We start from the raw sequence: 126,429 nt of genomic DNA, 5'->3' as shown, positions 1-126,429 counted from the left end.
GGTTAAAGGCACGTATTTACATGGAATAGCTTGTAATCAAGTTTTAGGTGTCTTTGTTCTCACATTTTTGATCCTGTGACATATTTCTCGTTAAGCTCCCGGAAGAAGGAAAGATATATCTTTCTTTTGCTTCTTTGTTTCCTTCCACAGAATACAGCAGAAGAGCAGAGACAGATAGGAAGAGTAGGGCATCAGGACACATAAGGTCATGCTGTAAGTGAGGTAAAATGAGTGATCGCCCCGCCCTCCAGCTAACTGTGGGCAGAAAATGAAACAATGAGCTGAGAGAGCTCATGTTTCTGCCACTGAAATAGACGCTGGTTGCTGTGGATTTGACCCCACACTTTCCAAATGTGTTGTCGGTGTGGGAAAAAGGATGGGTGTGTGTTTCTGTACTCAGCAGTCTAGCTGAGGGATAACATGTTAAAGATTTGGGGTGTTAATCCTGTAATTCCCCTCGCCTCTCTCTGCTGTGCAATGTTGGAAAACAAACAAAAGATACTTGCCAGCAAAACTGCCTCATTCATTATTAATGTTGGGTAAAATAATAAAATAATACATGGATGATGGATGATTTAACTTTACCATCCAGGAAGTCTTTACAGTGATATTCCCAGTATCCCAAAACTGGGATTTGTCAGCGAGCAAGAGCGTATTGATTGAGCAACACTGCTTATTGATTGAAAAATATGGCCCGGGTCTTAAGCAACATCTCAGTGATTCCCGCAGGTTGTACTGCTGCTGGACTATTTTGAGTGATGAGGATAATGTGCTCCCGCTGGGATCGCAGGAGCATTAAATCGGCAGACACTCTGCTGGCTAAGTAAGCTGTCTGTGTCTGCAGGCATCGAAAGGGGAGAAAGACGATGCGGCAGGAGACACAACATGATTTTTAGACTTGGAGGACTGCTATGGTAAATAAACAGAGCATGTCCATCTCTGCCGACTTGTTCTATTTCTAGAGGCCGCGTCCAGTGGGAACTCTGGCCTGACCCCTGAACACAAAGACACTTCCTGTCTGATCTGTAAAGAGAAAGGCTGCATGTCCCTGGAGGAGTGAGTGCAAAAACATGCACTATTGACTATATAAGGAGCTTATTATGGACAGATCAGCCGCTCTGCTTAGCATATAAACAAATATCAGATTCACAATGATGGAGGGAAGAGAATAAAAGGAACAAGCAAACGAGGAAAGGCAAAGTTATCACACTTGTGAGCCTTCATTATGAATGAGTGGGAACCTCCAGTAACTCATCCGCCATTCACATGCTGCTGCAGCCTTTTAAATAGATTAGTGGGGGCTTTGTCTCGCCCTGCTCCTTCTCGCCGTCTCTTTTCTCTCCTCTAACACGGTGCTCTTTAGGCAGAGTATCAAGTCTGAGAGAGAGAGGCGGCGAGGAAGAGGAAGGGGTTGCCATGACGATGGCAACCTTAACGAACTGTGTCTCTCTTCGTGATTGTGGGTTTAATTGGATATCACTGAGGAAGCACATTAAAAAAAAAAAAAACGCAGTTGAATGGAGTGACATGAATGCAATGGAGCTCCCGTTGGTAGTTGTCTGCCCGTCTTAACGTCATACTCTCTCTCTCTTTGTGTAGTAATGAATGATTAATGGTGATTATATAAGAGCTGTAGTACATGAAGGGCATGGTGAGTGTTACAGAAAGCATAGTGATGTAGAGGAAGAGAGGAGGCCATAAATCAATAACCTACAATAATAAAAGCGTTTGTCCCCCAGTCTCACATGCTCAAATGTTTGAACTATTTATTGATAATTCACTACTTTCAAGAGATAATTTGTCTTTATACCAGCTGCACTTTTGTTCTCTGCTCCAGAAATGCATCTTATGTAAGTTACTTTGGCCATCAGTGTTGTTTTGCCGCTGCAGCATTTCTTTAACATTTGATGGAATCCTTTTGCAGTCAATATGATGTGCAGCCTCAAAAAACCCTGAGATACACCAGCGATTGTTAAATAATTTAATATGCCCATCCCTCGCAGGCAAACACACACACACACACACACACACACACACACACACACACACACACACAATACTCGCTGAGTCATTCTTCAAAATGCAGTCAAAGTGACTGGGAGTCAAAATCAGATGCACCAAAATGCTCGGCTTCACAGCAAAACGCACAAACTCCCTTCAAAACAAAGGCAAACAAAAGAGTGTAGAAATGAAGTGTAAGAAACAGAGAAAGCGTACTAACGCTGCAGAAGTGAGGACTGTTAATGAGAAAAAACATAAGCCGAATTAACAAGCACATTCTCAAGAGACGCACAAACTTAACAGGAATGGAAAAATATGAATTATCACACAAATGCAGGTGAGTTTCCTCTACAGTCTTGTGTTGCTTGTTTGGAGTATTAGGGCACGTTCTCTATCTGTGTTTCCAGCATTTGTATTACACGTGTGCTGGATGTAAATTGGTTTTTAACACAGCTTTGGCTCACAATTAATAACAAGAGGTTAACAAGTAGAAAACATACCACGAACACAAAACAGGGCCATGGTAGTTCTACTAAAGATGGTCTTGCCTTCATCGAATCTCTTCAGCGAAGACCTCTTATAGAATGTGATGAAAAAAACAACAAAACAACCCAGCAGTACAATGTTTACTTCATGTTTACTTCATGATATATAATAAGACTTTGCCCCATCATCTTTTACTGTCACATTCTGCAACTGAGGCCTCACTGATATCAAAATAGATCATGCATCTTCGCATCTCATGCAAATGAGAAAATGTTGATGCTGCAGTGGTGAATATCTTATCAGGCAATTATCACATTGTTCATACCTGCCTATTTTTACCTATATGCCCAATTAGCTCTAATTTTATTTGGACTAAAGTCGTGTAATATAGTGTAATTCAGTGGCACATACGTACATTATCCACTTGTCATCACTTTCCACCAGCTTGACCTGGTTTACATCCTGCCCTGCTGCAGCTCATCTGATGATCCACATAGTTACATTCAATGAGTTGTGGAGCTCCACTTTCTCCTTTTTTCTCCTCTTCCTCCTACTGCTCAAATGTAAAAGGATTTCTGACATAATAACTGGAACCTGTTTGTCACGGTACCCCAATATGTCTCCTCTCTGCTCCCTATCTTTCAGGTTTGTGTACAGCTCATTTATTCTATGAAAACATGATCATACAGATCATAGATTTACTGTATATGTACACAATGGGCCGCAGATGAAGCTGAAATGAGTTTTTCTCTGCATCTTGCTTTCTATCCAACTTAGTTTAACTTTCCCTGTAGTTTATTTGATCAATATTATGCTTGATATCTTTTTTTTTCTCTGTGCATCCTCATCCCTGGGCTGATGCTCTACATCATAATCAATAGGAAGGAGTACAGAAGTCACAGTCACAGAGCCGTGATAATGTTCCTGTGAAAGAAGTTTTAGAGATAAATGTCAAGGCTACAGTGGAGCCTTAGTCTAAACAAGTAAATCTTATCTATACAGCCTAGTATCACAAATCACAAATTTGCCTAATGGGGCTTTACAATCTGTACAACGTACACACACTCTCTCCTTAGACTCTCCATTTAAGTAACAAAAAATACTCCCACAAAAAAAACCTTTAACAGGGAAGAAAGGGGACGAAACTTCAGGAAGAGCAACAGGGGAGCGATTCATCTCCCAGGAAGGACCAAGATTCAATAGATCTTGTATATAGAATAGTCAAGCATGGTAAAACTACAGAATGGACACTTAGGATGACAAAAAATAAGAATAGATTGTAACAAACATCACAAATAGTTTAAGGAAGACTTTAAGCAACTTCTGGTGTTGCCAAACACAAGCATTTAACAACGGTATTGACAGCACAGCACATGGCGTAAATCTGTCTGTCTTGATTCATAAACTTCATATTATCTTTCCACTCTGGCATTATACAGACCTCTGAAAAAAATCTAATGTTGCAGGAACTCCTGCATGATTTCACAAAAGTGGAAGGTTGCAAAGTCAGATCAGTTGAGATTGGTTTGTCGGTGCTGCCCTCTACTGGCTACTGTGCTACATTGCAAACTTGCTTCAGAGAAAACACAACTTGATTATTTCAGTGAACAAAATCTGTAATTACATGGTATGATCACAATTCCGGAAGGAAAACGTAGAATTCAGATTTTTTTTAATTTGACCTCATAGTAAAAGTTTAAGCTACTGAATTAACAGTGTGGTGAATGATAAATATTATTATTATTTTTAATTCTGTGTGTTCCCTTGATTTTGAATCTTTTATTACAGAAACCTTTTCTTCGCAGGTTTTATTTTGAAAACAAACAACATTACTTACTTTTACTTTCTACATTGTATTTTTAACAAGGTTTTTTCACTTAATCACTGTTAACCACTAGGTGGTGCTGATAGGCAGCGAAGACAAAAGGGCTGCTGCATGTCAAACTTCCAAGAGGTTATTGCGTAACAGTTCAGGCGACCAGCAGCTACAGTAGTTTAATGTTTTACGCACGCCATTCATTCTCACCTTTTCACCTTTGAATGCATCCAGATTAATTCAATGCCACCGTGCAGCACATTCAATGTTACGCACGTGAATGCGTTGTGTGCAGCCAGGATATGGATCATGGATCCGTTTCATTCATGCACCAAAACCGGACCAGTGCAGAGAGTTGGACGGAGGGTTGCAGCTGCAGGCCCTCTTTGAACAACCATCACCAGCCTCATTGCGCCCCTTACGTCACACACCTCCTCCTTCCTGTGGCACGCCACAAATGCAGCAGGGGTGGAGACCACTGTTTAAATGAACACTGTAAATCAAGACCCCCACCCCCCGCTCCATGTGCAAAGTGGGATTGGCTGCCGGAGTTCCCTTTTTCACCACACGATAGGTCAAAATAGATGGTTATTACGGAGGGCTGGACCGTCATCTCCCCACCCACAGTATCACCATCTTTATGGTCGATCAAAGACACTCTGCCGTCAAGATAGTTCACTTCGGTTGGCAACCGACGTCTCCTTCCTGGGCAGAGTGCGATTGTTGAAAAACAGGAAGGGCGCAATCTCCCTCTGGTCGAGCGGCGACATCTCGTCCTGGCTGTGCACTCTTTGTTGGATGTGTGCCGTGGATGACAAGCGTCCAGCCCGTCGCAACAACAGCAGCAGCAGCAGCAACAGCGGCAGTGTATTTATCATCGCAGCAGCCGAGGGGAGCGAAGCGAACCGGAGGAAGGAGAGAGAGAGAGAGAGAGTGAGAGAGAAAGGATTTACGGACAGCGACCGAGCATGGCTACCCAAACGACAGCATCATGCACTGGATCCACTCTGTTGCAGCCAATCAGCGAAATTATCAATCTCCCCCTTGACCAGGTAGGTTTTAGGATGGAGAAAACACCGATACATGACCATCCGGGCTGGGGATGTGTTTTACACAGCATGTAGTCGGCTCGCGTGTGTGCATTTAAGGTTAGCAGAGGCTGGCGATGCGCAGCGCTAGCATAGCTGTTATTCTTTGCGGGCTCATTGAAAACGAGCGCACGCCAAAAAAAAAAAAAAAAAATCACCGTATCACCACCACTATCACCAGCTAGTCCCCTGTCAGGCTACAGCTAATGTCTTTTGTCTCTTCCTTCGATGCCCAGGGAGCCTAAGCCAGTGGTTCCCAAACAGGGGGTCCGAGGACCGAGATCCTCTGGTCTGCTCTCCATCGGATCACCGCTGTAATCTGGATTAACTAGTCAAATTTCACCTAACATTCACTTGAAGTTAGCCTAGTAAATCCTAGGCCGCAAGTGCCATAACATTTTCCCCAATGCAAAGAAACAACAACAACAACAAAAATGTAGTTTTATGTAGGAAGAGCTGCAAAATGGGTACAGTGCTAAAGGTTGGGAGCCTATTTTGGATTAAATCAGATTTCGGATTTGTGAATTCTGAGATTGTGATTCAGTGGTGCTTGATTTCCCAGCCACATGAAGCACTGTCTACTCTGGAAACAAGCCATGCAATTCCTGTTATTAGCAGGCAAAGCCCATATTTATATATAAAACGGTATGCCTAGGAATAGGGATCACAGCTCATGGAGTTTTACATTTGAAAGTTGGGCTTTGTGGTGTCACAGATGACTTTTCTCGCCAACACTGCACATCTGTGAATAAGAGAGGGCACCACACCTTCCCTATCAGCCCTTAAACGAGATCTGAAATGGGTTGGGTAACTGCTGTAGCTGTGGTTAGTCTGGATTCGTGGGATTATATTAGCAAGTGATAGTTTTCTTTTGCAATGTGCGTGCGCATGTTTGCATTAGAAACACTCTCACATTCGCCGGCACCACACCTACACCATCGCACATGGGGAGTATGCAAAGTACATTTTCATAGCAGTGATTTGGACGCTCACCAGACACAGCCTATGGTGGTTTGTGGAAGCGTCCAGTCATGTCAGCGCAGATCAGTAGTTGCCCGGGGATTTGTTAGACAGGCTTTTGTGGACAAACAGCAATTTCTTCTCTTTTCTGCCATCGTGTCAGCTGTTGATCTTACTATGATTTGACCTCTGTGTGTTTGCACTCTTGACACCTACCACAGAGTAACAAATATTGATTTTGTTGTAAAATCTTGGATTGAAAGTTAAGTGTGAACACTGTCATGCCCCTTATTTCCCCCCATCGGTAAGAGTAACCCTTTCTCATATAGAGCAACAATCTATTTTTAGCCTTTCTCCCCTTGTTACGTTCACATAGTTTTGCGGTACATTTTTGCCCGATGCCATCAGCAGCAGAATCCCTTGTTCTTATCTTCGTTACGCTTTCCCTGTCAGCATAGGAGGAGGATGAGCCTATTTCTTCCTCCTGCCAAGCACTTTAACATGCAGTCCTCAAGCTCATGACTCACTCACCTTTTTCCCATTTGACCTGAGCAAAGCCTTGCTGCATGCACCTAAGATCACCAGGGTGGGCCTTGCCAGATGTTTGCATTCTCAGCTGTGACCGGGCAAAAGTTTGCACGTTTGAAAAGCAGTCCCAGGTTTGCAAATCTCACTCTGTTCATGAGATTATTTTCAATTTATGGTTCAAGATAATTCACTTCATAATTTGCCAATGAATTGTGTGTGATTATTGTAGTTAAAACAACAAACCTATCGGGCCACGCTAAAACAGCTCCAGCCTCTGTCAGGAATGCTGCAGGGTGGGAACTCACATTAATGGATCTGTTCCACATGATAAACACATTCTCTGAACTTGGAAAGGAGATCACTGTGCCTCAAATATGTGGAACAATGAGTACACATCACTGGAGCCCTCAAGTGCCCTCTACTTTGTGTCTGTAGTTTGTTACTACAGTGAATATTTAGAATAAATTGCAATTTGTAACCAGTTGGAAGAAAATGTTCTTTAAAAGAACAGACAGCTGATGGTTATGTGAGATCAAACTTGCATCTATAGAGCATATCACTTTATAACCATAACGTGATGGCTAAATAACCAGGTTATGTCAATAACGTCCGTGTATTGGGTTGCAGGGATATCTACTGAAGTTAGCATGCTAATCAGCTAGCCCATCCTGTCCCGTAAAACCACTTCAAGAGACGACAGTCTGATAGTGTAGCCCTCCATAGTTTCAGCTGGGAGATGTATGTCGAGTGCTAGTTTGCTACTTTTTGGAGGCTTTTCTTACTTTTTTTCATTCTAATAAATGAACAAAATTAGCTCTCAGAATGTCAAGAAAGGAAATAACCTTGCAGCTATTTTCCTTGTTAAACTGTATCACGGTTAATAGCCTTGGTAGCTCATCGTAAAACTCACTTCATTCAAAGTTGACAGAAACCAAATAAAACTCACCGAAAGCTGCATTGGTTTGTCTATCCGCGGTTCCAACAAACACCAGCTCCGGTCTTGTTGAAATTAATCCTTAATCCACCACTCTAGACCCATTGCTGCGAGCTCCTGGTCTGCGGAGAGTCAAGTCAGCTCAGGGCCACTAGCTGCAAGGCTAACTGAGCTAACATCTAGCTAGCTAACCATAGCTAGTAGCTACGGCAAAGAGTATATAGAGGAAGTGGCGAAGTCCCTCTGGTGGACTGCCATGGGACCTTACTTCAGAAAAAATATGTATGGTAGATGCTTTCTTGACCTGACATCATACTTGTAATTCATGGCACAATTCAAGGGATCAAAATATGTATTTATCTTTTTTTTCTGACATAAGGTCCCATTGGGCACACCAGAAGGGGTAAAACTGCACCTTTATTTAGTGAGCAGCAGTTAGGGGTTATTCTGGCGATATGCTGCCCCCTATTTGTTTGGAGTGACCTTTGACGGATTGTTACATCTTAAAAGTTGCACCTTTTAATGTCTTTACCTCAGTGCCATAGCTCTGAAGTCAGAGGAAGTCCAGCAATTGCAATGCAGGAAATGAGAAGTCATTCACTGTCCCGTATTTGTTTCGTGAAATATTTGTATTGACTCCTGGAGTTGTGTGCCTCTGGCTATTCTCAGTCTCCTCGCTCTATTTGAATGAATACTGGCTGAGTGAGAGTGAATGGCATTTTACAAATGGGACATATAATCACGGGGCTATCAGGGCCCGCACTACTTTGTTGGACAGGTGTCACCCTCGGGACAATGTGGTTTGTTAGCTTCCTGCCAACTGGGTGCCCTACTGTGCCAGGGCCGCTGTCGACACCACAGAAATCAATACAGCCGCTCAGATAGAGTATGATCCGTGTGGCACACAGACACTGACACTCATTTTATGAAGCTGCCACAGTGAGGCACCTCACTATATGTTGTTAGGACTGTATGTATCCCATGGGAGACAGCCTTCTGCACTGGCCTGTGTCACAGCTATAATGGGAGCTGTGAAATCTGAACTGACACTCTGCCTTCCTCTTCTTCTTACCCTTTTTCTTTCTCTCTCTATTGCACACAGCCTGTCCCCTCTCAGTAACACACTGTTACTACTTTGACTAATTCCTCCTACTGCATTTTTTGTGCACCCACACAAACACTATATTCACCCACTCTGGTTCAGGGGTTCTGCTATGAAAAATGTGATTCCATTTTTTTCTTCAGCTCAAATTACACATCCTAACCCAAGCTGGGTCTGCCCCGGATTTGGTTGTATTTAGCTGTTTTGTATCCGCTTGCCATAAGCCTTAAGTGGAGTGGAGGCAATATCCAGTATGAAGTGCTGCTCTCCGTCTTGGAGATATTGACCTGACAGTGTTCATCAAGAAGGCCCTTGACATTTTACTGCATCTCACCTCAAGCTTAAGCATCAATCTTCTGTCCACTGGACCTGCAACCAATTTGTTTGGCACAGAGGAGAACCTTTACGTTTAGTCCTCTCTCAGATCACACAGAATCTCACTGATGTTATTGATCTGCTGATGCTGTGTACTAGTGGTGTGTGATCTGACACTTTTTGATGATAATTGATCTTTTACATTTTACATTTTGCAATTTACATTCCACTTTTTTAGGCAAATAATAGAGATCACGGTATTTAATGTTCTCTTACTTCTGTTTTCAAACTGCACTAGGACTGCAACTACCGGTTATTTCCAATATCGATTAATCTGCTGATTTTTTTTTAACGATTATTGGACTAATGCTCATCACATTTTCCCTAAACTTCACCTGACCTCATTGTCGAGCAGATCCACGCTACTTCAACAAACCAATAGCGTGACGTAGCCAACTAAGATGGCTATGCTGATTGGAGTAGTAAGTTAACGTTGCTCTTCCTTGGGAGACATATTGTAACCGATGAAGCATGAGCTGTAGCTAGCAACATGCAGATAAGGCGCTTGTATGTAGGACTGAACCTCGTGGAAATCAACAAGGAAAAATGCAAATTGTTAATTATACAGAAATAAATAAATTAATTAGTGCCTACATTTATTTTCAGTTTTATTTTTGGTGCATTTAATCGCATATTCATTTATTTATTGACCCATTTATATATGTATTTATGCATTTCTCATTTTTGCAGGTTCAGTCCTCCATAAGTCTCTGCCAAACAGAACAATCTTTAATGCAATATACAAGATTGCAGTTTATATCATGCATCAAGACTGCAATTAAATAGATTGTAATATTATATTTTCGTCAGTTTACCCACACCTACTGGACACTGATCTATCTGAATGCCTTTTGAACTTATAGCATAGCGTCTGATTCTCACATTCACACGATGAATCAGAGCTGCCTTGCAGATTAGCTTGCATCTTCAGGGGCATCTTGTGACTGAATCTGGCCCAATCTCTTGGGTGGAACGTTTGCTGTCAAAGTCGATGATGCACGGCAACATCACACCAGTGTGGTTTTCATGCTGATGGTGTCATTCCAGGTCCAGTTTTGTTTTTTTCCCCCTCAAAAATGCATCCAACAGGCTGTGATGGCATCATAAAGCACAATATCCAGTTTCAGTCTTGGAAAACAGTTGACTCATACAGCCTTGCAGTCATCAAGTGTTGGATGGCTCCAAACATTGTGTAGCAAACAGAAATAGCCCCATTAAGTGATTCAAGCAGTCCCTGAAATCTGACTCCATGCCAGCTGAAACATGGATGATTATTTATTTGTTTATCATTGATCCTGAAAGGTTTATTTGCTCTGTGAGGGGACTTTTGTAGCTCTGTCCGTCGTCGCATCAGCTGGGAAGTCCTTCCACAGCTGCATGTGGTTCAATATGCAGCAGCTGGGCCCCTGATGAATCCCTCCATTGGCTTTTTTTCACACATATACAATGAACCTTCACAACGCGCTGTTTGTTTGCGAAGCTCTGCACTGTCCTGCATCCTGATATATTTATTATTTTGTGCCTTTATTGTACAAACAGGTCCTGCTGTGTTTGCTTTGTACAGACGAGATCTAAAGTGTAATGATGTTTGGAGTGACTCATACACGCCTGTCTATATTGTGTCTGTTGTTTGTTGTATCAGATGCTCTCTGTAAAGGTTTTTTTGACGTGGTGGAGTTCACTGAGGCTTGCATCCAGCAGGCTGACAGCACCACTGTTTACGGGATGTCTCTAAGGATTGTGGCAGTGTGGAAATTTCCACCTGCGCCGTGTTGTGTGTGTGTAACGATGGATTTAACCTTAAATTTTAAAGTTTCTTTTGTCGCCAGGATTATTTCTTTTGACACAGTGATGAATGGTAAATATTTAGCATTCAGATCAGTAGAGGTTTTGGATGAGGTAATGTTTCTAGTGTCAACAGTGGCATTAAAAACAGGACAGCAAGGGCATGCATGCAGACATAGCTTGTCAGCTGATCATTGTTGACATGAGCGTGTAGATGCTATATTAGACTTTCTGCCTCTTTATACTGAGAAATGGTGTCCGGCGGCTGCTCTCCCTTGTAATAACATGACAAATAAAAGAAAATATCAGGTCCATTTCACTGTTTTTATCTCAGAATAGCAGAATTTGCAGTCAACACGCTGTTTTTTTTTTCTCCAGCTCATCAATCATTTCAATGTCATGTCTGACATACAGATGCAGTCTTACAGCGTACAGGCAGTGTTGTCGTGCGTCCTCGGGGTCTCAAAAGGCTCGCTGCCCAGCTGTACAATCAGTCTTCTGTTTATGTGACATATTGGATTGCAGTTTGTCACAGTCAACGGCCACATCTTTTATCACAATAACAAGCCTTCTTTTGTTGTTGCTGGTGCATTTTCCGTCAGGCCATTGTACTGTAGGCCTCTGAGCCCACACAGTGACGAGGGTTTGACTCTTGGCTTTCCCTTTATCCGCTGATAATTCCCTGCTATCAGTGAAACAAGTCCAACACTGCAACACAGCAAATGGTTCCGTTAAAAGGATTTAGCAGGAGTTTGACAAAAAGCAGTGAAAAGTAGTTGCGTGTGATGGCGACACGCCATTGTGGCCTAATATCTCTGGATCTTCGTAAAACAATCAGAAAGTTTATGGCATTAGCACTAATGTTAAAATTTTCCTTAAATGAGGGGATTTTTGAAGTGGCGGTAAGGCCTGAAGAATCTCAACTTGGCTTACCCTTTGGTCCCCTGCGGCTGACTGAGTCCCAAAAGCCTTTCGGCTCGGTACCGTTGGTCTGACTCTGAGGCTCTTGGGTCTCGTCAGAGTTTCCCTACCTCCCCTTTGTCTTTAATTGGCTGCCCTCTGGGGAGTCTTATCCCTCCAATTGATTTCTTTCCCCTCGGCTCTCACTAATGGAGTGCTGCTGGCTGCTGCCGCTATTATGGTGCACAACCAACACAAGCATGTGTGATTCCTCGTGGGGAATATGGAACGACTTGGCCATGTTGTTAACATAGCTGGTTGGTTGTCATCGTGCACAAAGCGGGCAGGTCTTCACAAAGGTAGCTCAGACTTTATGATCATGTGCGTTAATGAGGCGTGGCTATTGCAAGTGTGGCATTTAATCCAGAGAAACAGAAGAACTGTCAATGGAAGAAGAGATGGTAATACAGTCAGATACTTCTGAAAAGGCACCTCGGTCTCTGCTTTCTCTTGGGCTCTCTGTATTTACCCTGTCCTTGTCCTGTATTGTATCAAGCATGATGAAGACTGCCATGGCTGTGCGTTCGTTTCCTACTAGCAACAAAGGCAATCATGGTATTGCAAAACCATAGTATCAAAAGCATCAATAAATTGTCAGACAAGTCCTGTGTTGTATTATAAGTATTATAGATAAGGTAGCGGTTTCTGTATCTTCTACAGGGCTTTTCCCTGTGTAATTGAACCAAACACATAGGCTTACTGTAGCTATAGATGGGAAATCTGTGCATCTGTCATTCCCCTTCACTCTGAAGTACTTAGCGCTGCCTCAAAAGTGGACGTCCACATGACTCAGCTTACTAACTCATTAGTTCCGTTGGTAATGGTGTGGTGTTATGAGGGTGGATCGGGTTTCTGTGCTAAAAAAGCCTGAACTCTCAGCTCAGAGCACCAGTTAAAGGCCATATACTTTCAAGGAATCATTTTAACAGCTTCAAATTACAGGCCGAGCAACTAGACTTATCAGATGTTGTAGATTATAGTTGAATGCAAACAAGCAAGCCCAGCTTTGAAGATTTGCCTCTGGTTATGATTGGGCCCTAACACAGTTAATATGCATGTATTTTTTTGCTTTGATCGTTGTTCATCCATCTCCAGTATTTTACATACTGAGGTCTATAATTCTCTACAAAACTCTTGTGTGCAACAGCTGCTCTCTGGTCCGTTCACCACGCTTTGCCAGGAGTCCGACTGGATGAAGAAAATGCATCCACTATAAATGAGAATACATGAATATTTATAAGTGTGACTTTGCACTGTCACTTGTAATTCCATTGAAGTAAGCCAGTAAGGCCATTCAGCTGATTCACCTTCACAGGAACAGATAGACTCTGACACATTCACCAAGCCTCTGTCACCTTATTTTTAAGTGGCTCTGTGCTCCAATAAACAGTCAATTTCAGTATTGATCATCCGTAACTACAAGTTGCGCTGTCATCTGAAAAGTTCGGCCCCCTAAATGCAGAATTGATTCATGATGTTAACTCCCCGGCACCTTCTGCCATCGATTCCCTTGAACCTGATCACCTGTGCTACAATTGGCTATATATTTATATCCCGTGCTTAAAGGGGTATATCGTGCAGTTGAATATGGTGCATGTGTTTTCTATTGTGTGTCAAAATATCACCAACATTTAGATCATCAGAAACGTAAGAAGAGGCTCATCATAATTTCCCAGAGCCCGAAGAGATGTCTTCAAATGACTTCCTTTGTCGTACTAACATTTCAGAAACCAAAGACTCCTCATTTACGGTCATAAATGACAAAGAAAAGTGGCAAATGTTTGACATTTTTGCTCGGAAATTGACTGAAACAATCGATTATGAAAATAGTTTGCGATTAATTTTCATTCAGATGACTAATTGTTGCAGCTCTGGTTTTAGATAAAACAAAGAGATCCAATAGAAAAAACATCTAAAAGCACAGTGAAAGAGAAAATCAAAGCTATAAGTGATGCAACTGATACTTGTTAGTTGCCAGCCATACTGATTGTGCTCCTCCACAGTCAGTAAGTTCCAGCAGTTACCTGTGTTTGCACATCTGCTACTTCAATGCTTCTGAATGTGGCTGCACTGAAACAACAACCAAATGCAGGTGTTTCACTTTCAGGGTCGCGCTCGTTCTCTCTGGCGAGGTGTGAAAAATGTGAGAGAAATCATAACCTATTATACAATGCACATGATTTGCAACAAGCGTGCGTACCCACAAACAGACTGCATGTTGTAATGTGCTGCCCCGTGTGGTTAACCCCTCTGTAAAATGACATTTTATTAAATGGAACATTGGTGTCAGACGAAACATCTTCCAGTGGCCGCCAATGTTAATGTCAGTAGTGACATATCTGAGCAGAACCGTAGTAGAAAACAGAACATTCATCCAACCAGCAAATGTCAGTTACCTAACATGCTTATGTAACATTAGCCTAGCATTTGCAGCCTTTATAACATTACAGAAAAACCTGCCTTTTGTGCTGTGTCGAGTCCTCATACATGAGCGTTGTTTGTTTTGTGTACCAGACTTTGAGGGGATTCTTGTTGCAAATGCTCAGTCTATAAAGCCTGCATGCTGCTGTAGATGTAAACACTTATAATTGGAGCTCTGAGCACTTGACTGCAGACTCTTGCCAGAGTGCGTTCAGTCATTTGTGAAGATCTGTTGTTTAAAGGTTGTCTCCTCACTCTTAGCACACCATTGAGGACTTTTGCATATACGGTGCTGTATCATAGCAACTGACTGCTTTCTTTTCTCATCTAGGTAGTGGCTGCCAACACTAGGAATATTGTGTTTCTTGTGTGGAATCAAATCCTTTTCCCACACTACACACGCAACTATTGTTTCAAAGTCAAAAGTCAAATTTGTGTGTTAGTCTTTACAAGCTCATGGCTTTTAAGTTCATTTGGCTCAGTGTCTTGTGCTTCACAGTGAGCAGATAAAATGCCTTTTGTAAGACTCTGGTAAAGCCGACCTTTAGGTGGGGCAGAATTAGAGCTTTCAGTGGGACGTTTGTTTTGTCGAGCACTGGGGCTTCTGAAACACAAAAGCTTGATTTGCGGTATGGCACTCAATGCAAAGTTTTCAAATTATGCCTCCAGCTGCTAAAGTGACTACCCAGTCACATATATAATCCCTCCAGAACATATCAAAACTCTCCAGGTGAGCAGAACAAAAGGAAAGTGTTGACTGACCCTTTTTTCTGTTGAAATGATCTGTAATGGCTGCAATCTAATCCTTTGGGGCAGCTGTGACTGTCAATGTTACGTCCTGCAAAAGTGCTTATTGGGGCTGAGGTTGTTATTCTAAGTTTCTGACTAAGACTTATCCTGGAACAAGACTCGTGTTTCTGGTTACAAAAAGGATCTTCGACTTTAAGGTCACTTCTAGGGGATGTAACTTCAATTTCCGTATGGTCGGATGACGTTGCAGCCAATGCAGCTGAGGCGCCCAGGTTTGACAATACCAGAATTCCCCTTTAATATCAGGCTAAGTATCTTCTTCAGTCTCATGACTTGCAAGCCTCATGTATTCTGTAAAAATGACATACAGGCAGTTGTTTAAGAGCTACTAATGTGCTGCTTTGCTGGGTCATTTTCCCAAATCTGTCAAGCTCTTGTGGATGTGAGTGAATGTAGTGTAATCGTTCCCAAGGGGGCTCAGTATTCATTAAGGATGGCTTATATTTTTGTTGGGAGTTTTGACCACAGAACGGCAGGAACGAAGCCCACTGGAGAGGGAACAAAGTGGCCTATGATGATTGATTTCAAGTTTAATGTAAGAAGTTGGAGGGCATGCTCTTCACCCTACCATTTCTCACCAGTCCCTTATGTATATATCAAGCAGTTTTACAGTGTTCCTCACCGTTTTAGCTAGGGTAGTCTTCACAACATCTTAACTGCTCCATTCACGAACTGTAAATGAGTATCGGCTACAGAACAAAATGTGCAGACTATCAGCTACAAGTATAAATGAAAGAAAAGAGCATCGCCTTTGCTGTCAGGTAATGATGTATTTGAGATTACAGCACACTTCACTACTTCAAAGCCGGTCTATTATATGTTCCACGTTAAGGAACCACAACTGCGGCTCCGTGTTCAAACAACACGAGGGTGGTCATTAAGGTTTGGTTTGAGGCTGTCTTCAGTCCTGCTTGCTTTTCATGAGTAACAGGATTTTTTCCTTCAGCATCTCTGTGTGAATAAAATTGGCTGAGATGACGCCAGACAGTAGCCCAGTGATGTTGCTCTTGGTCAAGAATTCGAGACACCACTCTGACTCACTGCCTTTCAGCTGCCTTGGCCTCTCACACTACATCAGCTACCTATCAACAGAAGTCCACCACATAACTCTTATTTTAAAAGTGACCACTGCATTTCTAAGTAAGTTATTTTTGATTCATCAGTGTGGTTTGTGGGACAAATGCAGATGGGATGTCACTATAAATTGATACCTATAACCGCCTCAGTAGACCACAATTCAATGCCCAAGAGAAATTGCACTTCTTAATATAATTCTCCTGCTACATTAACAGTCTTTTTTGTGAGAAATGCAACAGAAAAATCTTGGTTTTGTTGGATTTGTTAAATAAGAATGACACAGGCAGTTGGTGATATCTTTGACCTGCTTTGGCCCCAACTTCATTTTTGCATATTTCTTACATGGCTGACTCGCATGCAGACTGCCAGGATGCAGAGTCTGGAGGCAGCTTGGCACAATCCTGGATACATGAGACCTGGATGAGTGGATACGTTCTGCTTTGCTTACTGTAGCTATCCAGTGTCCCTCCGTCTGAGTATGTCGTCATTCATTTTCACTGATACTATGCGCTAGAAAGTCAGGGTTGGCATATAAAACAAAACTGTCTCCATTTCCAGTCGAGGATACTGTAAAAAGTCCCTCACTGTGTAAATCACTGCACGGCTGGAAGTTGTTTGCAAAGAGTAATGTGCATATCGAAAGAGGCTGTGAAGCAATGCTCCCCGCTTGTATCTTTATGCATCCACATTAGTCAGCACTGTCGAAGAGACATGCATCTGCAGGCAGCAGGAATACCTAATAGATGACATAATCAGTGAGCAGTAATTTCATCAGTTTATTAGTTTAGCTGCTGCAAAACACTTTGTGGAACATACTGCATCTTTCATTTGGGCTCGCCGCAGGTTATTTCTCCAAAACATTTCCCCCTCTCACCGTTCGCCTGTCTTGGCTTCTCCGTAATGATGCCAGTAAATCTCTTGTATAAATTATATGGCTGGTAAGTGTTTGATAGGAGCTGCACGTATCAAACGGGGTAAGTGGCTTCAAAGCTCTTTGCGTATGTGGACAGTAGAGGATAAGAGAAAGAAACCTAGAGAGGGAGAGAGAGACATGTCTGCAGTGAAGTGTGCACAGACAGTGGTTAGCATGTCTGGTCTGCAATGCCCACACAGGACTCTTCCTATAGTGTTGGCTAATTACACGGTTTTGTCTTTCCTTCCTTCTTTGCTTTCTGTTAGCTCTGTTTGTTTTTGCATTGACATGGCAACATACAGTATGTGCGCACGAGTGCATCAAGCAAAAGGTCACCTATCACAGTGTAAATGTATCCCGCGGTGTTAACATTTTTCATCATTGCACTTCCCATCGGGCCCCACGGCGGCTGCTCACAGCACGGATGACGTCTCCGACCAAAAGCAGCCCTGTAATCTTTGCATGGGTCGGGTACGTGTGGCTCAAGAAAGGAACTACACACACACACACACGTATATTGTGTGCGAGGTTCTGGCCCAGTGCTGCTGGCTGCCTTGTGAGGAATGGTTGATTGTTTGGCTATTAATAGCCTGCCTGACCGTAAGAGCCTGACAGGGATCTGTGGACCAGCTCAGAGGGGAGAGCGGCACACTGCAGGCTTTAACACTCTGCGTGCATCAATGCAAGCTTCCTTTGTGCGGCTCCCACCTGTGTGGCATTCATTATCGTCGTAAATTTCTTAAACATGGGCTTATATTCGAAGCCTTTGTCCCACTCTCTTCGTGAAGCACTTCTTCCTTTTTCAAACAGGCTTGTGGCTAAAATGTCCAAGTTTTGTCCTCTTTCTTTGATTTTTTTTTTTTTGTGTGCGTGTTTGTGAGTGGGCAGAAGGGGGCACAGCCACTGGCATGATACAAGTCAAAGCTTTGTTGTGTTGCAGCTAGGAACAAGAATGCTGTTGTTCCCATACTGTCAGCATGATCTAGCTTCACAGAGCGCACACACACATACACACGCAAGTCGGCTTGTCTCTGGGAGCCATGACCAATTGTGCATTGCACATTTATTCGTCCAGGGCTAAAGTAGTCATGACATTGCCCGTGTCTCTTCTTGGCTCCATGCGTGCGTTTGTTTGCGAGTGTGCGTTTGCATGTGGAAGAACCCTGGCAGACAGTCCACTGCCCTCATTTCTCTTCAGCCAGGAATGGGGTTGGATGCCAGTTGGTCTTCCTCACTACATTCACCCATCCACGTTATTGGTTAGATAAATGTATGGCGTCATAAACGCTGCAAGTAAATAATGTGTCCTTGCATGGTATTTTGCACTTTCCCCACAATTTGCAGCCAATTTCTAACTCTCCCTCTCCGACTCTGCTCCATCCAGCTCCTTTGTCACATTTGCTAACACTCTTATCATCAGCTGTTTTTAATCCTCTGTGGGAATTAGACATCAATGCTCTCCCCAGCAGCCACCAAACACGAAAACTGCTGACAACGGGATGTTTCTGCGTGTCCTATAGTGCTCCTTAAGCAGGATCAGGACAGTATAGTATGTCATATATGCTCCCCCAGCCACTTTATGAGTAGAATACAGACTGTGACGTGCGTTGAGTTTATCTTCAAGGCTCTGAGTCCCTCCCTCTTCTCTGGCAGCAGCAGCGCAGTGAATCTGCATGAGTCATTGTGGACTACAGCTGATGGAAATGAAATGAGACTGTGCAGAACAGGACCGTAGCGTCACATAGGCTGTACAGGGGAAGGGGGGAGGGTGAGGTTTTGGGTGGGTAGTGACTTAATGACATGGAGAAAAAAAAAGGGTTTTATGCTAATGACTGTCTAAATTTATCCCCCACTTTGTGTAGACACACACAAGCAGATGCAGGCACACATGCAAAGACAGGAACCTACCAGTTGCTGTGAGTGAGGCGCGGATAGGAAGGCATACACTGCTATTTCCAAAAAGGAACTATTTTAGTCTCTGCGTGCTAAAGAGGGAGCAAGCACAGGGAGGGGAGAGAGGAGTACTATTTATGAAAAACGATATTACCCCAGTTGTGTGTGTGTGTGTGTGTGTGTGTGTGTGTGATACTACTCTGGTTCACTGAAGAAGTGAAAGTCATTACCCAAGCAAAGAGCTCTCCCTTGGGAAAGGTGTCCTGCACCTACAGAGAGCAGGTCAGACTCAACCAGCCAGTTTTTATTGAGATGTTTATCTCTCTCACTGCCCCATGGGAACCTAACGCACTGCGTTTTCTCCAGACAATAAAGGTTAGACGGTGTCAGTATACAGTTTGGTCAGATTTCCTGTTTTTCCATATTAAAGTTGTTCAATTTTTTTTAATTCTGTTGGATTAGCTATTTTATTTCTTTACAGCACTCTCATAGAAATACTTTTTGTGAGGTTCGTTAATTTTTAGTAACACAAGCAGTCAGTCGTGCCACCCTTCTCCTGACTGATCTACTATCCTGACCATCTACGGCCACTGAATTCAGAAGAAGGCTTCTTTTTTCCCCCACTGCAGTAGCCTGACAACATTTTGTGCAGCCATTCATGACTGTTTAATGCTAATTTGCAAATGCTGGCACGCTAACACTCAAAACTAGCATTGCACAAACATATACTATACACGGCATGTTAGCATCGTCATTATGAGCTCGTCATGCTGACGTTAGCATTAAGCCCGAAGCACAGCTGTGCCTACGTTGGGCCTCACGGCGCTGCTAGCATGGCTGTAGATTCTTGTTCTTTTTTTATAGAAAGGGAAAGAGGAAAATCAATGCCCAGAGGATGAATGACTCGCCATCCATCTGTTCCCCCCCCCCCCGCGCCACTCCTTCCTTTCTCCACAACCCTGCCGCCTGACTGCAGCTCCTATCTAGCGTGACATGTCCAGCTTATAAGTTAGATTTAAACACTATCAGGGACAGAGGGAGGAGAGACGTTATATGTACAGTGCTCTTTTAAACCTTGTCGCACAGTCACGATCATGGCGCTTCTTCTGGTGCTATTTCAGGACAAACGGAGGCCGAGGAAAACTATGAGGGAAGACAGAAAGTGAGTGAAAAACAGGCAAAGTGGTGCAAGAACGACATGAACATGAGCAGTGCGTTAGCCCCGAGGGTCTTTATGTTACCCTCCCTCACACGTACGCAGACACAGGGACACGCACACTGTATTTCACTCAACAATGAGCTTCAGGAAACTGGCTTATCTCTGTCTTCCACTGCAACCACAATGACTTCCCCTCCTCCCCTTTAGCTTCTCTCCCTCTGCCAGTCCGTGTGACAGTCTATAACGTAGCTTCTTAAAGCTGAGCTGAGCCCCATGCCACAGCTGCCAGGAGGAAGTGCCTGATAGCTCATTGCTCTTAAGCGCTAATTGCTCACTGGCGCCTGCCACCCATCTAAACATCTGCATGTTGTCTCGCTTCCCTCTCTGTCTCCCCCATCCCTGCACACTTTAATGAGAAACGATTGATCTGCCAGGATACTTTTGTCTGGTATTGAGAGAAAGTGAGAGGTGTTCTAGGGTGTGTTCTCACCAAGCCAGTTTATTTGAACTTTGAGCTTTTGGAGCCAATATTGTCTCAGTGATGTTTGTTTGCATAGGTGACAAGGAAGGAAATGCATGAAGAATGGTCTCTGTCACCTGCCAAACAGATTTCAAGTGTAAGTGACAGATTACCAAAATCTCCACTGTCCAAATTTTGTTTGAACAAGTTCATTCAGTGTTTTTGGTCCACCCGACCATTCCTCAATTGAGTCCTTTGTCCATGAACATATCTCAGTGGGTTTAAATCAGGGGGTTTATCTAAAAACAGTGGCATTTTGTTTTGCCGTGGCCTCTTTTGAATCTCTTACAAACTGTTCTGCGACACAGATATTCTGCCTTACATTCTGAGACAATAAGAGTACTGTACCCCAGGGTAGAGTTGACTTCAGAGTGAATCAATAATGGAAGAGAGGATCCATGTATTATGAATGGAGAAACAACCTCCCTGGCACAGGCACTTGTCGATTGCAAAATGTTTATTCAGTAAACCACTATCTCAATGCTGGCGACATGCTGAGGGGAAACACATTTAGCCTTATCTATTAACAAATCCTTTGAAAATCAAGAGTGGTATTGCCTCGTTACACTTTCAGATCTGGCTGTTATCATCACGCTGCGCATTATCAAACATTCACGTGTTATCGTAACTTTGCTGTAATATACAGCGTGCACCCAAGAGGCAACAGCGGTAGCTGCATATCCCACAATTCTTTGCATCTATGTGGAACGCACCTTTCATGTGGGACCAGAATCACAGCCAGGATGCTACAGTGTCAGTTCAGTGTGAAATCACATCTGTGAGTGAAATCTAGCAAGTCAACGAGCATGTGGACTCATTATATAACTGCTGCTCAGGTGAAAAAACAGTTGTTTACTTTGACAGCTGACTTCTCAACTGCTGGCATTCGTTTCCGATGTCAGTGTACTTTCTCACAGCATTTTATAGATCGAGTTGTGAATTTGGCTCCATTCAAAATCGGATGTTAATGATTAATCTATTAATTGGTGTTGTATTAAAATGTATTACCGGTAATCGTTTTTAAAGTAATTTGTCTTTTAAAAATAAAAAAAAAGACGTTTGATACAAACTCATATTATTGCATTTTAGCCATTTAGTAGCATCAGTGTAGGCCATTTGTCATTATTTTGTGTTATTAAGTTTATCAATCAAGAAACTTGGTGTTCACTTTTTTTCTATTCTTTTAACTCCTAATGAAGCCTGGTCTGATTTCGCATCAAACAAAGATGATGCCAGTCGTTAAAGCAGTTTTTTTAATGGAAACAAAAACAACCAACACATTTCATACGTTATTAATGATTAACCGATAACCAGTTGTTAAGGCATCCGACTATTGTTTAAAGAAGTTGTTGAAAATTTGCTTCCTTAATTCAAAAATACTGATGATGTGCTACTTCTCCCTTCTAAGTCCCTTATCCTCATTCCTCTTCAGGGAGCAAGTGTGTGTGTGCGCACGAGTGACTTTATATGTTTGTGTATGCTGGACACACGCTGCTTTTTGAAATTACACTTCCACAAATGTTTTGTGGACCATGAAACTTCAACAGACTTTCCATCGGCGTGCAGATGAGTAGATAATGACGGAATTTTAATTTCTGGATGAACTAAGTCTTTTAACATATGTGGATTATAATTAAAATGGCACATAATATACTTGTACTGTAGCTATTACGTATGTACACAAGCTTTTGTCCTCACATGCATCACAGGATCATATGTTTTAAGTGATCTGGAACAAGATAAGACTATCAAGTAGTGTCGTTAACGACATTTCCCACTTCATTAATTATCTGAGCTTTCTGTGTGTCAGTGCCTCAGCAAGTGCAGTTCCAGGGCACCCGAGGTCTCTGATAAACCCGGCAGTAATCAACAGGTCCAATTACAAGTCTGCACAAGTAGACAACAGTGGGCCTTTTCACAGTCGGCCAGAGCAATTTTCACGCATCTCATCACCACCAAAGATTGCTCTTTGAAAAGCAGGCTTAGCTAATCTTGTCAACAAACAAAGAAGGGCTTCTTGAATATTGAGAGGTTGATTTCTGGAAGGTGGCATTATAAAGTAACGCTGAATGTTCCACATGTCATTTGTCAGAGGTCATCTTTTCCCCGTATATCTTCTTTTGCGTTGATCAAAATCGTGACTTCAGTGCCTCGCCCTCAAACATTCCCCCAAATTATATTGTTGTGTGGAATTGGGCCGTATAAAAGTGAGCGCTCAAGCTGTGCACTGGAGGGCTGCGCTACAGGTTTTCCATGAAGCCACCTGCTGTTCTCACGCAGCTCCAAGTTCCAAGTAATCAGTCATGCTTCATAATCAAAATGTTACTACTGTCACAATTCAACTACTGCAGTCATACTCTTAATATTACATGAAAAGCTCGGGAGCGGATAATTCACAGTTGATAAATTGCTCAGTCAGAGCTTTTTGCCTCACAGTCAGCTTCCAAGTGAACTGTGAACAATACAGTTCCTCTGTCACGCCCTTCCAGTCTCCCACATGAAATTCCTGTCTTACAAAGCAATGTGTTCATATCCAGGGAGGGGCTGATTACACACTCTTGCTCTCAGGCTAGTGCAAAGACAGAAGTTCAAGTTCAACTACAAGTGATTTGTAAGGAAACAGTCACTTGAACAGTAGTTATAATAACCGAAGATATATGTCTCCATGTCTGATTCTTTCAACGACAGATGTTTGTCTCTGGTTTGTTGACGTCTGTTTTTGCCTCCCCGGTCGCATTGATAAATCAGTGACTATAAGTAAGTGTGCGATGTTTGCAAATGAGCCAGTCATTCATAGAGCAGGCGCACAGGGCTGACAAGTCGACCAACTAGCAGTGTCCTCTCCTCTAAAGGAGCAGCTTGAAGTAATCAAAGCGTGAAATGACATCCAAAGCTGTGGATTGGGTAAATACCGCTTGCATGAGATGGGGTAGCCAGCAGAGGTCTATTTGATGTGAGTCGCTGTCATTACCAGGGCATCGTATTTTATTTTTAGCACTTGAGATTTAAGTGAAGAGAGGGTCATTTTTGCAGTTAAAACCTGGGTCTAATTTAGCCTGATCTGTTGCACTAGAGAGAAAGTGAATCAGCACAACACTCACATTTTTCACATGAGAAGCAAATCAATATAGACTAAAACAAGGCCCACTTCCTGTATTATTCATGGTTGAATGATTGAAATAGCTGCCAGTCTGAATAAACACCAACATTAACTGGCACATAGGTGGGGTGGGTTGTTTGCTTTTGATTCATAGAGGCCTGATAGACGGCTGGTCGTTTGCTTTTAGGCACCATAAAAAAACGATTACATGACGCAGCTCGGTTTACTTTTTAACTATTGTCAGTTTGCTTCAGTGTGTAGCTCAGTCAGTACCATCAGGACCTGCTCACAGGCTGTTCTTTTAGGCTCTCCGGCTGGATTATTTGTTAATTACCCTCATCCTAGTCCCAATTGGGTTCCTCCATTGAACAATACCAGACCAGACAAATGAGGACAGCTCCTGTGCTTTGTGTGTGTGTGTGTGTTTATGCGTTCATGGTAAAACCAAAACCATCATTTTTGCTGCTAAGCGCCATCGGATATGATACACTCAGGCTAATGCGGCAGATGATTTGGCGCTACATCGTGCAGACTAAAGGACCTACTTAAGGCTATATCCGCCCGTCTCGCTCCCTCCCTCCCTCGCTCTTATTAATCATGCAGGATGCATAGATAATGGATGGCACTCGTGGTGTCTCTAGCCTTTCACTGCTTGCTGGCCAGACGGATCTGTTAACATGACCTATATACATGGACGGGCCATTGTGCCTTCAGACATGCATCAGTGATCATGGCATCAAACAAACATGAACGGTTCTTAGCGGATACATCTTAATTTCACTTCTTGCACTATTCAGTGTAATGCGAGCATTGCATTTTCTGATTTTGTCCCAAATCGGCTTTTAAGTAAGACGTGCACGGCCGCCGAGCACTGGCGACCACAAATGTGAGGCGACGTCATTGCACAGGAATAGCAGCTCTTCTGACATTGGCCTTGTGTGTTATTAGCAGTTGTAAACGGGGATTGATGGCAGAGAAAGCCGACTTGGAGAGGAAATGGAGAAATAAATCTGAGGGCTTTTAGTCTGTGCTCATGTCCATGTGTGAGTGAAAAAGTGTGTAGTTCGATGTTGAGAGTGATGAATAGCTCAGCCGTCCGGGACAGCGGGATAGCAAGACACATCAAACACCATCCCTGAGTCACCGCTGACATATGCAGACATGTACACAAACACAACACTGTGCGTTACCTTCGCTAATGATGTCGGTGATGGGAAATTCAACGAGACTATCTCCAGAGAAGGAGGTCGCGGTCATGAAAATAATCAAATTTACAGGATAACTGCATCCAGTCAGATCAATAGGGTGTCATATGTTATATATGCCCCCCCCCCCCTTTTTTTTCTCTATCTCTCGCCATGTGGTTCAGGATGAGTAGAGGTAAAGTGCTGGCAATCAAACAGAGAGGTCTCCATTGTGCTCCCCTGGATGGATCCAGTCAATCTCTCTATTGTCTGGAGTAAAGCCTCTTTGCTGTGCCATTTGGAGACATTAGGAGATGAAATAAGGTCTCAAACACCCACTTTAACCGAGCTTTGCCGTGACCTGTCAGACAGAATGTATTTATATATAACACAATAACACATGCATTATTAGAAATGGTTGATATCTGTTGTTTTATTGTTTACTGGGAGAGCTAATGCTTTAGTGCTTCGGGGATTAAACCTATGTGGTGGCACGGTTTAGCCCATTTCCTGTTAAACCTTTGCGTTTGAGTGAAAACCATAAAACGTATGTAGGTGCAGCTGTGTTGGTGCAATACAACTGAATTTCTGTCGTTTCACTTTCACTATTTATCAGTTGGGCCACAGACTAAAGAAATTGACAGCTTGAGCGCACCCGAAACTAACAGTTAGCTAGTCTTAGATGTTGCTGTTGACTCTAGCAAAGCATAAGTACCATTTGGTTTAACTATATATCTTTAAATGTTACAGTTGTGGCTGAAAATGACAACAAAAATAACCAAGTTTGCAGAATTTGCATATCTCTGCAATGCAAATCTACTGTTGTCTACCTGGAAGTGGCGCGATGTTACTGTGACTCAGTCAACAGAGGTCAACTGACTCCAAAGGCCCAGCTCCAGCTGTCAGTCCTCATGAATTCATCCTGATCTCTGACATGAATGTTGTGTGTCCCTTTTGTGCAGGTAAACTTTGTGGCATGTCAGCTGTTCGCCCTGCTGATGGCTGTGTGGTTTCGGATCTACCTCCACCCCAGTAAGACCAGCCCTTTCATCAGACATGTGGTGGCCACTCTGCTGGGCTTCTACTTGGCTCTCTTCTGCTTTGGCTGGTGAGTCACTGCTCTGTTTATCCCGCAGCTCTTTTCTTGTCATCACTGTCATTTTATACTCTGCTCCTTCCTTCCTTCCTTCCTTCCCTCCTCAGCATTTCTGCCTACAATATTATGTTGGCGAGATCCTTTTCCTGCAAACTGTGTCCATGTCCCAATTTCATGCTTTTTGTAAATACATTACTATATGCTGCTGGATTGTTTGTTAATCTCATGGTTACGGTGTTGGTATATGAAATATTATGTAGTGTTATGTAATTAAAGGAAATGCTAGATAATTAAGTGTCCACTTCTGCTTCAGTTAGTGATTTCCTACATTTCCCAGAATGCCTCTCCATAAACCCCAGAGAATGTCCCTGAGTGTGTTAGCTCTAGCGGAAATGATTAGTCTGTTAATCTGAAAGTTAATCAAAAACTTATACGACAATTAATTAATCTTTTAAATCATTTGTCAAGCAACAATGGCAAAAATTTGGCTGGTTCCGCCAGGAGTTTTGAAATGTTCGTTGGATAAAGCAAATCATGTGCAGCTGTCACAGCATTTTTTTTCTATACATAAAAAAGTTTATTCATAACTCAGAAAATGAACTAAATGAAGTGACTGGATAGTAAATGAAACGTCAGCCATATTTGCTCTCAGTGTGGTCTTCTAGAATGAGCTAATGTTGTGGGAACCCCAGCCTCGATGTTTTGCTGGCTTGCTGGCATTAGCAACGTGCTAACATGCTTGATCTGTGAGCTCAGCTTCAAAAGTGGAAGGACCAGTGAGAGCTGGTGTTGTTTGGATTTTCGCAAAACAGTACATTATGTGATAATTAAATGTCACCTTAGCAGAACATTGACATTAGTCAAATGAAAAATGAATCGGAGTGCATTCATAATGTCACATTTAAACTTAAATTATACCATTCATACGTGGATCAATAAACCCTGGGATTGAAAGAGAATAATAAAAAAAAATTATGAGCTAACATTCTGGCTAATTGTGTCATTTTAATGTGATTTTAATTAAATGCTCAGTAGATTGTGTATAAAATTTCAGTGTTAATTATTTAATAACCTGTTGTCACTCACACAGTCTCACTGATATTCATATTCATCTACATTCGGTTGGTTGTCTGTGAGAATAAAATAAGCACAGCACTGAACGACAGGAAGGGATGATGGGTATTTACTAGAGCTCACATGTTGTAAGTACGGCAACAACTATTGTTTTTATTTATCGATGATTTTAAAAAATAAATTGGCAGATTAATCGATGAATTGTTTGGCCTATAAAATGTCGAATATAGTGAAGCAGACTGCAACATCTTAAAATGTCTTGTTTTTTGCAATTTTTCCGTGAAAATGACTGAGACAATATTTAAGTTTCATTCATCAGTTGCCAGTCATTTCTGTGATCAGCTAATCGTTTCAGCTCGAGTATAGAGGAAGAGTTTTCCAAGAAGGATCACAGTGAAATCAGCGACAGTATCTCAGTGCAGATTAGTTGTTGTTCCATCAGTGATAGTTGTTCTGAGTAATCGGATTGATATGTGAAGAGCCTTTCTTTCATCGTCTTACTTTGAACAGTCAGCCCATTGAGTTTGCTGTTTCTCATTGGTTCCTTTTGTTCTCCTGTTATCATCCCACACCCTTTTCCTTGTTTGCTACTTGTCAGCCATCCTCCTCCTCCTCCTCTCCTCTCACTCCTGCCATCCCCCCATTGCTGCCCTTTCCCTCCTCATTCTCCCTCGCCCTGTCCTCATTCTCTTCATCCTCGCCAAAGCAAATGGGTCGATCGGGTAGTAACTGATATCCAATTAGAAAGCTATTGCCTTGTAATAGACAACCCACTGTACCTCTGGCAGAGTGCCTCTCAAAGTGCAGCTGTGTGTGTGCGCTTGTGTTTGTGTGTGTGTTGGAGAGCAAACCTGGGAAACACTAGCCTGACATCAGGCTAGTTGGAAAATGCCAACCAGGTGAAATGTTACCTGGTCATCAGGTTATAGGTGACAGGGTTTTATTTGATCGCCGTGGAGATAGACGGTCCGTGTACATGAGCTGCGGTCGGATCGGATCATTTGTTGTGGCTCGGAGAGGTCGTGTAGTGTAACTCATTCGCGAATCAGATGTCATAACAGTGCCATAGAAAAGTGACTTGTGTTGTTCAGTTAAAGCCAGGGCTGATATTTGTTATAGATAAGGCAGATCTTTTACAGTTTGAAATAAATTTACATGAGTACATCTGCATTTAACATGAGAAAGAGGTATAAAGGAAAGGTAAAAGATCTATAGAATAGCGTTTGAGGTGTTTCCACCCGACTGATCTCTGCAATCATAACATGTTTGCAGATTGCCACCACATCCTCACTTTACAACAGAGATAAGTGTGTAAAAAAAATAAATAAGGAAGTGAAAGGTAAAACTAGCCCAAAGGCACAAGTAAAATGCCTGTACTTGTCACTGAAATGTGACTTGGTGCTGGTTCACTGGGCAACAAAACAAGTACTTAAAAAAAATTGTATACATTTCTGTACGAAAATGAAAAATTTTTTTTACTATTCATTGAGGTGATGGATCATCTTGACCATGACAGCCTCTTTGTCCAAATGGGCCAAACAATCAGAAAATGAAGTTTATGTCTGTGCAAGCTTGCCAAAGATTAATAGAGCACAATCCCCTTTTAAATATCTATAAACAGATACATTTTACAAAGCTAGTATATAGCATTCATTGTTCTTGGCTCAAGTATTTTATGTTGTACACTAAATAAGGGAATAAAAGTGTTCTAATCACTTTAAACTTCTAGATTTCATAAAGCCATACTGTGCAATAATGTGGATCATGCAGTATGGTCATGATGTAATTAGTGTTTCAAAAAAGACAGGTGTAGTTATTTGCTAAACTTCTCAAGGTCACTTAGACGGAACTTGAATTGTTTACAGGATCTCAATCAACTTTTGCCAGTGCAGCTTGCTTGCATGCATCTGTGCACTCGCTTGCATTCGTGTCATTCACCCTGTTATTCGCACGCACACACACAAATGCACACACACAGAGTTCGGTCTTAGAGGGCACCTGCCTGCAGCCCTAGAGGATCTGCCTCACAGATGCTGCAGAGTGTTGGTTTATTTTGGGATGTCTTCCCCTCTCTGTCAGCAAGACACGAGCTTGTTTCTAAATGTCACAGGAGAAAACAATTTCGGATCGTTGAACATTTGAAGGAACGTAGCAGGATTTTACAGATCTTTTTATGGCTGCGCGATACGGTAAAAACAAGCACAATGGGATTATTTTGACAAACATTGCAATTGCGATTTGAATTAAGATTGTTGAAAATTAACATTTTAACATCGCAATTTTCATTTTTACTTAAAAAACTAAAACAAACCCTAACCCTTTATCTTTATCATCTCCCTTCTTCGGATATTTCTGCGTTCCTTACCCTTTTATTTGCCCCGCAGTTCATTTGATTCACCCAGCTTTTGCCCCCTTGCTCCCCGCCAACCCCTGATGCCCTTGCCCTCTTTTGTTGACTCACTCCTAACACATTGTGGCATCTCTCCTCTCCTGGAGGGCTTGACGTCGGTAGCATCACACACTGTGCCCTTCAAAGACCCATCTGGTAGCTGCTGCTGTCGTGAACTGTGTGTTATGTGTGTGTGTGTGTGTGTGTGTCTGTGTGTGTTTGTCTGTGTGTCACGGGAAGGAAGAAAGGTGGATTTAAGTCAGACTTTAAATTTAAAGATTTTTTGCAGCTGGAAAGGCATGTGAATCAGTTAAGATTATAGTGTGATGGTGAGTGTGACTAGCTTGCCCTGTGACTGAGATGACACATTATGGTTACAAAGGTCTGGCTTCGCGTGGCTGACAGTATGACAGCGGTTTCATAATGCTGTTATTTCCTCTTCCTAATGACTGTACGGGATGACAAAGCAGCAGGATGTGGATCGTAATATCAAGAGCAAACAGAGTCTAATGTGGTCTGATATGAGGAAGATGTTTGTGTCCGCAGAAAAAAAGCGTTTTCCTGTGAATTAGGGGTGGGTTCTGACAGTTTCAGATCATGATTATCTGGAAGGCGTCCACAATCTACTTTCCAGGCAGATCATAGAGATTGCAGTGGTTAATGGCCTCTTACTTCTGTTTCTAAGCGTCACATGAGCTCACTGACTAGCAAATCCGTGCTACATGAAAAGAACAATAGAGTAATGTAGCCTAGATGGCTGTGCTGATTAGAGAAATTACTTTGGGAAATACTGATTGACATTTTTCGCCGTTGTCTGACATAAAAAGGCCAAACAACTAATCGATTAATCGAGAAAATAATGTACAGATTAATGGACATACGTATCATCAGTAGTTAGGGGTGGAACGAATGGATCGCTTGAAAAAGCTGTTGAGCTGGCTGACCTACAGTCCTATATTGGTTTGCTAATATATTTTGAATTGCCTAAGCTTGTCACCATGGCTAAAGGCATTTATTTATTATTATTGGGATTTTATAATGAATATCAATCATGTTGGACAGGATACTTGTGCCGTGAAATTTTGGTATCATCTCATGCTTAAAAATCATCATTACTTGCAGCCTGGAGCTTGGAGTTATAGCTAGCAGCATGGCAGATAAGGAGCTTGTGCCACAAAGAAAGAACAGTCTGTAATGCAATATTGTGTTTTAACAGGCCTATTGCATTTTTAGGTTATTTCAAGTCTGGCTACAGTGATGAAAATAAAACTCGCTATTACGATTGTGGATTGTGATTACGATTAAACAGATTTTCATATCATTTTATGGCCAGATCGCCCACCCCTGCTCTACACGGGATACAGAGAAACCATGCCAAGAACATGTTGAATATGAAATCAATAGTGCCGCATCATTCATGGCGTCTGTCTCTCCACAGGTACTCCCTCCATTTCCTGGTGCAGAGCGGTCTTTCCTACAGCGTGATGATCTTTGCCGGCCTGGAGCACATGCACAAGTAAGTGCGAGTGGAGCTCAAATTAAAGTGCCCAAAATGATCCGGTTTCCATCGAAATTGTCATCTGACCTCATGGTTCCTGGAAGTGTCAGAAACCCACAAAAAAAATAAATAAAATTCCAGTCATTTGTCTCATGAATAAAGCTGAAAGAGCAAGAGGAAGTGTGACAATAACATTTGTTGAGCCCAAATCTTGTCAGAAATGACAGATCAGATGTTAGTTCATGTAAATGCTTCATATCAGTCAACTACGGAGCAAACTCTATTTGTGTCTTCATTAATTTGCCTGTTTTTGAGGCCTAAGTCTGGTCACGATGACGATGATGATTCTGCCCCCGGGCTTCCATCTGTGACCATGGCTCATCAACACACACACACACACACACACACTCATATACACACACACATTGTCTTTGCTGTTATTTTTTTTTACCAGAATTCAAGGTTATGAGTGCAGGTGTAAACAGTAGATGTTTCCCCTGGGGAGAGCTTTAAATAGATGCTAACAAAACATTAATCACAATGGTGACTGCCCCTCAGAAAGAAAGGATTCAAAACCCAATGACGGTGACCTGGAACACAGGAAGTGTTTATCCACACAATATGGCACCGAGCAATGTTTTACATCAAAAGTAATAATGCATTATACCCAGAAGATTAACCCTCCGCTAACAGCATTAGTGTGCATTTAGCCTGGTGCTCCGTGCCCCGTGTAAGAGGGTAGATAAGCAGCATCCGCTCCCTGAATCAACCAACACGCCTCCGTCCCATTCAGAGATAAAGTTCACCTCCCGTAGACCAAGGTGCAGCTCGGGGGCAGAGGGGAGGAGCAGCACAGAGGCAGGGCGCGCTGACATGCCCGTGTTTGCAGAGGGCGTCGAGGGCGTTGAACCCGCCGCCTCAGGTTTTTGCATAACAAATGATGCTTCACCGCAGCAACAGATTGAGATTTAACTAGGTGCGCTGTGCATTTGGTGACTGAGTGTACAAACTCCTCCCTGATCTTTTAACCTGTGTGCCCTATGAGCTACATTTGAGTTAAAGGTAGTCGAGCCTCTCAGACATGTCAAGACAATGCATGCAAGTACATTCATGTGTACGGTTATGTGACTAATGTTGTTGGTATTGTTTTTTTTTTATGTTAACTTAAATTATTCACCCACTTTAAAACCACCTTTGTGGGAATAATGCATGTCCTTTTTCTTTTTTTCTCCTAGAGCTTAATCTCTCATCTCCAGCCATCAATCAGCCATCCCTCTCATTAGTTTTATTAAGTATAACATAACACTGTGTAACCCTTGCTAGTGATAATACTGCTGAGAGGAGATCAAATGAGTCAGTATAATGCCAAATGTATACACTTTTATATACACTATAACAGCTTCTGTTATGGGACTTGCTTGCTGAACACTATTGTACTTGGACAAACTTTGGGAACACACCACTCCCAAGACCAGTCCACTGTGGCAGGACTTGTGTTCTCCATTTGTTGTTCTGCCACTCAGCTGCCCGGCCCTCGGAGGGGAGAAGTGTACAGCCGGTGCAGTGTGACAGCTTTATGGAGTTGCTAAAATCTCTTTCTCTGGACTGTGGGAGTGGCTGCGAGGGTAAGCCCTGGCTTAATGTGGCTCTAGACTGCCTACTTTGTTCAGTGGCGAGGTGTCATATTACATACTATTCGCTCTCGTGCAGCCTTGGATTGTCACTCCCGCCCAGCCCGCTCTGTCTGACAGTTCACCTGTTGGACGTGGTGAGCAGACAGGGAACGTTCTAGACGTTTACAGACTTGCCTCAAGCGTGAGCTCAGCACTGCCTGCTGGTTGGCGGCAAGGAGAGACGGGGGAACTGTGATATTGCATTCGACAGTTGTCAGTGCGTCATGCCTCCGTGCTGCTCCTCCCCTCTGCCCCCGAGCTCCACCTTCATCCAGTGGAGGTAAACTTTATCTCTGAATGGGACGGAGGCGCGTTGGTTGGCTCGGGGAGCAGATGCTGCTTATCTACCCTCGTGCATGAGGCACGGAGCACCAGGCTAAATGCACACTAATGCTGTTTGCGGAGGGTTAATCTTCTGGGTATAATGCAATATTACTTTTGATGTAAAACATTGCCCGGTGCCATATTGTGTGGATAAACACGTCCTGTGTTCCAGGTCACCGTCACTGGGCAAATCCTGACCGTTCTGAATCTGGAACCACTAATATTTGTTGTTGTTTTGGCTTGAAAAAGCGACTAAAATGATTAATTAATTATCAAAAAAGAAATAGCTTTCTATAGCAAATTTATATTTAAAGCAAAGGGCTGCACAATGAGGTAAAAAAATTACAATAATCACTTGAAAAAGACTATATTTGCATAAAGTTTCAGGCATTAACCTTGTCTTATTCCTTCAATCGTCTGAGTTATCACGATTTCTTCCGGTTCTTCTTTAGCACCAGCATCAATTAAAGAGGACACGCGCATTACTGTCACAGCCTTCTCCATTGGTTACACCGAATCTAACGATTACACAGTTCCCCGTCTCTCCTCGCTGCCAACCAGCAGGCAGTGCTGCGCTCCTGCTTGAGGCGAGTCTGTAAAAGTCTGGAACATTCCCTGTCTGCTCTCCACGTCCAACAGGTGAACTGTCAGACAGAGCGGGCTGGCCTGTCAACTCGCACTCTCAAAAAATCACAAAAGGCAAAAATGATCGTCCCCACTTGCATTTGCAATATTACATTGTAATATTTTTCCCATCATTGTGCAGCCCTACTTTAAATAAAGCAACCCCCATGCCACATTTTGGGGATTTTGTTTTTTAATTCTCTGAAGAGAAGATGTAAATTTAGAGAAATCGCAAGAAATAACAGAAATTAGGGGAAAGTCTGAAGAACAAACGGTTCTGTGTCCCAGAAATCACTTTCTTTTTCATTCCTGTCCTGTTTATCATCTCACGACGCTTCAGATGTATCTTGTGACCGCTGGGTGGGCTCCGACTCACAGTTTGGGAGCCATACTCCTGCAGTGTCTACATATGCCTGTTTGTTACCTGAAGCAGCACGGGCCAACTGACAGAGAAGGCTCATGCTGACAGTTGAGATTTTTCCGTCTTGCTGTTTGCCCGGTATCTGAGCAACACTCCCTACCTAGACTTGTAAGAGCACTAAAGCAGAGTAGCAGAGCAGTTGCACTGAACTTCATCTCTCTAGGATGGTTTACCTGCGCCTGAAACCACTCAATAGACATCTCGAGCTCCAGTTACAGCCAACTTATCCTCAGGAAGGCCTGAGTCTGATGCAATCGAGAAATTGTATCCTATCTGTAACATTTGCATTAAATTTAATTGGAATTTGTATTAGCTTTGGTGCTAAAGCTGTGAACGGTGATAAGTGTGCAAATTTTGCTGCCTCACAGGTCCATGCTGAACAGATGGAAATTTCCTCTGGATCTGTGTAAGCATGAAGTGTGCCTCTAGGCATTTACTATGTGTACACAACCTTCGAGAAAGGTCTTGGACATTTATTTATAGCCTGTTTTTGGTTTTCAAGGCTCCACCTACAGTCTGCATCCATACCTGCGGCTCCTGTGCGGCTCCTTGTCTCCGCGTTGACCCGTCTGCCGCTGTCCCGCAGTGGGAGGCCAGCCCTACTTTAGTCTCAGGCTCCAATCTAAGATGCCTCGAGTGGAAACGAAACACACCCCCCTCTGAGCTGTGAATTACACAAACACAAATCAGATGAGGATGAAGACAGGATCCCCTGGTGGGCCTGCTGCAAATATACTAGCTGCTGCAGCACATATAGCTCATACGCTCACTGATAACTGCAGCTGTGCGCTGCCTGTAGAGAAAGCTGATCGCGGTGAAATAGGGCTGATCGTGGTGAAATAGGGCTGTTCCTGAGGACTGACAATGTTTGTAGAGTCGACAGAAAAACTTTAAGCTTTCCTGCATTGCTAGTCTATTTAATATCATGTGGTCTGGTCTTAAGAACATTTCGTCTTTGTGCTAAGGCTAGTGAATTATCTGCAAGAGGTATCATTTCTGTGGCTTTTAATACAAATGCATTTTATTTTAAGAAAGACAGAAAGACAGAGTAAAGTAAAACACTATTGTAAGCAGGTGTGTCATGATTTTGCTTCAGGTCTTTCTTTCTACAGTGTAAACCTTTGAACAGGAAAAAGAACGTAATATATTTGCTTGTAATTTTGACTTGACTGGTTTTTAGTGTATTGCAAAGAATAGTAACTAAAATAGTAGACTTTTGTGAATACCCTCTTGGTTGTCCAGAGTTGATGGACTTTCACCCACAAGTAGCGTTGAGTGCTTGGACCCTCGTATTCCTACTTTTGTTTGTCATTTATGTCCCATTCTGAACCAAATTAACATAGGTTGAACTTTGATTGAACTTTGAAACAGTGGCTTGTTTTCGCACTCTTTCTAGGATCTGATGCCAGTTTTGCTAACCAGGTTAAAACCACTGTAAAGCAGTCAAAGCTGGGTCTTAGGCTCCCTTTTGAGATGGTTGATACTGTGGGGAAACTGATAAAATGGGCTTTTGGCTTTGATTCCCACTGAGGTCACCAAGGCTAAAACCATGTTGCTGTAAAGCCTGGTTCAGACCAGTCATGCGTTGAGGCACGGAGTTGTACGGCGGTGTGGGAGGACACAAGCGGGAGAGAATAACTGTTCGGCCTTTGAACTCCGCCTGGATAGCACCCAGTTTCCAGTTTCCGGCTCCCGGCTTGGGACCTTGGGCTTTCTCCATCCGCAACAAGTTTGCAGAGTGTTTCTCTTCCCTGCTACTTCACTCTCCTGGGAGCAGATCTTGTTTGAGGCACCAAGCAACATAACAGACACTCGGTTGGGCGGACCTCTACATTTTTGTAAATGTGTCTTTTTTGGCCTTTATGAAACAATCCATTTCTCCCCCGACTCCCTGAATGTTTCATGTTGACCAGCACTTATAAGAAAACATGAAAAACGTCCATTATTAACTATTATTATGGTGTGTGATTGGCCATGGCAGCGTGATGTCGGGTGGCGTTTCTCCAAAAGTTGATTCTGTTTCAGCTTTCCTCGATGTCAAATAAAAGGCAAAGTGCCCAAAAATAATCTCTAAACAAAAGAAGAAGGCTTTATATAACCCAGCTAAAAGTAAATTACTCGCCACGAAACACACTTTCGCTTATACTTTAACTAGTATTAGCGAATGAATCCATGCTGCACATGTAGATGAGGTCTGGGAATATGGAGGCCTTTGTAAAGAGCCGTGCAGTCTCCCAAGGCTCTGAAAAATATTGTGGGCCAAGAAGTGTGGGCCGGATACAAACACAGAGCGCTCAGAGCACATGACAGGATTGTATTATTATTATCTCCCCTGCCTTCTCTGAGGGTTTGTGATTATTAGGAGTGCGTAATATGTGTCCGAGTTTTTAGAGGCTGAGAAAGATCTTATAAGGCCTGAGAATATTTTATATTGCGGCAGCGGGTAATTTTTATTTGTGTTATAAATGCTTGACTGTAGCGATCAGATGAGGTCTTGGCTGCGTCTTGGACTGCAGATACAGTACGCTCTCAGAATCAAGAGGTCCCGTTGTGTCTTCTCGGCAGCGCGGCCTCGCTCTGGCTGGTGTGCTGCTCTCCCTCTCCGAGCACAGTCCTCTTATTGTTGGCGGCAGAGGAATGCTAGCTTGCTAGCTTTGACATGGGCTGACTCTGCTGCAACAGCTTTTTTTGCACAACAGGCGTCGGTGCTGCTCTGTGTTCGGTCTCCTGTTGAAAGGTTTTGTTGTCCTCCGTCTTCGACCGCTGACGGTGACACATTATTGGAGCCTCCTCTGCCCTTTTGTCCAATCTTCGACCCCCCCTCTCCTCTCCACTGCGCTGCCCTGTTTCCGAGGCCACTGTCTTTTGTACTGTACTAGAAGAAAGTCCTTGTTCTGCTGCAGATATGAGAGGAAAAGAAATGGACTTTATTTTCTCCCCTCAGGACTCTGTGCCCCAAAGGGCATTAGGTTGCCCTGTCCTGAAAGCTCTATATCACTGTGTAGATGAAATGATAGAGATTAGAACATGCACGACAAGATTTCGTTGTTGTTTTTGGCTTTTGAGCACAACATTTCTGTATTTTTGCATCATGCAATAATTAATTCCTCTCATTTCTCATTTTCTCCTCCTTCCTCTGCACAGGTACTGCTTCATCGTGACGCTCAGCTATCTGATCTTGTGTCAGATCACACGGGTCTACGTGTTTGACTATGGCATGTACTCTGCAGATTTCACAGGGTAAGCTACGCTAAAGCCACAGAGCTCTTCATAATCTTTCTCAATTAAAAACTGAAGACCTCCACTGGCCTTAGCCTTGCATGCTAAATGGAGCACAAATGTTGCTAAAAAGAGAGTCAGGGGAACACTGGATATGACTCAACCGGTCCGAGCTAAACAGAAGCAAGAGCTTGTCACGCTGCCGTGTCGGCAGGAGGACGACGACAGGGACTGTAGTTGGTTCCCACTCCTCCAGACTGTCTGACAATTCAGGCAGACAGCCTGCTCTCCCAGCAGGGTGGGGGTGGCTCGTTGCTAAGCAGCCTAATGCAAACCCATACTGCTTCTGGGAGGCCAGAGATTTTACAGTTTGAACTACCTCGTCTCTTGTCCTTCTTGAAAGCATCCCATTTTCTATACATCAGCCTGAGCCTTACCGCTAAATACTCTTTGTTCGGGAACAGATAGTCCTCGCTTCTCAGTACTTTGAATATGTTTATTAAAAGATCAGAACATCTCTGGCCTGTTGCTCATTTTTAACTCCGTAGCTTAACTTGATGCTGCCCACCAGCAATTTTCATGTATGAAATTAGTCTGGACCTTGTGCTCGCTGATGCAGACATCGACACAGAGGTTGTATACATGTAAAAGAGCACAGGCTAAAGCACATGAGAGCAAACATTGCACTGCAGAGGAAGAGGGCTGTTTGGGCCTGGAGAACAGAGAAGCAGAAAAGAAAGAATAACTACAGGAAGTTCAAAAAAGGTCTGCAATTAGCCGAGAGGAAATTCCCATTGTGGAAGTATTACTGCAGCTGATACTGCTGCTATTATGAATGGTTGGATTGGCATCGAAGGCCGTTGGTTACCCATGTAAAATGAAACAATATGGGTGAGAAGTTTAACATGATAACTCCTTCTCAGCTCAGAAAATGTCACCTTGTCAAACAAAACGGTGTGTTTTGATCTCACATTATTAACTTTTCCGTTCTTTCTCTCTCCTATTTCTTGTTCGGTGCTCTCTATCAGGCCCATGATGGTGATAACACAGAAGATTACCAGCTTGGCGTTTGAAATACACGACGGTAAGAAGAGCATCAAAGTGGCACTAAAAACAAAATGAGGCAAAAGTGGCAGATGTGACAGAAGTGAAAATGGTTCAGTTCTCTTTGGAGTTCAAAAACACATCACATGGCCATGTTTCCGAGCCAGTAGTCAGTTCTTACAATGGACTAGTGAACCAGAAAGAGAGCATAAACACAGTTATGTAATGGAGCAATGACCACGTATGCACTTCCCCCCCTCCCCTTTTTAATGGCTGACTTTAAACACAGGCTGAATACTGTTAAAGGATGATGCAAATGCTTTACCCATTTTTTTTTAGCAAAACAAATGTACAGTTTGTGTAGTTAGCCGGCCTGGAGTCAGAGTTTCCTCCTCCAACCGAAACACCACACTTGCTAAAAAGAGCAATAAAAAAAGATGGAGGTGCGACACTGAGGTTAAAATAAACAGCGTGTGATCAAGTGTCAGAGATTGAGAGTCACTCGCAGCTTTTTAGTTCCCACTTGGAGTCCCCTCAGGATACTTTAGACTGATCACAGTCAGCAGTCGAAATAAAAGTTTTGTCTATTTGCATACAGTATGTGCGTGTGTGTGCAGTGTAGTTTTAAATTCTGTTTATGTCGCTGATTCTCCTCGCAACTGTGAGTCTAATGAGAAACTAAGACTGTAATCCCCATCCAAAGAAGTCACACCCTGATACCTGCCAGCTGTTTATGCTCACACACGCTGCACAGTACTTCGCCATACTTTTATACAGTAAAAATACTTATTCCGGCACTTAGGAACACAGAGTTATTAAAGGCTGCTGCACAGCTCGCTCATTTAATGGGATCAGAGGTTTAATTGTGGCCAGAGGAGCAGCGGAATTTAACTAAATACAGCCGTGCACGATGAGCCGTACGCTCAACCTTACATGTACCCTATGATGATAAAGCCGGCCATGAGTGTTCAGTCTAATGAGTTGCAAAGCCGCAGGTCTTCACAAACAAAGAGCAGACTGAAAACAAATACACTCAGAGATTTAGCCCAAAGAATAGAGCAGACCTTTACTAACCTTCTCAGTAACCGCTATCAAGATGCCTGGCCAAGGTGGAACAACCCGTGTCTGATGATCAGTTCTTCTAGGTATGTTTTCCAGGTGCATAAATTAAATGTTTGTTGTACTTCTTTGTGTCTGTCTCTAGGTTTGACCAAGCGAGATGCACAGCTGACCCCCACTCAGAAATACCTAGCTATCAGGTATGTGACTCAGGTATGTTTTTACTGCTTCAGATGGTTGGGCTCATTGAATCAAAGCTGAACTGAAAGTAAAAGTTGACATGAACTCAGTCTGAAAGAGGTCCTGCCCTTGATTTTAATAAAGGCCTCGGTGCCATCTGCATAGGAAGTCACTCTCAGGCTCTCCCCCGTGTTGTCAAGCAGACGTTAGGCACTCTGTATCCAGGAAACCACACTTTGAATACACTCATGTGACCTGTATTGTAAGAATGCCCTACCCTCTGCCTGTCCCTGACGGTTACTGTACGGTAGTGCAGCTGAGGTGCAGAAATAATGTAAAGAGCGAGATCTGAGTGGAGGGATGCTGCTGTAAGCTAACAGGGAGTTCAAACGGGACGACAGAGCTGATACAGAGCTACGAGACACCTGCATCTCAACATGTTTTTTGCAAATATTGAATATAAGCAAGGGTTCCCACAGGACCTCCTTCTTTTGTTGCGATGTAGAAGATGTGTCCTGTGGAATCGGGGGATTAGATTGCTACCTCAACCGGCAGATTAGATTCATAGAGGTAGGGTGAGAGACCACAAAATCTCCCGTCAAAACACTCAGACCCTCCCCTCTTCTCTTGGACAGTACAGTAGAAAAGACTGTATTGGTTTGTCAGTGGACAGGTAGAATTCCCTACTGTATTTTAAGGGTGACGCACTACTGAACTATATGAAAACATTTACTAATATTCTAATCCTTTCCCACTAATACATCTTCTTGTGTCTCTTCTCCGTGGCCCTGAAGGCGGATGCCTAGTTTGCTGGAGTACCTGAGCTACAACTGTAACTTCATGGGCATCCTGGCGGGCCCCACCTGCTCTTACAACGACTACAAGGCCTTCATCGAGGGCACGGGCTACCAGCCACGCCACCAGGAGAACGCTAACGGCAAGGAGAACGGGAAGTACAAGCAGAGCGAACCCTCGCCCAAGGTACAACACTATTTACTACCTGAATAGACATTCTTCTTTATTCTCAAAGCCTCAAAGAGAGCACTTGATTAAAAGGTTATGGTATTTTTAAACCATGCAATTCTCTTGTAAATATTAGCAGAGCTGTTTTAAGAGGGTGCATGGTAATTATAATTAATTTGGTTCCCTTGAGAGAGACCGAAACTGAAACATTGTTGAGAGTTCAATGATGCACATGTCTAAACCTCAAGGTTATTTGTGTTTTCTTACCGCGTTGTGCATTAATAATTAAATTACACTCAAAGATTTGAGTGTGGTTGTCTCAGAAGAGAACGGAACAGAGGTTGCTAAATATAAAACATGAGAGAATGCTCAAGGACTTGAGTTAACCTCGAGTCAACTCAGCAGAGCTTTTGAACTACACGTATCGCGGCTCCTCGTGTGGTTACTGTTGTTTTATGAATAATAGTCTGGTATTAATGGGTTGCTTCTTCTTATCCCACTCTCCTCTCTTCACCCAGAATGACGTCATCTCCAAGTTGTGCACATGTGCCGTCTCGCTGGCCATCTATCTGTCGCTGTGCAAGCTGCTCCCGGTGGAGCACGCCATCGATGATGACTTTGTCAACTCCACACCCTTCCATCTTCAGGTCATCTACCTTTACTTGGCCATGCTGGCTCTGAGGCCAAAGTACTACTTTGTCTGGACACTTGGTGAGTTAGTGATCAGTGTAATTTCACCTTCACACATAGCTCTGTCTGTCTTCTTCTGTCAACAATGACCTACGGCTGAACACCCATTCTCTTGGAGAGTCCAAAAGCTTGAGTCTCATTGGGGAGTGAGTGAATTTGAAGCTGGACTCATTTGAGTGGTATGAGCTCACTGAGCTGTTCTGCGTTCAGAGATTCTGGTTATTTTTATAGCAGTCTGTATAGTATGTTGAGATGCAGTCTGAAAAAACTCTTACTTAATAGCGTTTCTTGGCGTAACAGTGCCATCCAGTGGTGAATTGAAAACTGCAGCTCTTTATTCTCATCAATGACAAATACATGTGATGCTGCATCTCCATCTGTTCCTGTCACTGCTTTATGGGCTAATGTATTCTAAGGATGCAGAGCTTGTCATCCTTCATTGTTGCTGTTCAAATACTCAAACGTGTGTACCTTTCTCTTGCAGCTGATGCTATCAACAACGCTGCCGGATTTGGCTTCAATGGATACAAAAAAGATGGCTCCCCACGGTGGGACCTGATATCAAATCTCAGAATTTTGGATATTGAGGTTAGCCTCTTTTTTGTGAAACCTATTTAATCCAGATAAAAGCACTTTTCAACTTAAGCCTAAATGTATTTTGTTCTGGGTCCAATTTCAGTTTGCTACCAGCTTCAAGAGTTTCCTAGACAACTGGAATATCCAGACAGCTCTTTGGCTCAAAAGGTAAAAACATTCAGGTTGTAAAGCTGTACTTTGCTTAGTTTGTGCTGGAGCAAGCCCTGGCTGTAGAGGGCTGCTGAAATATTCGCATAAATGTTCGATGCATTTCTCAAGTCTAGCTTTTTATTGTAATGGTTGGTTCGATTGCAAAAATACCACATAGAGCCTGTTTTACCTGGTATTAACATGCGCCTCGTGATCCGATCACAAGTGGACAGCTCGAAGTCTGTCAGTTGACACCTTGTATTAGAATGCGGTTTGACTTGTGTCTCCAGTGGCCACTTGTGGTCGGATCTCACTTCCCTGTTCTATACGCAACTAAACTCGTACATCTTTGACACAAATGGATACAAAAGAAAGATCTGGACGTTTAAAATTTGCAGAATTTAGAGGAAGGCCCAAATAAATAAGAATTTGTCATAGACGGCATTTCATAAAGTTTAGAAAGTTCATGTTAACAACTGACAGTTTACTGTATTTTGCGATTTTTTTCAGGGACTCTCCGGATGTTGCTGTTACTGGCACACTAATGCAATAAGTTACAACAGACATTGTGCTCACAAGCATCTGGCGCTAACCATGGCGGGTTAAGAGAGCCCACACATGTAATTTGCATTAGAGGGAACCACATGTAAATCAGACGGCGCATATTTTTTCCTGTAGGCAGTCCTTCAGTGTAGCCCAGGACACCCTAACAACCGCCACATCCTGCATGGATGACGTCCTACAAAAGATATTTGATCAAATGCTTCACAGACAGCCTTGACGAGCGGGATGATCGATCAGTGCATCTTGGTGATCGTGTGCACTTGTATTTAGAGTTATGAACTTGTGCTGGGATCACCTAAAACACATTTTAATGCTAGGTATAAATGGGCTCATAATAATTTTTGCAATTTCTTCATCAGAGATGCACACAAATCACGTTATTCTGTTTTAATAAGATAAACAAACATTCTCTTATATTCAGTCCTGAATGTGATAAGTCTGGAATAAAATCCTTCATTTGTTTCTGACTGTGCCGTGTCGTTCTTCTCCACAGGGTGTGTTACGAGCGCTGTGCCATCAACCCCACTGCTGCCACCTTCCTGCTGTCGGCCATGTGGCACGGGGTGTACCCCGGCTACTACCTGACCTTCCTCACTGGCATCGCCATGACCATGGCTGCACGGGCAGTAAGTGCACACACAGTTTTCTGTCTGTACAGCAGCTTTTGTTGGAGCTTTCCTATTCAGATCGAGTCAAATAGATAAAAATCACAATTCTAGAGTGGCAAATTATTCTCTTGCAGCCTAGGAAACATAACACAGAGTCAATCCAGTGGACTTGACGTAAATTTTGGCAGAAAATTAGATTTATTTGTTTTTCATCATCCTGCAAGAGTCTTAGAGCTCTTTAGATTTACCACTGCTACTTAGCAGACCCACAAACACACAACCAAATCCCTTCACGGAGAGTGAGGGGATAATGATAAAGTAGTATACCACTTATAGCTCATGTTTCAGTGTGAGGCCATTACCACTAATCTCTGCTAAACCAGACCTCTTCACTCTAGACTTAGGAAGGCGAGAGACAAGAGGATGTTTATGTGGAGACAGTGGAGTGATGGCACAGGCAGAAACTCGCACTGTAATTCCGGATAATCTACTGGGAACGCCTGCACAGTAAATTTGTTGTGCAGGTGAGTTCCTCCGGGGACTTTGTTCTTCTTTATCTGAGGGAGGGCAAGGAGGCCGCTGACCCAGTTACACCATAAAACTACTGGCCACTGCCACACGGACATGTTCAGAGATAGATGTCTCCGAAGAGTTATGAGATGGAAAAAGACTGTGAGAGGGAGAGGGGAAAAATAGAGAAGGATGAGCAGAGGAAGGCAGTTAAGCCTGCTGCCATGAAATATTTCTGGAACTAGGTCAATTTTTTCAATTCAAGTCGGGTTTACTGTACGGTAGAATGAGTGGAGGGCCAATTAAAGTTTTCAGATTCATTCACTTGAATTTTTTTTTCTTCTCTCCCAGGTAAGACACAACATCAGACCGTACTTCCTGGTCTCCGACTCGTACAAGAACGTCTATGATGTCGTCACGTGGGCATCGACTCAGATCGCCATTAGCTACACAGTGGCGCCATTTGTCCTACTTGCCGTGGGACCCTCGCTCAAATTCTACAGGTATGTGTTTGACTGAACTGTGATATTACTTTGAGCTGTGTTGTCATCACAGTGGAGCCTATTAAAATATCAGTATTTCAAGAGAGAGCACCACAGCTTCTGCTTTTCTGCGACCAGTGGAGTGAGTTTTCTGCACTGCTGTCGTGTTGAAAGATCGCTATATCAAGCATGTAAATGAAGTGGCCCGAGTGTAGAAATTAACACTTTTTCATTAGGCTGGTTCCCTCTTGTCAGGCTGTAACAGTTAACGAGGCAGCTTAATGAGCGGAGGATAGGGAGGATTGATGAGGAGCAAATAAAATGAGCGGCCTTAACGCCGCTCGGCCGCTGCCGTGAAATAAAGGCCCAACAATGGTCAGTGTCATTCGGCCGTTAAATCAGCACGTGGCTGCTAAACGGCTGATATAAAACGGACTCGTTAAAGCAGCTGGGGTGTGGGAGGAGGAGGAGGAGGAGGCACAGCTGAAAATATACATATCTGTGGATATTGTTTAGGTCAACTGCATAATGAACATAACTGAATAGTGTGATATGGTACATTTCTCTCCATATTTAGGTTAGTTTGACACAGAGCTGCCTCGCCTCTTTCCTGTGTTTCTGTGTCTGCATGAATTAGCTATTTCAGATGATTTTAGCAATTTTTTAAACTACACTTATCGCCCCACCTTCCCCAAAGCTATTATCCATGCAATTGTTTTTCACAGAGTAACAAGACTAAGAGTCTTCGGCTACTCTAGCGACTCTGTGAGCTGTATTTTGGCACAGCACTCATGCTAACAAAATTGCACAACGGCCTCACAACATGCTGATATTTAGCAGTTATAATGTTAACCTTGATCACCATCATATCTTAGTTTGTTAGCGTGTTAATTTGTAAAAGTACAAATAAAAAACAAAAATTTCATCCTCATGGTGGCCAGGAGGAGACGTCAAGGGATCATGAATGTCTATTTTCATTTTTGTCAATGTCATTAAATGTTTTGGTTTTTTTCTCAGTAAACTGGTTTTGGTCTATATAACTGATTTCTTCATTAACAACAGCTGTAAGGAGGGGTGAATTTTTATATAACTCACATGTTTCAATTATATTAATTCTTAAAGTTGTGTATAATTAAGGGTGTAGGTGCTTTGGGTGACAGCTAGCCCCTAGCTGTCTGGCTTATTGTCAATAACCAGGCTTCATTCGGCCCGCTTCAGCTCCACCCATGTGCCATTTCTTTGCCCAAGTTTGGATTGGCCAACAGTTAAGCTGCAGTCACACATATGCAAAATTAACATTCCCCTTTGGTTCACTCCCATTATATAAACGTGAAGGGGTGAAAACAACATTTGCATCTGGTTGCAAGTAAATCTGCATCTCTGCTTTGCATGGAGTTCAACTTTGACGGGAGAAATTGCAGCCACAACCAACAGCAAAGATTTACATGTGCTAGACCCCACAAACAGACTACAAACCAGCACACCTTGCGCCGCTCTTCCTGCACAGCTCACCTTCAGCCCGGTCAGGTGATTTTAATTCACCTGTATTTGGGTATGCCTGACCGCAGCCTTAGGTAGAGTCGGGGACTGCCAAGAAGGCAACGGCCGCAGTCGGCACACTGAGCGCCACAGTGGCTTTTCATAAACCTATGGGTGACATCATAGAGACTATGTCCTTGTCTTAGATAGTCAATGCTAATAGCCTTTTGATGTCTCTGCAGGTCCTGGTACTTCTGCTTACACCTCCTGTGTCTCCTGGTGGTACTGGTCCTACCCGTCAAATCGAGACGCAGGCAGGCCAAAGAGCAGCAGGACGGCCCACAGAAGGACGGCCTACAGGACAACCAGACAGACCACAACAGCACAGACAACAACTGCAACCAGAAAGACAAAGCCACATGAGGCTCGGAACGGCGACGCAGCAGAAACACTTGAGACGAACTAGAAACCACTGAGAGCTGGAGTGTGGCGGGTCCGTTTACCTGATGAAGAACCAAATATCGGACGCTCTGAAAATCCTAACAGACAGAAAACACGAGTCAACGCTCTGTCAAAACTTCCAGTAGCAAGGATGACAGCAATCACACTTCTAACACGGATACGAGACCTGGATGTAACAATGGCCATGGTGTAAACTAATGAGTGATAGTGGTTACTTTACATTACATTAGTGGAAACGAAGACTTCCAAGCTGCCTTAAACCCTCTATGTACTCGTCTGGTGAAATAAAAGTTGGATGACACGCTGCAAGAACCATTGTGGTGTCAGGTTACACAAACAAGTGCAGTATGTGGAGGGTTTTTGTCATTGTCTGGATACAAGCCTCTGTTAGGTTGAAATGGAAAAATGTGTTCATGTAAAAGAAACATAACCTTTATCATCAGCTGCCAACTTCAAACAGGCCTTAGGATTCTCAAAACATTGTTTGGTTTCTATGTCTTTTTTAAAATCTTTATCGGAGAAGAATTCACATTGTACGTGTTTTGTATTTAGATGTTTGTGACAACACTATTTGAAATCCATTCTCATGCTTGTGTTTTTTTTTTCTTCCTGGGATGACTTAACTTTGCCTGACATAAGCGAAGCCCAAAGTGGAATTCAGATCTCGTCCGCCTCCAGCAGTGGAAAGTCTAAACGAGGCACTCAAGAGTTACTAAATGCATTTTTGTTTCTTTTTATATTTTTCATATCTGCTGCTTTTTCTTTGGACAAACATGACTCATCAGATAAATGTGTGTTGCAAAGGGAGTTTTTTATTTTACCCTGGCGTGATTTTTAGTTTTTTTTTTTCTTAGGGATTTCTAAGATGGGGTTGGGGAGTGTGACTTTTTTTTTTTTGCTCTTTCTTCACGTGTCCATTTTTTTCACACAACAGGTTTCCTCTGCGTTCAAATGTCTGGCCGCAGTCATATAAGTATCCAAAACTATTTGAAACTAAATAAATATTAAATATAATAACCCAATAAAACTAAACTTGTACAATTGGAGAAACGCAGTACATTGTTAACGTCACTGTTGAACACTTTTTAATGAATTGTCTTAAATTCTACACACATAAGAGAAATCTAATCAGATTACCACATTCACCGAAGACTTATTTAATTTACAAAGTTTTAATAGCCATACTTATTAGAAGCCAACTGAATGTAAAAGAAAAGTTCCCAATTTGATGCTCATAGCCTTCTTCAGGGCTGCAAATTATCTAAGTGTGCAATTTGCATTTGTCTGTGAGGAAATCTGGCACAGTTATTTATGTACATGACATCATGATATTGTAAAAAATCTCAGACATAGACCAGCTGTTGTGTTGATGGTCTTATTTCATATTGTGTGCACTTATGTTAGAATAGGGGGTGTTTCAGGGTGCATTTACTGTAAGGTGTAAGAGACACTGGATCCCCATGTTGTTTTGGTCCACGGCTCACCTTAAGCCTTTCAAATCAGCCAGTTCACAACACGCAGCAGCTCAAAAGGCCACCCATGTGATTCTTTCCTGTTTCATTAAACATTTTTGTGGATTTAGTCAAGAGGATGTGGAAATCTGTTGCAGAGGAGGCAACCTAAAAGACACATTTTCACAGATCTGTTAGAGCAGGAGACAGTCTGGGGATTTAAAGCCCACAATATCATAAACACTTTGAAGTTGTGCTTGTTTTTTTTTTTCTAAAATACTGTCAATAATTTGATTTGATTTGGTGCATTTGTGTTATGTAAAATAACAAAGCAGCAGAGGTGAGCTTTGACGTATGGACCTCTTTCATTTCTTTTTAAAGATTTTCTAACATTTGCATATTCCTGCCATAACTGTGTGTATGTGTGTGTGTACCAGTATTCATGTGATCCGTACATGTCGATGTGGTCTCATGTGAACTATATTTGTAGCCTGGGCCCTGTGTAGGCGAGAGTGGCCCACTTAAGGGAAAGGGATGTCATTCTACAAAAAACATAGCGATTATTGCACTGCATGGCCACCCAAACCAGCAGAACAATGCAAACTGCTCCATATGTCCAAAGTGCCAAATCAAGAATGGCGCATTTTGTTTTCGTGTGTATGTGAGCATGTGTGCCTGCGTGTGTGTGTTTGCGTGCGTGCGTGTGCATGTGTCGCTGTAGTATGCGTGTGCGTGCGCCTGTGTAACATAATGGTTATTTTTGTGTCAGAAGGAAATTTATTGAAAGATTTGTATAACAGTACATTAAAATTCTGATTTATGTGGCAAAATAAAGAGAAATTATTTTTAAACACTAAGACTGACGTTTGAAAATGTCTTTCTTTGAATAGAGACTATATAATCAAAGAAGATGTGCTTTTTGTTAGCGATGAAAATTAATATTAGCAGTAACACTGATGTTTAAATTCTAGCTTTTATACACACAATGTCCCTGCATTGCTGTGGTGCCACATTATTGCATTATTATGAAGGAGCCTTTTCACAGCAAACAGACACATTTCACTGGCGATGGCTCACTTCCATTAATTTCCCCATTAGTTACGACGGTGAGCCAGTATGCACCATTATAAAGCTCACTTAAACGTCATGCAGGTGTTAATAATTTTGTTAATTACACCTTTGCTTTTCCTGCTATAATGTGAAAATGTCTCCTGTTAGAAATGTTAATTACAATGTTAGTTCGCTGCTGAAATTTGACCGAATTAAGTAGATTTTGGAGGAAAAAGAAATAAAGAGTTCCCTGCAGTGCTGTCTCCATATGATGCTGAAATGTTTTTGTCAACATGACATGTCTGGTCGTGTACCTCCGGACTGAACGTCAGGGCAGCAGGCCTTTTTCACACAGTGGCTTAAGCACAGGTGTAAATGATCAGATGATGATCAGCTGTGTTTGGCTGCTTGGTTTCAGAATGTTTGGAGCCATCGTTAATGATATCAGACACACCTGTGCTTCTCCTGCTATGACAAGTCAAAATGTCAGCTGTAAAATAAAAAAAGGGTGTATGTTGTTCAACTGTTCTTATGATAACAGTTTGTTTTGAGGCTTAACGAGTACTTAGTACTTGTAGGGTGTAACTGTGACATTAGACTTCTCTTCTTGCCTAAAGCAAAGATGTTTGCTTAGTGTCAAACACATTCAGAAATCACCTGTATGAAATATCATAATTCAGACCATTAAGTACACAAGACTTTTATCATAGTATCACCTTATATTGTCTCAGACTGTCCATTATCTGTCCTCATCTATTGTTTAATATCAGTGATGGAATGTAACTAAGTACATCTACTTGCATACTGTACTTAATTACAATTTTGAGGTAGGCCTACTTCACTTGAGTATTTCCATTTTCTGCTACTTTATACTTCCACTCTACTACATTTTGGAGGCAAATACTGTACTTTTTCGCTGAACATCAGATCCAAAAATCAGTCAGTCCCTCGTATACAGTATATAAATACTTGTAAACATACGTAGAACAACACAATGTATATCATCTCCTGTTATTTAATGTCCTGGGAAAGAATTGATAATATTTTATCTCCTTTTAGTTTTATTTTTTGTTTACTTTTGTGTAATATGAATCTGCCAGAAAAATTACACTACAGCTGTCAAATATATGTAGTGGAGTGGAAGTACATCATTTTCCCACTACTACTCAAGGAGTGGTCAGAAGTGTACTTGATTACAATATTTGAGTGATTCAGAAATTTCAGAAGCAGTTGTCTTCTGACAAGTTCAGCTGGAACCTGGCACGTAACGTTTGAATGCTAAAGTGAAAAATAAAAAAATAAAAAAATAAAAAAATAAAAATACAGTAATCCTGTCAGATAAGGTAACCAGACAAGTCAGGCTGAAAGCGGGGGAGGGTGTTGAGGACCCCGGCTGCTCCGCCGCTGGAACTACGGGTAGTCGGAGGTGGAGCTATTGACTTTACTGTAGCAGCCGGGGGAGCAGGTTAACGCAACACTGAAGCCACAGTATGACGTGAAAAAAGTAGCGTCTTCGGTCACGTTCTCCGGACTGGAATCAAGATATAAACAGTTACAGAGCGGCCCAGCCCAGGTAAGAGGACTTCATGATGTTCCCTGTACTTTTACGCCCCCTTTAAAGGTGATAAAAGTAAGTAGGGACCTGTTTGAGAGCTAGCCGCCATGTTAGCCACTGGGAGTTTTCGCTCGCTGGTGTTTTGCTGTCGCTTCCTAGTAACAGTGTTAAACATGGGAGGTCTGCCTTCCTTTGACATCCTTGTTAAAAACCGTTCATTAGAGGGTAAATTATAGCTTCACTTCGTCATGTGACCTGCGTGTCATCCAGATGTGGGCTTTTTCGACCACGCGACACGCAGTGAAAGCGGCTGATGTTCCACAACTGACACTGTGTTTTTTGTTGTGTTTTTAAGTTGCAGATTCAGGAAGGAAACACACTGTTTCTACATCACCACAATGCTGAAACTGTGTCTTAGTTGTCTGTTTCTTTCCAACAGCTGACAGGGATTTGTTCCAAACAGGAGTTTTAATCATTTATATGGTTAACAGAGTAAAATCAGAGTAGAACCGCCTCTAATATTGACCATTGCAGGTTTCCCCCCACTTAAAGTTTCCCAGACAAGTCAGCAAAGCTGTTTTTTGGAGCAGACCCAGTGTGTGAGGGAACTGAACCCTCAGCAGTTTCTTGCCCACATGACAAGCCATGAAGAGCTGACTGGTTAAATTTAGAGATCCTATCCAGTGTTGGCCTCCAAGTTCATGTTTGTGTGTGTTCAGATAACAGCTCAGCTGACATGGGCTTTATCTGAATTTGTGTCTTTACGTAAACACTGAACCATATTTGACCTGAGATCTGGGTGGTTCTGAAAATATAAATGATAATTAGTAATAATTGGCATGCCGTGAAACTAGACAAAACATCATCTGGGATTTTAGAGGCCCTAAATGTTTGTTTTCCTGCTGTAGAGTTATGTGATATATATTTCTATGTTTATTTTTGGAATATTTTGTCAATTCTGGTTTCCTTTTTCGTAATTTCTTTCTGCATGCCCTTTGCTCTTGTTTGTAGGTGTATGCCAAAATCTCTAATTTGTCAATAATTGTAATTTTTATGCAAAAAATGCCACAATCTCACAGGTTGCAGCTTCCCTGAACATTTTTAGATAATTTATTGGATGGCTGGTTGAACAAAACAAGCAACTTGAAGATGTCACCTGAATTTGTGGACGGTTGTAACATATTTGCACTATTTTTTCACATTTTGTAGTCAAACTAAATGGAGCTGCAGCGATTCATCCATGATTTGTTAACTCAAAAAATATCTGGGCACTGTTTTGATAATCAAATAATTAAGAAGTCAAAGTTCTATGATTCCAGCTTCTCAAATGTGAATATTTTCTTGCTTCTTTACTCTTATTTGTTAATATTTCCCTGCCAATCCTGAAGCTTAGGAGATTTCTTATGGCCTATAGAGCTTATATTTAAATAGAACTGCTGCGTTTCAGGATTAATTTACCATTTTGGCTTTAACTGCTGAGCAATTGAGTCATTTAAACACCCTCAACTGACATGAGGGATAATCTGCCAGTGACAGCTCCCATTAAAACCAAATGTTACTTTATTGCATTACTCATAGAACTAAACTGCACAAATGAGGCCAGTATCTTAATTGTCTCTGCCCTTTTATCTGTATCAGTTGGTGCTGAGCCAGTGCTTGTAATGAATGAGAATCCGGTCGCGTGTGTCTATTGTGTTGGGAAGAGATGGGCGTAGGCCAGCCCCCCTCATCTAATATTCAGGCTTGAGTGAAGGGGGGATGCTGAGCGTTTGCCCGGCAGTGCTTGTTGATAGTGTGTGCGAGTGAGCAAAGGATAAAGATTGGTGCTGAATAGCCAAAATAAATACAAGCATCACCCTGCACCTGCACCAAGGTAAGTGGAGTCCTCTGTAGTATTTTCTAGAGACCACATGCCCCTCTTTTAGCAGCTTTAGTCATATGTTTCAGGGGCTTTTAGTGTTTTTATTTATCTGCTGGTTTTCACTGGGTGCGTGTTTTGTTAAAAGAAATGTGTGTGAGCTCCTATCTGATCATTGCTCAACAGTGAAAGAGCTAAATGTTTACTGATTGGTTCTTGTGTGGTGTTATCGTCCACCCATTGTCCTGAGAGAGAAGGAGCTGAGGAGGGTGTGTCAACAGGCGCCTATTGCCTTCACTGTAAACAAAGGATTTTTTTTCAGTTATGTGTGATACTGTCCAATATGGACAGCTGGCAGGAGATACCAGACTTGAGATACAGTGTCAGACTTGTAAGAAGAAAACAAAGACTATACAGTTGTTTATTGATCGGCCTCTCTGAATGATTGAACTGAGTGTTTTTGGGCCTTTGTACTCACAGACCAGCAGGCATGTGACACTTAAGCATTGACTGACCTGAGCCTGAGCTGCTTGTCTCACAGATTATGTTGAAATATTGAGCAGCGTGTTTGCTTGTTCTTATGTGACGCCCATTGCCAAGGCAACCCGCAATCAACGAATGGAGCTCATTAATTCTACGATACTGTGGGCAGGAAGTGAGTCTGACCATGATGGAAGAGCCCAACTTGATGAATCATTAATGAGTTTTTCATCGATTGGATGAATCCCTACCACAGCTACAACAGCCATGTCTGAAGGGGTGAAGTAATACACTTAATATAGGGCTGGGCAATATGGCCTTAAAGTGATCTGACAACATTTTTAGGCTATAACACTACAGGCAATAAATATGTCAATATTTTGAAATCTCCTCATAAATGCTCAGACTGGGCTACATACATTAGTAATGTGGATATAATGACTAAGTGGGTAAGGGCAGAAAATTACATCACTTTACTGTAATGCAGCCTTTAAAACCAGGAAATGACAACACTTATGCCATATCATGATATAGCGATATTCAAAATTTGAGATGATGCATAGTCTCCTGTCAGGATAGCGATATAATATCGATATATTCTCTCTGGGAAGCTTTAACATTTCACAGTATATAATTTTTTTGAGGAGCTCCTGTCAGTGCACAGTAGTTACAGAAGTGTCATTTGTAAGTACTCCTGTTGAGCTCCAGGGCAAAAATTTTTTAAAATTACTCAAATATTAGAGGAACATGCTGGTCTGCTTGTCTGTGTCTGGAATTTAAAATAATTCTTGATAATGGTGGAGCCTAATTATAGATAATCTCCCAAAGTGAGCTGTCTGCATTGATTTGTCAGATGCAGACAATTACCTAACTGAGTCTTACTACTATTACTACTATTGATGCAAAGTTGTTCCAGTGAAATAGTGCACCTATTGTACTTTCAGGCACTTAAAAAAAAACAGCACTTTTCTCCCACAAAGTCAGACTCAAGGCAGTGGAGGAGGGTAGACTTAGGTTGGTCTTGATATAATTAGAGCACACAGTAGAGCGCACCTATTGTCCGAAGGCATCATTACCTCAAAGGATCAAAGTTTGACGACTATTGTTTGTCTTCACTGAAATTTGATGACTTAGTGGACTTTAGTGAGTGGAGCATCGTGGTTTAACTGCCTTCATTATACTGAGCAGACCAATTTAAGTTCATGTTTTCAGCATGAGCAGGCAGACTGAACTAAACTGAACTGAGGGCCTCTGTTACCTCCTGAGTAATGAGCATGGTTCAGTGCATGGTTCAGTTTTAAACATAGTTTTATATTCTGGTTGAAATGCATACATAGCCGTGAATCTTTATTTATGGTGGTCCACTTAATTTGTGATTAAGTTATTGGCCGATATTCACCTCGTTGACCGCTACCGATAGCAGATGTGTGGCATAAGTTTTGTGCGGGCACTTCCAGAAGCCATTGGCCTGTGATATCCCTGCCATCAGTTTGTAAGATTTTGTAAGAACTGAAAAAATTTAAACAATATGTAGGTAGTTGTATCACAGGCTTGAAGTCTGACTTAGGGATGGTATGTCATGATGATTATAGCTGTGGAAAAAAAATGCATGGCCTGTTTTTTGTTTGTATGGCTGAGTTTGTGCGTGTGAGCTGGGCCTGGACAGGACTCGTTTTGTTCCCGAGCATCACTTCAAAGACACACCACACCCTCTTCCCGGCTTCTATTTTACTGACTCTGCTTCCCTCCTGGTAGTGTTTTACATTTCACTGTGCAGGCCAGATACACACCACTGGTATCTTTAGCCTTCTGTGAATGCTAATCCATTTTCCTCTTTATCTACAGTGGTGTACAGGTGGTTAGCAGTCAGCCATGGATACCACCACCTCCCTGAAGATGACCTCTCTGGCCGTCCAGAGTCTGTTCACCTACGTGGAGGAGGAGAACCTGGCTGCCATCAAAACACATTTGGACAAGTTCAAAGATGTGGACAGCAGGAGTGATGTAAGTCAGTCATTAGTAAGTGAGTGTGTGAAGTAATGAGAGGCTCTTTGAAACTGTGAAACAAGTGTTTTGTGGTAAAAGGGATTATAGAATCTTTTGTGAAACTGTAAAAAATACCACTGAAGGTAATTTGCAAAGAGAAGACAGAGCAGAGTGTTTGATATAATGTTTTGTGTATCGAGGTTCATCTTCTCCTTTTAGATTGGCTATACGTATATGAGACATGGTGCTTATAAAGAGTATTCAGCCCCACTGAAAGTTTCATTTTGTTAATTTTTTTTGATCACTTTGACATTTAATGGTGTTGATCTCTATCAAACAGCCAGTAAGAAAATAATAAAACATGAGCACTCCTAAGGGAGGTATTTAGCACTAAGCATTCATAAAAAGTACTCATAAAAAAACTTAACATAAATGTTGTGCACCCTGGATGAAACAAATGAAGAGTTTAGAGAGGAACTGCTTTGTTTTGATCTATTGTAGCTGCTGTCATTGTGATGTTAAGTCTGTTACTAGTACATACAGTACAAGACCAACTAATCAAATGGTCACTTTACAAACTAGTGAACGTGACTCTGATAGTGATCATTGGCTGTGCAGCCTCCACCACTAAAGTGGGGATATACATCACTGTTTTGCATGAAGGCTCAATATACAAAGTCAGGGAAATGTCATTGTGCACTTGAGATAATTCATGTTTTTAAGGAAAGTTCACTTTATATAAGACAGCTTTATTCATAAACTATGAGCATGATAGGTTTAATGGTTCTGGTGTGGCATTGTTTACATTAGATTGAAGGTAACTGCTGCTCTTCAGGTCAACTGTAAATATATTATTGCAGTTACAACCTTTTAAACTCAGGCACAACTTTCAAGAAGGGGTGCTATCGGCCCGATTAATCGACTATATGTCTTTTTCTGCTCCAAACTATTGTTATTATATTGACCCTTAAAAATTCCACTATCTGTTGACCTCTAGTATTGTCTGTGAAGTTAAAGTCTGTTTAAGCTCACTCCTCTACATTATAGCTGTCCATTGTTGTCCAAAAATACATCAGTGAGCCACACCGTCACACTGTGTGACCTGCTGCTTCATTTCCATCACTGTAGTTTATTTTCATATCAGTCTCACGCAAACCGTCCTACTGATGTAGATACTCACCAGGGAACCACATCTACGTCTGAAAAAAGTCCCCAGCTAATGTACTAGTACTACTATTGGAATAAGATTTGCTAAAACGTGTAGTTTTTGGTGCTTTAGGGAAGAATTTATCCCTTTTTTAAGTATATTCATGACTCATTTTAAAAATAAGAATAAATGGGCCCAGGCTTGACTTGGGATTTGACTTGCCCTGACCTGACACATCCTGTGACTTGCCTTGACTTGACTTGCGCAAGAAAAAATGACTTGGGACTTGCTTGAGATTTGAACCAAGACCTGAGTCACATGTCTGTTTTGGTCTTTTCATGACATTTCTGGACGTTGACATTAACATAGATGATTGCATCAAGTAACCTATTATCAGGTTCTCCTACAGTACAAGATTAGAGTTGAATCATCAAGTAGTCTCACTGCCTGCCATTTATTATTTTTTTTTTACCAGTGAGCTCTCACAGGGTCGCAGAGAAAACAGTGTAATTAATTGGCTTGTTGGTTTCTGTTCCTTCCCTCTCTCTTTGTTCCAGAATGGGCAGACTCCCTTGATGGTGGCGGCAGAGCAGGGCAGTCTGGAGATAGTACAGGAGCTCATTAAGAGAGGAGCCAACATTAACTTGGACGATGTTGTAAGCATGCACACGCACAAACATAACCTCTCAAACTGTCTAATGTGAACACGCCCTCACGCGCAGGTACACGTGGCATTATAATAGATCCGGGCACAGGTGAAAAACAATGCGGTCATTTTAACCACATCATCCACTTCACAAAGAAGACGTCGGCGAACTAGTGGTCGTGATGTTCCATCTTGCTGAACTCACCACACTCGGGCTTAGTCCACAGCTATTATGAGCCATAATGATGACTTATTACACACTCTTACCTTCGCTCTTTCGAGTAAATGACAGGATCCACTGGCTGGCCAACACCCTGTGCCTTCAAGCGCCAGCCCCACACACGCACACACTCACGCATGCATGCATATACCCTCCCACTTAGACACACGCATGCATGCTCGCACACTACACCTCACATCAACCTCTCAGGTACATGCAACCTGCTATTACACATGGCAAACTCATTCTCATACTAACGCGGAAGAAGAAAGGAGAAGATACTGCAGTTGCTCTTGTCTTTCGCACTCAACTCTCTGACACTCCTGTATGTCCATGCGACACCGTGTTCAAATGAGCACCTGGTATGACCAGCTGGTAGGTACACTGCTTTGACAGTTCCCGGGGCGTCCCACGTAGAGCTCGGAAAGCTCGGACGTTTGTCCAACTGGATTTGGAGTCTGATGGGAGTTCCCAGGGTAACAGGTTGTCTGTGTGTGCAGGACTGCTGGACGGCGCTGATCTCAGCAGCTAAGGAGGGCCACATTGATGTGGTGAGGGAGCTGCTGGAGAACAAGGCTAACCTGGAACATCGAGACATGGTGAGAATATAGAGAATTACCGGAAGGTTTTTCTTCATTAAATCTGCTGTTTCCACTGATGATAACATGTTCTCTGAAAGCGCCATGCAATATTAAGCTTAAGAACATGGTAAAATTTAAAGGCTGTCCTGGTGGCTTAGTGGATGAGAAGCATCATGTAATCACAGCGGTTTGTTTTTCGAAACATGTTGCGTGTCATTCCTCTTGTCTGTCCTTGTTTCCTCCAATCTATCCTAAGAAAACATGACCTAAATGCCAAGTAAAATATCTTAAAAAAAGAAAACGAAACACAACGGGGTCGTAATGTATCCTCTGTGACAAAATGACTTCACAATTTATGTTTATAGGAAAAAGATTCAATAACTAAACAACATGGAACAATAAGACACAGTGTTAAACTTCTAAATATATTTTAAACCTTAAACTAAAACATCAAAGGTTGATAAAGAAGCTGCTCAAACTTACACATACATACATAATTCAAACAAAGTAATGACGTCTTCATTTTATGTGCATTAATGGTTTGTATAAAATGTAATGAGCCCAGTGCTGGTTGAACAGGATGATCCAGTAGCCTTCAAATGGACATAAAATGAAATTATTTCTGTGCGATGGCTCCTCTCTACTAGTAATCCCATTTACTGAGCTCTGGTTGTCTCCTCGTGGGGCAGTGATATGATTTAGTCTTGTCAGAAGCAGACAGTTGTCTGCAGACTTGCTATGGAAGCTATTCTGTATACAGTATTCATAAGCAGACTTTTGGCAACATGCAGATGAGATGCGCATATTTGCACAGTATTACCTGGGAATGAGTGTGTTCGGTATTAGAAGTTATGTAGATGTACCAGCTCAAGAGGCAATGTGCATTTCCAGCAGACGGAAACGCTAAAAATGTAATCCTTATGAGCAGTAACTCTCAGGAGGCAGTCTAAGTGATGTATTACATTTCTGTGTTGGCACTCAAAGATAGCACTTTTTTATTTACTTCACTATTTTATCACGTATGTCGAGACACTTTGAGTTGATTTTTTTCCCGAGTGACTATGGAAGTGACTCATGACATCAACTGACTCACTGCCGTGCGGGATGTGTCTAAGCTGCACAGGATAGATCACAGCCAGTCATCACGGTGGGATTATAATAAATCGCACTGTGCGATACTGTTCACTCACTGGAAAGTGTGTCACACCAGCTGTAAATAGTATATTTTCCTACCACAAAATCTGCTTAGGTCGCACCTTCTCTGTAAGGCTCGAATTTAATACAGTTGGTACCCCCCTTACACACACCGTACATATTAAATATATAGATATGCTTTCCCATCATGTACACATTTTCTCTTCTCTCCTTTCGGATTTGAATAATTTTTCTGTTAATCTCAACTCTGTTCTGTGTATTTATCCTACTCAGGGAGGGTGGACTGCTGTCATGTGGGCAGCCTATAAAGGTCGAACAGATGTGGCCCAGCTGCTTTTGGAAAAAGGAGCTAACCCGAACATCACTGGTCAGGTACTGAGACTGGACACACTGTGTAGCATCATTGGCATCTGTTGTTAATTAATACCAGCATTGACATTTACACGTAATAGGTATGTGTAAAGTACAGGAATTATTAATAATATTATTGTGTAAACCTGTGTAGGTTTGTGAATACTACCACAAACCTACACAGCGTGATACCTCCCTCCATCATCTGCTGTTTCAATCATGTAAGGTGGTTTAAAGCATTAGTACGACCGCAGGCCTGACACTGATCATTAGTTACTGTCAGCATGACTTCACCCCTGTCCTCTGGCCCAACAGTACAGCGTCTACCCCATTATCTGGGCGGCAGGTCGAGGCCACGCTGAGATTGTCCATCTCCTGCTGCAGCACGGAGCCAAGGTCAACTGCTCAGACAAGGTAACTACATACTGACAGATGTTCGTCATTTACTTGTTTTTAATCACGCAGAAGATGTAGTTAAAAGATTTGTCCTTGTTGAGTATCCTTCTTTCTTAATTATTTACAAGTCCCTGGGTTGTTGACTAAATCATCTCTTGCCACTCATGTGTCATGCACTTTATTACATTTTCTTTGCTTCCTTGCAGTATGGTACCACTCCTTTGATCTGGGCATCCAGGAAGGGCCACTATGAGAGTGTGATGCACCTTCTGGCAAATGGAGCAGATGTGGACCAAGAAGGAGCAGTAAGTAGATTGTAGATATTCTGTGAATGCCTTTCGAGGATGTCCCTTTCATACCCAGTCATGGAGCTGTCACCTGTTACCAATCAACCTGTTTACCTGTGGAAGTTTTTTGAGCAACTTTCCCAGTCTTTTGCTGCCCCTGTCCAAACTTGTTTGAAACGTGTTGCAGGTATCACATACAGACTAAGCATATTTTTAAAAAATCAGTGAAGTTGTTAAGGTAAAACATTAACTATAGTAGATCATCAGAGATTATCAATTTATCACATTCTACTGTATCTATGGTTTGCACATTGTAATTGTAGTAAACATAATAATACATCTGACAATAATGACTTCATTTATCTACAATGTCTTTCAGAGCTTCAAGTAGACAAGATATTGATTGATGAAATCTGAAATAATGTTGATTATTAAGTTTGATCACAATATCTAGACAATAATTTAGATTTAGATGGCAGCTTTTGTTGTCAGGGCTCTTAGATATGTCTGGAAGATTTGGAAAGCTTATCTATAAAATTGTTGTACAATGCCTTCTATATGGCTTTGCACCTACAATTATTTTCCTAGTATAATATTTGGCAGTGTTTCCTAAACAGTGTTAATATTTGATTTGGTAGTCTGAACAGGTAGCTTAAGAGCTAAGCTAGTCTAATTTTGTTTTGGGTTCATCTTGGGTGCCATGAAACACAAAGCGGCCCGTTCTCGCGAGTGTAGTTTTCACACAATCAAGATTTAATGCTGTCGAGGGCCACAAACACATTAGTGAACTGCAATATTAAATAATTGATTGCGTCTGTGACGCAGCGCATCTGTGCTCCTTCGAGTCATGTTGCATCTGTGCTGACACAAAGTGAACGATGTGATAGCTTGATATGTAGCATCAATAATCAGATGAAACTATAGTAGCTAATGTTGCAGGGCAATTAATTTATGTCTAATTAAAAGACTGAGAGAAAAAAATATGAGTTATTGTGCTTGGTAAACAATGTTACAATTATAAATTGTCATTGAGCCTGTAGTGTCCCTCAGAGCTGCTCAAATAAAATGAGAACAGTTGGGAAATATAGTTTGTTAATCCTCAGCTGTAAATTATTGAACAATTGACATATTGGACACATATTGAGCTAAACTTTTAGCACCCAGTCAAGTCCAGGGAAACATCTGTAATCATAAATGTTAGGGTTAGAGGGATCCTTAAATTCGCTCCATTCTGTGTCTTTTCAGAACTCAATGACGGCTCTGATTGTGGCAGTGAAAGGTGGCTACACAGAGGTTGTGAAGGAGCTGCTGAAGAGAAACCCAAATGTCAACATGACGGACAAAGATGGCAACACGGCCCTGGCCATCGCCGCCAAGGAGGGACACACTGAGATCGTACAGGACCTGCTGGACGCTGGCACTTATGTCAACATCCCAGACAGGGTGAGGCCGACCTGCGATAATATTAAAAGCTTTCTGTTTGAAGATGTAGAATAGTGGTTCCTATGAAATACATCCACTTCATGTCTCTCTCTTGTCTCTTTTTCCTCTTTGTCCTTCTTTCAGAGTGGGGAGACGATGCTGATTGGAGCAGTGAGAGGAGGTCATGTGGAGATAGTCCGAGCCCTGCTGAACAAATACGCTGATATTGACGTCAGGGGCCAGGTAGGAGCTCGTCTCTCACTGTCTTTGCTGCCTTATTGATGTTTAAAAGCAGCAGGAGGCCTTCTTGTGTTCGCCCGCTCTGTTGACTCTTGGTTAAGTGAACTTTAATCCATGGATTAGAATCACAAAGTCTTCTAAGTATTATTGCTATATAAACAGACACACTTTGATGCTCTTATTTGTAAAGCTCAACATTATACATTTACTGTGCACCAAACAAAACAATTTAATGCATTCTCAGCTATTCATACTATTCCATATGTGTTTTTGTATGCCTGACACAGTTTATTTTCTCCAAGATAAACAAGCTAGTATTTGCCTTGTCTTTTCCACTTCAGGATGGAAAGACTGCCCTCTACTGGGCAGTGGAGAAAGGTAACGCTACCATGGTGAGAGACATCCTGCAGTGTAACCCTGACACCGAGAGCTGCACTAAGGTAAGGCACTCTCAGGAGTAGAGGATTAAATGTACACTCTCTTATGCTAATTTTCATGTTTTATTCTTTATTTCTCATGATTTATTTTTTTTAAAGAAAAAGTTTAAAACATGCAGTTTTAGAATATTTCCATTCTGTGTTAAATTTGAATAGTTACAACATAAATCGCCCGTTTCTGACAAATCTGTAAAGGTACAGAGCATATCCCCCAACCTGAGGGTCCCAACTCCCTCCAGGGGTCGCCAAAGCTTCACGATGGATTTGGAGGCTTTTTGATTTTAAGGGATGTAACAAACCTGCAAATGTATACAATAGTCCTTTATTTCAGCATTACTTTACTTTCTGTGAAGAAAAATGAACAGATTTTTTATTTTTTGAAAATTTAGATTATTATTAATAGGTATAAACTTGGAAAAAAATCTCACAGGATAATGGCACAATGATAACCAGATCAAACGCTGTATTCACAGAGCCTTCACTTTCTGTTAAACAGTCTCATCCTGCATAATAACAGTTCGAGGTTTATAAAGCATAGTGATAATAGAACAATGGCCAAGCCAAAAAGAAGCCTATACTGTATGATAGGTAAAAGAAATAAGAAGCACTTAATACAGACAGCATTGTATACAAGTTCATAAAATTATAACATATAATATATATATATAATATATATAAATTTCAGAATGGGCAGAATGGTATTGATGAAATGTGTATTTTCTTGTTTTAGGAGGGAGAGACTCCTCTTATCAAAGCCACAAAAATGAGGAACATCGAGATAGTTGAACTGCTGCTGGATAAAGGAGCCAAGGTGTCCGCGCTGGACAAGGTACTTTTTAAATACACACATTACACACGCCACAACAGGATTTCTATGGTGTTATTTAGTTTAGTGATATGGATGTTTCTTTTTTCTGTTTTTCTTCGCTCAGAAAGGAGACACGCCCCTCCACATAGCAATCCGAGGGCGAAGCAGAAAGTTGGCTGAGCTCCTGCTGAGGAACCCTAAAGATGGCCGCCTGCTTTACCGTCCAAACAAAGCTGGAGAGACACCATACAACATCGACTGTACCCACCAGAAAAGCATCCTTACGCAGATATTTGGAGCGAGTATGTTTTTCAATCTTACTTAGAAAGACTTGTGACAAAACAAGCTCATAGCCAGAAAACATTAAACGTTAAGCTCTTTTTTAAAACCTTCTTCTGTACTTTTTTATCTTTTCCTCACTTTACATATCTCCCTCTCTCTGTTCCACTCTCAGAGCACCTCTCCCCCTCAGAGTCAGATGGAGACATGTTGGGTTATGACCTGTATAGCAGTGCTTTAGCAGACATTCTTAGCGAGCCCACCATGCAGCCCCCCATCTGTGTTGGACTGTACGCTCAGTGGGGCAGCGGCAAGTCTTTCCTTCTCAAGAAACTGGAGGGTAAGTAAACCCACAGCATTAAAAACTGTCTCACACAAAGATGAAAAGTCCTGAATTGTGAAAATTTGCTTCTCGGACAGTCTCCTCTCCTCAGTTTCTTCAATCCCTCTTTAACACTAAAAAATCTCCCCATATTCTTAATTCAAATATCTGACATGAAATTCTTTTTCCTCCCTCTCGTCCGACAGATGAGATGAAGACCTTCGCAGGCCAGCAGATAGAGCCCTTGTTCCAGTTCTCTTGGCTCGTGGTCTTCCTCACCCTGCTGCTGTGCGGCTCAGTGGCCGTGGTCCTGGGCTTTACTGTTAATCCAAAGCTGGCAATTGCCGTCTCCCTCAGCCTCCTCGCTCTGCTCTACATCTTTTTCGGTGAGGAGACTCAGCCGTGGTTGAAAATGCAATGCTGATGTGCTAAGTCACCGGTTCCCAACCTGTTGGGGTCTGTTGTCTGTTTCAGCTCAAAGATATAAACTTTGAATAAAACCCCTTCCTACTGAAGTTACATAGTCCAGAGAAGCCTCATTAGAAGTGTTTGAATTGCATACTGGCATATTTCTGTGTTTTCTGGACTGCAAAGGGAGTTCCAAATTGAATAAATACAAACTGCTTATCCACATGACTATTTAAAGCTGTTACCAAACAAATGGCACCTGTAATGATTGTAATAATGATCGTCTGTCTCCAGTGTTGGTGTACTTTGGAAGTCGGCGTGAGAGAGAGAGCTGGAATTGGGCGTGGGTCATCAGCACCCGTCTGGCTCGACAGGTTGGTTACCTGGAGCTGCTGCTCAAACTGATGTTCGTCAACCCGCCTGAACTTCCTGAGCAGACCACCCGCGCGCTGCCTGTCAGGTGACTATTACATCTACACTGCAATATTGTTAAAATGAATACTTAAGTCCCAGGCCCAGATGCAGTTTGCTGTGTAACTAAGCGAGTCAAAGCATCGTTTCTCTTTCTCGCATGCCACACAGGTTCTTGTTCACGGATTATAATCGACTGTCCAGTGTCGGAGGGGAGACCTCCATGGCTGAGATGATTGCCACGCTCTCAGATGCCTGTGAGAGGGAGTTTGGCTTCATGGCCACCAGGCTCTTCAGGGTTTTCAAGAACGATGAGGTCCAAGGTGAGGTCACCATCTTCGTCTACGTGATGGCTTTCCACCCAGCTCACATAGTCACAATCAGACCTTTTACGAAGTTCAACAGAATCCTACATTTGCAGTCACGAGCTATCTTTCTTATCAATCCTTGGCTGACATTAAAATAAGTAGGTGCACTGTGCAGTTTTTGGATCATTTAAAATCAACATTAAAAGAAGTAAAATATATACCTGTTCAATAACAGAGTAAACATGGCCCCCTAAATCAGCTGTAATATTATTGGTCTTTACCCTTGTATCACTTCAAATTTAGATTGAGACTGCTGTTTAAGAATGGAGCTCTTGGTAGTATAATAGTGCTTAAAATGACCTGTTTGGCAGTCTTTCCGACAAATTTTCTCAACTTTTCTCATTCTTCAGGTAAGAAGTGGAAGAAAACGTGCTGTGTTCCCTCCTTTGTGCTCTTTTCCCTGACACTGGGATGCCTGATCACTGGTGTGGCCCTGTTGGCCATCTTTAAGGTGGGTGAGAGCAATGAACCGAGGACCCTGCGTTTCAACAGTACACCCTGAAACCACTAGGTCAAAGGATGCCCCAGTAATCGGTTTTAATGTTTTTTTTCCCTCCTAGGTGGACCCTGAAAACTTCACAGTAAACGCAGTGCTAATAGCCATGGCCAGTGTGGTGTGCCTGGCCCTACTGTTCAACTGTAGGACCTGGTGGCAGGTGGCCGACTCCGTCCTTAACTCCCAGAGGAAACGACTGCACAGTGCTGCCGACAACTTGCATAAACTCAAGAGTGAAGGATTTATGAAGGTAGACTGATACATTTAATACATAGTACCTAGTCAATGGCGAATGGAAATCCCTGGACATCCTGTTGGCTAAAGGGGCTTTCCATTTGCTTAAGAAGTCATGAAGTATGTCCTGATCAAATCAATTTCCTTTCTCACATTAACACTGATAATTGAATTGTTTTTGAGCCATTTATTTTCTTCCATACACCAGGTTCTGAAGAATGAAGTGGAGCTAATGTCTAAAATGGCCAAAACCATTGATGGCTTCACTCAGAACCAGACACGCATGGCTGTCATCATCGACGGACTGGACGCCTGTGAGCAGGACAAAGTGCTGCAGATGCTGGACACGGTGTGTGTTTGCACATGACTCTCTGCGTGGGCACTTAAATGATGAGTGCAGCTTCCTCTTTGCTGACACTGAAATAAAATGAAGGAAATACTTTTTGTTAACATCTGTACCTCACGCAGAGCAGCTGCCATGTGGCCTCACAGTAACTTTCAGTGGGTCTTTTCCCCCGTGCACACAGACCCCACACATCGTCTGTATCATGCAGCCACCCTGGTGTTTCCAGCTGCCTCAGCTCGCCTCCAACTTTAGATTCATCCTCCCAGCTGCTGTAATAGAATTTCCTTTAGCTAAATGTTATTATTTAGTGAAGTAATCCCAAAGAAGATGGCAACCTTCTGTGTGCTAATGTAATCTTCTCATCTCTGCAAGCGCCTCCCAGTCGCTCTGAAACCATCTTCAGTTCAGAGAGATTCAAACACAGCACTCTGTGACCCAATTTTTGTAGGTTGCACAAATGACCAAAATCTTTTTTTTTTCATTTCTTTAGTCTGTGTGCTTTTCTACCGGATAATGTGCATGAAAGATGCAGACCATGTGATGGCGCCTTAGTTGATAGTGCTGACAGCTGCTGTGGGGACAGAGGTCCATCATCCTGTGGGGCGAAGCTAAGGGTGTTGGCCAGCGGTTAACAAACCATGTATGCATGTAACACAAATCGATGTCCTGTGACCATTGAACAACGTCCCTTAGTTAGCAGAGTGGAAATCCCCAACACCATGTGCTGTGGACAGTCAGCTCTCACAGGGATCATTAAGCTCAAGTGCTACAGCTGACTGTTAAAGCTACTGTTAAAGGAGTGACGACACGCCTCGACATCCTGCTCTGAAAAACAGACTGAACTAAATTGGTTTCAGTACAAACAGTAGTGCAACAGGCTGATATCGTACTTTGAAAAACATATTTTATGGAATAATTGTAAAAAACGTGGTGGAAGATGTCCTTTACACACTAACTTATGGTTCCCCTCTCACTCCAGGTGAGGGTACTCTTCTCCAAAGGCCCATTTATCTCGATCTTTGCCAGCGACCCGCATATTATCATCAAAGCTATCAACCAAAACCTCAACAGTGTGCTGAGAGACTCCAACATCAACGGACATGACTACATGAGGAACATCGTCCACCTACCAGTATTCCTCAACAGCAGAGGCCTCAGTACGGCCAAAAAGCTCTGCACGGTAACCCCCACCAATGGAGAGGCATTGCCTGCCGAGGGTAAGGACAACATATTGTACTGTATACACATATATAGAGGATCCCACACCGTTTTTAATGTATAAATCCAATATATGATGTTTAATTTCAGCCATTAATCAGCTGTCATTGTCTCTTTCATCCTCTGTCTCTCCAGGATGGCATGAAGACTTGGACAGGAAGATGTCCTCGACTAGCCTGGGCCAAGACCAGGCCAAGTTTGGCAGCAAGAACGCCCTAAACCGCAGGGTAACAGCTATTCAAGTCATAGGCATATGTCACATGCAGTGTTTTTTGTTGGGGTTTACAACCACATCAGTGGTTCCTGACCACCCAAGCCCTCTAACTTTAGAAGACACGGATGAATGCAGTATGAGCTGAAGGTGGAAGAATGGTAATTAAAATAGACGGCCAATACTAGAAATGCAAGTCAGAGAGTAGGATTATATTTATTCCAAATTAGATATACCGAAGCAAACAGTTGACACCCCACCCCAACGCATAACAACCAAATCAAAAAAGCCAAATGATAATAACAAATATCAGTGGAGACGGATATGTTGTTTTTACAGCGAGGTAAAAATAAATGTGTTTTCCCCTCAACACTTCACATAATCAGAAAGCTGGAAATGAATGCTTGATGTCCTGACATTAATCAAACCAAATTAAAATGCAGTTAGCTCACCACAACTTGAATAGAAAACACTGCATTAGGAATGGAGATGCTGCCTCATCGCTCTCTCTGTTTTCGGCCTCCTCCCTGAAGGGGGAAAGGGGGGGGTATGTTCAGTACAGGCGTGGTGTTGGCAGGCAGCGCAGAGGCCAGAGGACAGAAGGAGACACACCGAGAAGAGAAGAGAGAGGTGCTCGGTGTGCGGCCAAGGTTCCTGGTGTAATTGATGTAATGACTGTTTATCCTTCCTGCTGCGTTGCCACAGCCTAATGACAAGGCCTAGCAGCAGTGGGTCCCTGTGACAAAACACTGGCACCAGGTCTGCTGGCAGGAGGCTAAGTGACTCTGCTGCTGTCGTTGATGCCTTCCTCCCCCCCTGCGAGACCTTCCTACTACCCCTCCTTCCTTCCCGCCTCCCTCTCTTGTTTGTTTGTTTGACATTTGTTTTGTACCCCGGGTTTATCTAGTACACTCAATTATTGGTGTTGGCCTTTTATTATGAGGCGGCGTGCTCTTTTTATTTGCCCTCCGCCACTAGCTAGCTCTTGGCAGGAGGGCCCTCTTCCTACAAGTGGAGATTAAAATGAGGGCAGGAGGGGAAAATGAATTAGTGGCTCTCCATTTTCATGTGGCTCCTCAAGTTGAGGATGACATTAGGAGTATCTCTGCCATCTTATTGCCATTTACTGGAATGAAATGAATCCCATTTACAAGGAAAATATCACCTGGAAAATTTAGTGTTTAGAAAAAAATCCAACTCAAAACATTTTTGTCAGAATAAAAGTATATCAGCAGGGAGAATAAGAACCAGTAGAAGTGACCCAACATAAAAACAGTCATCTAAATGAACCAATAAAGCCGTAAAACTACAGTAAAATCAGCCAGTCAGGGCTGTCTGTATGATAGACCTTTCTGGTTCTGACTGACTGAGTGGTGGCCATATGTTTCATCTCTCTGAGAAAGAGGTCATGAGACTGGCGTTACGACTTCAAAGTCAACCAAAAGCCTCGCCTTGGCTCATGACCATGGCAGCTGTCTGATATCATCACAGATGTTCTCCGGTAGATCTGTGTCAATAGCCTGCCTGTGTGTCATGACTGTTCGGTTTTGGACAGTGGCTCTTTGATTTTGATTTGCAGTCACAGGGAATTTTATGTTTTTCTCATGAAAACATGGACTATATAGAAGGAGAGGGAGACGGAGCTGGTCATTAGAATGACATAATGGAAAGAAGAAAAACAGTGCTTTTAATTGGATTCACTCACAGCTCATTCATGGGGTTAAGTTGCAAAGCTTTGCTTCTATATCTTTACAGTCAGTAACTGCTTTTATGATACTGAAACATTATCATACTAAAATATGTTTTTTAGTTTTAATGAGAGCAGCTGGGTTGCATATAAGTAGATTCCAACATGGATAGGGTGCATAGGAAGTTAACAGTATGAAATTTTGAGGCCCTGTCCACCTATATACATGCATTTCTCAATCTCTTTAAACATATGGTTTTACAGTGACATGACGTGAGATCACATGGTCTCCCTGAATTGCCTGTTCTTTTGTCTCATGATGCACAGCTTGCGGCAGTGATAATGCACAAGCAACCACAACGTCTGCAAGAGCCGAGAGTGATATACAGTAATGCCTTATGTTTAACTTGTGCTTTCAATTTGTCTTTGAAGAGATCGAATTTATAGGCTCCCCTGTACGTTAAATGGTTGTTAAATGCCTCCTGCAGCTGTAGTAGTTTTACTGTCACTAAGACTGTTCCAGCTCTTTCTTACCCACTTATATACTACTTTAATTGACACTGTCACAGGATTTATTTCAGTGATTTCTGTTATGATTTTCCGGCATCATGTCCTGTCACTTAAAAGACCATTATGTAGGATTTCTTGGCATCTAGCAGTGAGGTTGCAGACTGCAAACAACTGAACACCCTTCGTCTCGCCTTCCTTTACAGTGGCCCGCCAGAAATGCAAAAAACATGAAAGGCGCTCTCTGGAGCCAGTGTTTGGTTTGTCTGTTCTGTGCTTCTGTAAAACACAGTGCAACATGGCGAACTCTGTGGAAAAGGACCTGCTCCCTCTGTAGATGTAAAGGGCTCGTTTTAATGTAACAAAAACACAATAATTCTTGCTTTCAGGTGATTATCTACTGATGAAAACATAATGTGTGAATATTATATTACATTTACGTCGCTAAATCCCCTTAAATAGTAAACCCTGGACCTTTCATGCCTTGATTGGATGATTCAAATTGCATTAAAATGACAAATTAAATTTTCGTCCTTGAGATTTTTAAATCTTGCCAAGCCAGCTGGAAACATTACCAATCCAAATATGTAAAATTCAGATCATTTGCTAATTTGATTTTATGCTTTTTCTTTGTACTCTGTTCAGGACACATACCGACGTCGGCAGATGCAGAGGACCATCACCAGACAGATGTCCTTCGACTTGACCAAGCTGCTGGTGACCGAGGACTGGTTCAGCGACATCAGCCCACAGACCATGAGGAGGCTGCTCAACATAGTTTCTATTACTGGTAAAGAATAAACCATATTCTGCTTGAGCACCGCCCTCATCTGATAATAACAAAAGACATTTTGTCTATACAGCAACATCAACCCACTTCAAGGGGATTAGATGGCTAACTTCTGTCAGTCAATGATAAAATATGGGGATGGAGGAAGAAAACAAAGCTCTGATGGGATATAATTCGAAACCAGTAGCAGCCAACATGTGGTCGCAGAGGCTGCGCATTTAACCAAGGGTTTTAGTTAAGAATACATTTTGCCAGTATTTAAAAGCATTTAAAATTAACTATAAATATGAACTGCATTTGCAGTAATGACATGGCAGCATGTAAGGATTCTAAAATGTTGGGCACAAATTCATAAATATAATGATATCAGATTATACGAAGATAACAGAAACAAGCAGCAGTTTGAGAAAGAGACGATCATTAGGATGGACTTCTGCGGCCTCTAATCCTTGATCCATCCATTGTTGACAGGTCGTCTGTTGCGGGCCAATCAGATCGTTTTCAACTGGGACCGGCTGGCGTCATGGATCAACCTGACAGAAGAATGGCCTTACAGGACTTCCTGGATCATCCTGTTTTTGGAAGAGACTGAAGGAGTGTCAGACCAGGTCGCTCTCAAGACCATCTATGAGAGGTAAAGAAAGACACGATCACTCCGTCTTTAGTTACTTATCTGATCTACAAGGTGTGCGGTCTTCTTTGATACACCTGTATGCATTCTTTCTTTGTTTCAGTATCTTTTTTCACTCTAATTTCCATTAGTCTCTTCCTTACTTGGGGCATGACAGAGGCTACCATTAACACAAGATGAAATGGAAATAAGGTCAGATGAGTTTAGCCAAAGGACCAGCAATTCATGTAAATGCTGTAAAGTGGCAGTGAGCATCATCAAAAAAACATAAAAGAATTAAGAAATTGAAGTCAGTAAATCATTTTATTGTTTTATGTGCTTTATGAAATATTGACATATATAGCCTTGACCAGCAGGTGGCAGTAGAGTATTTTGTTTTCTGTATAGGCTACATTAGTCCACAGCTACTGCCAATGGCTGTGAGTGCCACACTAATTGGCAACTGACAGACAGATTTTGTAATTGATCATAATGCACGAGGCAAATGATGACTGTATTATAGCCGGGGCTGTAGATTCATGAAGGGACACATTTCCTTAAAACTGCACAAGAGACAAATGACACTCAGACGTCTTCGGCTGAGCAGTGATGGAAAAGTCTCGTACCTCTGTGTGTAAACAGTATGACTGCTCATGGCTTTGTATGTGTGTGGTCACGGATGCTTTTAGGCGTGCTCACCGCAGACGAGAGGAGGAGAACCGACACAGGCTGAGTCGTGCATCAGTCGCTGGCCTTTAAAGGTTGCACTCTGTCACAATACACTAGTGCCTATGATTCCTGCGGCGGTGAAGTGTCACAGACCGTTACTGTCAGCCAGTCAGCCAGCTAGATTCAGCAGACAATCCTCCCTCCCCCAATTCCAAGGCAAACCACTGCCTCATTAGACTAGGTTTTCTCTGTTTGGTTTTCAAAGGACAATGGGCTTTACCTTGTGTTTGCATATAGCAGTCAAGTGTTATGGAGGATGTGTACAGTATGAGAGGAGGACAGAGTACAAGGCATTAAATGAGACTCTTCTGAGTCAGAAGGCTGTAATCAATTTCTACTTGCTATAATTGTTAATTTTACACTTCTCTGCCGTATATCTCTATCATGTTTAAGTATAGTGGACACCCTTAAGGAAATGTCCATACTTTTACCACAATTATTGTGTAATAAAACTGAGAGATGTAAGCCATAAAATTCTACATCAAAAGGCCTAGATTGGAGTGCCTGTACCGCAGCATGGGACTGGGCTTACACTGTTCGTTAGACTTAATACAGCCATCATCTTGTTTTTGACCAACGGTCCTGTCTTCTTTTATCTTCTTCCTTGTTGAATGTCTTTCCAAATGGCTGCTCTGTTCCGCAGTGGCTGTCGGAGAAGCAGCCTTAATGATGATGACAGGAAGCCTCAAACAGGCTAAACACAACGCCTAGCCTAGAGGCCTTATCTCTTGCACTAATCTTCCGCTGATAAGAGTCAGGCCAGTCTGTCTGTGTATCTTTTTCCGTCTCTCTGCTCTTTTCTTCCTCTTTCTTATGATGTCAGTCTCTAAAGGTCCCTTTTTGTTCTGGATGAGATATTCTGTCTTTTTCCCTTAGCAATGGACAGGCACTTGACTGGCCTCTCAGAACCCCAGGCCCCCTTCTCCCGACTGTCTGCCTGCTTGAGAAATGGATAGCTACCTCTCTTTGCTTCCCCATTCAGCAGTGTGTGTGCATACGCACATGCACAGCAGATGTGCACACAAATAACGCATCTTTTTTCGTAGCCAAAATTCGAATGGTGGACCATTTCCTGCACGTTATAGTTCGCATCTTTTTTGTTAAATTCTGTTACCGCAAGACCTGTGTGGTTCAGACCTCATGCATGAGCTTTGTGTTGTGTTTCAGCATGCATATATGTGTTGTGTTCAGCCATTTGTACACAGCAGAACTGCACATCCCCTGAGCGTTACTAAGTGAATATATTAGTGGTGAAGTGAACGTGGGGGTGAGTCAGCCCCTTATAGGTCAACTGTCGCCCTGCATCTCAGTCACAAGGCAGCATGCGCTTCCTCTCCTCATCTCTTTGTAAGGCTTGCTAAAGCTAAGCAGGCCAAAGCACACAGAGAATCAGAATTATTAGATTGTGTAAATCCTAGTCCGGATAAACATTGTAGACAAATATTTTTAAAGGTAGAAATAAAATGCAGGTTTGATTCGTGCCTGAGGTTCTTTTTAAATTTGGCTCAGTATCAAGATACAGTCTCAGTTTAGACTTAATACCCTACCTAGCCTTCTAAATTAAAACTAGATTAAGCCATAAGAAACAATAGGGAAGGCAAGAGTGCCTCTCAGTGAAGAAGGCGACAGATACTCTCTGTGGCATGTACCTGAACTCCTAGAGACGACAGAAAAAATAGACACACGCCCACCTTCCCTCATATCTCGCACAAACACACACGCTTTCAAAACGGCTAAAAGCTGTTTTTAGCAACTTGCCTGGCAATAACAAAACGTCCACGAAGGACTGTGAAGTGTCATTGCAGGACGTGGCATGGAGCGAAATTCATGGCGTTAATTCCCATAGCGGGAGCGGACCAGTACAGCCCTGCTAATCTGATGGAGAATGTGTAATCGGTTAATAACCTCAGCGATTTCTATCATTAATGGTAAGACAGGGGGCTGCCCACACTAATGCACGGTAGCGGGGGGGGGGGAGAACTGTGCAACAAAGATGGCACTGTCTGCAGGAGATATTGGCTCACAGCAATCAAGCTCACACACACAAAGCGTAGCTAAAATGTTTGTGTCACTAGTTGTGGAGGGATAACTACACATTACACCTCGAGCAGTGAGCCAGCATCATGGCCTCCCTGCACACTGACACAGAGAAAAACAAAACAAGAAGCTTTTTGGACCAAGCCTCATATTTGTAGCCGTCAAATTAACAACCCTAAATCTGTGTTTCGAACGCTGTTTTCTTTTTTGTTTTTTTTTATCACTAGCAAATTTAATTTGGAGCCTGCAGCCTTGTGACTAACATTTTCAGCGTTATCATTTCTTTCCTCTCAGTATCGTCTCTTCTCAGGAGTCAGTTGTTCCTTGTTTTAGCTGCCATTAGAGACTTAATGACTCCAGCTAACCTAGCTCTCTCCTGCTTCATGGTTATTGCTCTAAAGCAGCCCAGCCATTTCCAAAGAGTGTTAATGAGCTTTTGTATTTTTTATTTGCTTGATGTTGTTTAGAGCCATTACGTTACATTGAGCCTTTTAGTGGAAGCTCTTCAGTAGAGTAATTTCAGATGAGTGAGCAAGTACAGGTTCTGGGTGTTTCTCAAGGACACTCTTGTTGGACTGTTGGCTGTTGTTATGACCTTTGTTGTTGGAAATATGTTCACCTTTATTATTTTTATTCTGTTTTTAGATTCCCATCAGCTTTTATAAAATGGTTGTTCCTTCTGTGGGCCTGTGTGATGACATTTTATGAATCAATAACCAGAATGTCTTACTTAAATTGCAAGATGTCTCCTTTAAAGATGATCAAATTGGATTCCATAGCATCGTACCAGGGCTGCACAGTATGAACAAAAAAAATAAAATCACATTGCGATTATTTTGACAGATATTACTATTGTGATTTTTGCATCACAATTTTCATTTTCACAGAAAACACTGGAGAACAAGATTGCATCCCTGCAGCACTACAGTACCTCATTATAATGCTGAAAAAACTGCAGCAGTGATTTTTAATATATTTGTATTAATTGTGCAGGCCTCAATGTTACAAAATAAATTTGCTTTATAACATAGAGACATGGCGATACATTAGTCAGTTTGGTGTACTCGATAGATTAATTAATCAATTAATACAGTATCTTATTTTTATTATTAATCTATTATTATTCCATTTTTTTCAAGCAAAATGACAAGAAAGGAGGCAGTTGCAACTTCTAAATTGTCAAGATTGGCTGATTTTCGTTGTTTTCTATGCAAGTTAGCTAAAGATCTTTGGCTTTTGTACTATTGATCGGACGAAACATGTTATTTGAAGATGTGAACTTGCAAACCGAAAAATTATGACGGGCATTGTCTGCAGTTTTCCATTATATAGCAGCCCTAGTGACAATATATACTGTAATACTGTACTCTGGACACATCTTCAAGGACTCTCCATGCAGTCTGTAATCAGCAGTGACTGTCAATGTCTCTAATTATTAGTGTTTAATTTTTTGACTGTCGTGATTTGTTTAAAAGCAGTTCTGTGCTTCGGTTGAGGGGTTAACATATTTGTACCTAATGATGTATGGGGACGCGTTCAGTCAGCCCCTCAGAGAGTTTATTCCTGGACGCCCAGATCCCGTTTTCAGCTAAAAAAAAAAAAAAAAAGTGTCACTGGTCCACTGAGCAGGTTCCTGCACTGCTCTGACATCTGGTGCCCTGTCTGTGCCAGGATGCCCCCGCCGCACTCAGGAGTGTGTTTCTGGCGCTGCACCTGAATCTTCTGTTCATTACACACACCCACACATACATACACACAAAACTATTGCATGCCATACACATATAGACACACTCACATGCTCTACGTGGTGAAATGCTGACACCTTCCAACCGAAACAAGCACACATGCACACAATCTTTGCCACTACAAGCATTGCGATTGAAAATGTGCGTGTGCTGCACGTGCAACACACACAAACCTAGCTCTCACACCAGTGCAAGAACATATGTCACCCCCAACTCCTCTGAGAATCAGTGTAATTAATCAGGCCCTGAGATGCAGGCTGCATTCAACAAACACGCATATGCACACACAGCGCAGGAAGCAGAACACAGCAGATAGATTATTGTCAGGTAAAATTGTAGTGCCTAGAAGTGGGTTTAATGTGTTTGCCAATATCTGGGTGTAAAAAACTCTTGATGCACTTTATGCTTTTACTTTTTATGTCACAGCTTGTTAAGGATCAACTCTTCCTCTCTGCCCTTCATCCTCTCTTCCCCTCATTTTTGTCATCCTGACCCTGCATTCATCCACCAAACAATCCTCTTCTCAGTGACGTGACTAGAGCCACCAGGCACTCTTGGACACTTGAAAACTTTTTTCTTTTTTTTTCTTCACTAATCGCACTCTGAATGAATATGTAGCCAGGCAATTCAGTCTTAATTAGAGAGACTCTTATCCCAAGTACTGAAACATTAAGATGACGCTCTCTTCTCATTCAGGATTACTTTAATTGGCACAATTATTGTAATTTGGATGCAATTATGTGACGGGATAAAAGTGCTGTTCCAAAGCTCATGCGGGTGATTCCCTTTATGTGGAATCCTTTAATAAGCTCTTAAATATCTCGCTGCAAAAAAAATGGCAAGATCCTATTCTTTTCTTATGATGAATACTTTTGAACTTTTCCTGCCCTCAAATGAAAAGTCTTTATTCTTTGCCACGCTGCCTATTGTTCATGTGAATTCCCGTCTCATTCGTAACACTTTCAGTCATCTGGATGCATGCTCGGTAAATGCTCAAAAATGCTTTTTCCCTCCCTCTTCTCTGAGGGAGGAGGCTATTGTCCCCATGCTGAATCCCTCCAGGAGGTATTTCAGTGGAAGACGGAGTAAAACCGCCATCGCTCATAGCACTGCCTTTTGCCAAGAGACTCGAAGATGTGTGTGAATTTGTAAAGGCTGGTGTGAAGCTACCTGTGTCTCAATAGAGATCTGGCTGCTTCACTAGGATACCGTCATTGATTCTTCTACGCGCCAGTGTGCCGACCGACCACCTGACTGACGAGCAGATAAAGACAGACAGAGGCAAAAAAGAAAGTATGGTAGGCGTGAGATAAAGATGGCAAAGGGAGAGAGGTTGGTATTTGATAAGGAATGGCATTAAGAGAGGGTGAGAAGAATGCGAGAGTCCAGTCTCAGGAGGTAAAACGAGGTGAAGGAATCTGTGTGTGAATAGAGGATCAGAGCAGATACCAGCAGGATTACTGCTAGCCGAGTTTGCCATTGGTGGGTCTCGGGTGTATTTAAATCCTCAGGTGATGCTGCTGCTCCAAGTGAGATAGTCCAAGTGGTGGGCACACACAGATTCATGCACACGTCCCCTGGGTTCCCACATGGCTGTTAATACAGTGAAACTCGGCGTCTACTGATTACATTTGCGCGCGTGTCGACCCCGCATGCATTGTCGTTCCTCCATCCCTCAGGTGTTTGGAGATGGTGACTCATTGATGAATCAGCCATAGCCTGCTCCACCACCACTCAACCCCACGCTGAGCTGCTCACAATGAAAAAAACCCAAAAACAAAACCAAAAAATCCCCATGGCAGTCAACGTCGTGTGTACAGGTGACACAGGAGGTGGTGTATGAGTGTGTGTGCAAGGTGATTGTTCTGATTGTGTATTCGTGTACGAGCAGGCTACAACGTGAGGACGGAGAGAACGTCATGCGGCATTCTTTGTTAGAAAATCCTTAAAGCCCTTTTCATTTCTGCCTGTAAGCCGAGGTTGAGGGATTAGTCTAATTGGTTGAAACAAGAGAACTGTACTGTTCCCTTTTTGTACAAAGCATAGAGTCATTTCATAAGCAATGAAAACCTCTACTACACCTCGAACTGGCCTCTGCTCTTCAGTCATGGGCTCGTCCATCAGCGACGAAAAGGTTGGATTAACATTTAAACGTGACACTGAGGTGGAAGTAAAGGAGCTGAGGGTGGAGGAGCAGATATCTGCCTGATACTCTGGTATTTCTGCGGTGTTGAGCATTATTGCTGATCTCTCTCCCGCTCGGCTGGAACTGCTGGAAGGTGAGGGGGGGTTGGATTATAAATAGCAGCGCAGGATTGCAAGAGGTTCGGCGCTGACCTTTAAGTGGACAACGAGATTCGCCCTCACCGCCGCAGGAGCCATGGGGCACACTTGATAGTTGCACACGCACACACATCCGGCCCTTAACTGACGTTAACATCCTGGCCCTACAAAAGTCAATGGAGGTCAGGGCCTTTTGGGGTGTGTGTGTACATGTGTGTGGAACTGACACTTAAATGGCATGAAGGAGAGGCGAACTGAAAATTGAGCCAATCCAGCCTCTATCCGGATGGATCAGGAGTGTCCTTTTCTTCCCCTATATTTTCTCTTAAAGCAGCTTTTAAAGATATAATATGTAACATTTCTGCATTTAAATGTCTGAAAACGACCGCTGTTATATATATTGTTCAGTTGTGTGCTAAACATCATCCCACAAGTTTTCAGCAATATTCAAAACCAGAGTAATCAGCAATTTTATTCAAGGCAGCGCTGTGTTGCGATTGGTCGCCTGTCACTATAACAGCTGGGAGTGAGTCAGAGAGTCGGGAAGGAAGTGTGCCAACATGATGACCATAACATAAATGAAACTTAAAAATATTACCTCTTCCGAGAACTTTTATGAGTCATTTTATCAGCAATGGTGGTTGTTTAGCAATGTAGACAACAACTCCCATGATCCCAAGCTACTTACGGCCTTTTGTTTGGTTTCGATTGAGAGAGCCCTAGTGGCAGAAATGACATACTGTGCATTTCATTTCGCTTCCAGCCACCAGGATTTAGTCATCAGGTTTGTCTGCTTGGACGGCTTTTCGTCACTGCCTCCGACTCAAATTTGAAGAAGAGAAGCTTTTGTTTTGACTGATTTACTTCATTTTTGTTGTTTTTTGACATTCTCCTATCTCTCTCACATCTCATTTGTGATGCACATATGTCCCACTCTGTGAAGTGATCCGGATTACTGGTTCAGCCTGAGGATCCCAAGCTTTATTTGTCACATTCATCAATTACTATCGATTTTAGCTCCATAACAGACTTATTCCAGATGTATTATCTTCTGCAGAAGAGCACATTTGTCTTCATTTTAGCAGTCCACCACACTTAATTCGGCATCATACAGCCTATCACTTGGCCATTAAGGCTATCAAACAACCACATGTGCTGATATGAACTCCGTGGTGCAATTAGTGTCACGAAGATCGAACTTTGCCATGGCCCAAGGATGCTCTAAGCTCTCCTCCGGAGCATAAATCACCAGGCTGAGGTTTAGTGTTTTACTATTTGTCAAGAATGAGGCCGTAGTTAATCTGAGTGGAGGGTTCAGTTAAGGTTTTTGGGGTCTGGAACAAGAAGGCTCCGTTTCGGCGCTACACATGAGTTTAATCAACATTTCAGGGAACCACTGAAAGTCCTGAGCACGTCTCAAAGGGAGGCCGTTCTCTCCGAAGCGGCTTGGTTTTTATCAGCCTGGTGTGTTTCCCATTAGCCTGCTTGTCTCTGTGGTTTGCTTTGGGATGCACAGGTCCAGCTTAGTACAAAAGAGTTTCAATTACTGGACTAAACTTTGCCACGAACGTATATGGAAAGCAGACGCTGCCACAAGTCGTCAGTTGGCACTGCCAAGACGAGGAGGCAAGAAAGAGAGAGAGTTGGAGACGGAGACGAGGGCAGAGACAGAGGGTGTCCACATTACATGAAGCATTTGATTCAAATCAAGGAAATAAGTCTGGATTTTCAGGAGACAAAGAACGTGGCGTCATCTAAAGTGAAAACATGTTTTTGCTCTCCCCCTCTGCCTTTGGGGTGGTGGAGGCTTTGGCAGCTTCCACCGTAACAATAACCTCTCTCAGCATTGATGCTGCGAGTCCACGCGCCAGCTTGCTGGTCTGTCCGCCTGTCCACTGTTTTCCCAGAGAGGGCCTCGCTGGGTTCATCCACACGCTTGGCAGACACTGTGCCAGCGACTCCGACATGACTCTGACCAGGAGAGGAATGTGCCGGACCCGGGCCTGGTTAACTTCTGCACCCACACACTGTTGGACTTGGTCGCACAGTGTCTGACATTGAAACTCTTGAGCTTCTCAAACACAATGTGCACAGGCGTTTGTCTGTTCTGCAGGCATCTCTCTCTGTCTTTGGGCCCCTTTATGGAAATGTTTGGCAGCAAGACCACCTCTTTGTGGTGAGCATGCGCATGTCATCTGTAAGCACAGAGGGCAGCTGTAAAGCAAAGTCAAGTGGCACATTCATACTTCCACTGCCCAAATAGCGGACGGAAGGGATAGAGAGATGGATTCTGCTCATTCCCGTCAGCTGCAGCGTGTGGGAGGTTGAGAGGAGAAGAAAGGCTACGCTCCAGTCAGCTTTGGGACCTATTAGCATTTGGATAAGCTCAGAAAGCTCCCAGTGGCCACACCACACAGAGAGTGGTTGGGCCTAAGCGCCTGTACTGCTGCAGCTATAAGCTGGGTCCTGTCAATGGACCCATTGTGCAGGAACGGCTGCCGGGATGCCTGACGGCCTTTATCTCGCGCGTCCTCAGTCTGCTTGAAAGTAGCACGCCGGTTTCCTTGGCACTCCAACCCAAGCATCCATCTTGTCATTTGGCAACTGATTGCCGATAAGAATGGCTTTGTTCATTTTGTCTGTCTCGTCTGTTCACTGTGATGATGACTAAGTCTGAAGTGATTTGTGTCAATTGCTTAATGCCAAGGCCAACAACTCATCATTAGTTAACTTCAAAGAGTGCCATTTGAAGTGGTTAAACCTCATTGACAAACTGCTGTTGTCATTTAATTGGTACTATTTGTTCTATAACACCATGCAGTTCAGCATGTTGGCCAGAATCACTCTGATGGATTATCAGCTGTCACTTCATCAGTATTCCAGTAATTCTGTCTTCCTTTTTGCTTTTCTATGATTCTCCTTATCGACCATCCACTGATTGGTGCAAAGTGTGAGCCCCACTTTGCGTCTGGCCAGCCCTTCCTGCAGACATGTCTGAGCAGTCAGCGGGGAGCGTCAGGAATGGACCTCTGACTCTCTCTTTTCTTCTTTCCATCTGTCTGGGTGTAACTCGGTGATGGATGTCCTTGAATTGTTCTTATCACCAGCTCCTGGTTGTCTTTGGAAGACACAGCTGTTTGTGCTCCTGCATGTTTGCAGTGCATGACAGCAGGCCAGAGCAAACACGCAGGTCAGGAAAATAGAGATGCTATTGTTGTCAGGGCGATGTACATGAAGGATGTATTTGTATGTAACCCTTGTGTCAGATTTAGTTCCTCTTCTCTTACTTGCAGTTATATTAAAGGCTATTTAGGCTATGATAAATGTATGAGATAAAGAACCGGAAGTAGCCAAAAGTGTCTGATATCACTGCAACATGATATGGTTGAGTTAGACTTTAGTTGTTATTGTCCATTCTCAGTTTTGGCACAGGGCAACCAAAGTGTGTTATGTTAGATGGTCCTATAAAAAGACTGCAGATTCCTTAGAAAGTCTTTGGAGGTTGTTCTCTATATAGCAAAAGGAAGTGCCCTGTGTGTGTGTGTGTATTTGTGCGTGTGTGAGTCACTGGCTCCTGTTGGTCTGTCTCTGCAGACCCACAAATAAACAGCAGTAAGCCAGCTGGAAATGGGGAAAAGCACAGGCTTCTCTCAGTCTGCATACGGGTTAATACAGTTCATGGGAAAAGGAACCAAACACCCACACGAACTGTACATGTACTCGCACACAACGCGCTCCACCCTTCATCTGTGCCTTTGAATTTCTCCATCCTCACTGCACAGGTGTATGCAGTCATGACTGTTTTTTTTGGTCATCGTTTGAATCGGCACCGGCGCCGTTGCTGTTTATGTGTGTGTGTGTATGCAGGTAACATCTGTGCCTTCAGAGGTCCAACTCATCCTCCCGAGCAGAGGTCACATGAGCGAGGTTCATCAGTGTGCCAACATGGAGCTTCCTTGACCTTTTGGGTCTTGTTAAAGGTTCTAATGGAAGGAAGACTGAGAGGGCTTTGTCCACTGGAGCCCAGCTGTGTCTCTGTGTCCTCCCTGCTCACAGTCCATACTCTCTCCTTTCAGTCGATGTGTGTCTGTACTGGCAGACGTCGGGTGGAGACAGTGGGGTCGGGTGACCCACCTGGGCTGGTCTGTGGGGAAGTGAATCTCTGTAGGAGGATAAAACAGGATTAAGGAGAGGTGTATGACTGGAGCACAATGCAAACATAAAGATTTGTATAGATTACAGTTCTTCTCTCCCTAAAAATTACTAGTAATTTGAATGGAGTTTGGCACAAGAGCAAACTCAAGCTTTCTAGTGAAACTCTATGGTAAAATGTTAAATCTTCACTTACTATTTTTTTTACTTCCTAGCATGTCTCTCTAGGACACCTCCATCCCTGTGTTTCTTGCCAGACTTTTACATTTGGTTAGAGACATCCTGTAACCACAAGGTCACAGGTTTGAGCCCTGCAACAGCAGATGTGTCCATCACCAGCCATCTGTCCTGTCAAAATGCCCTTGAACAGAAGACTGGACTCCTACCTGTTCACTCACTGTAAGCAGTCTGGACAGGAATATCAGCTAAAAGCCAAAAATGGAAATGATGTAACCCGTAGTGCAGTTATGCTTCTAAGGTCTTGTTTTTTCGTCCACCCATCACTGAGGTATGAGAACCTCGTTGGATTGGGCTGACAGGGAGCATTTCGGCCAGTTTGCTAACTGGATTATCTTAGCTGATAGTTTGGATTATTAGCCAACAGTGTGCTGTGTTGAACCCTCGCCAGATGCTGACCTCACCCTGACTTAGCTAGCGTGCTGCAGCAACGGTACTAATCATCCAATCAAGTCACAGAAAGGCCGGCCTGTGTTCACTCTCAAAAACAGATCAGGCCCAGGGAAAAACCCAGCTCATCAGCCCGTGTTCTCAGCAGCACATACCAGTACACAGACTGGGTGATGCACGGGGAGGGAGGGCGAGCTGGGGTTGAACTGGAAGGAGGGAAGGTTGAGCAGGATGTAGGGAGAGAAAATGATGAAGGGTTCGGATGAGAAATGGAGGCAGAGATGAGAAAAATATCTGCTCCCTGCTGGAGTCTCCTCATTCATCTGATAAGAGCGGCACATTCTGGTGATGAATGGCCGGTGTCAGAAGTCACTCCGAGTTTCATCTTTTCACGTCTGAATGATGGGATTAACGAGATGTACCGATTGCTCTGGCTTGTTGGTGTTTGCTTTACTTGTATCCTCGGCCACATGTTACACTGTCCTTGATTAAACTGATATCTTTTTTTTTTTACCTTGTGCAGATGAATTGGATTTCCCACCTCATATCACTTCAGTGCTTCATGCTCAGTATTCATCATTTCAGAGATGATATTCACCCTGCTAAACTACTTTTTTTAACCCTTTGTTTATATCATGTGGTGCAAGAATTTGTGCAGTTTATTTTTTACTTTTTTGTGGTTTTCAACTGAACATAGTGTTTGTGGTTTTTAATCTGCGTTTCCTAACGTAATACGATGTTTTTTTTTCTGCAGTATAGATGGAAAAAAGCTATATCAAACAGTAACGGAACAATCTCCAAACATGGTGTTTACTTAGGGTCTGTGATAACAAACATCATGTTAACTGTGGCAGCGCATCATGATGCGCTTCCGTCTGCTGCTTGCTAAATTACCCTGATTGTCATCTTCTCAGGTTTCCTCCTCTGCTGAGAAAAGATAACATCCCTCACTCTATCTGTCCTCAAACATCCCCCCTTTCACTATCTTGCCTTCTCTAAATCCAGTTATCTCTCCGCTCTCATGATGATGATGACCGTTGCATATCTCTTCAATCTTAACAGTACCGCTTGCTATTTCCTCTTTTCTTTTTCTTTTTTTTTTCGTCAGAATGTGATGCTTTGTGTTTTCTACTGTGAAACTAGCAGTCAGAATTTAGCGTAAACTGACATGTTGACATATTCGTGTCATATGCCAATGAGATTGCACAATTTAGTGTGTTGAAATGAGCATTTCGACAGTAGAGAGACAGTAAAAAAGTTCCCTCAAGTAAGATTTTTTAAATAAACAATCATGTTAACCTACACTGCATCAACTCCTGCTAAGACCCCCTTCTCTTTTCCTTTTTCCACTGAAGAATCTCCAAGAGCATCCCCACCACTAAGGACGTGGAGCCGCTGCTGGAGATCGATGGAGACATCCGCAGCTTTGAGGTCTTCCTCTCCTCCAGGACTCCCGTCCTCACTGCCAGAGATGTGGAGATGTTCCTGCCCTGCACCGTCAACCTGGACCCCAAACTCAGGGAAATCATTGCAGGTATAGGGTGGGAATCTCTCTGATTCAGTGGGGTACGATCTTCGCTCATGCTTCGACATCCTCACCGAAACTCAAAAAGTAGCCTAGTTTAGAACATAAACACAATGCACATGTGTACATTTTTTAGGTTTGACCATCCAGCTGGTTCAGCCATAGGAAACGGACAGCCAGGTCTTTAAAAAAAAAAAAACAGCATAAAAAGTCTTAGTAAGGTGTTGGGCCGCTTTGAGCTGCCAGAACAGCTTCAGTGCACCTTGGCATAGATTCTTCATGACTCTGGGGCTCTGCTGCCGGGATTAACATTCTTCTTCCAGAAGACATTCCCTCATTTGGTGCTTTGATGATGGTGTTGGACAGTGCTGTCAGACCGTCAAACTTTCCCCGTGGCTGTTTTACTGGGTTGAGATCTGGTGACTGTGAAGACCACAGCATTTGAGCAGGGTTTATTGTTGACCTTGAAAACAGCAGTTTGATGAAACAAAAATCTGAAAACAAGCTCACAAAGTTTTTCAACCACATCTCATGACTGTACGTAGCGAATGGACTTGCTCAATTGTCATGGATATGGTTTGGCCGTTTTAGTGACAACAAAACAACAACTAAACCATCTTCATGACAGCACAGAGATGTGGTTTATAGCCTCAGAAACACCAAATAGGTTGGCCACTGCATATGACCCACAACATGTTTATTCTCATCAAACCAATGAGTGACCTGTCTTCAGAATATAAACATCTCTACACAATAGATTTTGGTTGTCATTTACTTGCAGTTACAGGGCTCTAGGGTGGGGCTGTTGTGGTAACACATGCACCCAAAAATCTGTCAAGTGCAACTAAACATTTTTATTGGTCACACTAGTGTCTCATCAGCATTATGACAAACATCTAGGTGTGTAGACAGTTGCCTTTCAACCATTATTGACCTATAAACAGATTTTCTGTAGATTACTTTTTCAGTGTATAGTTGGATTTAGGGTTTGTTTTTTATATACCCCAATAATATTTGAGGTTGATTTGTTTATTTGAAATGGTCAAACATCAGCACTTCATAACTTTATTTAAAGGTCCCAAATTGGTGTGAGAGCCACCCCTCCCCTCTCACTTCAGCCCCCACACGTCCCGCCCTCTCTACTTCCGCTGTTCACAGTAGCAGCAGGTGTTGCAAAGCACAGAGGAACCATCCCCTCAACACAGGAAATAATGGAATAAAGTTACCCTTATGTGGACCGTGTCAAGTGACGATGTAAGTCCATTAGACAAGTGAGAGGATGTGCACCTTGGCTATTATTTGCTTCAGTAACTACAGTACTGTAACAGTACTGTGTTCTGACTTATGCCACTTTTGGGGACAAACACCAGAGTCAAGGCCCCATTTGCATGAAAAATAGGTCTACCTAACCTTCAACACATCAAAAGTAGCCCAATTATGCGGGAAAACCGCAGACTTGGCAACCCTGGTGGCTGTGTCTATTTATAAATGGGGCGGTCCAGCGGTTCCGAGGGAGGGGGCTCACATGCACGCACGCGCAGCCAGACCGGTTATCCAAAACAAAAAACAGAAAAAGCTTGATAACAACACAGAGAGGGAGTGTGACGTCACTCACAAAGGTGCATTTATCTGCACCTTTATTCTGGTTTACAAAAATGTACATAATGTGGTAAAAAATGAAATTAAAATGTGTTATTGGGTGCGCCCAAATTATGGGCCGGTGCACCTAAATGAAAACGCTAGGTCACACCAGAGCATCCAGTGTAAATGTTAGTCTGGAGCCCATAGTTATAGCCTTGTTTATTTACATTTCGCATTACTGTTCGTTTATACCTCAAAAGTAGTCATTGACGTGCTTGACCAGATCGACTCTCGCCAAGTGGAGCTCCATAAACTGCAGTTTTACACCGCATAAATCTGATGAGTGTACTTAGACATCTTTAGTTTCCCCCTTATTCGAAAACCTCACATGCAGCAAAAACAGATAAGCAGATGTTACACGGCATCTCATTTCATGTGAGAGAGTAAACAACTATTTCTCTACAGGTTAGCGCGATGACGTAATTGTTCAGGCTTCATAATATGGAGCGTGTGCATACACGTGTTTTAGTGTATGTATGAATGAGAAAGAGGTTAATTGTACAGTTCTGTCTAAAGTACATGAAAGCGTTTTGTATACAATTGCATGGAGAGACAGAGAACTGTCCCTATGTGATGTGTTGAATTCATTGCCAGCTCATTTGGCAGTGACATTACTCATAACATTGTAGCAGGGTCTGCTCTAAAATCGCCCACTGCAGGGGCTCTCAGAAACCCACAGCTTGCTTCTCATTTCCACACAATCAAATGTCGAGCAGGTTTCCACTACAGCTCTGTGGGATCGGGACAATATTTTCGCTCGCCGTCACCAATCTGCCTCCAGTGCCGCACCGAATGTCACAGTTTGTAGCCGCGGTGACGTAATAGAGCATCGGTATTAAACTGTAAGCCAGTGTGGCGCTGTACTTTTGCTACCGTGCGTCAGCGTCCGTTTCAGCCTATACAGGAGTGTCAATGACGTCTAGTGTGAAGCTGCTGCATCATAGTGTTATGAGACCACAGAAGGCGCACACACAAAGTCTGTTCCATTGAGCCAAGGTTGAGTCATGGAGGGCGCAGCTGACCAAGCTCCGCAAGCAGACGTCCAGTCTGTAACTCCTGTCCGAAAAGTGTTTAGGTGTGTATCCACGAAACATGTGTCTATTTGTGTGTGCGCTCAAAAGTGTGTTGGTGTTTTTCATCGCCACATGTGTCTCCAGGGAGCGGAAGGTGACCAACGCTCCTGCCCAGTCATCCCGCTCCCTCCACTCCCTCCGCGGCCAGTCGGTACTTGGTGCCCAGTGTCCTGTGGCCAGCCAGTGGGCAGTGCTGTCAGTGATACCCGCCCATGAGCCTGACTCACATCATAAGGCCCCCATTGTGTTCGCAGGCTGGATTGGGTCTCACTCAGCGTGTCATTCAGCAGCCACTTGTATAACCAGGAGACATTCTGGTGCCTGCTTCTGTTTCTGCTTCTTACTTTCTTGCCAGCCACACAGAGCCACTCTGTTCTGTCTGCGGGCTTATTTAACTTTAATTTGAGAGGTTTTTTTTTTACCAAAGCTCCCTCCTCCGCTCTGACTCGACTCCTCTCGAATTGATTTATGTGAAAACAATTGTGGCAAAGTACTTATGCTGATTGTGTCTGATGGGTTCACATGGTCCGCTTTGTTTGTTTACATGGGTGAATTTATTTGTCAGGGACAGCAAGGGGCTCCATGTGCCAGAGCCGTCACGTGGCCGGCATATCATTTGGAAAAGGCAGAGTATCAGCGCGCCTGCTGGTTTATGAGCAAACGGACTGATAGAAAATCAAAGTGAGAATGGAATTCACAGTCGAAGGCCGTTGTAATTGTAACATCTGCGCCCGTTTTCTCTGCAGCATTTAGTTGTTTGTCTTCTGTTTTGGAGGAGGAGAATATGTTCAGGAACATCTTCTATTCCCTGTAGTGCTTCAAGAATCAAGGAATTTTGCACTCGTGTACGTCGATTGTTTGATATGTATTTTCTCTGTGGATTCACAACCGTCTCAACTCTCTTGAGATTATGAAATAAAGCTAAATTATTGATGCGTGGGTGGATCTGAAGGGTCTTTATAGTCATAGCCAAGACATGAGCATCAGCATCACAGATACACACTTGTCCTTTATTCTCCTCTCTTAGATGTGCGTGCGGCCAGGGAGCAGATGCACATGGGAGGAGTGACCTATCCCACGCTGCCCCTGCAAGAAGCATTGCCTCGTCCCCAGTCAGGTTACGGCCAGCACTCTGCCGCCTGCTCCCCGACGGGCTCCTTCGCCAGGCCCCTGCCTCCTCAGCCTCACAGTGCCTACTTCAGTGGGATGACTGGTCCTCAGCACCCCTTCTACAACCGGGTGAGAGTGGACAGGGTTCAGATTATCAGACTTCTACGGAGAGTCCGTCAGGTCTTTGTAATGATATAGAAAACTGTGATACTAAGTCATCCTCAGCAACCAACCACATTGTATTTAGTCTCTTTATTGATTTAGCCGGTCAGTCCTTACAAAGTCCCCACAAAAATATAATTGCAGCACTTTTGTTTTCACTCCCCTATTTCATGAGTTAAAGTTACACATTATTTCTCTCAAATTTTGAGCACCAATTTGTTTAAATCCATCAGTATTCACATTTTTGGTTGTCAACAAGCCATTTCTTGGCATTACGCTTAAATGAATGAATGATATAATGGGGACTCTAACTGATTGTGGTACTAAATTCCACCTGAGTAAATAGTGCAAATAACAGGTCTTCATAGGTACCACATGATCATTGTTTTTAAATAACTGGCACCTCACTTGACTGAGAAAGAACAAGCAAGTCAGCATTCTTGTTTTTGTGTGTCTGACCTCCCTCATATGATTTTCATTTTATTTTACCTCCTCTCCTCATTTCCTTTCTTTTACCCTCATAGCCTTATTTCCCCCATCATGTGTATCACCTGCCACGGCTTTACTCCCACCATGCCCCCTCATCCTCGCGTCCCTTCATTAAACCACCCGGTCAACTTAAGGACAACACCAGTGGACTTGTAAGTAAAGAAGCAGTGCTAGATCCATCAGGTCTCGCACTGGATGATTTTAGACGCAGGTATACTAGCTGTAGTCGTATTTATATGATGATTGATTGTGTGATTGAAGTGATTGAAAGTTATAACAGTGGATAAGTACATTTTTGCAGTTTCTCCCATATGAATTGCTCAGTGTTTCCTAGCAGCACCAGTGAAGAGATCTAGTTTTTATATTTACTGCTGCTTATAAATATAATTAAACTTTAATTATAGGGCTCATGATATAGTGCTGTTATATAACTCAGTGTTTAATATGCTATCAGGTCCATTGTGTCAAAGTCTGACCTTTGCTTTTTTAAACACTTCCTCCTCTCTTGCATACCTCTTTCCCCTAAGTCTCCCTTTCCATAATGTGATGTCATATGTTAAACATTTTACCTCCTGATGATTTTAACATCACCCTGGTTTCACTGCCCAACATCTGTCCAGCTGCTGACGCTGGTGGTTCTCAGTTTGTGTGCCCAAACCCAGAGTAAAACAGCGTCAGCGTATCCCATAAATCGAGTGGCAAAGACCTCAAGCCTTTCTCACTACACAACCCTTGTCTCTATTCTTTGCCCACGTCAGGATGTTATTGCAGAGGACAGCAGAGAGGGCCTCGCCTCCTGTCCCTCTGAACCCACCATGGTAACATTTAGTTACAGCTGTGGAGCGCTAGGGATATGCAAATAAGCAACTAGTCCTTCATTATCTGCCTGTTGACCTGATGCTTAAACCTCATATGTTATTTCTTGTGTTGCATGTGTAAAATGCACGCCTACTGTATATGTTTGACAGACTATTCATTTTGTTGCAGTAGGCGAGAAGACAAATATAGACTGTCACACTCGCTGCAGAATGCTTACAATAAATACTAAAGCTGCATCCGGTGTGACTTCTAACCATCAAGAGGTGTATTTGTCACAAATATCAGCGTATATATGTAAATATAACATGCTATATTACAGAAGCAATTCCTATTCTCTTATAAGTGGACATAAAAGTATTTTTTTGTCCACTTCAGGATTGCATGGAGTTGCTTTGACAAGAACTGAATCTCTCCACTCAGATATTCGTACATTTTTAGAGAAAGCAGCCACTATTAGAACAATTTGAAGATAACACTACTCAGGAGATTTCTGCTCCACAAAGCCACTTATCAGGGCACTGCCAGCACACATTTAAAGGAGCTGAATGAAAGATTTGAATGCAGATTACTGTGAAATGTTCCCTCGCCTCTCTGTCTGTATTTTTCTTTCTTCAACCTTTCACTTCGATCTACCTCCTTTCCTTTAAGCCCTCGTCGCTTTTTTAAACATTTTAACACCCTTTTATGTTCCTCACATCCTCTCTTGTGCTTTTGTTTCTTTTCCTCCCAAGTATAAATTTTCTCAGTTTCATCCCATTCTGACTCGTCTCTGTACATTAGCCCATCTTATCCCATTCATGGTTCACACTTGATCTCTTTGTGTAGCGTTCGCATGTGCCTGTATTTCCGCAAATCTGTGAATGTGGACGTGTGCGCACGCTCGCTCATTTGTGTGAGTCTTTAGGATGTGTAAGCGCGCCGAGCCCAGTGTAATTGCTTAGCTGATATAAGTGTGAGTATGGATTCCTCGGGCTGCCGGGATTATCATCAGAGCAACTGTTGGGGCTGGCAACACACACACACACACACACATGCACACACGCTGACAATGAGCCCAGCGCTGGTAGAGCTTATCTCCTTACCAAGACGCTTCCTCCCTCGCAGAGCTCTGTTTCCTCTTCCCCATCCTTCTGCCCAGCCCTGAGCTCAGCCCAGCTGTAATTACAGTCTTATCACACACACACACTGGGAGGGTTCACACAAACACACGCAGACATTGACGCTTTTCGCTCACGTTCTTAGAATACATGCTCTGCAGTCTGAATCAAGGAGTCGTATTCGAGGCCTTCCCCGAATCGGAACTTCTGCTTTCTCTCGAAGAGTGTGCGATGTCTCATTCTCTTACCGCGTCTTTCCGTCTCTGTCCTGTCTGCGAAGATTATGACTGTAAAAGCGTGCTGACTCCAGCGAAAAAACAAAATCTCCTCGTGTAATAATTCTGCTTCCAATAGCCTCTTCTTTTCCAGTCTGACGTGCGGCTGCTGTGAAGGAGTCTTCTCCTCCCCTGCTTTGAGACAGATAAATGTCTGTCTGCTCTGTTGTCAATGTTGGAGTGTCTCTCTGCTTGTCTGTCCTTCCTTTTTTCACAGGTACGGTCCTGGCTCCATAATGTTACACGTGTCTGTGTGTATTTTGTCTGACTATCTGTCCGTCTGCCTCTTTTTGTCTCCTTTATCAAGCATTTAAAGTCGCTGCCTTACAAATTAAAGCAGGTACACCTTTGGTTTCATGGCTACTTTCATCCCAGCATCCAAGCCTTTTACTCCATCTTCCCACGTATTTCTACCTCATTTCTAACGCACTGGTTCGACTCTACCAAGCATGCTGTAGAAGGAGATAATATAGACTCATCACTTAGAAGTAAATGCAACAACTCCACGTCCTGTAGTAGTTCAGTAGATTCACTAACATAGCTTCATTTAAGAGCAAAGCCTCTGCTGTGTGGACATGGAGAGTTGCTAAAGTCCCCGAGTAGCCGGTCTTCATCCTCATGCCCACCACTACAGGAAGTTGGCACCTACTATTGTGTACTGTATTGTATGAGCTGCTTGTGTTTTTGTGTTTAACAAGCACTCACAGTCCAACTAAGCTCTGCTCCTCTCTCCCTCGAAACCAGAAACAAAGCCGCGGGGCTTAGTCTGAAGCCACGTCTTAATAGTGTTAATAGCCCGAGAGAGAGAGCAGAGATGGCGAGGAAGGGCGGGAGGAAGGAGGAGGAAGAGATAGGGGACAGAGAGCGATGGAAAAGAGAGTCAGTGCAGGAGGCTTAGAGGGAAGGAATGTGAGAGGAAGGAAGGAAGGAAGGATGGGAGGAAAGGAAGGAGGGAGAGGGGTGAGTGAAGAAACGGAGGGGGATGGTGGAGTAGGTTTGTTTAGTTTTTGTGCCAGCGGGCGGCTGAGTGTGAGGCCTTCGACAGCATCAATAGGCCACTGGTATTAGTCACATCAGGCCTCGGAGCTGCTTCAGTGTGGCTCGACTCGACGCAGACTTGCAGGCTCCATCCCCTAAGTGTCGCGCACACACTTTACCCACTTATATATACACAGGGAAAAAGAATAAGAGCAGGTAACAGTGTATTTGGATAGGTTGGCAGCTTTGTTTACTTTTACACTTACACTGTGTGACTGATGGAGAGAATTACTGTGTGGGATTGTGGTTTTGCACCTCTGTGCGCCTCACAGTAACAAGCCTGCACGTCTCTTTGCCAGGAATCGTTGCTCGTTTTGCCCTAATCAGTGTGTTAGGAGTGATGAGATGGTCTAACAGAGTGCGAGTTTGCCCCGGTAACCTTAACTCACAAAAACACTCTGTACTAGTTGCTTATATTCTAACATTACGTGTGTGTTAATGTGTGTGTAGGTCCCTCCTGCGGTCCTGCTCAGCTCCATGAACACAGATGCAGTGTGTGAGCGCGTCAAACAGATAGATGGAATCGACCACAGCATGCTGCCACAGTACACCTCCACCATCAAGAAGGTGCGTTTGAGAATGACGGTCAGAGTTTGATCTGTGTTTTCTATGTGCAGGTTATTTTCCTCATGCAGTTACTTCTGTGCCTCCTACCCATTTGTTTGAATTGTCTTGTAGGCCTGAACAAACCAGTCAGTGTCTTCCCTCTCCATTGCAGGCGAACATAAATGGTCGAGTGCTGTCGCAGTGCAACCTGGACGAGCTGAAGAAAGAGATGGAGATGAACTTTGGCGACTGGCAGCTCTTCAGGGGAACGGTGGGACTGAATTTCTCTTGTGGATAGAGATGTAACTAACCATTAGTTTCATTATCGGTCAATCTGGAAATTATTTTCACAATTAATACTCTAACCCATTAAGACCTAGACGCCCATTAAAAATGCAGTCTCAAACCTAAGGCATTGTTTGAAAACACCTCCTAAAACCTGAGGGTTTTCTGAAACTTGGAAAAAAACAAAAACATTTAAGAGCTTAAGACTTTGGCTTTAATTGGAAATTGTTTCCTTTGTTCTAATGCTCATAAAAAAAAATCACAATGCATTTCCTCAGTCACATGTCTTAAAAGTTACAACATCATCCAATACACGCTCACGTCACACTCGGTCCTTTCTTCTTGTGTCAAGCCAACTGTCCAAAATCCAAATTCTCTTCATTTACTATCATAAGTAAAGCCTCCCATAGGAAAAGCAGCAAATCTTTACATTTAAGAAGCTGGAACCAGCGAATGTTTGACATTTTTGTTTGTTTAAGTTAAATAGTTAGCCACTAATTTCTTTCAATCAGCAAAATCGGAAATTGATAAATTGTTGCAGCTCTGTTTATGGAGCGTCTTTACTTGCCTCCCAGCCTGGTTTAATATTGTTAGCATCATGCGTGTAATATATAATTTTATGAACCGAAAGGAAGAAGATTTTTGCTCTGAAGAAGTGATCCTTCAGTAGACATAAATGATTAAGAGACATCTTTCCAACAATAACAACAAGTCTGTAAAGGTCTGTAATAGATTTACCATCACATTCTCCTCACTCTGTGATACTTTGCAGACACTCAGCCCTGCCAGCGCCCTCCTGTTGATATCTTTCATCTCTTGTTTATTCCAAAAAGAAGCAAGGCAGCATTTCATAATACGACATCTTGTGCCGCAGCTGAGACATTGGGATGGAGATTTTATAATCCGTATTACGAGAAGGGCGAGAGTCAGTCAGCCAGGAGTCCAGTCGGCTGAGCCGGGGCTGAAATCACTAACACATGTAGCCGGCTCCACTTCATCAGATGTCAGTCTGTGCTCTTAATACCAAACCAGAGCCCTGGATTGGTCGTGTTTTACAGGAGACCCAATGCCGGAGCAGCAGGAAAGAGCAGTGGCCTTAAAGCTCCGTGTACTAACCAGTGTTGTGTTGCCAGAATGCAGCCAGCACAGACATCTGGTTCAAGATGGCTGACTGATATTTGGATGAAGGGAGGTTATTGTTGGGGTGGAGTGGACAGCTGAATTGCTCTACTTAAGAAGCAGCTCACCCTCACAAGCACATGTTTCAGTCGTTCCTATCGTGCTCGTTTTGTTTGTCACATGCCTCAAAAAACACGTTTCCATTAAACAAACGTCAGAACCACTTCTGAAATATTGTGACATTTTTTTCCCAGGTGATGGAACAACGTCACGCTGAAAGCCAGGCTCTGATTCAGGACGAGTCCCGAGCCGCTAGCGAGCAGGGCAGCAGCGTGCACCACGGGGAGCCCAGCAGACTCTCGGGGGGAGCCCAGCATGAGGCGGCGGCCTTCAGCCTCAACCTCAGCTTCGAGGAGCTGAGCGGAGCGGGGCTGGAGGAGCCTCAGAGACACAGCAACAACTCACAGTGGCCGGTCAGTGTTCCTCTTAACGGCTCAGTGTAAATATACCACAGGAGTTTGTATCACACTCACCCATACACACATGCAAAGTTGGTGTAAGCATACTTGTGAGCATGTAACACTCACAAATAGGATCGCAAGGTCACACACCCGAAACTGTCGCATGGCCACGAGTCCTCTGCAGCTGAGACAGTGTGCTGGTGACCTCAGTGGTTGCACGTTGATGTGGTTTTGAGTGGAAAAGAGCACAGCAGAGGAAGCTTATGGTGCTCTTGAACATGGCAGAAATAAAAATACACACACATACACACACTGCAGCGCACAGAAAGGTGTCAAGGGGCCCCTGTTTGTTATTTTCACCTTCCCTATTCCCAATTTGCAAAATCTCTGAGACACGAGCAAACACTCACACGTAGACAGCTGGCTCTGCTGCTATTTTATATGATCTCACTTTGTGATCTTTTTCAAATTCAAATCATCCGACACTGAAAACACACCACGGCTTTCGTTGTCACTCCGCCTGCTGTCTTTGCCAGTAACTTTATCACTGTATCCAATTCTCACATTTTGATTAATTCATCGGTTACTAATGTAATTTTAGCATTTTTAAGCGCTGTTGTAAGTGCCACGTTTTTCTATTTATTATATTTATAACTTAAATATGTTGCTCGACAAACTACTTTCTCAGGTGGCAAATCACCGCACCGCAAGCATGTCCAGCCTCAACTCTCAGGAATCCTCCAATGACATCTGCAAGCTGACAGACAAGCAGCAGGCTGAGTATCGTGATGCCTACAGGGAGTACATCGCTCAGATGGCCCAGCTGGAGATGTCCGGCGGTGGGGGGGAGAGGCCCGTGCAGCCCCACCCTGGACAATTCCTCCAGGCTGCCAGCTCAGAGGACAAAGGGGTGGGTGGACAGTCACAAGTACACTGTTGAGTTTTTGTCACCGCATCACTGACAGTATAAAAACCTTGTGGTAACTGTTGTCATTAACTTGTGTAGATGTAGTTTCTGAGTTTGTGTTGTGTTCTTCCTAAACTTGTGTTTTAAAAAAAATCATTTCTCTGGCCTGTGCAACAGCAACAATCTTATTCTGGGCTGGGAAAAAGGAGATCACTGCTTCTTGTGTTTCCTAATTATTAGCTTATACGCTTTGTTTCTCTTGGCACATAAAGGACAGACTGGAATCTCCTCTTCAGAGGCCTCTCAGCCAATAACACAGGATACTGTATATTTTCCTGTTCTTCTCATTGAAACCTCTTCCCTCTCCTCAGGCCAAGGAAGGAGCTGACCAAGACGGCCGCAAGTCCTTCACCAAGAGAGGCTCCAAGGCTGCTGATGCACCAGACTTCCCCTCAGGGACCGATGCCCAGCTCCTAGACCCTATCAGTGAAGAGGATGAGAAGCTGGACCACAGCTCATCCTCCAGGACTCCAGGCACCAGGAAGAAGGGAGCCGGGGCATTATACCACAAGCTGCCCAACGATGACGACTCCAGCCCAGAAGAAGCCGAGACCACCACACCTCTCCTCCACCGAGAGGCTTCTGGTCTGCCCTCCCACAGAGGCTCCCAGCCCAGTGGGCCGCTGACCAAGCCTGGCTTCCTCGCCGAAATCGCCCTGGATAAGAAGGACTCGTCCGACTCAGGGATGCGCTCCAGCGACAGCTCCTCGGACCGCTCCCTGGAGGAGGCTGAAGGAGACGCTGACGGAGAGAGAGGAGCAGTGAAGCCCAGCCTGATTGAGCTGGAGCTGGAAGGCCTGGTGAAGAAGAGAGGCCTCCTGCCCAGCAGCCTGAGCGGCCTGCAGGACGCCACCGTGGCCCGCATGTCCATCTGCTCCGAGGCTCCGTCCGAGGCCAGCCTCATGGCCAGCAGTCCAGACGAGGGGTGGCCGTCCAGCGGGGTCAGCAACCTCAACCGCACGGACAGCAACAGCACCCTCAACAACAACACAAACGACACCACCTCCAACAACACTAACACCAACAACAGCCGCCAGCAGCTGGCTAACATCACAGGCACAGAGTCCACCACCTCCTCCTCCAGCGTCGACGGCTCGCCAGCTGTCATCATCGTCCCCGGCAGCAGCGGCAGCACTGCCAACACCACGGCTGCCACCATCCACAACCAGAACCTGCGCACCATCAGCCTGGGAGATGAGAGGGAGAGCGTCCTCTGAGAAGCTGCCCGTCGTTCAGAGAAGGGTCACGTAGACTGTCGTTCTTGATGTTGTCTGTGTTTTGGCGTGAGTAGAGTAGATGACTATGTTCAACTGTTAGAAAGTGTTGCTGTGAATCAAAAGTACTGAATTTGAAAGCTTTGATTAGTTGGGTCGTTAGAATAAAAACCACCAACTCCAAAGACAACATTCCTGATTAAATTAGGGATGAAGTCGCTTTTCCAAAGCCTTTTACTCGTGTGTACGTGTGATTTCTTCTCTCATGTGAATGTGGTGCTGTGATGAAAATGGCGTGTTTAGTGATGAAATGTTACAAAATGAAATGTAGCCAGGACTGAAAAAAAAAAGCTCAGAGTTACTGAGGATTTTTGCCTGTTAAGTGTTAAGTACTGTGCCGTGTTCGATGGTTAGAACGTTTAAAACATAGACGGTGACGTAGACGGTGTGTTTTTGGCTGTTTCTGTGATAGAAGATTGAAAATGTTCTTGCACTAGTCTCCAAAGTGATGATTGTGTTTTTCCAAAGATCTTCGTGAAATGGTGTTTTGTGAACCAATAAACATTTTCTGCTCTGCGGTACCCTTGAAATGAATCTCATGTTTTCTCTTTTGCACTTGGATTTGGCTTGTAAATAAACCAGAATATTTAATCGGAGAGTCCTCTCTTCAGCAATTTAATATTTTATCTAACACAGTCTGTGGTGGGAAAGCGAGGGTGTCACTGACAGGATTTATTTTGGCCGATAGATGGCGCACTCTCCATACAAACGTGCTGCTGTCACGGACACTCTGCCTGTCAGTGTTTTTAACTACTGAGGGGGACAACTTCAGCTCTGACACTCTTGTGGAGGTTTCTGAGGTAGAACTGGATTCACAGTTTTCAAATCAGGTTCAGAGCGCTCACACAAAGATCCTATAAAGTGGTGTATGGGGGTAGAATCATCAAATGTGGCTCCATAGCATAGAAAATAAGTATTATAGAGAAGATGATTGACAGCAGGGTTTACACTACATGATGTGACCCAATAGCTCATTAGACGCCCCCTGCCTTCCATACCATCATCTGACACCACCTTTACAGGACAGTACATTCTGTCTAATAATAATAAAATAATAATTCAAGGCATTTCAGAGCAGTTAACTTGTGGCTGAATTATCCAACCATCGCCATACTGTCACTGCTTCATTTCATCTGGCTGATAAAGACAAACATAGGACACCAGTGTAATCTGCTACATTTTTTTAAAGTGTATATAAGGTAAACTTTAAGAATAATAGGATGCAACACAACCCCAACACAGTGACTGTTCAAAAAAAAAAGAAATAAAGAAGGAGTTGCTGCTCCAGTGAGGTGATGATCAGTAACGCACAACCGGCCCAGTTTCACCTAAAAGTTAAATTTCCATAATTGCCTACTTTTTGTTCTAAAAACAGCCTACAGCCCGCTGCTTTAATGGCTCAGGCTGTCACGCTGAACCATTTAATCCTATTTACTTTACATAGCATGTGAGAAAGTAAAAGTGCAGTCAGTGCGCCCTAAATAAGCTTTTTATGCAACCGTGCGCCTCCAGGTCGTGTTTGCCTCTGGGAAGTGTTGACGCTGTGTTTTGGATCATTATAGGTCACACAGGGCAGGTCTGATAAGGACACTTTGTTGTGGGATTTGTTTTTCTGAAGTGCGTCAGATGTTCAGTGTACACACAGCGCTGTCACGTCTGGACGCACAGCTGGGGGACTGGTTTTACGCACTGGTTTTGAAACCAACACTGGAGTTCTCACCCTTTCCCACCCAACCCCAAAATGAAACATGTTCCAACTTGCGTTTTTGATTTATTTTTGTATAAAAAAGGTACAATTTACATTACTTTTATAAAAAGTTTCAGCATAATTAAGTACAACATTACACTTTTGCAGAAGTTTCAAATTCCTGCAACTATACAAGATAAACTCCCGATAAGAGTTCACACGGTTCATTCTTTCATTTTAACTTTTTTCTTTTTTTCTTTTTTAAACAACGTCCAGTCCTTCATGTGCCAACAATTCTGACAAGACAAGACTAAACTTTTTACAGTAACTAACCAAGTTGTCTTTTCTATTCACGTTCCCACCTCCGCAAAAAAAGCGAAGACTTCAACAAGGAGGAGAGGGGGGACAAGAGGGGGGAGAGAGGGGGTGGAAATAATCCTTGTGACAATAATCTCGTTTTTCCTCCCACTGTCGGGAATATAAAGCGCCTTCCATTTTCCAGAAAGGACCCACAAATAATAATAAAAAAAGTCTTAAGTTAAATAATAATGAAAGTGTCCAAACAGAAAACACATCACATAAGATTGTCCCATAATAAGCAAAAGTCTCTTGATTTCAGCGTCAGAAGAAAAAAAAAAAAAAAAAAAAAAGAAAAAAAAAATCCAGGCCTGGAGGACAGAGGGTTGGAGTTGGAGAGGAGGGGGAAAGTCCTGCTCCCCAGGTCCTGCGAGTGTGTGTGCGTGCGTGTGTGTACATGAGTGTGTGTGCGTGTGTGTTTTGCGTCTTGACCAAACACCTGCAAAAGATTGAGAAAGAGAGGCGTGTTTAGAAAATGCAAACAGGGCAGAGATCCGGACAGACTGGCGCCAGGGAGGAAGCCGCAGTTTTTAACATTTAACCAAACACTCCCAATACTAAGCAAACCCTGCGCTCCAGATGTACACACACACACACACACACACACACACACACACACACACACACACTCACACTGGGAGAGAGAGAGAGGGAGAGAGAAGGGGGGACTCACACACTCTCTCCCTCTCTCTCTCTCCCTCTCTCTCTCTCTCTCACACACACACTTTTCGCACAACTTCAGCCTACAATCTGGGGAAGAATCAGCGTAATTGCCGCTCAGCTGGCGCCTACCCACTTCTTGTACCAATTATGTGCAGACATCGTAGTAGCAGTAATCCAAACAGCCATTATTTTCCTGTTGCAGATGCTCTTCATTATAGACACAAGAGGGTATAATACAACCCTGACGACTGCTACTTATATACAGTAAAACCCACGCAGCCTGGAGCGAACATCTTCCATTTTTTATTCCACCAGCGAGAGGAGAATTATTCGATTCATCTGGGTCACCTTACTGACACACTCGCGTCCTAACGCAGCCCGTGGTGTTGGCTTTTTTTTTTAAAAAGGCTGACGGGGAATAATAAATAATAAGAAAAAAAATCTTATAGGATCAAATTTGGATTAAAAACTGCCCGCGCCCTCGTCATATCCGACGCCCCGGCTCTGCAGCGCATTCTCATGCAACAACAAAAAAAAGAAAAAACATATTGGGAGCATTACAGCGACGTGAGACGAGGAAGCACATTAGCGAGCGAACAAATGGGATTGGTGAATGGTAATTCTAGCTCCCATTCTGCTCCGGCAGACTGGGAGACAGGCTGTAAAGCAGGAGCCTGAAAGCCCTGGACAGAATGCAGCAGCAGACATGAGGACAGCCTACTTACCGCTTTAACGATGCAGAGTCCGGCTGTCATCTGTCATCAGCTCTGATGGCAACTCCGGGGACTGAAAACAAACAAACAAACAAACAGACCAAATGTTAATTCTTTTTACGCAGCATCCGATCGAGGTGTCGGCCGTTTCAAACACTGTTATGTAGGTCGGATATCTTCCTCATCTCATTCTGTACAAAGAGAGAGAGAAAAAAAAACATGCCATTTTCTTTTTTCTTTTTTTTTTTTTTTCTCCTCCAACAAGCCATTTTGTGCGAGTTACGCATAGGCTACAAAAAGGCGCACCGGCTATGCGCACAAAATAAAAAAAGGAATCCACCACACGACCGGGCTATCGTCTGGCTTGTTTAGCTACGGTGTAATTACCTGTAATGACAAGATGCTGATATCTGTGTTGAGGGTGGTCAGAGGGGTCCTGGACGGAGCCTGCCCCGGCCGCGCAGGGTGATGCAGGCTGGTTATTGCGACGCTGGAGTCCAGCGCGATCTGCAGGTCCAAAATGTAGTCGATTACATGCTGCAGGATTTCCATCTTGCTGACGTTCTTGTTCTGGGGGATGCTGGGCACCAGCTCCTTCAGCTTGGAGTAGCAGTCGTTCATGTTGTACAGCAGGCTGAGCGGGTCATCCACCGGGGTCTTGCTCCGAGAGATTCCCAAGGAGTGCTCTGATAAATTCGCGTTGTTTTTCCGGAAGGACCGCACGGGGCTTATTGCTTTCATTTTGTCTGTGTTTAAGTTAGGCGAGAGGGTTTGTGTGTGTCGGTATCTTGCTTCTTTTAAGTCCTGTTTTTGCCAGACGATCAGCGATCAGACTGGATTACCAAGCTGTCAGTGTGGTTTATATAGGCAGCAGGCTGGGCATGCGACACAGGCGGGTCCAACGCGCTAATTGGCCAGGGTCAGCCTGTCGGTCAACGCCTTCGAGCTCTCCCATTGGCTCCTCCCGCTCAAATCCCTCCCCTCCCCATCGCGTTACCAGTGGCAACGCATGTTGGAGGCGGGGCCCAGAGGGCGCTTCAGCTGCTCCGGTGGGCAATTTGGAAAATTAAGCCCTTACCTGTTTCTGATCAAGAAAATTAATGATTCGCATGGCTGTCAATTGACTATGGAAAAAGTGTGAGCACGCGCCAACACCTTTGCCTGCACGATTTACATCTGATTGAGCAGCTTTGTCTTGAAAAATAGAGCAGGAAATATGTGTTTAAACATTAAAAACACGCTCCAGTCAAAATAAAAATATAATTGCGAGACTTTATGTCTGATAACTTATCTCACAGACCAAACACGCACACACAAAGTGTCAGCCATCACTCATTCCTCTACACTTTTAAGTTGTCATGTGCGGTTTTGGAGGTGTGGAGCTGTGATGAAAGGTGCCAGATCAGGCGCGCCTGATGATTCCTAATTCACTCCAGCCCGGACCGGTGTGAAGGCAACTTTCTGTCTGACCGAGGGAGAAATGTTTGAACAGCTTCCACCAGGAAAATGGTCACACCAGCGACAATGCAGACACTTTTTACGCATGAGAATATAAAGCTTAGGGATCCTAGCTGAGCTGATAGATGTCCGAAATATGTGTTTCACTCATTTGGCGCACTTTAGGATCGTCTCTTTATTCACCGTTTCCAGCGCTTAAGTGTATCAAGTCTGATAAATCAAAAAAGAAACACATTAAGATGAGTGTACAGACTTTAATACTCAGTTTCCCCGGGTCTGCCTGCATCAAATATAACCATTTCTGTGTGCGCCAGATTCCACTTAACTAATGTGCACTTTTACCAAACGACGCGCCTGTCTCTGCGCGTCTATTCAAACGTGTCCCGTGCACCTCCGTGTTAATTGTCACCTGAGTCTGTTGTGTGTCAAAGTTCATTAAGTCGCGGCCTACAAATGTGCCTTTCATATTTGCGCACGTGAGGAGCTGATTAACTACTATTGACACTTTAATGTTTTCTGAATGAGCCATTTGTTTGTAGGAATTACACGCTTCATTCTTCAGCCGGAGGTGGGAGGCTGTTTGATGCCGCACTAACTAATTGCCCCCGGGGGCAGTTGTGGACTGTTGGGATGTGCTCGCTTTTTTTCCTTTTTTTTTTTTGTTGCTTTATGGATTAAATTTCCGCGATAAAATCAAATCAATGAATTTTTAAAGAGGCTGGGAGAGGGTGATTGTTAAACCACGGGACGCAGAAAGACTTGAGAGGGGAAGATTATGATTTTGATGTTTTTTTGGGGGGGAGGGAGGTTATTTTAATGACAATTCGGCTGAAAGACCAACAAGGAAATCCTAAAAGCCGAAGTAATCCTAATGGACCACAAGAGGAGTGCACGGTCTGCAGAGGCAGGTAGGATCTTTATGGAGAGCACAAGCGAGCTCTCCTTTGGATTACTGTGCGCAGAGACGCTGGAGAGACAGCAAAGTTGTTCAAGCCTTTAATAATCTATATAATGACCATTTCGCGCACGGAGTGTCAGTGAAATGTTTTGCAGTATTTCACAAAAAAAAAAAAAAAAAATCACCATCTGTGTGATTGTTCTATTCACCAGGCGCGGACACCTTCTCCTTCAGCTGTCTGACGCTCCTGTTTTTTTTAATTTTTTTTTATGCATCTCTAATATAATCTGGAGCTCCTGCAGTCTGTGTCCACATCTGGTGCAATCGGATTTTTCCATTTTCTCCCCGTCTTCCTTTCGCTGCCACAGCTGTGTACATTTCGCACGACACCCCTGACTGATGCCTGACAGGCAGGTGATGAAGTGGCGCAAGAGCACGTCGGTGCAAAGCCGAGCGAACCTCCTCCTCTTCCTCCAGCAGCGGCAGCAGCAGCGGCAGCCTCACCCCTGCCTCTCCTCTCCTCTCCTCTCCTCTCCTCTCTCTCTTCTTCCCTGTTTCTCCCTTCCTCCTCCTCTCCCCTCTCTCGCTCAGTCTTTGGAGCAGACTCTCTGGCGCCGGCGCCGTGACGTCACCCCATTCACAGCAGCCCTCGAGCCAGCCCTCGCGGCGCCGCTGAGGCGGTTTCCATGGAGATGGGGTTTCGGGGTTGTCAATCAGAGGGGGTACTCAGCTGATCGACCCGGGACCGAACCGGGCGCGTTCCGAACGCCTCGGACGGGTTTTATTTGGGTCGCTGCGGGTCTCTTCTTCGGTGGTGGCCGGCGTATTTACTCAGTAATCAGATACTTGTACTTTACTTGAGTATGTCCGTTTCATGACAGGTCTGCGTACAGTACAGAGGAAACTTTTTACCCAGTCATTCTCCAACAGACTGTCTCCTGTCACTTCACAGAACATGATCATCTTGTAAAATATAATGCACTGTTAAACACTGTTAAACTGAGCTCCACCTCCAACACTTTGTTGTACAACAGTAAACTTTTACAAAGGCCTACGCCATAATGCGTCAGTAATAGGAATCTATTAATAAAATATATGATAGACCTGGTGTGACATCCACAGGGGCCATTTTCTGCTTTATGAGCACTTTTGATATTTTAAGTGGAATAATGATTTAGTTAGGTAGAGGATCTGAATACTTCCTTTATTTATTACTGTCATAACCTTGACTTTATGGTGCCAATGTAAAGGCATCTTTTTTTTCGGGTTCGGGTATCAAAAAGAGTGTGTGAAGCTTTCAGACTGACAACAAATGTTAAAAATGTCACCAAGAACACTTAAAACTTGAGTTCAACCCAAGTTAATGTTACTTTTACTCAAGTTGTTTAGTCAGGGAGGACTTGATCTCTTTTGAGAGACGTTGCTATAGTTTAAAGGTGCACTATGTAGTTTTGGGGAGGTCATTTTCATCTTTTTAGTGCCTAAACAAACTGAATAAAACAAACTCTCATTTCACAACTGAATAAACAAACTGACCTAAAAGGACAACACAATGTCAAGCTGTTTTTACTTTGTTTATATTTGGCGGACCCTGCCACCTTTCCAGCTTCAAACAGCGTTCTGGGGACCTTATTTTCCTCTGAGAACAGCTTGTTTACTCGCTTACAGGAAAACATAAATATTTCTGAGTTTGTGTTTTTACCTCATTAATAAAAATTCTGACTCCATAGTGCCCCTTTAAACTACCCAACAGGGAGGCATGTTTCATACTCCAGATGTGGCAGCGTGATGACCAACCTCTGCTACATCTGACCCTGATAAAGCTAACGGATGAACGGTCATGTGAATCGCCTCGCACGCAGACGTCATGGGCGAGAGTTTTTGACCAAACAACCAAACTTTTCCCACGCAGCCCACGCACAAGCGGAGGACTAGTCGCTTTTGGATGTTTCTCCAAAGTTTCTCTTGCCCCCTCCGAGACTCAAAGGCATTCCTCAGTCGCAGCGAAGGTCACAAACCTATTAGTTTGGGTTCAGGAGATAAGGTTCGGAAAACAAAGCGGAGCTGCCAGCCGAGAGGAGTGCGCCCTGCAGCCCCGGCGTCGGACTGTCTGCGCTCCGGTCAACTTGTTGCTCCTCCGCCCTGCAGCTGCACTCAGGGGCCTACTCCTTCAATTAATATCAGGCGGATTTGAAACAATTAACCCGTTTTCGGAATTATTTGATTAAAGAAAATACCTATTATTTTTTGTTGACCTATCCTTAAGTTAAAAGGTCCCATCACAGCGGAGGGTAAAGACTTCCATCACAGAATGACAGCAAGTCAGCAAGTTAAACGACCAAACACTGCACACTTTGACTATTTGCGAACAATTTTCGGTCTGATACAAGTTAGAAGCAACGGCGACGATTAAAAAGCGCCTTAAAAAAAAGTCGCAAACACCGACGTCATCTAAAAGTAAAATATGATTTTTTTTTACTCAATTTAACCTCCCTGCCTTGATTTTCTCATCTTTTTTTCTTTCACCGTCCGCGTCCTTCGAAGTAAGTCAAACACCGCAAATAAGCGCCTGCTCTCCATCGTCCCGGAGAACAGAGAAGTCTCGCGCTCTCTCTCCTCTCCCTCTCCGGGGCTGCCACGCGCCTGTCGCGTGGAACAGTGTACACATCTGGTGGCGCGGGGACTCTTGTAGCAGCGTCGACCCTGCGGGGCGTGGTCTATAACACCCCCAAACAGGAGCCATGCGGGGAGCAAGGGGGGAATGTCATCTCAAACACTACTAGTGCCGCAACATCTGTCAAATACCCTCAAATTCACTGGTGCATCTTAAAACAGCCTGATTTTGCAAAAAAAAAGAAAAGAAAATCCATTATCTATTATTCATTATTATTATGAGGCTATCTTATGTCTTTAAAATGTCAGAGAATAGTGAAAAAAAAGAAGCATCTTCAGATTTCTTGTTTTATCCATCAATGGCTCCAAAACCCAAAGCTATTTAATTTACACTATTGTATACGACAAACACAAGTGGGAAACCCTCATATTTAAGAAGCACTAACTACAGAATTTAGGCATTTTTCCTTTAAAACTGACAAAAACCTCGACATTTTCCAGTGTTGTAAAGTATCACGTTGATTCATCCGTGCGAATAGCCCACAACTTGAGTTAAAGTATTAAAGTGTCTGATATGAAATGTACTTACGTATCAAAAGTATGAGTAAAAGTAAACTATTGATATATTTACATACATGTAAATGTGTGTTTTTTAACTCGTGACTAACGTTATCAAATAAATGTAGTGTAGTAATTTGCCTCCAAGATGTAGAATTAAGTCGCAGAAAATAGAAATATTCAAGTAAAGTACAATTAGACAGAAAAGTACAGTACTTGAGTAAACATAAACTTGTTGATGAAGGTTCTCAGTCATCCAGGTCGTGGTAATTCTAAGTGCTGTATCATAGGCAACTGGACTTGTTTCAGTTTCATTAAGAGGTGTTTCACCTCTCATACACATTGTCAACGACCCACAAGTGGCCCTAAAGACTCTGAAACTCAGAGCTCACACGTGTCCTAAACGACTCTGTAGGGACACTCCCAGACAGAGTTTAAGAGCCTTCAAACTCCCCTCCAGTTAGTTAGAACTGAAGAAGCCTTTTGGATGAGAGGTGAAACGTCTTCAAGAAACTGAAACACGTCCAGTTGCCTACGATACAGCACTTTGAATAGATATAAATTCAGCATTCGATCCGAAAAGTTACTAGTAACTAAAGTTATTGGAGTAAAAGTACAATATTTGCCTCTGAATTGTAGTGGAGTGGAAGTAGGAACTAGCAGAAAATGGAAATACAGGAGGTACAATTAATGCAGGTTGTACTTAATTACACTACCCCCAGTAAATGTACTTTGTTGCATGCCATCGCTGATATTCAAATCAAAATCAATCAAAATATGACAAAACAAAGTTCAACATATAAGTGTGCAACAATCCCACATTTAGCAAGAGTTCATCTTTTACGAATTCTTTTTCTTCATTCTCTTTCTAGAAAATGAAAACTAATGCACCCAGGTGGAGAGTAACTCTGATTGAACCCATCTTTGGCCTTGACTAAAACACATCTGCTCTGTCCTCCTCTCTGTCCACCTCCTGCCTCTTCAGTCTCTCCTGTGGTCCAGATGGGACTCTCTCTGCTCTCTGAGCAACAGCCATCGAGGCCTGGCTCTATTGTAACGTGAGAGGCTGCAGCAGGCACACGGGCAGGCAGGAAGCTTTGGGAGAGATGGATGGATGGATGGATGGATGGATGGGTGGGAGTGATGAGGTGGCCAGATTGGACTGGGAGACAAAGGCACCATGGCTGCCCGAGTGGCTTCCAGGCTGGTCGTGGAGTGGCCACTCCAAGCCTCCCTGGAGGCCGGCCCTCCCCTGCCCTGCACACACCACTCCTCCACCACACACAGCTGGCTGCAGGAGATGTGACAGGAGGTAGATGATGGAGGTGGACAGCTGAGGCTTTGAATTATATATTATGCCATACCTTGTTACTATAGAACTCGAGCATCTGAAGTTGTTAAAAAACCACTTATTTTCTTTTAGAGTTGAACCACTCAGATCTTTTGGCCAGCGTGATAACCACCAACCAGTTGGCAGTGTGGAAAAGTTGGCTGCAGTTTAACTTTTGGGCAATATTGCCCGTTGGCATACAATCACACGTTAACATTGCTGTGTCGCCCACCTATCAGTGCGGCACAGCTGTCACTGCAGCTAGCAGTCTGTACCCCAGTAATCAGATATCTGCATATCTCCACTTTCACACAGGGAGTATGACAGTGTGGTTTCTAGTCGAACGCACTGTCAGAAGATGATTGTTGGAATCAGATTTTTTTTTAATGCAGCGGGGGAGAACGGAGGTTAGCTGGTGTCTGCGTGTAAATTGGGAGTTAAGTTTATCTGTCACCGAGTTATGTTGCAGAAAATTATCAACGTTACCATTTGGTGTTAATGACCACTGAGTCAGTTGCTGTGGAGATGTAACAGGTGCAGCAACAATACAATGTCATTTCAATGGGCCTTTGCTTGTTAGCTCTAACCAAAGCTTCAGTGAGTAAATTGATGAAGTTGGTGTCGTTTCAATCCCAGAGCGCAGGCGGTCAGGTTCCTCTATTCCGAGGGGAATTGAGAGTTTATACGAGACCTGAAACTAACTTCTGATACCACCTCAGCCTGAGACTTCTTGGATTCTGTGGTGACATGGTTTTGAGTGCGCCTTAAGGACGGTTTGTGACAAACGGTCGACCCTCGAGTTGGATTTAATTTCAGGGAACTTCACCCTTGCGTGTGGCGTTGATCACCGCCACCTTCACAGTTATTTATTTTTGGTTTCAAAACCAAATGTTAGATTGTCTAAGACTGTTGAGAAAGCAAAGCGTGGCTGTACTGTTGATGTTATGATGAAATTGAAAGTCCATTCTTGACCTTGGACAAAACAAACTCCCCACAAGGTCCATTTAGTATCTTTCGCATGACTTACATCAGCAGACCTCAGCTCACAAAGGACCTTTTAACGTCCGTCTTTGCCAAAATAGATGAGCAGTCGATAAAAGGGTCAGAAAAAGTGGGAGTTTTGCACCAAAAGCACCTAGCTGAGGTGGAAATGGCCAAGGGACAATTCACCAAATATTAAAATCCCTGTGTGTATATATTTGGTCACATTTTCAGAAGACCTATCAGAAATTAATTGTTGAACCAAACTTCATGAATGTTTTTTGTGAGTGTAGATATTTACTAACAGCTAGCCTCTACATGAGAACGAGATAGTGGTGCACCCTGTTTTAAAGTATCAAGGTGTAAATCTCCTCATAGTAAGGACTTATGCTAGCCTATATACAGGCTACGTTTAGGGGTCACTATCCACCATTGTGACCCCCTCAACCCATGCAGACAGAACAAATCAGGAACACGGGAGGTCAACATTTTGGACGAAGCAGAAGTCTGTTTCCTTCTGCTGTATCTCTTTGTTGCAGCAGAGCCCACTTCCTTATAACCTCAAACCATCTGACCACAGTCATCTCGCTCTTACTCAATCTTTATATATTTATACAGCACAGAGGGAAGAGAGAGTTAATGTAGGAAACACACTCCTTTGTGTGAAAACAGAGAACAGCTCAGGCATGGCTGATTCATCGCTCTGTCCTATGTGCCATCTCTGACCACCCATGCTTGTGTTGTTTCTACTGAGGTAAATTATGTGTCTGGTGTTTGAAGAAAGGCTGCAGCGGTGGGGTATGAGCTGCTAGGTGCTGCCATAACACACGTATTCAGGTGTATTATATGTGCAGGAAATTGTCTTTTGATGCCTTTGTGGGCTTTAACAAACACGGCCAAACTAAAGAACTGTCAAACTCATGAAGAGAAGGTCATTTTTCAATCCTACAGGCATTTTCTGATCACTCTGTAAGAAATCTTCCATCCACACCGAGAAGCAAAAACGATAGAAAAACACTTAAATCTTTTCTATTCTAAGCCAACAGCTTAACACCGTTACTGCCAAGATGCTTTCCACTGTCTTTGAAGTGTTATTTATTGTTTACAGAGCAAGTGTGAGAAATATAGTGCACCGGCAAGTCCAGACACTCAAAACTGGATAACATGTCAATGAGACTGGGTCCGAAAGTCATTCGCTTACTGTGTCATTCACTATTTTACCATTAATATAAATTGTATGTAGAGAACAGGGCCGTAACCAGGATTTTAGAAACAGAGTTGGAGGTAAAGTCCCCCGAGGGCCCCCCCACCAGACACCATAATGGAAGCCTTCAAATTGTTTTAATTATGTGAATCTATTATATTTAAATTAATTAAATAGTAGAAGAAAGAAATAGAAAATTCCTCTGCAGGCAACAAAGTCTACAAAGCTCTCCCACGCCAGAAACCCTTAGTGAAGTATCTCAGATCAAAAAACCTGACTACTTTAATTGCTTTCATTTTATGTATTTATGTTCGAGTGCTGAAATAAAGTGAGTGTGGGTGATCAACAGTGTGCAGGATTTTTTGATTCTTTCAATCCAGGAAATTTCTCTGGAAATCAACAAGTGAGCACAACTGCACTTAAACCTGGAACGCGGGACTTTTACATATAAATGGACTTCCATTACAGTCAAGCCCGTGCCAAGTGAGCTCACACAATGTTGATTAAGCCTTAAATCAGCACCAGATAAATCTCTCTGTATATATTTATTCACTGGACTGATGACCTCAATCCATCTAAGATCTTGGCTACAGCCCTGTCCTCTACATAGAATTGCCTTTATAATAATGGTAAAATCGTGCAACTGATATGATTTACATCATCCCGCAAATACCGGTTAGCTGGAGATGAAGCGCGATGAACTACAGCAATGGAGCAAACAGAAGCATGGCGGTGCCTTTGGTGTCATAAGCACGTTGACAGTATTTGTATAATTACTCTTACCCGCAGAGTTGAAGACAAAAGTTCCACACTGCAGGTTTAAGGTCAAATAACTACCTCAGATGTTTTTTGCTACTCTGCCCGTAATCAGTACCAGATTACAGAATTCTTTCCAGAAAGTTAGTGGAGCAATAAAATAAGGTATTTATTTTCCAGCGCTGCCAGAAATAAAATTCTGGTGGGAAAATCATCATACCATCATACCGTAATTTACTGTGTTGACCTGAAATCAGTGTCGGATTTCAAACTGCAGGATTTTTATACTAACAATGGATCAAATGACATGAAGAGTTGTCACTTGTCAAAACAAATCTGCAATGTCTCTTAACTTTTGGTTTTATGGTTTGTTCACTCTCACTGTTCTCATTGCATCAGATAGCAGTTTTCAGTGGGAAAGTTCCTAAAACTCACTGTACACTACGTACTCACAAACGAAACGAGTGTAAACTCCCCTCAGCCGGCCAAACCCTCCGAATTCCCAGTTAAAAACACAAAGGTTATGACCTCGCTGTCCCTAGTGTTGGCAGATTAGAGGACTTTGTAGGTTGATGTGTCAGGAGACACAATCACACACTACTCACGTCCTTCATTTCATTGTCATTGACTTTTTTTGCCCCGCCTGTGCAATGCATGATGTAGTATACCTGTCAGCACTCCCAATTTTTGCGTGAGTCTCCCTATTTTTAACCTTTTCTCCTGCTGTGCTCCCGATTGGTGATTTCTACTACCAATCTCCCAATTCTATAGCAATACAAGTGAAAGTGACCATGCGTCTCAGTTTCTTTTGGGATGTGTGTTGTGGTACCTGGAGGCCCAGGTGAGCACTCAAGCCCGCTGCTTCCCACAGTTTGCCACCACCGATTGATGAAAAGGGTCCCAAGAGGAAAAATACTTCGGTTTTCACTCAACTTTCCCCTTAATTGACATTTGCCTCCCTTCTCACTCATTCACCCGAGAAAAGTATGTGTAGGGAGCTCTTGATTGTTTTTTACTTTTTATGATTTGGGATAACTCCACTATGCTTTCTTTTTTTTTTTTTAATTCTGTCTAGACACAAAGAAAACGCTAGAATATGGTAAACACATTATATAATGAGCCATATGGTGTCTAGTGAAGGATTTTGGACACAACCTGTAATCACATGACAATCATCCATTAGCGTTCTCCAAAAGAACGACAAAGTTTTCTCCATCTATGCTGCAATGGGACTCTTTTATTTTTTAGACTTATGCACTTTGCAGAGACTTTTAAACAAGCAGCAGACAGGTCACTCAAAGAGCAGCTGAAGGTGTCTTGTCATCCCTCGCATGCAGATTTGCTGCTGTAAGCACATTGAAGTGGTCAGGTGGATCATTGAGAGCCAGCGCTTTTAACTGATCACAACAACAAAGGTTCTCACGGCCCTAATCCTCTTTGGCTCTTATCTCTCACCCCTCCTCACCCGTCACCCATCTCATCGGCTCACGTAGGATCAGACCTACCAACACAGACTTTCTCATGTCTTTCTCTTTTGGCATGCTCTTACTATCCCTATTACCTTCCCTTTCTCTTTCCTCGCAGATTATCTGTCTCGCGCCGCCATTGTTGTCTCGGTCTGTCAGGGTTTTTTTTTCTGCCTCTCTCACTTTTAGCAGTTTATCTGCTCTTTCCCACCAAGGGCATCTGAGTCTTTTAGGACCCTCTTCACCTCCTGGCTAACAAAAGCTGAGTCACTTTTGAAATGAAGAGCAGAAGTCTTTGAACGACACTTGCTAAGCCCCATTTAAAGAGAAGCTTCAGTGTCTTATCAACAATAGATTCAGCCCTGTGTGTGGACTATGATCAAGCATACGGCGGTTCATTCAGGATGGTGGGAAACTAAGCAGCAGCGGGAGAGGAAAAATGCTTGAATAACAACTTTCTTCAGCTGTGGCGTCTTTACGTCTTTGTGATGTAATTACATTAAATCCTTCAAACCTGCTGTGTTTCATATTGCCACCAGTTTTTTTCTCCTTTTCTTTTTTTTCACTTCAGCTCAGCTGCAGTCAGTCCCAGCCAGCGCAGGTTAATGTGGTCATTTACTTTGATATCAGCAGAATGAATCAACCTTTAAAGGCTGTTAGTGTTATTAAAAATACCCCAGAGGGAGCAGCTATGGCTCGGGTATTTCCAGCGTCTGTGTATGTGTTGCAGTTAGCTTTAGATTATTGGGACTTATTGGAGTAACAAGCTAATGGAATTAAGGTGCTGGATTTCATGCGCCGTTGCCAAGATTCAGCATTAAAAGGATGTGTGCTGAATAAATAGTGCTTTAAGTAGATGAGATTCCGACACGGGAGAGATTCGCTTGTCAGAGCAGCATTGTTTGCTTGGCTCCTGAGCCAGTGAAACTGTCAAGTGTGCTAGTGGTCGCGGATAGATGGATGGATGGAGCTGGTTTCTCTTCCGAAAGTGCATTTTTAGAAGCTGCAGTTGACAAACTCTTCAAATGCTCGAAGCAAAAAAAGAAACTTTCCTCTGTATCTAGTTTTTGCGCATGAAGCGCTTCTGAAAAGAACTGCTGGAATCACACCTAAAGACACCAACACCCTCTTGATGAAAAAAGCAAGGATTTCTATAGAGATCTATATTTGCCAGCTAATTACGTACATGAAAAGCTGAATCAAAATGAAATCCAAATATTTACCAAAATAAACTCATGTTTTGTTTCATTTCTCCGTCAGCGGTGCCAGAACAGAGTCCTCTCCATTACAGATAATTCATCTGATGTTTGTGTTTGTTGGTGGATTAGCTGGGAGGCGTTGCTGTTGGCCCAGGCTGTAAAACGCTCTCATCTGTATTTTAATGGACTACGAAGCAGTGGGAGGATGTGGCTCCGTGCCACGATTTCACAGTGAAAGAGGGGATCGTATGTAGCAGGTAATCTATTTGTGAGAGTGTTTTATCCGTATAAATGGAATTAGCGGATGGTTTGACGACACATTAAAAAGGCAACACTCAGTGTGTGCGTGTGTGTGCCGCCGTGCCCGAGGAGCCATATTTGATCGACCCTAATTGGGGTTTCTGTGCGAGATGTGTCTTTGCTGGGGGTGCGAGGTAAAATAAAAAACACAAATGAAACTCATTGGTATGAAATTAGAGTGCACACAGACTCGAAGTGGGAGTGGATTCACGGAATACACATGGCATGAAATCAACACTGAAAGAGATACAGCTGTATGTCAATGTATATGTATCAAGTGCATTAGCTGCTGTAAGTAAGACGGGAGTGATTATGTTTGGTGTCTTTTCACAGAAGCAACTATAAATTAGATTTAAACGTTCGATCGTCGCTGCCAGTTTCCTGTTTAGATGAAGACGTTGGAACCTGCGGATGCTTTATTTCCTATATTTCGCAGCAAACTTTGAAAGTTGAAAGCGAAATGACAGCATGCATGCGTCACACACATGCAAATACACACACCGAGATTGCAGATGGTAGGGTCTCTCTAACCCGGCTCTCTGTAGCCCTTTCACAGTGTGAGCAGAGGAAGAAAAGGCTTGTCTTTTATCAGACTCCGAACGCAGCAGTGTTGACATTGGGATGGCACCTAATTAGGTTAGGCCCAGCACAGCATGCATGGTTAACTAGGCTGGCCTAGGCCTCAGGCTCCACAGATCCCAAGGTGAATGCCGCACTACAGCTGAGGAATGATACCTCCAACGACTAATGTACTTTTAACATTATCTGTCTTCTAAAAATATGAACACAACAAAGCCTCTCCGTCTGCAATTAGCAGGTAAGACTCTTGGCGCTGGCGCAGTCTGATAAATATGGTGGGAGGTGGGACTGAAACAAAAGCCAAGTTTTGTCTATTAGAGTTATAGTTCCCATTACTTTTTATAAAACAGTCTCATATTAAATAGACTGCTCGTTTTGTAAACATAAGGATTGTGACATACTTCCTGATGCAAGAGGTCAGTAGAAAAGTGACTTCGCTTAAAAAAGAAGTTACATTTATTTTAACTTCTTTTTTATTTTTTGGAGCTATTCACATCGCACACTGTGCTCTCAAAATGAATTGCTAAGATATTAGAGTGGGGCAACTTTGCTAAATAAAGGTCAGAGGCTAAATGAGGCAAGAAACATGAGTGGAGAGGCGAACCTACAGGTTGCAGGCCAACAGAGAGCGAGGGAACCCATGATGTTACTTATAATTCATCAATACACAGGAAAATGTTAAGGTTCAAGCAAGAAGCTGGTCTGTTCACTGAAATGTGACTTTATTTTCTTTCCCAAAAGAGATTGATTAACCTGGGAGTTTGTCTGCAACCTGTCTGACAGCTTGTATTTATTGCTTCCCCCGGGATCTGTTCGCAGTCATGTTGCTGCATCCTGAAATCGCAGCGATCACTTTGCTGAGTGCAATGAGCCACAAAATTAAATACGTTTTTAAAATATCTTTTGAGCTTTTTTGTGCATTTATTATTTGATAGCACCGCTGGAGGTGATACCAGGAAAGGAGGAATAGAGCAAAGGGTTGCTTGGTTGAAATCTTACCTTTGCACACAGAGCTCATGTGGTGTCCCAATAAAATACCTTTTAATAAACCATCATTTCACGTTAAGGCAGGGTGAGGTCCCGTCTTTTTAAGAGCTTCCCTCCTGAATACCAGGTCTCCTGTGAATGGTCAGCTCACACATGCCTGAGCCAGCACCGCTAACGACAACAGAGCAGCTGTGCTAAATCCTTTCTTACGTGCCAAACTAGCCACTTGGCATAAATTATACAAACGTGTGACATGGTATGTAGTGTGATGTCACAAAGTCAGGGAAATGAAGGGCGAGACTGCTGATGAGGCGTTGCAGGTGCAGTGTTTTCTGTGGGAGAGTGGAGCTTCCGTTGGTGTGGCCTTTTTAACTTTCAAGAGCTTTTACATGCACAAGAACCGATATGAAAGAGTGAAAGGAACAAGTCGCAAATATTCACTGGGCAACAGCTGGGCAGTGTGATGCTTTTTAGCCAACTCAAAGACAAGTGTTACTCAAACTGGAGTAAATAGTGTATTTGTTTGGGTTTTTGTAGTTGGGATTTGGTGTATTTACTGCAGTGGGACAATGTATGTGGAGTTGGCTCAAAATAAATCATGATGCTCATCATCATAATAAAAGAAGACATCACCCAGTGCAATAATGTGCCTCACTGATAAGATTTTGGACCATATTGAAGGTGTATGGCACAGAGGAACAAGCTATTAGCCTATGAAAGCTTTAATAATAATAAAGTAGATCAGCTACACAGAGAATACTTTATAGTTTTGACCTTTTCATGAGATTGGTTGCCAATAAAAAAAAATATATAGAATATAACCGTGTCTTTTAAATGGCCTGCCAGTTTAAAAGCTCTTAGTTTTGTCCTGTAACCCAGATGCCTTTTGAGCTACGAAACTCACAAAACCACACTTAAATGGAGTGCACCAGTTTAGAGTCCTGTAACTAACAGGGCTGTAAAAAAAGAAAAAAAAGAAAAAGAGCCTTTTTTTGTCCACAGACTAAAGGACCAAGTGGGACAGAGGGAGGCTGACAGAAGCTGTGTTTGGGTTTAGTTTCACAGTCCTCTTACTTCCCCCCAAGGGGCTGCGCTTTGTAGCATCATTAACAGTTTCCTTGTGTGGAATCCCCTCCTCTGATTCCATTTCCGCTTTATAGCCAGTTTGGCCTCATTGAAGTGAAATGGTCAAGCTGGAAAGGGGATGTGAGCTGAAAAAAAGAGGATGTGGCATGGGAGTATCCAATCTTTACGCTGACATGTGACTCTGGTGATTAATGAAATGACATTTTGATTCACTGCTGCGTCGATATATATATATATATATACATATATATATATATATAAAAATGTAGTTCATCAGTGTTGACGGGGATGCAGATGTGTATAAGACTGGCAACGGAACATCTCGGCCACTTAAGGTCACATTAGCTCTCTGCAGGTGTCAGGGAATGAAATGAGATCATTTGAATGTCTGAGAGTGGGTAAAGGGAGGAGAGGAGAGTGTCTGGGCTGCGTATAAAGAAAGACAGAAGGAGAGAGGAGGAGGAGGAGGAGGAGGAGGAGGAGGAGGAGGGAGAGTAATAGGAAGAGAACAGGAGGGAAGGAGAAGGAGGAGGGGGTGTCCGGTCATGCTCAAGCCCCGGCGCCTTTGAGAGAGAAGAGGGGAAAGACACAGGGAGAAAGAGGGGAAAAAAGAAAAGGAGAGCGCTTTGCAAGCCACCCAGGCTTCATTACCACGTCAATCTGAAGAGAGAGAGATAGAGAGGGAGAAACAGGCCGGCCAGGGCCCAGCAGTGGGGCCGGATCCATATGGTGCTGCCGGCTCTGGAATGAATAGTGAATGGAGCGGCTGGGCGCTGGGCTGCTGGAATCTGCCTCCAAGCCTTTGTGAACAGGATGACCAAAGACAAGAGGGAGCTCTGCAGATGGCCCGGGCTATAAATAGGTAGCTAGTCTATCTCCGTGCTGTCACTCTTCTTGTCTATCTGCCTCCCAGCTTCCCCTCACCCCACCCTCACCCCACCCCACATGCTGGCAGGCCCCTGGACACTACTAAACCCAGGAAATAAAAGCCTATGGTTGCATGCCTCTATGATATCGCCACTGGGCTGTGAATCAGAGTCGTCCCCTCGTTTTTTTTTTTTGTTTCGTTTTTTTTCCCACCCACCCTCGTCCTTCAAATCATTTATCATTCAGATCCGTTACAGATGCAGGAGAGGTGTGGGGCTCGCCGTGGGGTGAAAGTGTGTGAGCGCCGTTTGCAGAGAAGGCGAGATAGGGAGCCGCTAAGTTGCTCAAACACAAGCCGAGGACGGCAGAGAGATTGAGCAGTTGTGTTTTCAGTCCAAACTTCTCGCAGATGGACTTTAAAGTGAGTGATAAATCCGTGTCCAGATTGAGGGTCCTTTTGTCATTAAACTAAGCCTTAGCACTGCTGTCCATCTGGCTCTGTGCGTGTGTGTGTGTGTGCATGTTTGTAGTGTGTCTTTGTGTGTAGACACTGGACATGATCCGGTAGCGGGAAGAGCACTTCAAGCCTTCCTTTAAAGTGTTGCTGACTGTAGCACACTATAAGCTAGCCTTCTGCTCTTACTTCTCATACATTTTTTTTTTCTCACACACACTTACATACACACACACACACACACTTTAGCCCCAGTTCTTGTAAACACGTCTCGAAGCCAGTGTGCGCTTCGTCTGTAGCAGCCCCAGACTCTGAGGTGCCCGATCTGTGAGCTAACGCCAAAGATAATTGTTAGGAGTGATGGAGCTCAGAACCAGACCTGTGGAGACAGAGTGAGAGATGACGTCTGTGTGTGTGTGTGTGCGTGCGTGTGTGAGAGAGTGTGTAAGAAGTAACCCACTAGTAAACAGAGTGAAGCAAGTGGCCTGGATGACTTACGTCTGGACCACACAGAGTCGAAGGCATCAATCAGGCTGGTGCTGCGTAAAAGCTGTGGCATCGCGAAAGCCGAGGCTGGAGAGGCAGACAGACACACTTACAGACAGACAGACAGACAGACAGACAGATAGACAGAGAGACAGACAGACTGAGCTCTCTCCAAATTGACCAGGTTTCTGTACCATCCAATGCATTGTCGTGTTCCAAGTTTTATTGTTTTGTCCAGTTGGAGTTTCATACAAGCTGCTGGCTCTTTGTGTATATGTGTGTGTGTCTGTCTCTCTCTCTCTCCATGTGTGTATGTGTGTGTGTAATGACTGCGCGCTCTAAACACCTTTCCCGACATGTAATGGCTCTCTTGTGGTGAAAGCAGCCAGGTGCTCACCGCAGGCGACATCACCGGGGTCAGCCGCTGATTTGATGCACTGGCCGGGCTTGATGACATCATCGCCCTCCCTCCCTCTCCTTGACGAGACTAGGTTGGGCCGACCGAGCAGCTTGCGTGTGAGTGTGTGTGTGCGCACTCAGAGAAAAAAAAAAAAAAAATCTTAATTAACTCCTTAAATCTAGCATTCGGTACATTAAAATCATATTTTTCCCAGAACCGATGAAAATGACGTTCCAAAAGCTAATTAGCAGATAATTTCAGCGGTTTCCAAAACGTATCAAATTGTTTCAAGATTTTCCTGAGGTCAAGTCAAATCTTGAGCATATTTTCACCCGTTATGAAGTGCTTTGGAAACAATAACCTCCCCCTAACAGCAGGTATTGATCTGCCTCTAAATGAAACCAAGATTTTGATGATTGAATTTGAGAATATATGGCTTGTTAAGACATAGTTTGATGTGTTTCTTTCAGGGGAGAAAACTCTTTAAAAGCCCTTCCCAGTAGAGGCCCTCCATCTGTTTAAGCTCCGGCAGACACCTTGTATCTGTATCTTTACTCCTAGAAGATGTTACAGAGCAGAGACAGATGAATTTGCTCCAGATATCCAGCCAGACATTCAGATACGCTGCTCGGAAAGCTAAAAAATACAGTGTTTATCAGCCAGGGTGAGTTTTTTGTTTTGCTGTTTAGCAACAGCCATTATCCATCACGGTGGTGTTGTGTCAGCCCAGGGGTTGTCTGCTACTATTTCTGCAGCGTTCATCTCGCAGAATGTGCTATTATCAGGCACGCTCTGCTCAGATGAACCAAAATATCTGCGCGGTGGCGCCATGACATCACAAACGCTCTATTTGGGTGGGAAAAGGTCGTGTAATTGCAACACACTCTGTCATTACAAGGGCAGAGTATCATTACATTACATGAGTTACTATGAAGATAAAAACACATTCTTCTCCTGCTTTGACCTCAACTGTCTGCTGGTGTTTTCCCACTTTTGAAACGTCTCTCTCTCCCTGTATATATCCGTCTGTCTGCTAAAAGCTTTAATTCCCAGCTGGCCTGGGGTTTGATTCAGCTCACCTCAGTGCTGCTCAGTGCTTGATGGACTTAGTAGGTTTAGACCGCAACAAACAGGAGACCACCGTAGAGGGAAGGATGAAGGAGAAGCAGGACAGATGGGGGCAGTGATCAAGGCCCTCTGTCCCTCTGTCCGTCTCCCGCTCTGTCATTCTTTTTGACTTGTCTTCTCTTTTTGGTTGTAGTCATTATGTGGGAGCAGCTGACACCCAGCCTGAGAGCCTCTCTCATTATGACCACAGATGTCTTCTCACCACTGCTCTTAAACTGTTGTCGTATTCCTATTCTTATTACGACATTTTCTTTCTAAGATATTGTTTTTTTTTTATTTGCCCACCACTTTGGCCATAGAGGATTTCAGACAGCAGAGCTTAATCTGGCAACCTGCCTTTCCCATGACCCCCCCCCCACCCCACCACCACCACCGCCGCCACTGACACATGCACATAGAAAGCACCAGAAAATGACAGACAGTGAGACAGAAGTTGTTTTTGTCTTTTCCTTTTTCTCCCTCGCTTCCGCATATGGTCATCCGTTCTGCCTGTCTATCTGTCTGTCTGTCATTACAGTAAATCAGAGGGCTCTTCGGCTTTATCCGAGCGTCCTTCTGGCTGGGACGGCTGCAGCAGATGTTGGAGCCTGGGACAAAATGGATTTCCCCCCGCTGAGAGCAGCTTTTCTTGCCCTCCTTAATGGAGGCTCCTTGAAATGCTAATGCCCCACCATTAGTGTAGTGGTGGTCTAGCATAGTGATGGTGGGAAAAAAGTGAAAGACCGCAATCCCGGCTGAAAAACCTTTGTCGCCGAACAACCCCTGGAAAATATACTTTGCTGATCCAGACAGACTAGCGTCTAGTGGATGTTTGGGAAAGAAAAATCAAGAGAGGGAGATACTTGTCCCACCACACACAGAGTTGGGGTGTGTGATGGCATCTCATCCACCGCACCCCCACCTCCCCCACCCACCACCCCCTCCATCCCTTCCTCAAAGTTTAGCTCAAAAGAGGGATAATGATTATCGAGCATATGAATGGAGCACAAAAAAAACAGAGAGAAAAGAACCAATTCCTACTTTGCACCAAGCACTGGCATTTCAAGGATCAGGCGGCGATTCCGAAATTAGGAGGCTTAACTCGCTGAAAACATTTGATGATCAGCCGCCGCTCGCTGTTATCGGAGGAATCAAACGGCGAAAAAGCAAAGCTGCTTTGCTCGAGCAGCGTGTACCACATGTTTTCACTCCTGGAGGCGTACTGCAGGTACAGAGGAGGAGGAGGAGGAGGAGGAGGAGGAGGAGGGCAGTTGTAGGAATTTATATTTCTGTTTTGTGCAAAGAGGCAGCTTATGAGCAGATGACAGTGTTTGCAGGAACGGGTGAGGCAAATATCGGTGACTTCACATTTTCATGCAAATCTGCGGCTGTTATCCTATACTGTGACTTCTGTGTAGCATGTAAAGCTAGAAGAGGCTTTTTGCTCTTTTGCTATTTCATTCCTAACCCCACTCCCTCACACACACACACACACACACACACACACACACACACACATGCTCACAGATTTATCGCTCTGGACACTCTTGTCCCTGTCAGCAGCTGGCGGGCTGAGTCTTGTTTGAGCTTGTGTGTGTATGAATGCTTGTGCATGAATGTGTGTGTGTGCAGAGCCCCAGTAAAGCCTGCTGCTCTGCTCTGCTGTGCTGGCCAGGCCATGTGGCCACTTTAAAGCTCCTTTCTGAGAGTCCTGTGAAGTTGTTAAGGAGCTCCACTACACTGGCAGTTGGCTCTGGGAATCCCTCTGCCAGCTGTAGCCTGCACACACACACACACACACACACACACACACACACACACACACACACACACACACCCCTCCCTGCTTCACTTCCCTCTCTCCGTCTCTCATGTCCTCCCTCTCATGCTTACACTTGCTCCGTTTCTCTGTGTTCGCTCCCATCTCTCTCCTCTCTTTCTGTCTGTGTTTGTTTGTCGCCCCACTCTCCGTCTCTCTGTCTGTTTCTCGTGTTCCCTTTCTCCCTCTCCCTGTTCCCCCTCTCTCTGTCTGTTCCTCGTTCTGACCGCGGTATCTGCATAATCTATGTAGTGAAACATCATTGCAGACCTTCTGTCTCTTCTGGCACTGGTCCGGCTGCACATGTTTTCTCCTGTATACCTGCTCAGATCGCTGGAAATGCACTTTGGCAAGCGGCACGGAGCCACGTGTGGCAATGATGGCTATTTAGAAAAAAAAAAGATAGTTATGGAAAAAATTCGAGCTGCGGGGAATTGGCTGTAGCACTGATTCCGCAAAGCTTATCAGATATTTACTGTACATATTCAGGCTTTAAATCTGCTCTCTCACACTTCCAGTTTTTCCACTGGCTCACAAACACTGGAAGGTTGCATCCCCCTCTGATTTTGGCTGACCTTTCATTGAGAGCAGAGAGCAGGTGCACCTGTGTCCTGTTCCCTGGCTTATACCCCCAAGGTCTGCAGTGCACATCTGCTTGAGTGCACTTGCTTGTACACACAAGGAGGACATTTGCTTGTATTGTCATCAACTCCATTTGCAGTGAATGTCCCTGGCTGCAGGGTTATGGATGAATTGTTGAAGAAGGCCAGCATCTCCAATATCTATTCGCCGATCTGCTGATATTCGCTGAGGGCACTTGTGGACTCTTTTTTTTTTTTTTTTTTCCTACTGAGGTGCTTTCTGTCCTGTGCAACAGCTCTTACTCAAATAAATTCATCACCAATACTTTATTGTATGGCTTTTACATGCAGGTTTATAGTCATCAAAGAGAAGTGAATCACCTTGAAATCACTTCCAATTACTGCTCGGCCCACAACTTAATATGGTGGGGCCAAGAGTAAGACATCAAGGGACATCGAATGAATGTTGATCTTGAAAAGTAATTGAATGTTTTTTTTTTCTGTACAAGTGACGCAAACTAATCAATTGATGGGAAAGCCAATGTTTAGTGTTGAAATTCAGGAATATATATATATTGTGAAACAATGATACTTGATTTTGACTTTTTCCCTGGAAGGTCCTTGAACGAAACACTTTTCCATTGAGCGTCTTGTTCAGATGAAACATTTTCATCTCTGTCTAAACTATACAGGACTCCTCCTCTAATTATCGGCTGACAGACAAGGTTTGGAGCTCCCGCCGACTCTCCTCCATCCTCCTGCCCGTTCCCCTTCCTCTTCCTACTCCTCTCCTCCTCCCATCCTCTTCTTTCTCCAGAGACGGCCGTGCAAGCTGGCGTCCTTTCACTCCACAGATGTCTCTGTTCCTATAGGGCTCTCGCTGCGAGGAGATGTGTTGGCAATCCTGTGAAACACACCTAACACACGCGCCCGGGCACACACACACGTTCGCAGACACTCGCAGAAACACCCAAACACACGGTGTGATACTGCTGTTGTCGCTGCTGGAGTCGCTGTCTGTGCAGACTCTCATCTTAGCTCTCTCACTCCTCTTGTTCCCTTCCTTTTTCCTGTGTCTCTCTGTTCAAATGAAAGACAGGGGAAAAGTGAAGAGAAGACGCAGAAAGTGTGTGTGTGTGTGCTTGTGTGTGTGTGTGTGTGTGTGTGTGTGTGTGTGTGTGTGTGTGTGCGCACAACACATCCTGTGTGACAACCTGGCGTAGCCTAGATCCGCCAGAGCTCTCAAGTTGGGTGTGAGAAGGTTGTCACCACATACCTGAGGCTGGCAGGATTAACACCTGTTCTGAGCGTGAGCGTGTCATGTACGCTCGTCAATAAGCATCTCACTGTTTTCGTAGTGGGTTTTACAATTTAGGCGTTTAGCTGAGTTTTTATGCCAAGAAACTCGCTACGAATCAGTCAGGCGAGGCTCACTTTGTAAATTAAGCCACGGGAAGAAGTTCTCTGTCGATTCGAGACGACGGACCCAGCGAACACGTCGTGATGTCATGTGACGTGAACTTTGGCGCGTATAGTTTTGTTTACGTCCCTCGAATGTGCTACGTGTGTGTCCTCGACGCCTGTTTAGGCTAGCATGTTGGTGTGTTTTTCTGTTTTCAGCAGTCGTGCTCTGATATGTTCTCATGCTGGCTGTACTGTTGTGTGTCACTCTCCCTGTGTGTGTGTGTGTGTGTGTGTGTGTGTGTGTCCACAGCATGGCAGTCCATCTGTCTCCAGGAGAGCAGCTTCCTGTTCTCTCCCTCTCATCTCTGCCACTGCAGGAACACACAACCTGGTCTGACATCCGCTCACACAAACACACACACACGCCGTTCGCACACGTATATACACACGCGCGCGCACAAACACACATGTATATATACCTTCTGTCCGTCTATCTGTCTGTCTGTTTGCCGACACACATTTGTCTGTCTGTCTTTCCGCACACATCCCCATAAAGCTCATCAAAGCCAGTCATCTGCCTTCCTTCTGTCTCTCTGTCTGCCTGTGTGTCTGCCCATCTATTTGTCTGTCTTCCAAACGGTCACAAATGATGGGGTGGGTGGGGTGGGCGTGCGGGGGTTTCACACGTGCCATTTGGCATCCCCAGCTGAAGCTCAATAGAGTGCTAAATGGCAGGGACACAAAATGGCTGCAACAAAGTAGCTGCTGCAAAATGGCGACAGATGGGAGTCAAAGGTTGCGGGATCGCTCTCCGGCCTTCGCTAGGTTGTGATCGTTTTGAAGTCCGAGCGAAGATCAGGGAGGATGCAACAGCCGCCTCGACTCTCTGCTCGAGACGGGCTGATCGATCGCCCCTCACTGCTGTGCCGGCCGCTCTGATTTACAATGATTGCTTCACACAGATCCTGGTTTGCTGGAGAACAGCGGTGCCGGGGGTGTGAGCGAGCGTAGCATGTGTATGTGGGTGTGTGTGTGTGTGTGTGTGTGTGTCCGAGGGGGACATTGATTGGAGCTATTTCTGCTTTGCCACATGACAGATGCAGCCTGTTCACAGCAGAAACGTCAATGCCCACACCTGCTTGGGTGGTGAATGTGAGGCATCACTGACGATTGCCTCTGTGGAGCCAGACTGAGAGACTGACAAAGTAGGAGGAAGGACTTTGTTAGGACGCAGATACCAAGTAGGATGTGAATTATCACCGTGGCACACCATCATCATTTTATTATGTATGAATATGCGTGTACAATGCCCATAGTCAGGAGCACAGTCAGTAACATAGGCTTGCAGCATATGATTTCAAATGAAGAGCTGTTTATTGTTGCTATATGATTGCAATATATAGGCGAAAACAGCGCAGTGTTATGAAAATAAATATTATTGTGTATGACTCTCCTTTACAGTTGGTGAAAATGACCGTACGCCGCATGTTGCGCCTGCATTTCCGTCCAGTACGATCAGCTTCCAGCTCTGCACCATCGTGGGGCAATCTGTTGACTGTTGATTTAAAGGAAAGATAACCCTATATCATATTATCCCTCCACATATGTGTCAACCACGCAGTTTGCAGATTAAAAATACAGAGAGAGATAGAGAGACAGAGAAAATCGTGATGAGGACTTTTCTGGCACATAAAACTGTTTTAAATGAGGCGGAGGGGAGAAAAAAAAGAGAAAAAAAAAAAAGAGAGCCAGCCCTAAGTGTCGGGGCGTGTTTGACGCAGGTAGGATTATAGGCCCTAATAAGTTATAAATGATAGTAATGGCCATCTGTTCGCCTATAGGGAGCTCCTAGCCAGCTCTGATTTGGCACGCCGAGCCGCGGCACGACAGACACTCCTTTGAGCATTGGGCATTTAGAACGCAGCCACCTCGTGCCTGGGCATTTGCTAAATTCAGACGTGACACTCTGACAGCAGATGCTCAAAGCTAGACTTCAAGACGAGGATAAGTAGAGATTTTTCCCTCCTCACCACGAGCATTATGAACACTGTAGTTAGATAGAACTGTCAAAAGTGCCTCCTCCGTGGACGATTAATACCAACCAATTAGGACTGATGGTTGCAACACAGGGACGGAAAAATCCACACGCCGCAGGAAGCACACAAAGTCTGAACGTCAATATGGCTTTAAACTGTACAAAAACACCTGAATGTCACAGCGCTCGGGCTGTAATCGAGCGACTGCTTTGTCCATGGTAACTGTGGCCTCTCCATCTGGGTGTGTTTGTGCGTCAGGGCTCTGGTCTTAGCCCTGTGGCAGGTGTCTCATCCCAGTGCAGTGTTTGCAGTCTGGCCCCTTTAAGCGCTGTAGCCTGTCTGAGGCAGATTACACACACACAAGGAGCAGATGGGTGCAGACCTCAGCACCCACAAACACACAAAGCAACGCCAGGCCAGCTGAATGTACTGGATGTATATAAGTGTGTGTGTGTGCATGTGATATATATGTGAGATTATGCATACGCAACACGTCCTTTCTTTCATCCATGTTTGCATGTACAGTACCCGCATCATGTGTATTTTTGTGTGTGTTTCCTGCCTCAGCGTAGCTAAAGACATTAGCGGGTAAACATTCTAATCCTGCTGCCCAGAGATGAGGAGAAGAGTCTCTCTGCTTCTGCCGCTATCTCCCACACACGTCTAGTCCCATATCAAGGCTAGCTTAACCGGCATGGCTGGCTAAGATATTTCTCTCGCCCTCCTCAGGTTCGCTCATATCAAAGCAGGAATTACTAGCATGGCTGGCTAAGATGCTACACTAATGCACCACATGTCTTCTCTCTTATCAGACCTTGTGTGGCTGGGATAAAATGCTACGCCTTGCTAAATGTTAAAGTGCCCGAGGCTACAGCCGCACCGAAGCTTGCTGACACAAGAGCATGGGTGGAAATGCTGTTGTAAATCTAGACAGGCATCTTAAGGGTCATAATATTCCTAAAGCAACACTAGGCAAGAATTTTATGTGAAAGTATACCAGTGAGATCAGGGTAATTCACAAAGGGCACCCATATTGCCCCCTCACTGAAGTACCAGATTCACCTTCCTACATTGATTATTTTGGTGGTACCATTACAGACAAAGATGAAGACAGAGAACTGGGCTCACAACAAATAAATTAATCTTTAGGCCTAGGGAGTAAATGACACTGTAATTGAATCTTTCCATAAATACCTTAATGGATCAGGTGATGGTCAGTCACAAAATTTGCAACCAAAACAGGCTAATACAGCACGTGGCCAAAGGTATATGGACACCTACACATTACACCCATATTTGATTATTAAACATCTTACTCATGAGGAAAAAGAAAACCGAGGCTAGGCTCGTGGCTATTGGACAGCTAGTAAGCACCCAGTAGGTCTGCACCAGAACCATACACTAGAACTACAAATCTACTGTGGGATTGAATAAATGAATTAACCTGCAGCCACCTTCTCTTGTAAAGCACAGGTTAGCGCAACAATCTGTGGCGGCTGTGGCTCAGGAGGTAGAGCGGGTCATCCACTAATCCGAAGGTTGGTGCACTTCAAAGTATCCTTGGGCAAGATACTGAACTCCAAATTACTCCTGAAGGCTGTTCCATCGGACAAGTGTGGGGCGCTTTGGATAGGAAGCACTGTATTGCTCCTAAAGAGTGATTGTATGAATGTGTGTTTCAATGGGTGAGCGCGACAAGTGTTGTACAGTGCTTTAAATCGTCGGTAGACAAGAAACGCGCTTTATAAACTCAAGTCCATTCACTGTCAAATTGCTGTTTTAAGTGGTATTTGCACCTCGCTTTGGGCAGCGACCGACATTTTCATGTTGAAGCTAAAAATCTTTTCCGAAATATCATAGTATATTGTGGCATTACAAGGTTTCTCTTAATTTAAGCCAGTGGCCCGAGGCCAAACCATGAAAAACGGCCTGAGACAAAAGTACAGTTAAGTACGCGGAATGGGATTTGTTCTGCCTTTTGCCACGAAGTTTACAGTTGATAATTGGTGGTATTTGGGTATTTCCAATAGACGCGATTCAAGTTCTTGTTTGATTCTCACATTCTTACTTCCCAAACTAAAACTGAACTGATAAAAGAAAAAATAAAATCTCATTTTGATACAACTGATCCAAACAAAGCAGGTGTGAGACCTTGTTTCGTCTTTTTTTTTGTCTCTTTACTCTGTGACAGTTGACTCATTCTGCTCAGAGCTGCAGCTGTGGTTTTACACCGATTCGTTGCATTTTTTTTTTCTGTCACAGTCATTTTCTGGATACTGTAGTTTCACAGAGATGACAAGGTGATGTCAGAAGAAACTTGTTTGGCTCCGACTGAACTGACAAGAACATGCACACACGCACACACACACATGTACTCACATATTCACACAGCCATGCGTAGATACAGATGCTCCTCTGTGTGTTCCTCACAGCTGCTGTTAGCTCTTTCATGTGACCATGGGCTGCTAGTTACACATGAAAAGGAGAATGTGTCACCAATAAGGCTGATATATGGGACCTTATTGGTGACACTGTGTGTGTGTGTGTGGATGCAGAGAGAGGGAGCTTGCTTTGTCCCGTCCCCAGCTGTGTGTGTCCTCAGGGGCCTGATGTCCAAACAGGAAGAGGTGTCAGATGGCCCGGGGACCCATCTCTGGGACACAACAACTGGAGAGCTGTCTGTCTGCCTGCCTGTCTGTCCGTTTGCTAGACACACACACATACAAACTGCCGTCTATACGTCACAGCAGTAGTTTGTCTTCATTCCCCCAGCGCCCTGCGTGGATGCTCAGTCGACAGCAGCCTCCTTCCTGCCGAGTGTGTGCTGGAGTG

General features: G+C 43.5%; 3 protein-coding genes across 7 annotated transcripts; 2 read left to right on the top strand and 1 right to left on the bottom strand.

Annotated features, from left to right (window-relative positions):
* The first annotated feature begins 4,943 nt into the window (after positions 1-4,943).
* On the top strand, positions 4,944-48,507 carry mboat2a (membrane bound O-acyltransferase domain containing 2a). Its single transcript, XM_084381837.1, has 13 exons — positions 4,944-5,355; positions 26,075-26,220; positions 31,110-31,187; positions 37,356-37,451; positions 38,459-38,514; positions 39,679-39,733; positions 40,508-40,694; positions 41,195-41,387; positions 41,851-41,954; positions 42,046-42,110; positions 43,150-43,282; positions 44,126-44,277; positions 45,978-48,507. Exons 1-13 carry the CDS (start codon positions 5,272-5,274, stop codon positions 46,156-46,158), a joined length of 1,530 nt encoding a protein of 509 aa, XP_084237963.1. The 5' UTR covers positions 4,944-5,271; the 3' UTR covers positions 46,159-48,507.
* A 1,618-nt stretch (positions 48,508-50,125) lies between these two features.
* kidins220a (kinase D-interacting substrate 220a) lies at positions 50,126-96,204 on the top strand. Of its 5 annotated transcripts, XM_084380686.1 has the most exons (33): positions 50,126-50,271; positions 54,437-54,595; positions 56,282-56,380; positions 57,091-57,189; positions 58,600-58,698; positions 58,993-59,091; positions 59,280-59,378; positions 60,606-60,803; positions 60,927-61,025; positions 61,364-61,462; positions 62,190-62,288; positions 62,392-62,569; positions 62,722-62,886; positions 63,075-63,254; positions 63,571-63,736; positions 63,859-64,010; positions 64,406-64,506; positions 64,616-64,801; positions 64,994-65,134; positions 66,111-66,348; positions 66,485-66,576; positions 69,400-69,544; positions 70,016-70,178; positions 83,083-83,261; positions 86,994-87,205; positions 87,763-87,879; positions 88,486-88,545; positions 90,226-90,258; positions 91,407-91,523; positions 91,675-91,773; positions 93,161-93,379; positions 94,056-94,277; positions 94,646-96,204. In XM_084380686.1, exons 2-33 carry the CDS (start codon positions 54,464-54,466, stop codon positions 95,549-95,551), a joined length of 5,193 nt encoding a protein of 1,730 aa, XP_084236812.1. In that variant the 5' UTR covers positions 50,126-50,271; positions 54,437-54,463; the 3' UTR covers positions 95,552-96,204. The 5 variants fall into 5 exon arrangements, with proteins under 5 accessions (XP_084236812.1, XP_084236809.1, XP_084236808.1 ...); XM_084380683.1 differs by lacking the exon at positions 88,486-88,545; XM_084380682.1 differs by lacking the exon at positions 90,226-90,258.
* Positions 96,205-97,366: 1,162 nt separating this feature from the next.
* On the bottom strand, positions 97,367-99,873 carry id2a (inhibitor of DNA binding 2a). The gene is made up of 3 exons (XM_084380920.1): positions 99,416-99,873; positions 99,041-99,101; positions 97,367-98,091 (listed from the first exon to the last, which is right to left on the bottom strand). Exons 1-2 carry the CDS (start codon positions 99,767-99,769, stop codon positions 99,045-99,047), a joined length of 411 nt encoding a protein of 136 aa, XP_084237046.1. The 5' UTR covers positions 99,770-99,873; the 3' UTR covers positions 97,367-98,091; positions 99,041-99,044.
* Positions 99,874-126,429: the final 26,556 nt, after the last annotated feature.

This window comes from Pagrus pagrus (assembly GCF_965226575.1).
Source record: "Pagrus pagrus genome assembly, chromosome: 18".
Taxonomy (NCBI): domain Eukaryota; kingdom Metazoa; phylum Chordata; class Actinopteri; order Spariformes; family Sparidae; genus Pagrus; species Pagrus pagrus.
Note: the sequence above shows the minus strand (reverse complement) of the source record. Positions and strands in the feature narration are given on the sequence as shown.

Coding starts and splice junctions, on each gene's coding strand:
- mboat2a (XM_084381837.1), top strand. CDS start 5,272: ATGGCTACCCAAACGACAGCATCATGCACTGGATCCACTCTGTTGCAG. Junction 31,188..37,355: donor GGCCTGGAGCACATGCACAA/GTAAGTGCGAGT, acceptor TCCTCTGCACAG/GTACTGCTTCATCGTGACGC. Junction 41,955..42,045: donor TCAGAATTTTGGATATTGAG/GTTAGCCTCTTT, acceptor GTCCAATTTCAG/TTTGCTACCAGCTTCAAGAG.
- kidins220a (XM_084380686.1), top strand. CDS start 54,464: ATGGATACCACCACCTCCCTGAAGATGACCTCTCTGGCCGTCCAGAGT. Junction 66,349..66,484: donor AGAGGCATTGCCTGCCGAGG/GTAAGGACAACA, acceptor CTGTCTCTCCAG/GATGGCATGAAGACTTGGAC. Junction 90,259..91,406: donor TGCCTTACAAATTAAAGCAG/GTACACCTTTGG, acceptor ATGTGTGTGTAG/GTCCCTCCTGCGGTCCTGCT.
- id2a (XM_084380920.1), bottom strand. CDS start 99,769: ATGAAAGCAATAAGCCCCGTGCGGTCCTTCCGGAAAAACAACGCGAAT. Junction 99,102..99,415: donor TCAGCATCTTGTCATTACAG/GTAATTACACCG, acceptor GTTTGTTTTCAG/TCCCCGGAGTTGCCATCAGA.